Genomic DNA, 106,891 nt, shown 5'->3' on the forward strand with positions numbered 1-106,891 from the left:
ATGAGGGTATAAGCCTATCTCGGTCCAACCTTTCTATTTCAATTTAAAAAGTTTTAATGATAATCTAATTAAAATTATTTCTGTAATGTGGGTCGTGTGTTGTGAAGTCTCAAATTCATGATTTTTAAGACATAATTTCTTTGTTATACTGCTGAGCTATATGAGTTTTCTTAACTATTGTTGGTTTCTAAGTCTAACCTTAGTAATTACTAATGGGTTCATTTTGTTTTTGTTCAAATTACAAAGTAGTTTGGGCTTGCTTATATGACATTTTAATTTAACAAATTATTCTATCAAATAGATGGGTTGAATATAGCTGGGCTTTCTTGATAGGTCGGCCCAATTCTCTATAGGGGTCTATATTAGGGTCTTAGCAGACTCAATGTTATATAAATGTGTGTTATAACCCTAATTTGTTACGTGATTATTTCTTTAACAATCTTCTCAATAACAATTTTTTTTATGAATCATCGTTGATTTGATATTTTGACTTTTTTATTTGTTGATAAGGCTTTCGAGAGTTTACGCAAAATATTATAAGATATAAACTTCTAAAATCTAAAATTTACTTAGTTTAATTTGAAAAAATAATTATTATATAATATTATTATTTATATATATATAATGAAGTATTTTATACCTAACTAATTTAAAATTTTATATATTTAAATATAAAATTAATTAAAAATAATAAATAAATAATACTATAAAAAATATTATACTTACAAAATTAATTATATTAATTAATTAATTTAAATAAATAACAACTTTATTTTTTAATTTTTGAATGTAAATTTAATTTTTAAACGTAAAATCGTATAAAATGGTAAAATTAAAATTATTTATAAACATGTAAAATTTTATTATCGTAAATTTAAAATCGTAAATTTAAAATCGTAAAAGTTTATTTATTTAATAGTTTATTTAAAATCAAACTTGTTAACCTTAGGTAAAATTTTAAGAGTTAACTCGATATAAGATGAAATAGTACGATAAAATTATGAGAAAGGAAAATCTCAACCTACAAAATCCAAATGGAAGAATCCTTAGTACATATGTGATCCCTGTCTTTGTGCACAATAATTTATACAGACGTTGACTTAACAAGTCTAATATGTGAATTAAGGATCGAAAAAAATCAATTATAATAATATTAATTATGATAAGAGTTTACTAATTAATTAATGTTTAATGATATATAATAAAATCTATTGAAAAGTAATGAGAAAGGACAAGGTGACTGAGTTAACGCGGGAAAAATAGAAGAGAAAGAAAGAAAAGAAAAAGAAAAAGAAAAGGTCAGTCAATGGATACTACTAATTAAAGTGCGTCCATTTGAATTGGCCTTCTTCAAATATATATATATATACATATGATACGTCAGCATCATGACCTTTGTTTTTTCACTTTCTAAAATAAAAATGAGAATAATTAAATGGAGGAACAAATATTTATATTGTAAACGTTTCTAATATATTTATCCACATAATTAATTATAAATTTTTAAAATTTACAAATTTATTGGTTAATTAAAACATTATACAAATTGTTTTGTATGCTAACAATTGTACGTGGCAAATAACATTTAATTAATGATACTGCATAATATCTTAATTAATATATGCATTTATTTTTATTTTATTTTAAAAAATAACACTTATTTAATTTATCAAAAATTTCTATTTTTTTCTATAAATTAATCACAAACAAACAAAAACTTGTAAGAGAATGTGGCAAACTCAACTCAATTGAGATGTGGTCATCATATTCATATATATGCATTTTATCTTAAAACAACTAAATAACTAATATAATTATAAAAGAATAATTATTTTTTAAATATTGAAATAGTTTGTTAGATAATAAAAAAAAATTGGGCTAAACTTAAGTTTAGTACAAACCTACATAAATGTTTGTCATCTTATTTAATTTAAGTTTTAATATTTTTTCTTTAAAAAGAACATGCATTTTGATTTGGTACGAGAGATTGAGACCCCTTTCTCAATCTTAAAGATGTTTTCTTAGAATTATTTCCTCTTTTATTTCTTTTAGATCTCAATTTTGGAAGACATTACAGCAATATATAATTGGTTTATATTTTAAAGTATATGATATATTGCATTTGTGAGAGAAATATTACCCATTTTTTTTTATAATATTATTATAATACCGTCAAGATAATTTTGCGTTGAATAGGAGGAAATAGACATGATTAAAAAAGTCATTTTTACCATCAAGGTTACAAAAAGTTAAATGGGTACTAAGATCTTTGAAAAGTTCAACACCAAGGACTTTTTCTACCTTTATTTATTCTACAAATATTTTCCTTCCTTTTAAATACAAATTAACATTTTCTCACTTCTCTCACATCTAATAATTAATCTCTATCATGAATTTGGACCCGGCTGGAAATGGAAGTGGAAGGTCTCCAAGGAAGCAATCCCAAAGTCCCTTGAATCTCATAAGTAAAGAGTCCCACAAGATCAAAAAGCCCCAAGTGGCGGCGCCACCGCCTCACCGCCGTCCTCCGACCATCATTTACGACGTTTCACCTGAAATCATTCATACTGACCCTACCCAATTCATGAGCGTGGTCCAACGCCTCACCGGCGCTTCTTCCACCGCCACCTCCGCCGCCTCCGCCGCCTCCGCCGCCTCTTCTATCAGAAAAGAGGGATTGGTATCCGATAATATTCCGGTGCCTGCGGCTTCACCGAGTTTGTCCTGTCCGCCGCCGTCTGGTAGTTATTCTGTGGTTATTCCTTCAGACAATAATAATAATAATAATAATAATATTGTCTCTCCCGACATAACAACATCTCCAGATACATTCAACGATTTATTCGACTTCTAAATATTTAACCTCTGATTTTCTGGAGAGAGAAAAATTATTATTATCCAATGAAATTCTGCCTCGTAATAATATACTTAGATTTTACAAATTATTTATATAATTTTCTGAAAATATCGTAACAACAACAACGAGGTTTGGATGAATGTTTAAATAAGATCTTATACCTTATTAATATACATATTAGTCCATAGCTACCAGAAATATGCAAATTGTTATATGAGCGTGATTTTTTTTTTTTTAATTCAGAATGAGCTGCTCCAACCTCGGGTAGAAAAAAATCGTATTTTTGTTGTTGCTCTAAGTCTAATTTAATAAATGGATTAAAAAAATAGCTTTGGGTGAGATTTGAACCCATGATCAACAAAAAAATTTACATACTTATCTTTCACCACTAAACTATAATACTTTTTATTTAAAATTATAACAAATTTAATAAAATATCTTACTAATTTAGTAATTGGGTTGCCCTAGGGAGTGGACTGCCCTAGCCCAAGGGCTTGCCGGGCTTACCCCAAGGCCGGCCCTGGGTGTTAGTGCATGGTTTTGATATAAATTGAGTATTAATTATACTAATATTCTATACTTTAGTTTTGGTTGGGGGTAAAGAACTCTTACCATTTAAACTTAAATTAGAAATCTATATATATATATAATGATGCTTAATTTTTAAAGTGTCCGGATTACCGGGTCGAGAGCTGTGGTTAATTTAGATATATATGTAAGAGTAATTGGATACTTGGGTCAGTTTGTGGGTTGACCCACCCATAAACTTAAAACAGTTAAAATTAAAATTAAAAATTCTTTAGGTATGGTTTGAACTTGTAACAAAAATAAGTACAACCCTTTAACCAACTAGACTAATAACATTTTATATTTTAAATTCAATACCAAATTTGATGAACGCGGTGGTTCATGAATAGTTTTTAAACAGTCATAATTCTTTTTTGACTCTGCGCTATAAATTTCACTATTATTAGTGAACAATAATAGAAGAACTCTCATATTTATAGAGATAGGGGACATAATTCATATGGATATAGTAAGTCTCGCGTAAACTACTTTAATGATAGTCTTTACATTTTCTCTTTCATTCGTAGTATGGGGAAAGAGTGACTCTATATGTCAAATTAATTGAGTTATGGAATCAAACTGTATCAATTATTTTAGAGATCATTCTACAATTTGAGAGTAAATGGATATTTGAGTCTGATTGTTGGTTGACCCGCCCATAAACTTAAAACGGTTAAAAATAAAATTAAAAATGCTATCACATTTTTACTTAGTTTTTTTTACGGTTTTTTAAATTATTATTCGTTCAAATTCACGGGATACATACTAGTTCTATTAATATTAAAAACAAAACGGTTAACATGATTGATAATAGTACTATTGGGTTGACATTACACAATAATAAGAATAAAAATTATCTAAATAAATTATCAAAATCGGATCAAATCACGTATGTATAGCTCTTAATTCGTTTAAATCGAATATAAAAAATTTAATCCTAATTTTTGGGTTGAGACTATTGGACTAAAGCAACTTTAGTCTAATTAATTACTCAAACTAGCTATACACTTATTAAAAAATATATATATAAATAACTAAATATATTATTTTAAACTTTTAATTGTGAAAATTGTGAAAATATTTTATCTTATTCACATATAAAAGAAAATATGGTATCATATATAGTATATAGGGGTGAGTCGGTACAATATATCTTAATTTTTTTATTCATATCTTATGCTTACTTAAAGTTTTGATATAGAAAAAATGCATACCTTTAACTTACCTTAATTTCGGTATACGTTACTTTCGATATACATTAATTTCGGTACGGTATTGATATTATATTTTTGATACATAAAAAAACATATGAACTTAAAAAAAAAAAAACTAATTCAACTAAGAATAAATCAAAAACCATACCTGCAACTTTCTTTTGATCGGGAACCTTGAACCTTCAGTTGTGTTTCATGTAATATGTGGAACCATACCTTGAACCTTTAAATGACACTTCATTGAGGATCACATACTCGGTCAATTTTATTTCACACATTTTCTGGTTAAAAATATGTGGAACTAAAGCACTTCATTGTCCAATCGTCTCGTTCGTCAATATGATTTGACTTTTATCACCTCTACATGCTTTACTTATTTCATAGAGTGGACTCGACTTACACCTTTTTAATAAGTGATTTTTCAACCTACTACTACTTCCAGAAACGGTTGGAATCTCAACTTGATAGTACGTGCATACCTCAATTGGTTGTATTCTTCCATCAACCAACTCTCTTGTATTCTTTTCAGTGTTTTCAAAATATAATCTTAATATGTTTAGGAGTTATAGGGATTTTGTTTTTAAAGTTGTTCTTACTCTATCTTGAACCGTATTTTGTATTTGAGATGAACTTGACAATATATTAAACTTCATTATGTTTGATTTGAAAAAAAAATTAAACACTTTGCAGTGAAATAAAATTATTTTTATATTTTATAAAATAGAATGTCTTGAGATTGCATATATTAAATTATATTACAATATAATTATATTTTAATTTGATTTTCAAGTATTATAATTTTGTAATGAAATTAATATTAAATTTATTTATAAGTATTATATAATATATATTTTTTAATTTATAAATATTATTTTGGTATACCTAGATATAGCAACATTTTAAAAATCTCATACCTTTATCTTACCAATAATTTCGGTATCAGTACCATACCTTATATTTTTGCGATATACCAAAAAAAAAATATTTTTTATATATTACGGTACGGTACTTTCGATATATTTATAATATCGATAATTTTTCACATCCCTAATATTATATATAAATTTCTTAACAAATGTTAACTGTAATAATTGTACAATTACTATGAATTAGTTTGATGATTGATGTAACTCATGTAGTTTTAGATTATTTTAGTTTTATATATAAATTGTATTAATATTATTAAATTTGTTATCTTCACTTTTAGCATAATCCTTTATTAAATTCTTTCTTGTTTAGGGATATTTATTTATTTATAAAAAATAACAAGAATTTGAAATAATCAAGTAACCGAACTTAGAGTCGGATCAACCGGTCCAATTCAGCTGCAAGATCTATTTTGGATATTCAACTTTGTATATGATCAAATGATTTTTTCGTTGAAAAACCGAACCTAAATACAATGTAATTGAACTAATTTTCAATGTTAACTCTCCATTAAGTTGTCAAATCCGGATGAAAATTGATAATTTATATATCTCTGTAGTCAGTTTAATTACATCTTTTACATAAACATTTAACTCTATTATTAGGCTAAGTTTAGAATTTAGACACACCAAAACCTTATTTAGATTTTCAAATGAAACAATAGTTTACTTATGTTTTCTTGATTTGTAATATTTTTTATGACTTTTTTTCATCATAATTTTGGGACATTCCTAAAAAGTTGTGGATGTGATAAGATTTGATCCTTTAAAACAAAAATATAAAATTATATCTTAAATTGAATATCAGGAATTTAAAAGTCTAATTTTGAAGTAAAAGATTATCTTTTCATTTTTCAAGACTTTTATGTCAAATAAGGTGCTTTTTTTTCTTTTCAAAGGCATGCTTTATTTTTCTCTTCTACCAACTTTCTCTCTTCTATATATTGGTCTGGTTTGAAAACCTAAGTTCTGAAATTGAGTTTGGACAAAAAAAAAAAATTATATATTTACTTAAAACATTTTTTTTAATATCTTATTAAGTCTTTGTTTCTACCTTCCATCCTCGTGTAATCTTACAAAAGATAATATTCTGGAATCTTTTTAATTATGTATAAATTAAAAAATTTAATAATATTTTTTCGTTTAATTTTAACTTCATTTCAAGTATTTTCAAGTCCATTATACATATTATTTTAATAATAAGTTGAAACTTGAATTTTTCTTGTAAAATTGAATTATTTGATAGTATGCAATATTGAAACTAACTTAGATTTTTACTTTTTAGGAATCTTGTTATCTTTTTGTTGGGTGAATAAAGAGAGACTAAATTACAAATAAACTGTTCTATATAAAAGACCATGTTTTAATTATTTATTTTCTACGTTAATTAGAGAAAAACAAACTATACATGGAAGGAGAACATTGAAAACATTAATATCTCCTAAGATCATATATAGATGACTTAAACATCTCTCTAATTCTCAACCATTGCCTTTTCTTTCACACCAGAGATGAGAGATCCTCTAGAAGATATAATGAAATTGAAATTTGACAAAGAAAATAATAGAGAAAAAAAATATATTGTTCACTTGGAGCTTGTTTGTACCTAATCCTACCTAATAGAACTAGAAGGCTGGTAGGAGAAAGCATTAAAATGTTTGTCCACCTTTCTATTAAAGTACAAGGTCAATGACTACAAAATGTGAGTTGAAACTTTTTAAGTTATTTAAAAATAAAATAGTAAAAATCAATAAAATATGTTTATGTAAAAGATTTTTCATTTAATTTTATATATACACCGTACTGAATTTCAGTATACAATAAACATACATTTCATACTGAATATTGACTGTATATCGGAGTTCGATACAATTAATATTATACGTAAGAATATTAAAATTTAATTATATTTTGATTTTGATTTCTATAAATAAATTCATATCAAAGTGGTTTAAAGAATGAAATAAATCTATTAAGGTTAGAAAAATAATATATACGTCTAATGTTAAGCCTCAAATCTATATAGAAAATTTATTTGATTTTTTTTACTAAGATTGGTTAATTTATTAATGATAGAGTGTGCAGAATAATTGCGTAAATATAATTTTAAATTTTAAAATAAAAATTAAAACTTAATATATATATATATATATATTATTTTTTTTTAATTTATAAATATTATTTTACCCATACCAAAATTTTAAAATATTTATACATTTACTACAATATCGATAATTTTGATATAGGTACTATACCTTGACACTATACCTAACATTTGTTTGAATATCAAAAAAATTGATATTTTACTTTAAGATTTCAATATCTGTACTTTTTTAACACCTGAAATTCTAGTAAAAAAGTCAGATTTATAATAATATTGTACACCAAATCAAAATTTATTAAAGAATGAACTATACAAATTAGTTTATTTTGAATTTATTAGAATGTAATTTGCAAAATAAATGATAAATTAAGTTTTTTTTTTAAATTCATTTTATTTTATGCCTGACAAAAAAATAAAAAATAATCTCCTTAATTAGTCTAGCGACAACCAGAGGCGAATATCTTCAAACTCCTCAAGGTCCTAAATTTTGCGCATAATTAAATAATTAAGTGTGTTTGAGGGTTATATACTTAACCCGCGAAAATTAGTCGCACTTCAATGAAAAAACGAAACCCAACGTTCTAAAAAAAACTATTTAGTAAAAACTATTCAACACTCAGCGTGGTATAAAATTTGTTAGAAAAAACAACACTTCTTCCACTTTTCATTTAAAAATACTTTTTAAAAACCTTTCTATATATATACTGAAGTTTCTTAAATAAGAAGACACATTTAACTTATACCATGTAATATGTTGTAGATTGAAGAAACAATCAACCAAATCTATCCGTTTTGTACCCCCAACCAAACAATGTAAGCAAGTAATCTTTCAATACTTTGTAATTAAACTAAAATTCTCACATTCATCAAAAACAAATGGTAAGTAAGCAAAAAAAAAGAAATTGTCACATGAAGAACTTCATATCCATTTGTTTGTTTTATTTGAAAAGGGTGTTTGAACCAGTTTACAAGTCCTTCAACTAATCCCTTATAAGAGGAAAACACAACAACCCACCTCCATGAATCATCACTTCAATCCAAAAGTCCTTATTTTGTCATCTGAACAAACCCATAATAATAGTTGAAAGAACTTCTCACTCTTTGACTCCCAATAGTTGAACATTTCACAAGAAACTAAAATTGATAGCCAAAAAAACTATGCTAGCTTTGGGTCCTTGGGATTTGACTTTATTTTAGTTGTGCTATCTTGAACAAACAAACAAAAAAAACAGCCCAAATATGATCTAACTACAACCATTCCTTTCCAAAGTGCCATTTGGGTTAATCTTCTAATTGGAATACAGGGATGCCTATTGCCTAGGAGAATAATGAAAGTCAAATACTGAAAACCATCAAATGAAGGCAATCATAGGTCAAGAAAAAACAACTGATTTGTTACCATGATCATGTTAAATACTATCCTCCTAGCCTCCCCTGCGATCAGTCTCAGAAGCACCAACACCCTGACCATAAAAACAAACATGTTATAAGCCTAATGAAATGAATTCTCTAGTCCAACTGCTTATAAAACAAAACAAAACAAACAAAAAAAGTATACCCAAATGAATCAACTTGGAGTGCTGGAAATTCTTGCAGCCTCTTCCTTTTGCTTCAGATACTGATGCAAAATGGTAAGTCGAGCTGTCTCAAACGCAAAGTAACCCAAAGCCGAGAAGCAAGAACTATAGAGAACCCTCGGTCCCATCCCTCGAGTCAATCCTACCAATCCTTCTTCCTTAACTATCTGTTTCAAAGTTGATGAAATCCCACTATACATTGCAGCTGTTACCTTATTCATGTCCCCAGGAATCTGAGTCATCAACCTCGTCTTCACCACATCCAATGGGGTAGTGAGGGTAGCCGATATAGCTCCTGCTAATGCACCACAGAAAACACTTTGATACGGTTCTAAATTCACTTGATTCGTTTTGCTCAAAATTGCAGCTTTTAAGTATTCAAATGAAGAATAACTAAGAACTCCAGCAGGTAAGTTTCTTAATAAGGTTGCTGAATAGCCTGCATACAGACCCATGATTCCATCCTTCTCCACTATTCTTAACAGAACCTGCCATGATCTTCCCTTAGCGCCGGCTTGCATTCTTTGCGTTATTAATTCCTTTGGAACCATTATCGCAGACGAAATGATATTTCCCATTGCCCCTGCTGTTGGAGGAATCAAAACAGCCGGATAACTCGGTACTTTGGACAGAATTGATTTTCCGAATTCGCAGGTGCCGAAATAGACGGCGGAGGAAGCTGTCGATCCAACAATTACAGCCGATACGCCGCTGTAGAATCCTTTAATACCCTTACTTTGGAATGTCTTGACAATGGCATCGATTGTTCCAGTGTAGATTTCGGAAGCCCCTTTGGTTTGGAGCTTGGTCTTAATAGTGTCGAGTGGATGCAGGCAGACGTAGGTGAATGCGCCTGCGATTCCTCCGGCTCCGGCTCCGATGAAGGCGCGTTCGAGAACGGAGAGGTTTTTGAAGATAGATGCGACTTTGGGTGAGCCTTTGACAGCGGGTTTTAGCCAATTTTGGGGGTTTTCAATTTGAGAGATGGAAGAGGATGCGAAGGTCAAATTGAGGTTTTTACGGGAGCGGATTTGATTTCGTGGATGAGTGCGAGGAGAGAGGAGAAGTGAGTTGAGGTTGGTGAAATGGGAATTGAAGTCGTGGTTGTTGGAATGCGGCGAAATGGGAATTGGAGAAAGATTAAATGATAGAGATTGAGACATACCAGTAGTATCCATTGGAAGATGAAGATGAAGAAGACGAATCTGGAGGAGGAAACAGCGAGCAAGTTCTAGTTGACAAAGATAAAGATGAAGATGATTGATTACTCCACAAAATGTATAATAAATCTAAACGCAAATGAAACGGGCCAACGACCCAATTGAGATAACTCTTCAACCCCAAGTGTTTATTTATTATAAATACATCATATGTTCAAATATTTTACATTTTTAAATTGTAAAATAAATTCTTATTCAAAACTAATAATTTTTAGCATGATTTTACCTCCATTAGGTTATATTGGTGAGAATAAACATAACACCTGAAACGACTTTATTCTTTACCTTTTGATTGATTATAACAAGTTCGGCTGAATAGTCGGTGACCGCATGCTGTTTTTCCATTTTCGTTCTGGAGTCGAAAGAGGAGAATTCAGATGATCAGTAAGAGTAACAAAAAAAATGAATCGCATTAACAAAATAAGTAACCACTAAAAAATGATTCGAGTTTGCATTGACTTTAGAGCACCTGACCCATTCTCCTCTTCAAACTCCGATTTGTATTTTTCATAGAGAAATCTTATCCGATATGTTCTGGCATTGTCCTAATCTTATAACAGTTTTAATTTTTCTATCTCACATGAATATATTCTACTGTGTAGTGGGGTATTAATAAAATTTATCCACCCTCAATCAACTCAACTGATCAAAAGAGATGGGTTGAAGATAGTACGTAGGTTTGAGAATGTCCATGAGGAGAGATTGAATATTTTATTTCCTTTCCTTTTACGATATAAGTTCATATGCATCGGATTCAGGCGTAAGAATCAAATTTACTTTAAGAACTCCTTCCTTTCTTTAAATTTGGCTTTCGAGGAGATGGGTCTTTTCGAAAATTTCCCATCTGGATATATACCTGCATTGGGATTGGCCCATACGCAAGACTCTTCCTTCTCTTCTTCACAAACCTTAAAATTGAGGGAAGGCCCCAATTGACTAACTTGAGGTAAGTTAGGATCTGATTGGTCATGAATATCATTGGATACTCCAGAATCACAAGAATCCTTAGTTAAAATGAGATTTCAACTCCTTTGATTTTGAGAGTCAAACTATGACATGTACCCGCTTTTTTTTGTAAGAGTTTTAATAGAAGAGTTTCACTTCTGAATGTTCCCAATATTCTTTGTGCCCTTAGTTCAGCTAGCGACCATTCTGAGCACTACCTAATTACACTGAGCCCAGGCTATCTACATCCGGTAGCTGGCGATTCATTTTTCATATAAGTGGAACCGTTATAAAGTAATAATAGCGAGTGACAAATAATCGATAAGCTCGGCCCTCCCTCGTATCGGATGGAAAGGTAAAGGCCTTTAATGTCCCCTCTAGTCAACCCCAAATGAAAACTTGTGACCATCGTAGTGACCGTAGTATGCTTGCTTAATTTACCTCTCTTCCTTCTTTATCCTTACATCACAAGTTCACAAGTTCGCACTATAATATTAAATACAATTTTTTCATTATTTTCATATTTGTCATAGTGCTATGAACTCTTTACATCCAGTCAATCTTATAGTCAATTATTGTAACAAATTAACGAAACATATTTTATTTATTTCATCAAGCCAATTAATCAAAATATTTTTATTTTATTTTTTATAAATTTTAAATATAAAATAATATTATACTAATTTAACAAATTAAAAATTGTTTCTCTTTCTAATTATAAGAGCTAAGCCGACTAATTATAGTCATGTCATTTAACTAAATTTAAGAGTTTTTTTTTTTGGTAACTTAACTTGCGATTTTTTATTTTTTTTAAATACAATTTTTACTATTTGCATTATACTGGTGAGTTAGATGAGTGATTTTATTGATTTCATACTCAAATTCAAACCAAAGAAAGAAGTGTTGCTATGAATCCATGAATTAAGGGCTTCCATTACTGTTTTTGTTGCAATATACTTGGATTTGGGAAATTTGACAAAATAATCCTCATAAAAGGGTTATTTCCAAATCTAGCATAGGCCAAATAATTTTTTCAAATATAATCTTTTGCCTATGGAAAAAGACTTTTTTGCCCTCAAATAAAAAAAATAAAAAATGGGAATGTCAGTGGCACTTTCAGTTTTTTGTCTCCCATTTCCCTCCCTCTCCTAACCTCCTCGTTTCAGTTTTCTCTTTTCTCCATCAACGTCCTTCATCATCGCTGCGAAAACGATCCAACAAAACCAAGGAAACCGGAACGTCTTCAACATTCTGATTAGTTTTTTGTGTTTCCGTTTTCGTTGCCTTCGTCGCCTTCGTCGTCTTCGTCGCCTTCGTCGTTTCATCGCTGAAATGGAAGAATGTTTAAGGTTTTGTCGTTTAGAGTCTATGGTGTAAGTTAGGTCGTGGATAAATGGTTTTGAGAGCTTAGTTGATTGGTTTTACGGTGGAATATACATCTGATGAAGGCGACGAAGGTGACGATGCATCTATCGCAGGTGACTGTGCATCTTTCGTAGGCGACTGTGCATCTGTCGCAGACGACTATGAATCTGTCGTAGGCGGAAAATACTATTCGCCTGCGACAGATGCACAGTCGCCTGCGACAGATGCATCGTCGTCTGCAACAGCTTTCGACAGATGCACAGTCGCCTGCGACAGATGTATCGTCGTCTGCAACAGCCTTCGACAGCCTGCAACAGACTTCGACAGATGCATTTTAAACCCAAAACGATTCTATCAGCCAATAAACCTAAACCTAAACCTAAACCTAAACTTAAACCTAAACAATAAACCCTAAACCATTCTTCCATTTTAGCATGCGTGGAAGGTAAATGACAAAAAACGGGAAAAATTCACCTTCAATGTTGCGGCGTTGTCAACCTTCGTTTGTTCTGCTTGGATAGTCGTTCGTTCTATTTGGATCGTCGGGGGTCGGGGGAGAGGTGGGGTTTCGTGGCTTGGATCGTCGTCGGGGAGAGGTGAGTCGTGGGCTTGGATTAGTCGTCGTCGGGGAGGAGGCAGTTTAGAAATATGAAAAAGGAGAGGGAGGGAAAACTGAAGGGGAGAAGGAAACGAACTGATTTTTTTTTAATTTGAGGGCAAAAAGATTTTTTTCATAGGCAAAATGTTAGATTTGAAAAAATTATTTGGCCTATACTAAATTTGGAAATAATACTATGAGGTTATTTTGTCAAATTTTCCTTGCATTTTGGTAGGAGGTTTAATTTGCTTATTGTTATGAACGCTCATTTAAAAAAAGAATTAAAAAAAAATTATGATTTACAATAAAATAAAGAAAAAGCTTTATTTATTAGATTATGCATATTAATATTATTATTATTATTATTATTATATATATATATAATCTTTTAAAGTAAGTAAGATAGTGATATTCAACAATGCGAATCCAAACACGAGTGTCTCAACAGCCTGCAAACATAGTGACAACCAATTTTTTGATTCACATTAATGAATATCACTCAAATATTTTAATTATAAAATATATTAAATAGAAATAACTAAAATTGAGAATTTATTGAAAATATTAGTCACATATAAATTCATAAAATTTAGAACTTAAAATTCAAAATTTATTTTAAATGAGCAATAGTTACATTAAAATATTAGTTATATTATTATTATAAATATAATTAATTAAAAAGAAATAATAAACAAATGACAATAAAAAAAAATTATAGTTACAAAATTAATTTTATTTATTTGAATAAATAATATTTTTTAATTTATCTTTTATTGTACAATTGAAATAATTTATAAACCCATAAAACTCATAAAATTTTACCTAAATAAAACTCATTAAAAGTTATAATTAGAATAGAAAATAGATATAAAATTGAGTTTTAAATGTAATATGTGTTTGATTAAATATATAGAGAAATGACTAGAAGATAGAATTTTAAAGGAAAATAATGAGGCACAATTTTATTGTTCAAAAAAATAATAAAATTTTTCTCTCTTCTCTCCTTTTATCATTTTCCAACCATTAATATAGTGACACATCATTCTCTCTAAAATTCATTACCCCTATCACTCCTCAAATATATATATATATATATATATATATATATATATATATATATATATATATATATATATATTTTGAGTGGATAATAGTTAAAATTGTGTAACAAATTATTTTGAGTGGATAATTTCAACTTTTAAACTAAATCAAACTAAGCCTAAATATTATTAAAATATTATGGGTTTGCTTTCACTTTTTTCTATTTTTTTTATTGTATTACATCTTATAATTATATATAATTGTTTTATTTTATTTGGTTACAAAATAAACAAAACAAATAACAAAGTCATGGAAATTTGAAGAGCAAGTAGGGGTGTTCATCGGTTCGGTTTTCGGGTTATTCGAGTTTTCGGTTCTGGTTATTTGAATTTTTATTTTTTTAAGCAAATTCAAAAACCGAACCGATTTGAATAAATTCGAATTCGGTTTATTCGAATTCGGTGAATTTGAATTTGGTTCGAATTCGGTCGGATATTCAGTTTAGACCAAATATAGAAATCACCTACCATAACTCATAAGATAATTTTTTTTAAAGAGATAACAAAATAAATAAGTTGTTGAAGAGATCTTATCTACTTAAATTATAAAAAATATAAATAACGCAAACTTAGCTTAATGACTAACGCTAATATATATTCGACAGTTAAACGACGAAAGTAAAACAGTGTCAACGACGACAATATATGGCAGTGGAAAGGTGTTGACAATTAGAGAAAAGGGAAAATGAATTAGAGATTATGGATTTAATGTAGGGATCTAGTAGGAGACCCATGATAAATTAATATATAATATGTAAAAAGTTATATAATGTATAATAAAAATGAATTCGGTTTTCAGTTTGATTTTCGAGTTGAAACCTAAACTCGAAAATCAAACCGAAAACCGTATTTGAATTCGAATCGGTTTAAAATTCGATTCAAAAAACGAAAATGTAATTCAAATTCAGTTTATTCAAATTCGATCGGATATTCAATTCAGACCAAATATTGAACACTCCTAAGAGTAAGTATTTGAATTCGATTAAAAAGTTAAGAAAATTGGGGGATTGTGTCACATCTGAGCAGAATTAAGGTGCTCCCACTACCCTTCTCAGAGCAATTCCTTGCTAGAGCCAACGAACTGGCATCTTGACTACCACTCTCACCTTGCGCGTGACTTACACTTTCTGTCCATCCACCACCATTGCTGCATGAAAAGACTCCTTTCTCTCCAACCAGTAGCTTTCATAATGAAGAACAAGGGCTGAAAAATCTGGAAAAAAAGAGCTGACATCGCCGAGAAAGCTCTCAGCCCATGACCAAACTCAAGCTAGTTAAGATCACCTCCAACTTTATCACTACCAATATGTTCATGACCAAAGAAGCCACAGCAGAAACAGAAATCTCCCAATTTAAAATATTTGAATCTTATCAACTTATCAGGCTTTCCTTCTTACATAAAATTATTATTATTTTATTATTTTTTACTCTAGTCCTAAGCTAAATCGGTCTCTTGTTTTAAATACTTAATAATACATTAAAAAAAATTAAAAAATTCCTTGGTTCTTATGTAAAGAAGGGTATGGGTCCTATGGGAACACTAAAATATGATTTTTCCTAAGGCATATCCAGAAAAACGGTCAGCATTTATGATGGTATCTAACTGCCATCACTGAACAAAAAACTGTTTTTTTTTTACCTCAAAAACTTATTAATTTTACACATAATAATTTTAACATAACAGGATACCTTTAATTTTACACTACTATTCTGATCATGCTCAAATGATTTGATTTTTGTTGTTAAAATTCAGGTTTGTTTGATGTAAATTATAAAGTGTATAATTATTAGTGACGGGTGAGATTTATTTAGTAAATAGTAAAATTGTAAGAGTAATAAATAATTGTAGTAGAGGAGACAAGGAACCATGTTATGGGTGGTACCTAACTGAAACTACTTATGGTTAAAAATGTGGTCATTAATACTATGGGTCCATGCCGGCCGACCAAACCCTCTTAAGTTCATTTTTCAAATTTATATTATATTATTTTCTTCAAGTTATATTTTCATTATATATATATTTATTTATTTATTGACTCAATTGTTGTTTGGGCTATAATTAAAATTAATGTCATTTTTTATCGAGTATTTTGAATTGTGACATATATAGCTACAAAAATTTTAGTTATTCAAGACTTTCACGTAAACGAATGAACACTCGCCTTCTTATTTTAATATAGTATTTTTATTTTATTAATTAAATTATCACATTTGTAAAAAATAAAATAGCAATTCTTTTTTTTTTTTTTTCGATTTTCCCAATTATTCTCATACATTAAAGTATTCAAATTCTGTTCAACAGTTTTAAACGCATATAAAAATAATCAATTTAAAATATAATTACGTTAAAATTGGTAAACCGTACATAAAATTATGTCATTGTGAAGTTATTAGAAAAATAAATACAAAATTTATCTTTATTCAAATTTTTTCAAATCTTTTCCCCTCATATTATATATGTTTTCACCCAAACAAATTTTGACAAATTAAAATACGTAAATCTTGAAAATAATACACAATTTAAAAAAACTATCCAAAACGTCTTTTTATATAATATTTCATTTAAAAACGTGACAAATTAATTTAAAAAATTATACATTAAAATAAGAACGTTTTTGTCAAATTTTAGAAAATCTCAAATGACTAAACTTTTGCAAACCACGTGTACCACAGTTCAAAATTCGAACCCGTTGAATAAAAACAATCTAAATTTGAGTCTCAAATAACAAATGCCTAATACAAAACTCCATACAAATGAACTTAGAACTTTTTTTTCTTTAACCAGGTTATTCAAATCAATTATAATGCACATCCCCTGATTCTTACATATGATTAATGTTATTATGAGTTTTACCTATTTTAATTTAATATTTTTATTGAGAATCAAACCCAATATTTTTATTGAGAATCAAACCCAAATATTTTTAAGGTTTCCGTGTAGATTACTTATATATAGATTGAGGCAAAAATAAATTATTATTTAGCTTACTAATTAGGATTTGATTTTTCTTTTGTCAAATCAAACAAAAAATTTCATTTATCATTCAACGAACCTTCATAATCTTACAAATTTGGGCTTCCAATTCAATTGATACTCAAATATTGTTACAATTTTTTTTTTGTAATTGTATGTGCAAGCCTATTTTTGAGTTATATCAACATGACACAATAAAGAGAAATAGTTACTTTAAAATATGACTATGATGTAATCCACCAAGATAGTTTAGTGGTAAGAATCGGTTTAAAAGATCAAAATGTCACGGGTTCGATTTCATCTGGAAAATATTTATCAATATTGTTAACAAAAATCACGTATTCAATTCTCACTAAAAATATCTTAATTTGAAGTTGGATGTCATGATTGCAACGGGTACTCTACCGATCAGGTAGTAAAGTACTCATCCTCGAACCCAATTTTCAATTTATTACCCGACGGTATATATCTCTATTTGAATCAAATCCCTAATTCGTCGGGTACCCGATCACCGATTTGTACTCCATTATCCTATTAAAATATGAATTTATATTTATTATTTTTTAAATATACTAAATATTAAAAACAGAAATGAAAATATTGTTTATTACTTGTATTGCATAGTTATAGTGTAAAAGTAGAAAAATATAACAACTTTATTGTTATTACATATTGAAGATCAACAAAAACTATAAAATGTGGAAAAAGTTAAAAGATTGTTAAACTTGAAAATAAATTATAAAGAGTGAGTAGAGAGACAAAATATTTTGTTATAAAAAAATGAAGATTAAAAGTTATGGGAAAAATAAATTAAAATGATGTTGGAGTGGAGTGTGGGTATAGCCGTATAGGTATGATAAATAATATATTTATGTCATGTTTGTTAACCGGTACTAACATGTAGAACAGTTTCCCAAACTAACCTTGTTTGGCGTTCACTTTCCCAAACTAACCTAGTTTGTTCATTTATTCCCAAACTAACCTAGTTTACTATTCAAACTCAGTTTTTCAATTTTTTATTTTTTTTATTTTTTTTTACATTTCAAATTTATTATATATATATATATAGATATATATATATATTTAAATTATTATTTATATAAACTAAATTATTTATATTTTAATATATATTTTAAATTATTATTTTTATAAATTTGATTATTTATATTTTGATATATAATTTAAATTATTTTTTTATAAATTTAATTATTTATATTTTAATATATATATATATATATATTTACATTTCAAATTTATTATATATATATATATATATATATATATATATATATATATATATATATATATATATATATATATATATATATATATATATATATATATATATATATATATATATATATATATATATATGTGGCAGTATGATTTTCATCCCCATAAATTTATTTATTTTACTATTCAAATTATTATTTATATTTATTGGGTTGTCTTTTATTAAAATAATTTTGACAACTTTTCGTTCAAATTATTATTTATATTTATTGGGTTGTCTTTTATTAAAATAATTTTGACAACTTTTCATTCAAATTATTATTTATATTTGTTGAGTTGTCTTTTATTAAAATAATTTTGACAACTTTTCATTCAAATTATTATTTATATTTGTTGGGTTGTCTTTTATTAAAATAATTTTGACTTTTCATTGTGATATAATTTCACAATAAATTTTTTATCAATTTTTAATATGTTGTATTTCTAACTTAAGGGTCGTAAAAAAAAAATATGTCTTAAGTTAATGAACCATTAAATATTTATATTAAAATATAAATAATTAAGTTTATAAAAAAAATAATTAAAATTATATATCAAAATATAAATAATTAAATTTATAAAAATAATAATTTAAAATATATATCAAAATATAAATAATTTAATTTATATAAACAATAATTTAAATATATATATCTATAATAAATTTGAAATGTAAAAAAATAAATGAGTTTGAATAGTTAACTAGGTTAGTTTGGGAATAAATGAACAAACTAGGTTAGTTTGGGAAAGTGAACGCCAAACAAGGTTAGTTTGGGAAACTGTTCCTAACATGTAGATATAGTATAATAATATTAACAGTAAATTAGATCAGCTATGTGGTTAAAATATTTTATATAAACAGTATTAAATGTTATATAATTTATGCATCAAATTATATCAGTTACAAAGAAAAAAACAATATTTTCATATTTATCTTTAATTTTTTTATTATTTTTGAAAACTCTATATTATTTCTTCGTTCTTCAGCATGGATGCCCATGTTTAACTTATACATATTTGGTGAGAATTAGAAGCTTTTTTTTTTTAGCAACTTTCCTTTGTCTCTGTTCAATTGAAACATCGTTAATTCTTTTTTGATTTCTTTCTCCAATGAGACTCATTAGCATACGAGGACTTTACAACTTTTCTATTTTTAAAAACTCGTCCATATTTGTCCCTCTTTAAGATCTTTACGTTATACTCATCTTATTTTGTGTTCACAAATTATAAGCAATAATAAAAAAACACATAAATAGAGAGAAATAAAAAAAAAACTAAGTAAATATTAATTTAACAATTAAATAAAATATATATAAATATAAAGGGCAAAAATGTCTTTTACATTTTATACTACCAACCAAACACAAAATTATAAAATCTATACAATTTATACCCTCTTATACTTTCAACCAAATACAAATAACATATATAATGTATACCTCTTAATACCCCTTTACAATTTATAACCCCTACAATTAATACATATCTATATCTATATATATATATATATATAATGATGCTTAATTTTTAAAGTGTCCGGATTGCCGGGTCGAGAGCTGTGGTTAATTTGGATATATATGTGAAAGTAAATGGATATTTGGGTCGGATTGTGGGTTGACGCCCCCATAAACTTAAAACGGTTAAAAATAAAATTAAAAATACTATAGGTATGGTTCGAACTTACAACATAACCAAATAAGTACAACTCTTTTAACGAACTAAACTAATAACACTTTATATTTTAAATTCAACATCAAATTTGATGAACGCGGTGGTTCATTAATAGTTTTTAATTAGTCATAATTCTCTTTTGACTCTGCGTTATAGATTTCACTATTATTAGTGAGCAATAATGAAATAATTATGTCATATTTAAAGAGATATGGGACATAATTCATATGGATGTAGTAAGTCTCGAATGAGCTACTTTAATAGTAGTATTTACATTTTTCTTTTCATTCGTAGTATGCGGAAGAAGTGGACTCTAAAGGTCAAACTAATTGAGTTGAGAATCCAAACTGTATTAATTGTTTTAGAGATCGTTCTGCAACGTGAGAGTAAATGAATACTTGAGTCGGATTGTTGGTTGACCTGCCCGTCAACTTAAAACGGTTAAAAATAAAATTAAAAATGCTATCATATTTTTATCGTAATATTTTTTTCACGGTTTTTTATATTATTATTCGTGCAGATGCACGAGATAAATGCTAGTATAACTAATACCATATAACAAACTCTACCCTATTATAAATTTATAATATTATGAATTTGAAAAGTTATTTTAAAATTTAATAAATATATATATATATATATATATTTCGGGTATCGAGTTTGAATTTGATTTAAAATACTCGAACCCGACCCTCGGGTAACTATAAATACCGAGCATACGAGTACTCATTGTCATCCATAGTCTAAGAGTTCTGTGTTATATTTCCTAAATTAAGAAGAAAAAAACATTGTTCAATTTTAGAGAGAATATTAGTCACTCTTATAATATAGTTTAAATTCCAAGTATTTTCAATCAAACACATATAAACATATTTTATTATTATATTGTATATCTCCTTTTGCAATGAGGAGTAAATATTAACTGCATTTATTGCACCGTGTTTGGTCACCTTCCTCTTTTCTCTCTTACATGTCCATGTATTTATATGCTTCTTATAACCATCAACAGAATATTAAAAGCTCTCACTTTTTTCACATCCACAAATAGGACACACCACACAATGGGCAAATTACATGCACTTGTAATTATAACACTTATGCTTTGTTCTTTTCTATTGATTGTCTATAGTTCAAGCAACATCCATACCACAATGATGAATGACCCTGCGGGGACTCGCCAAAAACGCAACCAAAGGCTCCGAATTGATAGAACCGCGAAGCCCAAAAACTTGTTGGGATTTCTTCCAAAAGGCATGCATGTGCCGCCTTCTGGGCCTTCAAATCGACATAATGACATCCGTTCCAGATGATAGATCGAGAAATTTGTTCGTCGATGAACAGTACTAAATCGCTTTCAAATATAAGTTACATGTATAAGGATATATTTGTGACGAGCTATCTTATCTATAGATATTTGATGATATTAATGTAATTAATATGTTAGATTCTTGACGAATTATAGTAAGTTACAATAGATATATATTGTCGGTATTAATTGAATAACTATACCAATAACTCGACTTCATGTACTGTATAAAGTTTGATTTTTTTGTTATATTGATTTCAGCTCTTATATTAATGTGTCTTGATTTTGACTTCTTATTTGCTTTTGATCAGTTTCAGTATTTGTATATAAAACTTGTTTTTTATTTGAACTTGTTATGTTACATATGATGACTTGAATTGTAATAGTAATTTTATGTGGTCATCAGACTATAATTAGGAAAAAATTGTCACATTAAAAAAAATAATAAACTATGAAAATTTGTTTAATTATTATGATGTTACAACTTACAACCGAACATATCTAAAAGTCCTCACCTGCCTAGTAAACAGCATTAAATGCATTATTTACCAATAAATGAATTAAAAATTTAAAAACATTTTTAAGATCCAAAATAAAAAGATTTTTATTTTAGTAAAGAATATTATAATTAAAAAATTAACAAAATCACATCTAATGAATCATCACCATCCATCCGTTCAATTTAAAACCGGTTCGTTTAAATTAAATATAGGAGTAGTTTGATTTAGCTTATTCTCGTCTTAATAACGCCAGCTTATTTTGTTGGTATGTTTATAGGATTTCAACTTATTTAATCGTTAAGTTTGGTTCAGCATATACGCCCAACTTATTTATTTTTTATATTTATAATATTATTTAATAATTAATATTATATATATATATATAATGTTATAAATATTTATTAATTTAATTTTAAATATTAATAAATGATTTAATTTAAATTATAGTATATTTGAAAATAAATTATATTAATATATTAATTTTTATAATTTTTTTTTGTTAATTTATAATTTTAAATATTAATAAATAATTTAAATTAAAAAATAATATATTTAAAAATAAATAATATGAATAAAGAAAGTAATTTATTATTATTATATATATTTTTCAACTTTCAACCCTCCATCTCTAACCCAATGTTTCAATTATCAATTCATTTTCGGACTCTCTCAACCTCTACCTCTCGTATTATCATACATTATAAATAAAAAATCACAGTGTATTTATATTTTATATTTTGCTTAACTATTTTATAAATTAAGATACACATATTATAAATAATAAATAATAATATATTTAAATGTATGTTTTTTTATTATAATTTTTTTATATAAATATATAAAAATATTATAAATATATAGAATATATGGAAGAAAATGAATAAAATGTTTAAAAAGAGATTAAATAAATGAGAGATAATGAATAAAAATATTAAAAATGATTAAAAATGAATGAAATAGATGAGAGAGAATGAATAAAAAAATATTTAAAAATGATGAGAGAAAAAAACTCCGAGAATATAATGCGAGAGAAAATTGAGTTTAAACGCAAAAATGTGTTTGATTATAATTTTTTGCGTGAGCTTATTACGCAAAGTTACTGTAGCGGTTTATTACGCGCTCCTAAGCAGCTTATAAACTAAACGCCGAATCAAGAGGCCATAGTTCATTATTAAATTTTTAGTTCAAATTTCATTTTGAAACATGAAAATTTTATATTCTATTTTTTTTATAAATATTTAATAACTTTGTTTTTTTTCTTAATTAAATCATATTTTTTTTATAAATGTTTTTGATTGTATATACTTTGTTTGTTAGAATTTGTTTTTGAAAAAAAGTAAGTCCTTAATTTAGTCCTTTTGAATTAAATAATTATTATTTTTAAATATGTTTTTATACCTAAATTTAATTTATAAATTATAATAATTAAAAAATGTTTAACACATGCCAACAATACTAATATGGACACCTAACAATATTTGAAATATGTTAAAAAAATTAACCAATAAAAATAAAAGGGATAAAAACAATAGCAATGTGTTCACGTCAAAAAAAAAAATTGATCAATAAAATATCTATTTCTTAAAAGACATGGTGAAAATATATTCAGTGTCAAAATATATTTTTAAAAAAATCATTATTTAAACATATATATATATTTGTAAAAATATGATGTACACACTTATTAACTATAAAAAAATATAAACTCAACCAAAATTTTAAAAAAATAAGTTCGACATGCCATGTAGGTAGGAGTGAGAAAATTAAAAATGTCTACAAACACTAATTTCAGGTCCCGAAAAACACGTGGGTAAAAGAGGGAAAAAAAATGTCCTGAAACGACGTGGGGACAACGGTCGGATTGATAGACTTGTTTTCGCTGATTTTTTCCGTTGAGTTTATCGTTCCTAAAAAAAAATGAATTTATAACTTAAATAATATTTTATAGAATATTTTAAAATAAAAGCTTTCCTTCTTCTTTTTCCACGTAGGGTTTTGGTGCCCTAATTACTCCTCACTTGTTTAGGGATTATGTGAAACCCAAAAAACAATGTTATCTGATAGTGAATTTAATTACAAATTGAAACAGGTCAATCTTTAAATTTATTTCCCTCTTAACTATATTTGAAAATTTAAAAGAATAAATAACATATTAAATTATTATATATTTTGTTTTATTATTATTAATTATATATATATATATTTAGTTATTATTAATTATATATAATTTTATAAGGAATAACCTAATAATTTTACAAATATTATTACTTGATATATATTTAATGACATGTGATTGTGTTATATATATATATATATATATATATATATATATATATATTAATAATGATTTAAAACTATTATATTATTTTTAGTAAAAAAAATATAAAATACTTTAATATATTATTTTTTCTATTAAATTCTCAACCATACGAGTGTATGGTTATGGTTACGTATGGGTAGCATATAAGAAACACAAAAACTTAAGAGGTGTTTGATTTATTTTATTTTATTTTTTAACTGGAAATCTCAAATAAACTACATTTTTATTTTTTCAAAATTTCCTTACAAATCCTAACAAACCCCAAAAAAGAGAAAACAAAAATAAATAATGAGACATTGATATGAAACAAATCACAAACTAACCTAGAAATTGATCAATATGCATGCATGTCTATAATTAGAAAAGAAAAAAAAAAGTGCATGCAATTTAATTAATCCATCGACCACCTATTACGCATCTACTATCTTACATGAGTGGCGAAGATCTTATTTGAAATTTTGACCATCATTAGAACATGTCTTCCCATTGACGTGAGGTCCACAATTCTTACAAACAAATATCTTGACATCTATATATATTTTTAGCATGAACGTCCATCTTTCTTTCTTTCTTTCTTGAAGAGAAGAAGGAAGTAGCTTTAAGCTTTCAACAGCCATGACCGCAACAATAATCGGTATGCAATTAATTATGTTTTTATTCCTAGCTAGGGTTCAATTATGGCTAAAATAATTCTCACACTTGTGTTTCATGCATGAAGGTTTCTCCTTAGAGAGGAAACCGATTCTCATTGTAATTGCGGTCGCGATCTTGGTGGGTGCATCGGAGGCAGACTTCTTGAGTTCACAACAGAAGAACGTAGTTGTACAGAATTGGGACAATGTAACATATGACATGAGATGTTTCTCGTTTGACGAGAGTAAGGAAGTGCACTCGATGAAACCCAAGGACAGGTACATGCTCACGTTCTGGCAGGACCCGTTTTTTCCAATGACGACCATGTGGAATTGCTCGACCGACATGGGGACATTCATCGCCTTCAAAGACGAATATGATTGCAATGGATTGGGGAACATCACTTGCAATTGGAGATTCGATAGGAAAATGACCTATCTTTACGCGAATAGTATCAAAAAGTGGATTCCAATAGAGTTTAATCCAAACTATGAGTCTCTCGATAGGGGAGGAGTAATTAAAGGAAGCAATAAGCTATCATGGTAATATATAGTTAGTACAATGAATTAACATGTTCAAGCTCTCTAAGTAGGTGTCCGGTTTTTTTACTATTTAACTCTTAAAATCTTACTTGTACATAATTTTATTGAGTTAGACCCATGTAAACTCTTATAGATTATTTTAATTTCTCCATTCTATACAAATTTAAAGTAAGTTCATTTATATAATGAGCTATTTTGTTGGTAACCACAAGAAACATTCCATTTTGGATCCAAATTTGATTCGATGTCACCATTAGCTTTGATACATGGCTTCTGCATTCATTGAGAAGACTTGGACCAAAACGTGGAAAGCAAAGCAAAGCAAAGCGTGACGGTACTATGAGGCTGACAGACAAAACCGGAAATCGTTCAAGTAACCACACATCCATCATGGGAGAAAGGATGAGAGTGGTCGTGCGAAATGAGAGAAGAAGATTAGAAAAACATTTCAACCTACGCCTAAATCCATTGTACAACATACATCACCCTTGGAGTAACCAAATAGCAATGGGGACGGAGGAAGCTCTTGAGAATTCCATATTCATCGGCACCTTTCCTCTTTTGAACATGGCAGGGATCTTGCTTTTGGAACAAGAGGATGACTCTAATATCTACTGAAATGTCTAATGATGTCCTCACTATTGAAACTCCGAAGGTGAAGACCTGCATGATTGAACAAATTCACAAAGAATTGATAAGTGGTATGCTTGAGGAAGACCAGCGAGTCACGAGATACTAGTTGGCCTAAACTTTCCATTATACTGAAGAAGAAGAAGAAGTTGCGCATTGAAGGACTTCGTGAATCACCAAATCAAAGCATTGTCGGAAGATATAGAAACTACAGTAACATCAACTATAAGGGTTCAAGTTCAGAACATACTCATGCAGCACCTACAAAGTATTTAGAACTTCAAGTAGTCAAGAATCTCAAGCCTTTTGAGGGTTTTTTGGACATGAGTATGATTAACTATTTGATAACTTACAACACTTCTTGTATCGTAACATCTATCATGTTTCACTTTGATCGTGAGACCTTAGTCGTGTGTAGATGAATGAAAAGAGTGTTTTTCACTTTCAAACAAGAAATGAATCATTAAGGAAAAAAGGAGAAGAAGGCTTGACTCAATGTTTCTATATTTACAGTGAAAAAGTAGAGAGATTTAGGATAATTTCCCAACCTATCCTTCAAAAAAGGCAGGAAGAAAGCAAAATCCCAGGATGAAGACATAAAATTTACTACTACATATGCCCCATAGGGCTTAATTAATTTTCTGTTTTTCTTTTTCTACTTCATCAGGTTAATTTGGAAAAAGAAAATGCAGCAAAATAGAATAACAGATGCTCCCAAAACTTTACCTCTCTAAGTATTATGGGAAGATGGAGACATTCCTCCATCTGATCTGGTCCCCACATGTCCAGAAACCGACGATGACCTCTCTGTTCCACGTACATTGTATTTCACATAAACTCTTTCCCGGTTCTCCGACCACCATGTTTCAGCTTGCTTCTCCCCGAACCTTCTCCGGCTGCACACATATCACATTTCAGTTCAGAAATTCAAAAAAGACTCTTCTTTTAGACCTAGATTTTTTACTGAAAAAGGCAGCTATTATCAATCATGGTAATCAAATTTGATACTTCTCAGCTAACAAACAAACTCTTGAGGGCCCATTTGGAAACACTTTAAAATTGTCAATGAACTTTTAGTATTTGTGTATAACTTATGTTTCCAACTGCAATCTCATTTGGATCTACATCCAGATGAGAGCTTCATAAAAAAAGAAAGTGTGTCTAAATAAATTTAATTGATGTTTTCTCATCTAGTTTCCATGTCTTGGCAGGCAATAAGAAGAATTTATATTTTTTACTTCACCTGAATCGAACTCGTTTGAGATCTCTCGTCCCATCATGCAAAGCCAAGAGGGTTATATAAACACCAGGTTCATACTGCTCAATCCATTCGGATTCGACATGGTTCCTGGATTTAGTCAACCCATTATTATCACCATCATCGTCATGGCCATCAGATGCACTACTGTCCCTTCCTTGGAACAATTCGCCACTGTGTAGAGGAAGTCTGTGATTTTGATGGGTATTTCCGTCAAGTTCCTCAGATGAAGAATATCTGTGCATTATCGCCTTTGTTGCAATAGGTTCTGCTCGAACTGTACCGGCTGGGTTGTTTATGGTGTCTAAATCCGGCCTTAGATTTGTATCTGAATCGTGAGTGCCATTTGATAGGTAGGAAGCTTTTATAGTATTGTCTGTGACACTGACCACGCCTGGAGGAAGCCTCTCAGCCAGCAGTTTGAGCTGTACAAGAATATTCAATAACTAAGAAACTGGGATCTCATTAGAAAATAGAAGCAACTTGTCAAAAACCACAAAGTTCTAGAAAATAATCTGAATTATGTGTGATCCAAACATTAATATGACCGTGATCAAGAAAAATCTCTACAGCAAATGAATCACAGAAAAAAATCTCTAGATCAAATGAATCAGTAATTAAGAAACAGGGAACTAATTAGAAAATAGCAGCAACTTGTCGATCAAAGTCACAAAATTATAGAGAATAATCTAAAATATGATGAAGAAAAAAAATCAATATATTCACACTATAATTTGAATTATGATTTAGAAATAATTTGTATACCAAAATCAAACAATAACTACATTACTTTCCAGAAAATAATCTGGTTCATGATCAAGAGAACAAGGTTACAGTCTTCCCAGAGAAGAGATAAAAATCAACATTTTATATGTTTGCCAAAATTAAACATGATAATAATTTGGATCATAATTCATAAAATAATCTAATCAATTGATCAAGAAAAATATCTTTATATAAGAAAAATCTTATACCATGCGAAAGAAAATAAATTTTAAGTTCAACGAATTTTCAGTGAAATCGAAATTGTGAAGATTTTGAAAATAGTAGTTTCCAAATAGGTGTCTGACATGAATATCCATCAATTATACTGAAAATAAGCAAACATGGCTGAAGTAAATATCAATAATCATGAGTAGGTTCCAAATATCAACCTGTGAGGTAAGTGACCTGATTACATCTTTTGCAGCTTTACATTTAGCCAATTCTTCTGATGCCATGGAAGTTGCTTCCTGGGCCTTCTTGGTCTGTTTCTGAACTTCCACATTTTGTTGTTCACCGCGGTGTCTTAAGCTATCAACCTAAATCAGCAGCATCAAAACAATAAACAAAAAAATAAAACAAAAGGGAGAAAATACATTTCCAAAAATTACAGACATACTTGCGAGCGCAACATTTGAACTTCTTGATTCAAAACATCATTAGCTTTCTTCAAACTCTCTACTATATTTTTCGAGAATGAAAGACCCGAAGTAGTAGGGATTGGTGTTACAGAACGTGGAGGGCTAGCCTTCCTGGAAAAAGGAGACACAGCCCTCGAAGCGACGCTAGATTGCGAAAAATGCTGTTTGGGCGCAGTACGATATAGATCTATAGCAGTAGATTTAACGGCATCCCTCAGCTGCAACAAGGAAGGTGCTCCTGATGAACCTAAATAAAACATATCACCTTTCTTTCCTTGTTTAGCTGCTTTAGTATCCAATTGTTTGATCAAATCAATATTAGACAATCTTAATAACTCAGGCTTATCTAACTTATCCTTATTTTCCATCGAAAGACGTGGTAAGCCGTTCCTTCTGCTATTAGCCACAGCCTCGGCTAACTTATTCAGTTTCACGAAACATGAATCACACACACGGTATAGTTTATTCGGATTGGGAGCCAAAGCCGCTCTAAAAGCCTTTTTAGAACTGCACGAGTGGCAATGGACTAATCCACAATTATAGCAGTTATGCCTTTTCCGAGTGAATCCAAATGCTTGCTTACAAGATGAGCATTGAGATTGCTCTGCACCCGAAACCCATTTGTGAACACATATTGCAGCTGTGGAGCTTAACCCACATGCCAAAAACTTAACATGCCTATCCTTTAAAGCCTCCACCAAAGTTGGAGTGGTCCGATCTTCTACATCGCCATGGCCGAGCCTTCCGTTAGCTCCTCTTCCCCACGTGTAGACTTCGTTTCTAGAAGTTAACACCGCAACATGGTATCCACCACAAGCAACTTCTTCAACCGATTGTCCAAAAAACTTATCTTCCACTAGACAAGGTAGCTTCCCATCTGATTTCGGATTACCTAGTTGCCCATAAACAGAACTTCCCATAGTTATAACCCGGCCCGATGTAGTCAATCCAACCGTTAAACTATGCCCGCATGAAATTTTTTGAAAATTGTAGTCGATAAGTGTGGCCACGCATGTCGGCTTGAGCCGAGGATCCTTATCGCCATGGCCAAGTCGGTTTTTATCACCGTCGCCCCAAGTAAACAGTTTCCCCGAAGTAACGTTTGAGCTCGACTGAGTAACGATTACTTCAACTATCGCAGCCGTGTGCCATACCCCACACGAGACCGAAAACGTCCTTAATCCCGATAATGATTCGACCTCTTTTGGGTATGGAACACTTTTCTTGTCCCCATGTCCTAAAGCGCCGAAAGTCCCATCGCCGAATGTAAAGAGTTTCCCCGAGGAAGTTATCAAGGCCGTATGCCACGTTCCACATGTCACTACACCCACTTGAACTCCCTCGAGAGGACCCAAGATTCTTTTTGGCAACCAGTGACTAATTTCGGAGCCATGACCGAGAAGTCCATCGCAGCGCGTGGAATCTCCCCACGTGTAGAGTTCTCCATTCGATGTAACCGCGCAAGTGTGAAACTCACCGCAAGCTATGGAATCGACGGTGGAAAACGCTAGTGATTCGACTAATCGCGGTTGATTAATGTCGCGATCGACTCCATGACCAAGGCGCCCACCCGATGCTTCGCCCCATGTGAATAGTTCGCCTTGCTTGCTCACCAAGGCGGAGTGCCTTACCCCACAAGCAATCAGATGTACGTCAAGGACCACATTCGATTCTAGTGGCCTCGGGAGAAGTACGTCGGTTCTTGTGCTGAACGAATTAGTATTTTTGTCGGTGTTATGATCTAGATTGTTGTCACATATAACTTCACCCCATACATATACGTCGCCAAGGGCATCACAATCGTCTGGAGCAGAACCGTGGCTTGATGTGCTTGGTGCTGCGCTAGATACACTAACGCGATAAACGTCGGATGTGAATCCCTTTGATTGCATGTTCACTACATCTAAATTAGGCCTTTCGGACAGCATTGTTGTCTCGGTTTGACTACTGATAGAAGTGTTTGTGTTTGAACTCGAAGTGGTGCTGCTGAACTCTGAGGGTGGTTTAGTTTCTTGATTAATAGGAAATGAACTATCACTTGCACTTTGCGATGTCAAGTCCCCATTATCCTGCATCAAAGTAACAGAGCATAAAACCGGATAGTCATACAAAAGTCCGGATTTCAAAATCACACAATTTTTGCATATATATATATATATATGAAAATAAATTTTCCTGTCCCATGTCCAGGGTTATCTAGAAACACTGAGTTTAAGGCAATGATAACATAGTTTATCACTTTATTATTTAGATTCAGATGCAAATTAAGCTAGAAAATATGTCTCAATAAAGTAGTAAGAGGGTAAAAAAATGACAACTTTAACCCTTGTAAGTGATCAAATTAAGATACTAAGTGCGTTCCCCACAATAGTTCAATATTCTATAATCAACTTATGTATCAAATACTTAAAATTCAGATATCATTTGGTTTAACATAAAATTAAATATTCAGTATTGAACACTTAATTTTAAGTTTTTTTTTTTCAAACGTACCCCGAATAAACATTTCTCAAAATTGAGAGTAATCTAGTAATACAGAAATTAGTGCAAAACCCGAAAGGGTCATTGAGGTTGGACTTCATAGGCATGTTATATCCTCATATAAACATCAATAAAAGGATGTAGAAGAATGATTTACTTCCAAATAAAGGCCGCCATCATCCCATCCATCAATTTTTGAGCGATCAACTTGACCAGAAGGTATTAAAGCTTGCAGGCCAGCAATCCACACCTCTGCCTCTACTCTGTCCTTGCAAATCTACAGACACATCAAGTTTTTCAAGTAACTAGGCACAAGACATTCTATTAAAAAAAAGGATCTTAAGATAATCACATACCAGATCCAATGATCGTTTTCCGTTGCTGTGAATGAGTGAAAATGATAAGTACTCCTTCTCAGGGCGCAAATATCTCTGGAAAACAGCCTGAAGAATAGAAGGGGATAATATGAGGAAAGAGGGGTATAGATGTTAGACCAACTGGTCAAAAGTATACTGTAATGGTTAGTAGATTAGTAGGTAATTAGTAGATTAAGATTGTGGGTTAATGGTTAGTAGCTTATAAATAGTGAAATATTTGGAGTTATGAATGAAATAATATTGAATCTGGATTATATCTCTCAGCCTTAGGCATTCTCAGGCTTGTTTGATGAATGGTGATTTGGACTTAATCCGAATAACCCCTTATCATCAAATCATCAACTAAACACTAAAATACACTTGCTTTATGTTTAGAACATCTTAAAATATTAAATATAAAGGATACTTTATTCAATTAACCCAAATAATCTTCTTTTTCATCGAACAAGATTTTTTCAATTAACCCATATTATTTTGAAATAACCCCACATCAAACATGCTCTTAGTCTCTTTTCATTTCTTATACCAATCCTAGATCTCTATACTGACACATAACATATACACTTTAGAATCAATAAACAGAACAGATTGAAGTATGAGCATCATGGAAACAAAAACAGTGGCCACAGCAACAAAATATATTATGAGCAATAAATCTTACAGTTCTTTGTCCAGGAACAATTCTTGAAACTGAAGCTAACTTCAAGATTCTTTCACCTTTACTCGATATCCAGATCAGAGATAATTCATCCTACAAAACGAGGGAAATTAAAAATGTGGGCTTGCAACATCAAAATTGTATAAACAAATAATTGAAATAATTTAGAAAGTATGGATGTCAAGTTTCTATATTTTCTTACAGACAAATCAGATAAAAATAAATTACACCAAAGCAAAATCATCCATACACTCATTTCTAAAGGATGTGCATACAATTTAAACATCAGAACATAATGTAATGTTAAGTATGCATACCTTTGTAGTACCTACAATTGAAAAACTTCATAATCCCAAGCTCAACAAACTACATATCCAACTACGGAGGCCATGCTTCCTAGTATTTTGCTAAACGCAAGAAGGAAAATGTATCTTCCTAGTAGAAAATACATGCTACCTAGATGTTTCCATTTTTCACCTTCTATGCAGCCTTCCAATTGCTTAACATTTCATTCTTACACAGACCATTTGCAATAAAGTAATGAGGATTTCCTTGTATTAGATCTCATGATGTCTTTTGCTCCTCAGGAATACATATGCCGCTATCTCAAAAAATGATCAACCATTCCGAAAAAATATTCTAATGTTCCAAGTTAACCTTATACCATAATGTAACATATGTATTCGGACAATGAAAAGATAGGTAGATCTATCTTAAATAGTTACAACAAGTATAATATAGATTATAGAAAGGAGATGAAACCAGAGAAGATGATGAGACCTAGATTGATTGGAGTCTACGCCATTCATGTTAGTTCAAGACTATAACCTAGGACTCTATTCCCTTAACAGAATATGAAAAGGACTAAGCTGTTACAATAAAGGACAGTTGGCAAATATATATTGCTGTACTATCAGTTAGGTATTTAACACTCTGCCCCTAACTCGTAGGTCTTCTCGTACATCTCCTGATCCACTATTGACAATAACACATTCCAGCTCTCAGCTTTTCGAGTACCAACTAATTATAAAGGAGTAAAACCACCGTACATTATTGAAGTACTTAGCACATAGTAAACTGAAACTCTCTGGTCATCATGATTTTGAAGATCAATGAAAAAACCGCACAATTATGCCAGTAGAAATAGTGGGATTCCCGCTATTCACCTTCGAAGATCAATACACATAAATAAGAAACAAATGCAAACTTAGAAGGTACTCGGGGCATTTTCCAGTAAGATCAATATCCTAACGTCTTGGAACACTCCATGCGAGAGAATTACATTTTCGGAACTATGTATACAATAGTCAGTTGAATAGAGTATCAAACTTACATTTGAAAGTCTAAACGGACAAAACTTAGGTTTCCCCTTTCTCCCATACTTCATCAACTGAGCACCCTTCTTCAGAGCAATTACCGCCTGCAAAGGTGAAAGGATTGAAGCGTAGGAAGTTCATCACTTCTAGGCAGACTCATTCATCCATATGCAGGTAAAGATGCTTTCATGTGATCCCACGTTTTCTGCAGTTTGAGTATCTTCTTTCTAATGAATGCAAAAATACAAGCATACATCATTCCAACATGCATATTTCACAATGAGGAGCAAATATCAAATGCATACAAGATAATAAAAAGGATGAAATATGTCACAACTCAATTAGCTAGGCACTATTTAACTATTAATTTATCAGCACAGCAAATTAAAATGCATAACATATTTCTCCCTATAATATGTTGAACTTAAGTCCTTTCACATGGACTAAATGATTCACACAAGAACAAGATGTGCTTAAATCCTACCGTAATGCATTAATACAGTCAAGATAATATACAAACTAACTATTTTCAAATATAGATCAGTTGCCTGGTACTTCAAGCAATACAAGACAAACATTCGATTAAAAATAGAGAAATACATGATGAAGTTGATAGTAGATACAAAGATGAAGTAATATCGCAGACCTGCTCAATGTCGCGGCCACCATTACCATAGCTATTAGGATCTGCCATTCCATGTGATAAGACCTACCGGAACACCAAAATCTCTTTGATTAGTCGCAGAGTTTCCACTCATGATCAGCGAGAGACGAAGCCAAATTTCATCAATCTTACATCTCCGAACCAATTCTCCCTCTCTATTTCACTCCAATCGCACCGCAAATTCTACTTTCCGTCTCACGACTGTTAATTCATAGATCCGCATGTCCACCACACGGTGCACGTTCCTAAAATTAGATGCGACTAGAAATCTAACATCAGTGTGAACGAAACCACAGTCAATTTGTTCGTGGAGAAGTATTTGCAAAGCAATGCAGTCTGCAGTGAACAAGAAGCAATCCTTGTAAGAAGACGGAACCGGAAGGTTGCCGGAAGGTCGCCGGCGACGGAGAATTGGTACTACTGACTGAATACAGTCTGACGAAGAAGAGAGAAAATCTAGAGAGAGATTAGAGATTTTTCAGTTGCAGGCAGAGAAATACATACAGAGTCAAATATGTGAACAAAGAGCATGAAAACGATAAAAAAGGATAATTAATAATGAGAGACATTTCCAAAGCAAACTTATAGCTCGTTTGGTTTTGGATTAATTAATTAATAAATGAAATAGAAGATATGATTTTTTTTAATTAATTAAATTAACTTTTTAAAGATCTTCAATTTTAATTGAATTAGTTCTATAATAAATCAAATTTAAAGTTGAAAATATAAAAAATAAAATTAATATAATTCAATTCAAAACAAACCAGACATAACGTGAGAGATGGCTGATGGGGCGGGGAAATATTAAAAAAGAAGTATTAAAGTTGAGATTTTGTAGAAACAGATTTCAATCATGATTAATTAAATTATTCGTATTTGGGGAATCTAAAAGTCCAGAAATAGACAAACATAGTTTTTTAAATTATTTGAATATATAATATATATATCTATGATATCTAATTAAATTATTTATTTAGGCTCGTTTTATTTTATGTGGGTTTTTTTTTTTTTTCTTTTTTCTTTATAAATTCATTCTTATCTTAATCCTATTTTCCTAATTATTAAATCACTTATTCTATCAATTAAAAATAATATTTTATATCTTCTCAAAAGAGAAAATCACCGTTAACTATTATTTTTTAAAAAAAATTATTTTCAAACACTCCAGTTATAATTTATTACAATAACCCAAATCCATTTTGAATATTTTTAATAAAAATATATAAAAATATTAATATATAATAATAAAAATAATAATTTAAAATATATGATATTTTAATAATTTATTTAATAAATTGATTCATATTATAAAAAAAAAGTAAAATGAAAAAATAATTTTAAAATTTATGTTATTTAAATAACTCAAAAAAGAACTATTCCTAATATACTCTTAAAACTGGTTTGATTGAACTTTAAGAAAAAAAATCAAACATTATTTTATTTTCTTTAATCAATTACTTCACTCAAATTTTTTAACATACATAGAAGCTAGCCCACATTCATTATTTTCACACATTTTAAGTTTTTTAAATGGAATCAAACCAAAATTATTTAGTATCTTAATAATTATTATTTGTATGGAGTTCACACTACACAATTTATTAATTAATATATTAAAATATTATTTATTTAAAAATTAAATAAATTATTTTATTATTATATATTAATATTTAAAAAAATAATTTACCAAAAATTACATCTTCTCAAAATCAACATCTCTCAATATTATTCAAATAAATTATGTTTATTACCAAAAACCCAAACTAAAGAAGTTATTACTTTATTTTAATAAAATTTAAATTTTAAATATATAAGAACATCATAGTCTAAACTAAATAAAAACTCAAATAATATATTTTTTTAATTTGATTTGAATTATAAAAAAAATGATATAAACTGTATATGTTTTATAATTTGTATTTGATATATGGTATAAAATGTAATATAAAAATAAAAGAGGATTTTACCCTTTTAATTAATTAAAGTAAGAATATGAATTTAAATTATTTTTATATAAATAATATTTAATTATTATTATTCTCTTCATTTATTTATTATTACAAATTATTGTACTATTATTATTTAATATTATAATTATTATATTTGATAACTAATGTAATTTTAATTATAATATAAAATTTAAATTATATTTATTTAATTTAAATATTATTAATAGTTGTAATAAAATAATTATAAAATATAAATAATATATATAATAAATAATATTATTTATAATCTAATTAAAATAAAAAAATAATAATAAATAGAATTATAATTATAACAAAACATATTTTTTTTAATTATGAAATATTGAATTATTTTCAAACAAATATACAATATTAAAATTATTATATATAATAATAATAATAATAAAATAAAATATATTTAATATATTATATACTAAAGGTATAATGATAATTAAAATTTAACAAAAATGTTGTACATCTAGACTGATTAATTACAATTTTATATTAAATTGACTTATACTAGTAAATACTTAACAAACAAATATTAAAATATTATTAGTATAATTATAACAACGAACCATTATATATATATAATTGTATATATATATAATAGAACACCCCAAGATCATAACCCATATTTTAATTCAACGCGTTTTTAAGTTAAAATTGAATTTGTGACATTTTAGTCTTTTAACATAGAACATTGTAAGAATAAATTAAAGTCAATAGTGATATATAAGAGAAATGATCAAAAGAGAAAATTTAAAAGAGAAAATAGAAAAGGATGGCGTGATATTATTTGATTAGCTTAAAAATTATAATAACTTCTCTCTTATTTCTTTTTCATTATATTTTTTTATTTTTTCAACTAATAAGATATTCTCGTCCTTTTCTATTGTCCTTTTCTTTATAAGAAAATAAGTATTGAAAGTTTAATGATACATACATTTTATCTAATATGAGTTTCTCATTAATATGTATACATGATATCATGGATGTCCTATCTTAGGCTTAGGTTTGTTTGAGGAGGTGGTTAATGAGTTTTGTTTGAGTTTTTTTCTAAAAAATTCTTGTTTATTTAAAATTAATTAAAAATTATTTTTAATATTTAAATTGATAAAATGATTGATTATATATTTAATATGATAGTTGGATTTTGGGATAAAAATTTGGTATTATCCCAATAGACAAAGATCAAACAAGCCCTTAGACAACATTTCAGTAGTGTAAAAAAGGCAACAATGATAGGTAACAAAGACGACTATCAAGGTTTAGCGACAAAACTATAGTGATGACTAGCCAGGGGTTATTGACGTTTAACGACGGTATTTGAGAAATAACGACATTTATTTTAGTTCCAATAGCGACAAATTATTTAACCGTGGCCAATCATGTTCTTATTGATCTAGTGTTTTCGCTTAAAACATTACCATGTTTTCGACTTATAAGAACGGCATAAAGTATTACCATGCTTTCCACTTAAGAAAACTCTCATAATGTAATAAGAGCATACCATTTTGAAAGAGTGATGAAACTTATTTATTAAACCATATTTTGTAAAATCCTAAAATTGTAATGAAATAAATTATCATAAGTTAGTTCAACAAATTAGAAAGATAAACAAAAATAACTAAAAGAAATTATTCAAGTTTGCCCAATATGGACATATCACAATCATATTAAGTCCAAAAAAGACTTAAGATCGTAACACATCTTTTTTTACTCCAGACAAAAAAATATTATCAATTTTTCATCACATAAATAATTGCATAGTTCTTTTTTTCAATAAAATTTGAATGATTTATAACAATTTTTATACATAATGTTTCATCTCAGAAAAAACATATAAATTAAGAAAAGAATAGAAAATAAAATAAAAAATCAATTTGACTTATAAATTATTTGATTTATTTTGATAAATTTAGTGTTTAAAATAAACATTCAATTTAAAAAATAGACATAACTTTAAATATAATTTTAAAAGCTAAATATTATAACTCATTAAGTTATTATAAATAATTAAGGAGAAGGCAAACTGGTCAACTACCTATACCTATTTAAATTTATATATTTATAAAGTGGGAGATGGGAATGTGCTTTTCTAAGGAAATATTCCCAAAGATTTTGTCCCTTTCCTTGCTTGATACAAATGTAAACATAAGATCAACATTCAACCAAGAAGATCTTCATTGGAGAAACATAGACATAGTATATATTTATATATAGTTGCATAAAATCTACCAAACAAATCCAACTTGGGAGTGTTTGACTATCTAATTTTGTTTAATAAAGATTATCGACATTGATTACATTGCATCAACCATTTTCATGTTAACACGTACTATTTTCTTTATATTCGACATTGATTACATGAATGTATAAACAATTTTAATGTTTACGCAAACTATCTTCTTTCGTAACACATCAATTGCCTCTCCCCTGGCTTCATTCTCTGTCTTTACATTAATAAAATGGAAGAAATTTTTTAACATTTGTTTATGCCTAGAATCCCTTCTCCTTCAAGTAGCCAACTAGTGATCTGAGAAAAAAAAATGTAAACTATATATAACATAACAAGAAAGAAGATAAACACATGGTGCACCATTGTATTAACTCATAGTTAATGGCTTCTTTGAAAAACTAATGCTTTAATAAGTTGAGTTAACACACTAGTACATCAATCTAAACTAACCCAAAAACATGTTGAGACATTAATGTTTAAGAAAGAATAGGCATATGTAGGGTTGTAAACGAGCCTTAGCCAGTAGTCTCAAGCTCGAGCTCGATTTGAACTTTTAATAGAGCTCGAGTTCGGCTCGTATATATATTTAGTTTGGCTCACGAGCCCTCGCGCTCGGTTCGTGAGAGACCTCGATTAGCGCTCAACCTAGTTACAAGTTGTTAATATTTTACACACTCTTCTCGAGACAATAATATTTAAAAACACAGTCAATATATATATATATATAGGCTATATATATATATAGGCTATCTAATTATTATTGAGTAAATAATAAAAAATATATTAAGCAGAACATAAATAAATAAAAAAGATTAATTAATATTGTGTGCGTTATGACACATAAAATAAATACTTCATTTTAAATAATTTTAATTTTAATTTCAATCCTAACAAAAATAAAATATGATTTACAAATTACATTTAAACAAACTTCTAAACTAACATGTTTGTGAATAACTAAACAAACATGTTCGTAAGCTAATAAACAAGCCTCTAAATAAATAATTTTGCGAGCTGACTAGCCGAATATTTATAAACTTAAGCTTGTCTCGTTTAAATTTTTAATTTTTTACAAAACTCAACTCGTTAAGAATAATAAGTGAGTTCAAAAGAACTTTTTATCGAACCGATATCTGAATAGTTCGCGTGCCTACCCATATGGTTTAATATAAAGATGAGTTATTTATGAAAGAATATATATGATTTAAAAGATAAAAATGGGTTATTTAGTGTTCATAATTTATATGACATAGTATCTAATTATAATTTATAGGTTAAATAATAAGTTTTAATAAAAAAACTGATTATGTAACTTTCAATTTAATCAAGTGAGACATTTTAAATGAGAATGGAGAAATTATGGTATTTGAGGAGTATTTAAAATTATCGACTCATCTACTCAGTTTCTTTTTAATTAGTGGACTATTTCTAAAAGAGAAAGTTAGAATAATTTTATAATCATAGTATTTATTTCAATGTAAGACTAAAATTAATAATTAATTTAAGTTTTAATAATAAATATATAAATTAACCTTAAATTCAACTTGTATTAATGATTGAGTTGTTATATGAATGAACTCAGCCTGTCCTCATCCCTACATAACAAAACACACAATATAAAATAAATATGTATGTTAAGTTTGGAATCATTCATATATTATTAAATTTATAAAGAAAATAACTAATTAAATTTATTTATTTTAATATTAAAATAATACAAATTGATATATTTTTAAAGTATTAGAATAAATTAAAAAGTAAAATTTTGGAGCACATGTGCCTATTGGGACAGAATTTACAAATATCTGGATTCCCAATAACTTTATTAATATAAATTTTAATATCTAAAAAATATTTATGTCAAAGAGAAATTGTAAAAACAACAAATATCATTTCTAAAATAAATAATTTAATATTACTAAATAATGATAATTGTGGGGTTGTCCAAATTAATTGTGGGGGAATAAAATCTAAAATAGTAATTCCAATTAGTTGTGGGGTTGCTCAAATTACATAGGTATTTATTTGAATCTTTCTCTATGTTTATGCTTTCTTTTAGAGGTTGGGATTATAAAATTTCCTTAATTTTTTTTATATCAATTATTTTCTTAAAAAATAAGGAAACATATCAATATATATGGCTTTTTTTAAATAATCTTGGTATATGTTAAGTTTCAATAAGAAGAATATAACTAATCACCAATATAGTTGTTTAAAAATACTTGTAGCTGAATTAAAATTGTTCGAGTTTGAAAATTGTTTTTTATTAAATTTGTTAAAAAAAATGTATGTATATATATATTAAGGTATATTTCAAAATTATCTATTTAAATCAGTTTATATTTTGTTCTCTTTTATTTACTAAATCTGAGTCTATTGTGAATTTGATAAAATATTGAATAAGTTATGCTTAGCTCAATAAAAATATTTTGTGAAACTTAGTTTGGGTATTGCAAAACACTTTTATTGATAATAAATGTTTAAATTTATTTTTGTTTTGATTGATTATTTAACCCGATTTAACATATATAAATGTTTTGATTTACATTTTTTACCATTGTTGAGGGCTCCAATTTCTTCTTATCATGAACAGATTATGAATTTTGTTAAAGAATCTTATAGCAGGTTAGGTCTTTTGGATTTTGTGATTTTATTTTTTCCCTTGTTTATGTGTCCTTCTCTTCATTATGTCTTTTAGATATTTTCTTAAACAACCTCTTTCAAATGTATTTTGTTAAAAAAAATTAACAAAATTTCAATATCTATATATTTTAAATTGATAAATTGTCAATTAAAACAATTGAGATGAGATTTTGGACCTTTTTTTCTTTCAAATTTTACAATTTGGGGCTCTTATTTTTTTTTCAAATTAGGAAGAACTAACATGATAGACCACAATCATGGTCATCCGCTTCAACTCAAAGCGTTTTTAAATAGAATTGTCAATTTGGGATTCTTATTATTAAAGTTATACAAAACAAACTTAACGATTTCAAACCCTGTTAATTTATTATCTACGTGACATTTATAAATAAAAAAACAAAAGATCAATGTCACTAATTTAACTACCGAATTTCAGCGAATTGAGAATTTTATTATTGATTCTTTGAAATTCAGTAGTCAAAACATCAATTCGCTAAAATCCGATAGTTAAATTAACATGAATATTTTATTATTTATTTATAGTGTCGAGTAGATAATAAATTAACGACGTTTAAAATCGTTAAGACAAAATCTCATTTTTATATAACTTTAACCCTGTATAGTCCTAAATAGTAAGTTTTAATGTGGGGTTCAAAATCTCAATTGACCAGGATAAAGAGTTTTAATGTGACAATTCGATCTATTAATAAATTAAATAATATATATATATATATATATATATATTTGTTTAGATGAGTACTTTTATATTTGTTCTGATATGATATAAAAGAAAAGAAAATTATGAAAAAGTCTTATTAACCTATTTATATATTTTTAAAATAAAACTGCAAAATATAATATTGTATGAAATCAATCAAACCATGGGCAAAGAAGAAGATGATGATGGCTGCAGCTTGTACCCATTATAGGTAGGGCAGATGAACTACTATATGAACTTCACCCATTTCATAATATTATAATTAATGTTATTTATTCGGTCACGGGTTGTTTGTGATTTTTCAATTAAATGAATTATTCAAATAAGTATCATTCTCTCCAGAACAAAATTAATGTAATTTACTAGTCTTATTTACAAAAAAAAAAAAAAAAAAAATCAAATCAAATTGAACATTCGTATTATTGTTTGCATTGGTTCAAGTTTTGTCATGCATCTAATTTTGATAGCAACTAAATAAATTATTTTTAAATGTGTAAAATTATTATATATTTCTTGAACTTGTAATATTAATTAATGAAGGAATCCTAATTTTTTCTTGTTCATTTTTATCTTTATTTATTTTATTTGTAATATTTTCTCTTGTCTAAATCTCTTTATAAAATAACTATTTATTCAAGAAAAAATAATCTTAGTAATAATAACATTATATTTGATGAATCATGATTAGATTGTTTGTTTTAACCTTTCCTAATAGTCGGGATTCAGATCTAGGGGCACTTCTTTTAATATATTAATTATTAGTAAATGAATGATTCACTCAGAAAATATTTTCTTTCTTTAAGTTATATTTAATGGTTGATTCATGTATATTTGATGTATCTATAACATGTTTATTATTATTACTTTAAAAATATGAAATTATATTGAATTAATTTAAATGTCATCACAAAGTAACAAGTAAAGTAAGTAGTTCATCTCAAAAATTATGAACATGAAAAAAAACGATAAATATTGTTGAATCCACTAAAAGAGCTTATCTTCCAAGTAATTATTGCAATATATTTCAAAATTAGTGTTACTTATTACCGGTTATAGCATTACTAGTACAAAGTAGATCATTTTTAAAGATTGACTTATTGACGATTACATACTTAGTAGAGCATTTTTAAAAATTGACATATTGCCGATTACATGCTTAGTAGACGGTAAATTGAAAAACTTAAAGAACACATTTTAAAAGAATCGTTTTAACAATATTTTATTTAAAAGGCATTGAGGGCCAAATGAATGCATCTACTTGAGTTTAAAAAAAAATAAGTTGATGAGATTTCTATACAAGTATCCAAATCACAATATTGTAGAGTAGTTTCTAATTCCAAGATTGGAATTGGGAAGACCATAATATTCAAGACTTATTAATGTCCATATGATAATATACATGTTTGTTTATATGTGAATATTTAGATCGATCTGAATCATTCAATTGATATATTGACACAATTCGAGCAGAAAAATATTTAGTTCGTCGGATATAGAGTTTTTATATAATACAAGCCGATATATTATGGTCGGATTAAAGTCTATTTAAATAACTGAATAAACTTATTTACACTCAGAAATATATTTATTAAAGTTACAATATATAAAAAAAAATTACACATGTATCAACTTAATTTTGTTATCTTTATTTAATAAAAAATATATTTATAATTGATATTATGCTGAAATTAAAAGAGAAATAACATGACACTCTACTATCATGATCCCGTTTAAACTCAAAGTGTTTTGAGTGGAATCAAACTCGTGAAAAAAAAAGTCCACAAAACTATAAACATATATCTAAATAAATTATATTTTAAAATATTATCTCATCTAAATAAAATTATGATAAAATATATAACAAAATATTATATATATAAAAATTTATTTACATTTTACCTTATCATAGTGGTCCGGTGAAAAGAGTCAACCTAAAATACCAAAATATCATGGATTCGATTCTCAAAATAGCATGGATTCGATTCTCACCGGAAACACTATAAATGAAAGTAAAGTTATGAATGTGGAGTATAATGCTAGTTACTCCGTATTGAAAAAAAAATTATTTACATGCCAAAAAGACATTTTCAAATGAGTTATGGATTGAAATGAGAAGTGATTTGGAGTTGAAAGGAGGGATATAATAATAATAATAAATTGAAATGTCTAGCACATGGCCATCACACCACATTGGGTGTGAGAAAAAGGTGAGGGGATTACAAAAGAAAAGAGCTAACTTTGCGGGCAAAGAAGCCGAATCTCAATAACAATCCCAAGCCCAAAGGGGTCCCTTTTGATTGGACACCACAAACAGTCCCCCCACAACTTCTGGAATCACTTTAACTTTATTTTTAATTTCATCTTTTATTTATACTATCTTTAATCTTTACTTTTTTTTAATAAAAAAATAATTTAGCATTTAAAGCAAGCAAATTAAATAATATCCAAAGTTGGAATGTGACAAGATACTATTCCAAGAGGACTAATCATGTGCCAACCCTGTCTATTTGAAACATACCAAAGCCACAAAATAATACAATCAAAACAATTCAAAATTTGATTCTCCAGCAACCTTATTAAGTTCTACTAAAAACCTAAATAGAATCTATACAAGAAAATGGATATATTATATATATAGTTAAATGACATCTAGAAATGGACATGGGGGGCAGGTAAAGACTGTCCTTATTAGCTTAATAGGTTCATATGAACAGCAGTAACAAACAACAGATTGGCCTCACATGAATCTGATGGCCAGCTTAAGATTCTTCCTCTCTATATATTTTTAACGATTTCACAAGTTCAATGTTTCACTATTCATTATTCTTATACTTTTATTATTTTTCTTTTAGAATCTTGAGAAATCTTTAAGGGAACCCTAAATAAGGGGTCCCAACTATTTAGAAAAATGAGAACCAAGATGTATACTATAATACATTACTACACTATCTAACTATGTTGTTGGAAAATTTCACATGGAGAAGTAAAAAGCAGATGGTGGTTGCAATAAGTAGTAAAAAATTGAATTCATGGTTAATATTTATTCAAGGACTTGGAATACCTAGAGATAAGCTTGTTAAATTAACAAGCCACAATAAAAGAAAAAAAACTATGATTATCGAAACAAGCTATGAATATAGTTCTTGAAACATGTTTGAAATTGTCGATGAAAATTTCATAAGAGATATTTATATGACTAGTTAAGTTTATACAACACTACAACAGTCAACATATACTAGGAGAATGTAAAATATGTATAAATAAGAGATTGAACTTTCAACAACTAAAATTGTAATTTTTTTGTATTGAAGTTAACCCAAGATGGTAATAATGTAGAGCCACCTCCAACCAGTAATATAAACATAGAAGAAATGTCATGGACAATAATGCAGATGGTAAATAAAGACAAAGCATGGCACTCCAAAAGTTACAAATTTACAAAACTGATATCATACTATAGGGAACTCCAACACCACAAGCATAACAATCAGAAAAAAAAAAAAAAAAAAGAGTTTGTTCCTGGTTGTGTTCACAGACGTGTATATATATGTAAATGGCTTTTCCGCTCAACTCATCTCTCACTTATAAACCGATCTCTATTATATGACTATGAAGAATATAACACAATTACCTTTTTTTGGCTCAAAATATAACTGTACCATTCTGGGATTTTATGAACATCTACCATTTGGTGCTTCTGAATTTACCTTGAGTTAAAAAAAAAACCAATAAAGAGAATCTAGGAGATCGAAAAGTAGGGATGGAGGAATAAGGAAACAGCTTGTACTATACCTGCTCAATGAATGCTTCCAGCTCAGTTCTTATTTCTGAGAAGGATGGCCGCAGCCCTGAATCAGCCTCCCAACATTTGGTCATTAACTGCACTAACATTGGGTGTGTATTGGCTGGAATTTCGGGTCGGAGTCCCTGTGAATTATCATAAATAATTTCAATTGTTTTGATATGAAGTTATTGATATATTAATAGACATTTTGTTTTGAGTTTCATATGCTATCTAATGCTTAGTCTTATCCCTTTACTTTCAGGACTCACCTGGAGTCAATTTAACCTCTCTCTTTTTTTGAGGAAAAGAAAAGTTGAATTGAACTTGAAATTTTGTTAACATGTTTTGGTGGGTAGTCTAAATCAAGTACTTCAATGACCAAAGATTTTGCATATACCATCAATAAATTATTCAAATCATCATATACTATTATTACTTATAACATTTTTAAAAATATCAAATACTAAGGTATTTAGGTATTTTGACTAAAAAATCTACTTTACCATGAAACAAGACTATTTTCAAATATCTGATTTAACCCAAATAACTTTACATCAAACAAGCCATAAAGCTCCAAACTTCTATAAAAAGCATACCTGTCTCACACCTAGGGCAGCTAGTAAGGGAGACATAGAATCATATGGAACCTACAAGCAAAGAAAGCAGAATAAAAACGTACACAGTAGTAACTGATGGAATATTGAAATACTCTTCATTAAAAAATAATTTGATGTTTATAGTTACTTCCATACCTTGGAAGTAACAAGTTCCCATAAAACGATGGCAAAACTAAAGACATCTGCTTTCTGGTCATATGGTTGATGATTTATAACCTGACAAAGAAGAATGGAGTTTATTTTTTAAGCTAGGGGAGAACTTTACAACATGAAAGTGATTTTATTAAGGTAGAAGGTGTACACAAGGAACAATGAAAATGATGTAAATATCTTTTAACTTGAATCTAAAATAATGACACTTTTAATCTTGAACCAACGATGACAAGAAAAAACAAGGTAAAGGAAGACAACAAGTACACATAAAAAAGGGGAATAGACCGAGACCAACATTGTGCATCATTAAGATGGTGGACATACAAATTGGTGGCCATGAACCAACGTAAATCACTTGCTATGAACTCGCACAAAAGAAAAACAAGACTAGCCAGCAGTAGAAATTGGACCAAGTATGCTATATAAAAAGCATCTAATCTTAAACTTAACATAGTGATGCTTTTTATTTTCTCCCTAACTTAATACCTTTAACATGAATCATGCAGAAGTCACACCTATAGTAGGTTCTCCACAAAGAACCATGTGCATAATTTAACAAATTAATCACAAGAAATTTATTATGGAAAACAACATTAAAACCCTTATTTTTTTCTTGGAAAAGAACAAAAATTTCCCTTTCTGTTAATTATATGGAGAAGCTAAAACAACAAAATCACAATTTTTTTGTCTTACAAGGCAAAAACCAACAATGAACTTTTTCCAAACGAAGAGAAAACCTAGGAGTCAAATCAACAAAAACAAGTTAAGATAGGCCTTAGTGGTTAAAACAAAACTAATCACTATCAAGATTAAAACCCCATTATCAACTTTACCTTATATAAAGCGAATATCAATAGTACCAACTGCTTAGAACATAAACTGAGTTATCACAAAAAAGAATAAGATTTGGCAGAGAAGCCACTGAAAAAGGTAAAGCAACTAAGATGGAAACACTCAAAAGCTACTGAACATGAGTAATCCTTTCAGAAGAAGAAATTTAAGAATTTCAGGGTAAAATGAAAGAGGAAAATGGATGGTTTAGACCTCAGGAGCCATCCATCTGTATGTTCCAGTCTCTCCTGTCATGATCCCACTTTGGTTTTGGAACCGAGCAACACCAAAATCTGCAACCTTAACAACCTTGAAACAATATTCAAGAACATAGATTAGGAAAAGATAAATATAAATCAGTTGGAAAGAAAATTGAAAGAATCTATCACGTGCACCAAGTTAAGTATCACCACCATGTCCAAAAAGGATTCACAACAAACTGAGAAAAATAATGTTATTTGATTAGAATGTTCTCAACCTAGGTTGGCCTCTATAAACGTGCCAATGTTTTATATATATTTAACTCCTAGACACTAGGGAAAATTTAGAAGGCGGCATGAAGACTTTTGAACATTGTAATTTGAATAGAAAGGAGTTCCAGGAATCATAAAGTAAAGACTGGTAGCAAAATTTTAGTTTACAAAATCTTCTAACTAATCATACTATTAGAATATTAGAAGGAATGCATTACTGGAATTGTGAGTTGCATTAGATTGATTAGATTAAATTTGGTAATGGATATCCCCCATTGTACTCAATTCTAACATCAATAACACTCTTTTTGTATTTTTACATGGCAGCTCTAGATTATAACCTAGAATTAATTCAGTTGCCACCACCATTTGCTAATGTGCACTCATATTGATCTTATTGCTCTCAACGATAATTCTTTTACATGTATTTCCTTTGTCAATGATTTTTTTCTTGTTCCCTGGGATTTCTATTTCTTTTCCAATACTACCGCTCTTGAAAGATTTGCCCCTAATCTATATTTTTTCTTGATCTTATGTCCAGATTTATTTATCACACTGGGTCTGTTCATATCTCCCTGTATGTACAAGTTTAGTAGCCAGTGATTGGCAATTTTTCATAACCAGCAATTGTGTGTTCACATAGTTCAGGAAAAATTTCTATTTGTTTCATCTCATTTCTTACAATGGCCAATAGTTGGCCTTTTACTGGTGTTTTCTGTTGTCATTTGTGAGAAATTTGTGATAGTATCTAAGTTGTTTGAGATGTTAACCAACTTGAACATAACGCCTAGTGTTAAAATGTTTAGATTGAATTATATTATAAAATTCTACGATTTAAAATTATTGCCCTTCATCAATAACATTCTCTTTGTATCTCTACACATATACTCACACAAAAATAAATAGATCCCTTAATATCATTGGTCGCTAGATCTTAGAAACATTGCATGCTGCCATTATAGCATATAAACCCCAATGTATTTTACTTCTCCTGGGCAATCTAAATCTGGAAATTTTCCCTTTTAAAGCCCTAATTCCCTTCTAGTCTTACTTAAAAACTCCAACTAGTCTCTGCCTGAAAGAGACCACTAGTTGATGGAAATAGGTGATGGTTTGATTTTTTTCCTACATTTCTAGTTGCAGAACTAAAAGGAAATCCAAGAACAGCCTAACTCTTTTTTAACTTATCTCTGATCTGTGAGGATCACTAAATCTCATAATAGTGACTTTACGGTATCAACAACAGCAGATACAAATTCTACCTTTTTTATACATTAGTGGATAAATTGATTGTTAATAACTATATTGAAAAAGGTTCAAGCTAAATAAAGTTTCATACCTAGAACTAGAAACAAATGTTTCAGATGCTTACTCTGTTATAATCCATGAGCAGGTTTGCAGTCTTAAGATCTCTATGAATGATGTTATTTTGATGCAAGTACTCCATTCCTCTGCATACATCTATTGCAAACTTTACCAACTGAGGAAGCTTCAAGATAACGTGATTCTTGTGCAAATATTCATAAAGGTTCCCTCCGGGCATGTATTCTGTAAACAAAACAAGAAAGAGAAAATATTGTAAAGAGATTTAATCCTAGATATAAGCATGAACATAAACATAATATAGTTGAACTAGAGAACATAAACAGAAATTTGAACCAGAAAGTCCATCAAGAAAGAATGTTTATTTTGAAAATATAGATTAGATGAAGGAAAGAAAAACAATGATGGTTTCTAGTAAATTTTTCCTTAGCATTACAATCACTAAAACGTCTATTTATAGTAAGAAATAAACTGAAAAGAACTAACTTTGTAACTACTTTATAGTTTTTTTAAGGTTGGAATGTGTGAAAGCAGCATGCGGTGAAAGCATCTCCCGCCAAAAAGAAACAATGTCAGGTACAAGTAATGGCATGAATTGCCAAGAGTTAATAAAAAAGAGATACACTATGCCTAACAAAACATCAAAGTGGAGAAAAAACAACCCAAAAGAGGGAAAAAAATAATCAAAACTCCAGATCTAGATCGCTGAAAGCAACTTGGGAGCCGGAAGCATCCCAAATATGGTCAAATAAGCATTCTCAAGAAATCATTAGATGCGGCATGCAACTAAGTGATTAAAATGTATAGTGTCATTTCTCACAAAGATACTCTTTACTTCTTTTCTCTTTGAGTACCTTTCCATCTCACTTAAGTTTCCTTTTCCACGATTTATCGGCTTAATCAAAGTTAAATCAAGCATTGAAAGGCTTTTTCTTATGATATAGTTCATTTACCAGTTATTATGCAATGATTAGGAGGCTGTGTGCAAGCACCGATGAAACGGACAACATTTTTGTGCTGGACCTTCCTGCATCAAAGTCAAAATTAAATCACAACACTCACAGTTTCAGTCTTTTATTAACTTAATTGATTTCTCCTGATACTTGTTAAGTAGTATCCAGAAGATGCAGCAAATTGACAGTGGAATGATTTCGTGAAGAATCCAAATTTTTGGATCCCAATATAGACATGGTACATTTTTGTTTTCATCTACCCTGGCTATGAACTGTTTGTATTCTCCATTGAAGCTGCAAGAGTTAAGGTCGTTACAGACCCAGATCAAGTAGACCAAAATGTAAAACTATCTTTCCTGGCCAAAAAAAGGTCAGTTTGGGAGTAAGTGAGTAAGGTGCTACTAAAAATATCTCCATACAGGTTCATCAATCATAACTACATTAACTCCCTTTTTGAGTTAAGACAATCGGTTGAACGATAACAATGTTAAAGTCTAATCAATTCAAACTCTCAAATCTGATTGCAAAAGTAGAAAGGGTCCAGCTGACAAAGTTTTGAATTAGTCTTATTTTATAACTTGTTGGAGTTGGAAAACATATAATTAATAATTCACGTTTGAGTACACAACTATTTGAAACAGAGACTAAGAACCTGAGAATAAGAGGCTAATGCATTGCTCTCCTTTTTCATGTTAGCAACTTTGAAGGACAAGGGGGACAATTTCCTGGACAGATAATCTTGTTGTCACTGTCACTCTTATAACTTGGCTAAAGAAGTAAAGAACCCCTAAATTGTGTTAAGTCTCACATATTCAGTGTAAAGTTAGTGAAGGTTAAAAGAGAAAAAAACATCCATAGTATGGTGTAAACAGTTCAGATCACTACTTGCTCCCCTTACGAATATAATAATTACCTTCCAAACAGAATACCAATAATAAACAGGGATACCTTCAGAAATTTATTACCTAAGAATGGCTACTTCTTGGGAAAATTCATCCTCCAATGAATCATTAGGATGTTCTGATCTCAGAATCTTCACAGCAACATCCTGGCCAAGGTAAACTCCACGAATCCTTTCAAAATGTAAGAGCAAAAGGTAAGAATAATTTGTCAAAAATTAGACGTTATACCTTTAGAAGTATTGTATCATATAAATTGTTAATCTCTATTATGTAATGAATAACAATCCCAATAATAAACTACTTTTAGTTTTCTACATGATTTTCACATGCAGATACTCCTTCCTTTAAATAATCAACAAACAAGGAAATTAGGAAAGTACTCCTAACTCACAAATCTCCACAAGATCCAGATGCAATTTTCTCTCCCATCTTCAACAATCGTTTATCAATTTCCCGATCTCCAACTTTTGTTTGTGCAGCCAGAACCTTCTCCGCTGCTGATTGACTGTGTGAAGACCCTGACCATGATCCCTGTATATTTGCATATAAGAACATTGAACATTGAACATTACCCATTATTTCAAACATAGAATAACTGTGGCACGGACAAGCTTATGATCAGATATACAAATAATGGAGAGGATACTGTTAAGCTACAAAAGAACTTCTTGATGTTTACATAGGAGCAATTTACTAAGTATAAACGCATATATTACCTCACATCTATTGACTGCCTTTTCCATTGCTTGGTATAAACCCTCCACATCCTGACCACAAGATTGCAAAGTCAGCAATACTTGGACTCACCACAGATCCCTGTCATAAGGAAATATAATCACAATGCTCCTTTTTACAAGGTAACACTGTCATAGTTCACATATTGACCAACCTAGGAGTAGTTCTACCAAAGGCAGAAGCTTTGCAAAGGGCAAGATATTCAAGATTTTTCCATTTTATTAGGCTGCGAATCTAAAAATCAAACAGCAAATTACTGTACACAAGTTTTCCCTTTTACATGACAAAATCCATCTTTTCATATCATCACATTTTCCTATAAAATAAACCAACTATCCCTTTATTCAGAAAAAAAATATGTTTTAGCTTCTTTTAGGAGTTTTTGGAAGGATGCAAACAAAGAGAAAGAATATAGAGGAATTCAAATCCTAAATGCATGAAACATCAAACAGTCATACAAAAAGGGAACATTACAATAAAATTGATATGTGTTCCTGTTAAAGAAATACCAAGTACCTCAGGCCAGCCATCCACAACAAATACATCCAATGAGTAACCATCATTTGTTGAGAATACATGTGCTTCGCGAATGTTAAGTCCTATGTCAGAAAGTAAGGCAGAAAGCTACAAGGAAAATGGGCAATGTTAGGGCGACAATGCAAGAACAACAAATGGTTTTTTCTTTCTTTTTTTAATTTAGGAAGCTAGCATGAACCCCCACAGCCATGGCCCCCCACTTCAACATAAGGCGTTGTTAGTGGGAATCGAACCCGAGACATTTGGTCTCTTAGGCAAGAACAACAAATGTTTTGACACATATACCAAAATGAAACAACTCATTGAAAATGGGAGAACATTTCCCCTGGTAATGTGGAAATGATAACAACATAACCTGCTTTGGTTTGAAATGATGATGTGCATTTGAAGAATGGAAAGATATATAGTGTCAACCTATTAAAGAGAAACTTTCAGCATCAACTTTACCTGGCTAAGCAGCTTGGGCTTGTCAGATGTAGAGAAAATTACTTCATGCATTTGAAGAAGTGAATCTTGCCTGCATTATTCACTCCAATTGTCAACTTATTAGTATATTAACAATGAAGAATAATGCAAATTCTTATTCCTATCTCATAAAGATTCTAGAGACCAAAGAACAACAAAATGGTTGTCTTATACTTCTGTAGCCTAGTAAATATTAAATAGAGAGTTTAATATATATAACTTAAAAAAAACTGTTAATATATATTATAGTTATTATTATCATATTTATTATATATATTAATAATATTATTAGAATGTTGGATGTTATGATAATATATATAATAAATATGATAATAATAACTATAATATATATTAACAGTTTTTTTTAAGTTATATATATAATTTTTTTTAATGTAGGAAATTAGCATTACTCCCCCATATTCATGATTTCCACTTCAATTTAAGGCATTTTAAGTGAGAATTGAACCCGTAACCTTTGGCCTCTTAGGAACCACTCTTGTCATTTACCCTATTTTTATTATTATACTCAATTTTTATATGTATAATTTGATGTCTATAAAATAGACATAATCTATGTGTAAAATTATCACTTTCTTCCTTACAATTGGGGTACCTTACTCAACAATTGCTTTTATTATTTAGTATGTACTTTATATACCACACATTACTAGTGTAATCACAAGTTCATATCATTCAATAATATTATTATATTTTCACTCTTAAAAGCTCAATATTCTTGAGCTCTTTCTAGACAGTTTCTCACTTCTAAAACTGTACTTTATATCTAGGCAAAATCAATCCATCTCCGTCTTTCAGCAAAATCAGTCTGTCTCGTGCCTTGGCAGATTTTCCCCAACATAATCTGTCCAAAATTCATAATTTTCGTTTCCAACCAGCAACACTCTGACAATTCAAAGCCACTCCCTGATGTGAAAGAATGTCCTTAACATTTCATCCTCTTGGAATGGCCTCTCCGCTCTAATAGCTTCCCAAGGCTATTTCCCTTCCTCTTCCGCTGCCGTCGTTGCTCTCTTGTCATCGCTTCTTCTGCTGCCAGTTGGCAGTCTGCCTCGTCTGATATCTAGCTAGAAGCACTACTACAGCTTCTCGCCACTGATCCCTGCTGCAAAGCGCCTCTAAAAATAGTAGGCTGTTACTCCCTCCAGAGGCACAGTCAACTCCAGCTGCCCCGAATTGTTTCACTTAGGAACATCTAACTCTAAGTATTGGATTATCGATTCAGGGAAATCGGAGCACATGACGGGATATCTATCTCTACTACATGATTTTCATATACAAAATCATTTATCCACCATTCGAGTGGCTAACAGAGCATCTGTACTTAGTTTTCTCACAGCACCATCAAATATATACATGGAGCTAGAGTAATATTCCACTCCCATATCTTGGGAGCAAGAGTAGAACCCTCATTTCATGTTTCAAAAAGCAAAAAGTAAAAAAAAAATCCTATATTGAGTGAATTTGTTAAGTAACATACCTCACTGAGAAGTTTTTCCAGTCATGTTTTCCACCACCCTGAATGGAAATCTTCCTTGCATCCAAATTCAGATCTTCAAACTTAGAGCAGGCTTCAGATTCACCTTCTGATACTTTGTTTCTTCTTTATAATTATAAGTAAAAAAAGAAGAAGCCATTTTAGCAGCAAGATAAAAAAGCAACAAAAATACAATCACCTAAGGCCAACTGACAATAACATGAAAACCATTAAAACTATAGGTATGTTTAAGAACAATGATTCAGAGACCTAAAATAGCTACATCCTTTGAATGTATAATATCTTGATTGTCAATAGCAAAAGATGACCTGGAAGTAGAAGGAACACTAGTAACATGTTGCACTGTAGCATCATCTCCTCTGCTTCGAAGATTCTGCTAAAAAAACATAACAATCAAATTAGAACAATTAACAAGTTAATATAGAGCACTGTCAACATAAATCAAACTACCTGCAGTCGGTCAAGTAAAATGTGTACCTCAAGGAAACGGACATGAAAAACAGGTCTCTTTTCAGGATAATCCTTAGCCTTTGCAAGAAGCTTTATATGCAACACTACATCCTCTATCCTATCCATGTTTATATCCAGCACATAACTGAAACAAACAAACCTCATTTCAACTTATGCTACACTACGATTTATATTCTATCGCAATCAATCAAACGAAAGAGGACAGTGTATACCTAGATGGCAAGCGATCAAAGTGAGCATTCAACTGGTCCAGAAAATAGGGATCAGACAATGCTTCATCATTTCCAATATCCAATAAACGATTGTAAACATCAGTTTTGATATCATATCCACTTAGACTAACAAAACTCCGAGTCGGTGATAAGCTCTCTCCGATTCCTTCAGTCAAATCCATAACCGCTCCTCTACGTAAACACTCAATGACTGAACATAATTTAACAATAATGCAGAATCTACAGAGAACGGAGAATCTTTGAAGGTTGATAGAATCTTCAAATATGAATTAGAGATTTCATAATTGATCATATGTAATTTGGGCAAACCATTTCAAAGCCTTAATAGAAAGGTTTTCAAATATTTCACTAGTTTTGGTCAAGAGAGAGAGAGACTGAGTAAATAAGAGAAATGAGGATAAGGATTGTAATATTGATCATTTAGGCCATGTTTGATTCGGCTTATCCTTCTTATTCTTTAAATTATCTTAACTTACTTTTTTAATTCTTAATTATTATTAAAATTACTATAATAACTTATTATAGAAATCAAACTAACCCTAAGTTTTAAGCTTTTATAAAATCAATTTAGGCATGGGAGAATGAATAATTTATATAAAGTGGAGTCCACGTCTAGAAGAAATCATGACAGTGAGGGCTTACTTGTCATTTACTTATGTTTATTTTAATTAATTATCTCCTATAGGCTATTTGTGCACCTAAGTAGTATGGTTATTTTATTTAACTATAGATACATTTAATAATTTTGGTCATGAACTAACCTCCAATTATCTTACTACTTACAAATAATTATTAAAAAAAATGTGTGGTTGTAATTTAAAAATTATCATTTTCTAACATACATGTTACATCTTTCATAGGTGCTTTGTTATATTGTTCTTTTACAAATTGTTATTAGGATTCATTTTTTAATACATAATTTCATATTTCAACTTTACATTTTCGACTTTGCGACTTTGCGAATGTTGATTTTTTGTGATACACCTTAAATTTGGAAACTCTTTATGATTAAAACATTTGACTATAATTATAACGTCCCAAACTTATGTATCGTTAAAGATACTCATATCTATTAGACTTATTTTTATAGAAGCTCATATTTTATAGTCAAATGTTCATTTGTTAATTGTTCTCCGCGCTTCTTAATAAGCAACAAATGATCTACACGTATGGTTTGGTAATGACCCACATTATTAACTCACGAGTGTTACCTCTATCGAATCCACATGAAATCCTATTTCAACCAAGTTCAACTCCTCAAGCTATAATAATGACATGTGTTTTTCAATATGTAACAAACTTGTTAGAAATATTGGAAAACTTTGAACCAAACATAAAAACACCAAAAGATGTAATACCGTATTCTTTCAAATCATGCGGTCTTGATCTTGTCAAGCAGAACACAAGTCAGAAATTAGAATCGAGGGGAGTTTGAAATTTATGTTAAAGAAATTTAAAAAAGCATGCAGATTGGGCAGATTGGGGAGAATCAACATAAGTCAATCTATCTTATTAACCATTAATATACTAATATTATTAGTTTTAAAAGATTGGAATACATATATAAATGTTTTATTAGTAAATACTTTTTCTTTTGAACTAAACATAACTAAGCTAGCTCAGAACGACCTTTTATTTATATATATTTGTCAATGCAGTAAATGTCTTCGAAATATTTACGGCAGAAGTCTCCCTTCCATAACTGATTCGAAAACATTCTATTTTGATTTTTTTCGTATGAAAATGTATAGCCTCAAACAGGGACGAATCCATAAATTCGAGTTGGGGTGAACTTGAAAATTTTTTGGGTTGTACATAAAAAAACAACGAGAAAATTATGGATAAAACGAGATTACGTGGATAAAAGTAAATTTTGTATTTTTTAAATTAGATAAAAAAAAGTTATATATTAATTTTTTTTAAAAAAAAATTAGAAGATAATGTCACATTTGTACCGTAAATCTATTCCTAGTATCAAATGAAAAAAATAATAATAATAATAAATGAAATGGGAGGTTTTAAAACTGACTGCTTCCAACAATAAGTTGGAAATCTTGTGTAAGGAATCTCCATATCCATGGGATGGATAAAGATCCAAAGTTGAAACAGTACACAATTATAGATTTTTAATATAATTAAATTAATTAATTATTTATGCAAAGGGTCAGTTGCTGCTTTGTTAAGCTAATTGGGCTAAATGATATTTTATTCCAGATTAGGTACAATAATAGTTTTCTCCAATAATAATAATAATAATAAAAGGTATATGATTGATTCAAAGTATATATCCTTGTCCAAGGAGAGAATATTACAATATACTTATTTTTCTATGTCTTCCAAATTCAATCAAATCCATATTCTCTTGCTCTTTCTTAGAAGTTTTCCCTTGTTTTTATGGTCTTGTATTTATCATTTTTGGAAACTTTGGTATGTGTGTTAAATTTGAAGTGATTCACCTTTAATACAATCATGTTTCTATTTAAATTTTATTGGATATTTACATTTTGATTTTTAGTTTCTTAAAATTTTGAATTGATCTTCTAAGAGTTATTTAAATAAAAAGACTTATATATATATATATATAATATATATAATAAACATATTTGTATAAAATAAAATATAAATTATTACAATTGAGTGATTCATGATGTAATAATATAAATTAAATATTATAGTATTGTTATTATGATTAAATGATATTTATTAATCCTTAATAATTCACATCAAACAAGATCTTAGTTTGTAACAACCATTTGAACTAAAGTAACTATGATTTAGGGAAAAAAAACAAAAACCACTATGAAGTGGGAGCAACTTATTGATGTTATTTTTTACCCACTATATATGATGTGTCACTTGAAAATAACAAAAATAATTATTTATATGAAGAATGGATTATAACATCATATTGACATTTACCATTATTTGGTGACCACTTGAAAAGAAAAGAAAAATGAGATTGTTCAATAGAACTTGGTATATTGATTCTTCGAAAACTTAATCATCACTTCTATAATCTATATTAACATTATCGCAAACTTAATGTTTCCCTAGTTTAAAGAAAGCTTAACCCGAACTTTTTTTTAGAAAATCTGAAGAACCATTAAAGAGGAGATAAAAGGGTACACTAAATATTGAAGGGGCATTTCCGTTGACGTCCCATTTAGTAAAAGAGATTGGAACTGATCAAAGGACATGAAGAATATTCTAAATAATTTGATTGTTTCTTCTAAAGTCAAGAGAGAGCACTGGAAAGCTTAAATTCTTTTAGCCTAAGGCAAGCATAAACAAGGAGACCAAAATTTTAAAGTCAATCCAATCCCCATATGCGCTCGGGTCGGGTTAGGCCTATGCAAATTATAGGTGATGAGATCCTCTATTACGATTGGGTCGACATGTTCATAACGGATGATCTTGAATCTAAATGGATTGATCCGCCTTCAAACCAAATATAAACTATTCTAAAAATTGTGAATATGCATAATTTTAAATATAAAATTGTTGAATTAAATATGTTTTTTGAAATTATTATTTGAAAACACGTTTAATATATATTCGGTTTTAACAAGAAAAACTAGAAAATTTTATTTACAATTTGATTTTGATTCTCTGGTTTCTTAATTTTCGGTAGGAGGTTGTGTGACCTTTAGTTTTTTAATTTAATTCATTGTTTGCTTCTTTAATTCTAAAAAATTAAAAATCAAAAAAATGTTTCTTTATTTCATCTATAATTTCTCTTTTATTTTATCCAAGTTCACCCTAAATTATTGTAAGCTCACGTAACTCTAATTATTGCATCGGTCCCTGATTTGAATGGATTAAGGGGTCTAAGTTCTATACGATCAAACCATCGGATATTTGTACACCATTAACATTAAGCTGGAATCAAACAAAGCATTTGAGTTGGGGCCTATAGCCACAATAATGTCCAAGGGGAATCGTAGCTGTTCTTGCCGATCAAAATTAGGAAGAAGTTCCCTTAAAAAAGTGAGTGATTTATTTGATTGGACTTCTCCAAACAAGGAAAATAAATAAAGATTTGACTTAGACTTCACACACCTTAATTATTCCCTAATTGGATGAAACCAATGGAATAAAGCTAAAAATCCATATAACTCACTTGGGTACTTTAGTGATAAAAGTTGTGCTTAAGAAAACGTCTTAAGTTGAAATAGAATACCGTGACGGTAGGATTTTGTGCTAGCTTCTTAAATTTGAAAAAAAACTCTATAAAATCTTCAAAGTTTCTCCTTATTCTCAATATTGTTTTTATATATTTGAAATGGTGTGTACTAACCCTCTATTTCATAATGGTCCACTCAATCAAATGATTTGTAATATGATAAACACCTAATTCTTCTTCTTTTTAAATCTCCTTTTCATGTCATGATCCAAACTTTTTTAATGGTGCATTAGTTTTATTTTCCTACATTTAGAATAAAGTTGGATACATGTTATTGTTTTAGTTAGCTTTATGCACCACTATGATTGTTGGCTTTACATCATCCAATCTTAATAACTACTCTCTTCATGATCTTACTTTAACTAAAATATACTTATAATATTTAACCTAATTAAGTTAATTTCACATCCCAACGTTACTTTTTGTGATCACAATCACTTATATCTTCTTAATTACTAATAATTTTAATATCTCTAGTGGAAAAACAAATAAACCATGATAGTCAATATTAAAATACTTTGTTATATATTGCTGTGATGGAATTAATTCCCCACTTAATTTAGGACAGGGGCAGCTAAGAAAAAGAGGTTCCAAATGTTTAATTCCCATTTATTGGGGACGGCTGGAGGTGACGAATTTAGGAATGATTTCTTTGGTTTGATTTTTTTTTATTAGATTGCAGTAGTTATGCTTTACATATCTTAATGTCATTAATTTGCATTGAACTTGTTTTTATATATTTTTCATTTTAGGCATATGGTTTGGGCTATGGGAAGCATGGATTGGGTTGGGTGTAGAAAATTTGATTGCATTGGAGAAATACCGTTGTTTAATTCTTTAATTACGGTAATATAAAATTGTCGATAGTCTAATTAACAATGTCATGGGACTCAACGATGAAATATACGTCGTTAAAAGTCATTTTCCATAGTAAAAGACCAATAACATCAGTAAAGATATACCATCTCAAATCCTTTAGTGACAAAGATAATATAAAACCTACGTTAAAGACTGAAGTAATATAAAACAGCCGTCAAAGGTAGTCTTAACACACGAAAAAGCACATTTAAGGAAAGTCATTTTTTCGTAGCAAAGACTGAAAACAACGGTAAATATATATTGTTAAAGCTTTTAACTGCAGTAATATTAAGCAATAACTACACTATATACTCTTAATTCTCAAATTGCAATAACGCCAAATCTTCAAAATGCCAATATATAGAAAAAAAAATAAGACAAGGCTCATCAAACAAAATGGTAAACATAGTTTTGTTACATATATATTAGACTTACATTTTTGTATACTCAAGTTTGGTTCAAGCCCGGGAAAATTAGAAAAACCATTAAGATCATGCCACATCTCAACTTAATAATCACTTAATTTAATTTTAAATCATTAATTTAAAATTATTGTAAGATTTTTTAAATTTCCATATTGACATCTAAACATTTTATTTTATTTTTAAATAATATATATAAATTTATTAAAAGTTTAAAAGTAACATATCATATTTTAAATTATTTACCTTATAAATGAAAATAGATTAAGGGTTGGGCAGCCCAAAAGGCCCGACCAATTAAACCTATAATTTGAAGCATCAATCATTTTTATTCATTTGTTTATTTATTTATGAATGAACGTCTTTCTACAGGCTCCAACGTGTCATTTTTTTTGTCACATAATTATTTAATTTTATATTATAATTTATTAATTAAAAAAAATACATGAATCCCTTTGCCATCAGTTCGTTTAAGAAAAAAGTCTCCAAATAGTTAAAAATACTAAAATTCGGATCTCATGTATCAAAACAAAGCCCAAATTTGAGCCCAGAATAGTAATTAAGCCATTTTTATAAATATAATACTTTGATTTTAGTTAAAAAATTGTGAGAAAAAAATATGCATTATTTATTTTATATATCTATTTATCATTATCTCACTTAATCGCCTTAATACAATAAAACCAAGCATTCTAGTATTTATTTATCAAGATCATATATTATTTATTGGAATTTCTTTTTCACTTAAATTGAATATGAGACCTTAATTAGCTTCTTAGTCTTGGTGGGTTATTTATAAAATTTTTTATTAATGCTTGTTTGATTAGAGTATTAGAAAACTAGGGGAGTTTAGGTTTGTTACAAAATGTGGAAAGTTAACTAAATTGTTTATTCGACAAACTAAATAGGTTTGTGGCTATTCTTGATCATTTAAAACCTTTTGTATATATTATTTTTAGTTTTTAAAAGTTATCCATTTTATTATAATTAAGATGATTAGCTTTAATTTAAATTAAAATGATTTTTTAAATGCTAATATATATAGTTTAAAATTAAGATATTATATATAGTTTCAATACTAGACTCGCAAAGTCGCGGAAGAAGAATAATTGGTTGAAAAAACAAGATAACAGATTGAGAATGAGTAAGACTTCTCTGCAAGTGTTTCCCAAAGCAAAAAAATGAGTGGGTTGATAACATTATTAAATAAGATAAACTATTTTAGTGTAGGGTGTGCTCCCTAGAATGTCAGTAAGTACGAGTTTACAATAAAAAAAATAATTAAGAAATTTATTGAAAACTAGCGTTTAGCCTGTGCAAATATGCACGATTAATAATATAAAAAATTGTGAAAAAAAATTACGGATAACATTTTTAATTTTATTTTTAACCGTTTTAAATTTATGGGTGGGTCAACCCACAATCCGACCCAAGTATCCATTTATTCAACATCATTATATATATATATATATATATTAGTTAGTTAAAAATTGAATTTATATTAATGTTAAAACGTCCCGCGTTCATCAAATTTAGTGTTGAATTTAAAATATAAAGTCTTAGGAAGTATCCTAGTGGGCAAAAAGTTGTACTTGTTTTTGTTAGGTTGCATGTTCAAAACATACCTCTAACATTTTTAATTTTATTTTTAACCGTTTTAAATTTAAAGACGGGTCAACCCACAATCCAACCCAAGTATCCAAATTAAACATAGCTCTCGACCCGACAATCCAAACACTTTAAAAATTAAGTATCATTATATATATATATTCTTAGAAAGAACACAAATCTATATAAAAAAGAGCTGCACAAAAATTTCATAATAATGTGAACTGAAATTCGAAGAAAAAAAAAAGAAAAGAAGAAGAATCATTGCACCAAGAGTCCAAGATGACAATGATAATATTAATTTAGTTCTTATAAAATATTTTGATTCAATTCTTCTTCTTCTTTTTTTATGTTTTTGTGAACTTCATGTTATTTTCCCACTATATTTTAGTTTTATCTTATTGAATTTGTGATAATTTATACAACAATTTAATTTATACTAGTGATATTGGTCCTTTTTACCTATGGTCTTCACATATTGAGATTTAATGAAAAAAATTCTTACTTAAAAAAGAATTAAAATAAAATATATATTATTTTATATTTTATATTTAACTTATGGAGAAAAGGTATTATTTTGATATATATATATCTTTATCATCAATTAATTTTTCCCAACTACAATAGATTCTCCTAATATTTCTTTATCAAAATCATATTAAGAATTATTAATATAGTGTTTGGTAAGAAGGTTGAGGAACTTGCATTTTAGGTACGTTGAAACCGTATGAAAAAGTTAGTTGTTTTTTAGCACATATTAAATAAGTTTGTGGCCATGCATCATCATTGACAAAATTATTTTCTTTATCAAAAACAAAGTTTCACCTAATATTTATTTAATCAAAATTCATATATAAATATATACATATACTAATTTATAAAATTAGCACACTTGCTTCAATTTAGGGTTATTTATAAATTTTGGTTAATGCATGTTAATTTGGTTAAAAGTTAAGGAACTTACATGGTAAATAAGTTTGTAACTAACCTTTATTTTGGGAATTAAAGGAGAACTAGGGTTTAGGGTTTGATGACACCCAACAACCATGGTCCTCGCTTGAACTCAAAGCGCTTTCACATGGAATCGAACTCGTAATATTTTGGTCTCTTAAACTGACTTTTACCATTGTGTTACCTTGGTGGGGTAAAAAAATTGAACAACGAATTAAATATGAGATAAATGATAAATTTAATACTCTTGTTGAAGAGATTTGTCAAATTTAAAATTCTCCTAATTTTTTGTCATTTAAAAAACTATTGTTATAATATTTTGTTATATTTAATATTTCACCTTATCACCGTTAAAATTTATATATAACTCCGTTAAATTTACTAACATTTAATTTTTTTTTTTAATATAATCTTATTTCTCCTTCTTCTTTCGGTGATTCTATCTCCTCCATTACTTTTATTCAGAACAATAATGGTAATTGATCAGGGTGTTTATCTTCTTCCGATGATCCTCTCTCCTACACTACTTTTATTCTGAACAACAATGGGTGATTGATCATGGTGTTTATCGTCATCAAAGACTTGCGCTTCAAATGAGTGCCAAAGCAACTGTACACTTTCTTATGTCTGCTGAGCCCAAGTGCTCAAAGTAGACGTATACTCCGACGACTTAAAAATAAATTTTCATCCTCCTTCGACGCGACCTTAAACACGTTGTCGTGTAAAAATCAGAATCTGCCTTGTAACAAAACATATATATATGCTTCAAATAAAACCTAAACAATCCAACATAAAGAACAAGTGTATAGATTATGACATTAATGCTTACTTCTCCAACATTGAAGATAAATCTTTGTTTGTTAAAAAAAAAAAAAAAAACAGACGGTGATGTATCTTGTGTATCCATTCCAATTCTAGTTCCTATAATTTGAAATAAGTAAACATCATCAATATCATCAACCCAGTTGAGGAATTCAAACGAGATAATAAAACCCATAAATGATATACCTAAAGATAACAAATTATATTAATCTTAAGCTTAAAATCTTTCAATTTTAGGATTTTCTTAGGCATGTCAGACTTATTACATTATCTCTCCTTTTGTTAAACCCAATAAACCCGTTTTCCTCTTTACACACACCTTTATCCATCTCCTCCATTAAAGAACTCCTTTTTGACTATTAAAGGGACAAGAATTCAGTTTGTCTATGTTTGGGATAAAAAGCCAAGGAAGTAAAAATAGAGCGTGGAGATTTGGTGAAGTCTCTCCTGATTTGAATAAAGAATACAATTTGAGAGTGAAGAGGAGTACAGAAGAGAGAATATTCTATTAAAATATATTTATATTTATATTTAAATAGAATGATAATAAATTTAACGGTGGTGTTAGTACGAAATATTAAATATAACCAAATATTACAACAATAGTTCTATAAATGACAACAAATTAGGATAGTCTTAAATTTGACAAATTTTTTCAACAAAAGTGCTAAATTTATCAATTATTCCAATTAAATATATAACCACAAACACTTAATCAGACATAGAACTTACCACTGAGGACTCAAATACAATACCTTAGGGAGACTGAGATAAAAAGAAGAAGAGGATTCCTTATGACGTTAATCTATCATTTGTTAAGATAATGACAATTTTTAATAGGGTATAATTGGAGAAAATTTTAATTATGGATTTCAGTTTATTGGTATGTTAGAAAATTAATTGAACCCTTCTATATATCAGTTTTATAATTCATTGGTAAAAATATATATATAAATAATATAAATTAAAAAAACAATAGCTGCAATAATATTAATATATAATGATTTAACATAAATATTTTTATTTAAAATATAAATAAAGACCTAGCTACTATTATTATATATTGTAAATATGTATTATATTTAATATTTGGGAGCTTAACTATTAAAAAAATAAAAAGATAATTATCAAACTTTTTATTCTAATTACCAAATTATGTATATTAGAAACCCTAGAGTTCGATCAGTTTAGCAATTTTAAAAAAAGTTATCAATATTAGGGTTTGATCACTTCATGATTTAGTTTTCAGTTCAATTTTGACATTCAATCATCAATCAATTCAAATGAAAAAGGCATATTTCAGAAACAAAAATCTCTTGGTCAATATCTATCTGGCTGTGGTGGCAAAAATTATTTGACCAAGATGATTCTTCTCTTCATAACAAAACATGTTTTTATCAACAAAACACAAAAACTGGTTAGACCGTGTGTCATCCATCAGTACCAAAAGACACCTTAGAGAAGTCTGAAGAGAAGCATCTATCTTATACAAGTAGTATTCTGTGCTATATATATATTTGAACCTGTTACTACTTCTTCTTTTTCATCTCTGCACATTTTGGGTGAGTAACAAAATGACAGTCATCATGTTGACAGCTGAAAGCCCTCATCAAACCATACTCACAGCACAAAGCACATTTGTACCTGCCAATTTCAATAAAACTCACCTCGTGCTCGTGGATGGAGACATCATTCATTGTCTGAGGCCATTCCTTGACCATCTCTCCCAGCCTCTCCTCTGTAAAAGGGTAACCACGTCCCCCAAACGACATCACAAGTTCCCTGCCATGTCTTGTGATGACCTTCCCACTCGGCCCAATAACTACCATCTTTCCCTCAAAATCCTCCTTGGCATTGAAAATGCGTCTGGTTGATTCAATCCACAACTCATTTCCACTAACTGGAACCATCAACAATGGAAGCTCATACAACGAGGAGGTGGTCTCATCTGCTTCGTTGGGGATATAGACTATTTCAAGTTTATCACTCCTCTTCTTCTTAATCTCACAGTACATTCCTAGAAGTTGTCTCGGTGTATCGGCTTTCCCAGAAATGTGAAGGAGTATATGTTTCCCATTAAGATGATTATACAATGGAACCTGTCCAAATACACGAAAAACTAGCTAATTATTTAAATAAAAATACAATGTAAATCAATCTTAAGTCATCAAAACACTTGTCACTCACCTTTCCAATGAGGAACTTGTCTTTAGAGGATGTAAAAATGGTGTCCAGATTTAGCCCTTCAAGCATCGACTTATCTTTCTCCTTCAGCCCTTCCAGCTTAGCACTAGTGAAGGGAAAAGCCTCGGCCCCATACTCTTCAATTGCATCCACTGCATTCTCCATAAGGGTTTCACCATAAGCTCCAATGATAACCAGTTTGGGCAGGTCAGAGAACCGGATTTTGAAATATCTAACAAGCCTAGCACTGCTCTTCTCGTCTTTAAATGGAATGTTCAACCAAGGCATCTTTAGCTGATCACTAACCTTGCCTTCATCATCGTTGTTGACACTATCCACGTCATCATCTTGCTTATAGTCCGGATGATCAAGAGAAACTGTGACAATTTCAAAATTAGCCCCTCCCTGCTTCAGCAAGTCATATGCCTTTACAAGCTTTGGGGTGAATCTCTTGCAATTATCATTATCATCCGATAATGACGAGGAACAGAAATAGAGGCCTACGAACTTCCATTCAAGCTTGGAAATACAAACCTTATTTTCAAATTAATTAACAAATTAATGGTTTTTTGAAAACAATGAACAAAATTAACAAATAAATATAAATGAAATTGGAGATTAATTACCCTTTTTCCATCAGCTGACAGAAGAAAATTTCTTGAGGTAGAAACTAATAGAGATCGCAGAGATTGGTTAGTCTTGGACTCTTCCTCCTTGTCCCGAATTTGAATGATCCTTTGGGTGGTAAAAGGATAAGCTTCAGCTCCATATTCTTGGACCATGTCAACTGCATTTTGAGAAATGATCTTTCCATTCTCATCCAAGATCTCAAGGTGAGGGAGGCGTTTACAGAACCTAGAGGCCAATTTATTGTGGGATTTGGAATCGGAGAAAGGGATTGCAAGCCATGGCATTTTGGAGAAATAGGTTTGAAACAAAGTCTCGTCGATATCCTTAGATATGCACACAATCTCAAAGTCCCGTTTGGAAGAAAGGTCATTGTAAGCTTCTACTAGTTTCCGGGTGAACTTTCGGCATGGACGGGACCATGATGCCCAGAGGTACAATCCGACCTTGTATCCTCTTAAACTTGTAATGGGAACCTGCAACAAACAAACAAACAAACAGGCACTGAAGCCTACTGCATGTTGTATACTAGATAGATAGAACGAACAGAGTGAAGCGATGATAAGTTTTCCTTAAACGATAATGGTATTATGAAGATAATAATAAAAAAAGGAAACTAATTAAGAAGCTAAAGAGGAACACTAATTACTTACTTGAACACCATTGCTACGAATCAGATAGTCTCTGTGGGGAGAAGAAAGAATATGTTGTAGACCTCCTCCATTGTCGCCAGACATTTTCTTGAGATTTTTTACTCCAAGCAAGCACAAACTATAATCGCAAATATATTAACCTAGGCTCTATTCTTCTGGTTTTCAAACCAAATCAATTTTTCAATAATCATTTTTTCAGCAATCAATCGGTTTATTAATTAAAATATTAAAATATTTTTTTATTTTAAATAATATATAATATATCAATATCTCAGAGTCTTTTTACTAAAAATAATTCAAACGACGAAGGCGTTCGATTTTCAATCTGGGCTGATCCCGGTTCGCTCGCCGTTATTAAGAGAATCTTTGTTAGTTTTTTGAAAAGATGAAAAGAATTTTGAAAAAAGAGTCAAAGAGTGCTTGAAATTTTCGAAGGAAAGCGAATGGGGACCGACGATGCACCACAGTCGGATGTGAAAAAGTTAATATCCAGTCGCCTCGTGGTTCCCGGCTCAAAATTATCACATATCATTTTTTTTTTTTTTTTCTCACTCTAATTTTTTAAAAACCCCAATCTAAAAACAGATCTTACACAAATTTCTTTAAGAATTAATGTACCATATTCATCATGATGTTAATTTGTTTTAACTGCAGCGCCAAACCATTGGACCGTAATATTATTATTATTTTATAATTTATATTTAATACGCCAGACCACCGGAGGACGCCACCCAGAGAAAAAAAAAATGATTTTATGGTTTCCTTTTTTTTTCTTCTTTTTTATATGATTTTATTAAAAAAAAAAATCAACTTTCTTTATTGTTAGATACGGATAACATCTTAGCTTATTTAATGATAATCGGATTTTCTGCTCCCGATTTCAGTGTTTCCTTATTACGGACCAATAAAATTACAGGAGCATTATTTTAATAATAAATCAAAGTTGGGTTGAAGGGAGGGAGGGTGTATCCCGTATCCGGAATTCGGATTTTTATCTGGGTTTACCCCCAAACGCCGTTAACGGATTTTATTAAATAAGTTTGTGGCCATACATGATCATTTATATTTATATTTATTGACAAAATTCTTTTCTTTATCAAAAATAATGTTTCACCTAATATTTATTTGATCAAAATTCATATATACATATATTAATTTAGAAAATTAGCACCGCTTGACTTCAATTTAGAGTTATTTATAAATTTTGGTTAAGGCATGTTAATTTTATTAATAGGTTAATGAACTATAAGTAAGTTTAGGAATGTCTTAGGTTTGTTAAAAAGATAGGGAAATGATAACTAATTTTAGTTGGGCACAATATTGTAACTACCCTTATGACATTAAATTACCCTTTGTTAAGATAATTGCAATTTTTTTTGTTTGATTATACTTTTCAATCAATGTTAGAAGTTATAACAGAAACAGTAGGGTAAGGCCCTAGCCTTGATCATCAGTATAAAAAGAATGAGCTGCATGCAGATCCTCACAATATATTATTGCTATCTATCTCTTAAATTTCTATCTATCTTTTCAACTTTTCGAGAATGTCCAACGGAGAGTTGGTGCCTTCTGGTGTATCGAATGACAATAAAGAGATTATTTTAGGGACGAATGTGCATGTCACGTGTTACGATATCACGGAGCCACATGTCGACGATGAGGATTCAGGCGACAAAGAAGCTTCCATGGCCAGCATCTTGGCTAGATATAGGAAGACTATGGTTCAGAGGAGTCATCATCACTTAGGTAACTAATTAAACCATAAATCACTGGTGGTTTAGTTATTGAAAGGTTTATTTTATTACATTTGGAAAATAAAATATTTTGATAATTAGCTTAGTTTAATGAATTACTATTATATTACTTTTTTAAAAAGAAATCAATTTAAACTTAACACGTTTTAAAGTGAAAATGATGACGGGCTCATGCATCATTTTAGTTTTTACTTTAAAATAACGATAATAACAATAATAAATAAACAAATTTATAGCAGGTAATAATCGATCATTCTATTTTCATTCTTGATGTTGCCATTTTTGTGAGTGCTTAATTCCATTTAACTTGTTTATTAGTGTAGACAATATCTGAGTTTGTTATATAAAATTGAGTTTTTCTATATGTTGCAGGTTTTCCTATCAATCAGGACTTAGATTATGGAGCTTTAACACAGTTACAAGATTTCTGTATAAACAACTTAGGAGACCCATTCATTGAAAGCAACTATGGCGTTCATTCTCGAGAATTTGAAATAGGCGTTTTGGATTGGTTTGCCAATCTTTGGGAAATCGAGAAGAGTGATTATTGGGGATACATCACAAGCGGTGGAACAGAAGGAAATCTTCATGGTATTCTTGTTGGGTAAGTCTGTTTGTCTAATTGCTTTTAAGTTAATTTTAACTTTGGTTTTTGAAGCTTTTCCCTTTTTGGATTTCTTTAACATAATATATATGTGTTATTTAGTAGAGAAGTCCTTCCAGATGGAATACTCTATACATCAAGAGAATCGCATTACTCTGTTTTCAAAGCAGCAAGAATGTATAGAATGAAGTGCGTTGAGGTTGATACTTTAATCACCGGTGAGATTGATTGTGTCGATTTCAAAGCCGGGCTGCTTGCTAACAAGGACAAACCCGCAATTATTAATGTTAACATAGGTATACTTTCTTACAACTCAATAATATGAAGGAATTAACAACGGTTGAATTATCCGTTCCTATTGGGCCCAAATAGATGAAATATTAACAGCGATAGGAAAAAACGTCGCTATTTCTCAGGTTACCGTCGCTATTATTGGAGTTATCCAAACAACCCAACAACCAATATATCTGTCAAACTATTTAATTAGTTAACTTATTAATATAAAAATTCTCCTTTTCTTTTCTTCTTTATAAATTCTTAATGTCAAATAGTAAGGGTGTTTTAATTTGGTCTTTGATCCAAATAATTCACTTTCTCCTAAAATAAGCCTAGAGATAGTATGATTTCAATATGTAAACCTGTGAATCTATATATAATCTATTTTGTTCTATGGTGTAAAATTATAGGAACAACTGTTAAAGGAGCTATTGATGATCTTGACCTTGTCATAAAGACTTTAGAAGAATGTGGATTCTTACCTGATAGATTTTATATTCATTGTGATGGAGCTCTATTTGGGATTATGATGCCATTTGTCAAATGTGTAAGTTTTTTCCTTTTATTCATACAATTGTATATAGTAGAAAAACATTTATTCCCTTTTGTGTAATCTATTTGGTAGATGGTAGGGTGTATCAGGTCAGGGGAGTTTAGTTCCCGCTTCGTTACATTGATTAATAGTGACATAATTAGTGACGGTTGAATTGCTGATCAAAAATAAATGTACAATTAATTAGTATGTGAAGAAAAATAACGATTTAAGAATGATTTTATTGCTTAAGTTATTGTCAGTAAAGGTCAATAGCGACAATAGTTAGACCCATTGCTAGCTTCCAATGCCATTGTCAAGACGTTTTGATAAATATTTATTGAAATTACTCTCTCTTTAGGTCAATAGCGACGAGAAAGGGAAATCGTTACTAATATACGTCGCTATTACTATTTTTTACAAAAGTGAGAATTTATTCCATGTCTTGTAGCCAAAATCATATGCATTTGGGGAAATCATTGTGAGAAACTCTATATATTATCAGCTTATAAATAATATTTTTATTACAATATATTTTAACTACAAATAATATATAATAAGAAAAAAAAAATATTCATATTATAAGAAAAAAAATTATTTTTAATTTATTGTTTACACAAAAAATACAAATAGTAATCAACATAAGAAAATAATATTAAAATTATTTTCTATAAAAATACAAGACTATATATAAGAGTCAAACTAATATTATTGTGGTTGTAATATTTTTAGTGAGTAGTTTATAAATGTTTTCTTAATTTATTGTAATAGTACTTAATTAATTAATTTTTGAATATATAGGCATCTAAAATTACATTCAAGAAGCCAATAGGAAGTGTGAGCGTTTCCGGCCATAAGTTTGTGGGATGCCCAATGCCTTGTGGAGTTCAAATAACAAGGATGGAACACATCGACACTCTCTCAAGAAATGTCGAGTACCTTGCCTCTCGAGACTCCACCATTATGGGAAGTAGGAACGGACACGCTCCAATCTTCCTGTGGTACTCATTAAACAGAAAAGGTTATAAAGGGTTACAAAAAGAAGTAGAAACATGCATAAGAAATGCTCATTACTTGAAAGACCAGCTTGTGGACAATGGGATTAGTGCCATGCTCAATGAGCTGAGCAGCACCGTGGTGTTTGAGCGACCATTAGATGTGAACTTTGTGAGGCGGTGGCAATTACTTGCTTGCGAGAGAAACATGGCGCATGTTATTGTGATGCCCAATGTGACTATTGAGAAGCTTGATGACTTCTTGAAGGAATTAGTGAAGAAACGCAAAGATTGGTACAAAGATGGGGGTGTTCCGCCACCTTGTCTTGCATCGGATATAGGGAGTAAGAATTGTCTTTGTCCTTTCCACAAGTAGTTGATTGCTTGGTGATGGATCGAGACATAAGAACATACTTTAATAATAACAAATAAAGATGGTAATCTTTCATCTTATAAGTTAAAATTATGGAATAATAAAATTAAAGATACATGTCATTATATGACATATATCTTTATCATCAATTTCTTCTATTACAATTAAGCAAAACATTCTCCTGACACTTCTTTGTAAAAATAATATTATTCTTTATATGATTTTATAAATGTCTGTTTGAATGTTTGGTTAGAAGATTGAAGTACTAAGTTTATGAGTAGTTTGTTTTGTGACAATATACTAGAATAGTTGCAAATTAAGATATGTGTTTGATCTTTACAAAGCCAACGATATGTCTCAACGCGCTCATTTCACTTTTATTAATATTACTTTTATTATTGTCCAATATGAACCGTCGCTATTGACTCCATTTGTCTGCAAGTAAAACAACAAACTGTCAAATATTTAAATGCTGATTGGGTAGACTTACCTTTAATTTAGTGCCTGAGTTGCTGAGTGGACTCGTAGAAACAACGTCTCTAGATCTGATAAGAAGGCCCTCACGTAATTAATATAGGGATGAATTATTAAACCATGTAAATTAAACTACAAGAAAATATGGATAGTTTAGTCACGAGGAAAGTGATCGCGTCAGGATAATATATAGTTTGACCTACTTTGTTCTTATAAGGACCCATAAATGGATAATGAAACGGTTCTTAAAAGTTGTTGTTTCATTCACTTGCCAATACAATGCCGACAAATAGATCACATCATCTCCATTTGCCCAAAAATAAGGTCTAAAAGATATATGCCACTGAAGCTGTCTTTTTAAATAATGCACTAGTCAAGAAAAATAATTAAAGTAATTTCGATAACATTTTTAGCCTGATAAATTTAGAATATGACCCTTCATACGAATAGAGGAAAGTCATTTAATTTGTTTATTAAAGTTTAAATTTAAAAAAAAAAAAAAACAATTCTCTTAAGACCTTGGTTGATCTATGGTTATTTGAAAAATGATCAAATTATTTATAACTTATGAAAAATAGTTACAAAATAATGTAATATATAATCATAAACCACTCTCATTCAATGCTTAAAATAAAATCCAAAATAATTCACATCAACAATTATTTTAAAGTCCCAAATTTGAGCACATTATACCCGGGAAGAATGGGCTGCCAGGCTCATATATATATAAATTAAAGTGTTAAGTTTGAGTTTTCTAATAGTAATAAAAAAATAAAAAAGACCAAGTGAATGGGGAAGTGTGGAGGAGAGAAAGAGAGGAAAATTAAAGAAAAGTTAGGGAGAAAAGAGATATTTTTTATAAACAAATATATTCATTGGGTTTCCCTGGGTTGAGTCTTTTCAGCACATGGGTTCGCTGGGATACCCTATATCGAGTCAGAGTAAAATATACTACTAAACCGTTGCAATAAAATCTCAAAAGATAGCCATAAAGGTATTTACGGTCATATTATAATAGAGGAGTGATAGAGAGAAAGAATGGAAGAGAATAATGTGTGCTTTCATCTCATTAGTTGGAAAAATAAAAAAATAGAAGTAAAAAGAGAAGAGAGAGAAATTATTTAATTTTTTTAGTCAATCAGATTGTGTTACGTCATTCTCTCACTCAAATTCCCTCCCCAATCATTTCTTTATTATAATATGTTTATGTTTGAATCTAACAAAATTTGGGGATGGATAAAGTGATTAATGCCTAATTAGTACCGTCACAATTGTTTTTAGGGTTTGAAGATTGATTCCTTTCCATTGATAAACAATGGATCTTATTACAAATTTGCAATGATTATTTGATAGGCTATTTGTAGGATGAAGAATATGAGAAACTTATATATCAACATTAGTGAAAAAAATAATCATTATCGAGAGTAAAAATTGTCAATATTAATATTGATATATATATATATATATCGGTATAATCTGTCGGTAAAGATCACATTTTTACTAGCGCAAAGAATTCTTTTCCTGTGATAAAAAGTTCACAATTTTAAACATATTATTTGATTAAATAAATTAATTCCAAGTTATGAGTATAAAGATGATTATGATAGCATCAACAATGATACGACACTTACTTTATTATATATTGATATGTTTTTACTTAAATTAACCTCCTCTCAAAATTGATCATTATTAAATTTGCTTGTAACACATTATATATACAACAAAAAATATGTATTGTCGTTGATGTCAAATTATTTGAAGATAGTACATCAGATATGTTTGTAGCATTACTGATAGATGTTGAGAACACTAGCGATGGGATGTACTGTTGTCAACATACAATTTTACTATTTTATTGTCAGTTGTTTGATATTTCAATAATGACTTATATTAAAAATATTCCCAAAAGATGATAAAAAAATATTCAGGTTATTTTTTTTAAATGATTCATACAATTTTAATACTCTTGTCATTTACCCTATTTTTATTATTATACTCAATTTTTATATGTATAATTTGATGTCTATAAAATAGACATAATCTATGTGTAAAATTATCACTTTCTTCCTTACAATTGGGGCACCTTACACAACAATTGCTTTTATTATTTAGTATGTACTTTATATACCACACATTACTAGTGTAATCACAAGTTCATATCATTCAATAATATTATTATATTTTCACTCTTAAAAGCTCAATATTCTTGAGCTCTTTCTAGACAGTTTCTCACTTCTAAAACTGTACTTTATATCTAGGCAAAATCAATCCATCTCCGTCTTTCAGCAATATCAGTCTGTCTCGTGCCTTGGAAGATTTTCCCAAACATAATCTGTCCAAAATTCATAATTTTTGTTTCCAACCAGCAACACTCTGACAATTCAAAGCCACTCCCTGATGTGAAAGAATGTCATTAACATTTCATCCTCTTAGAATGGCCTCTCCGCTCTAATAGCTTCCCAAGGCTATTTCCCTTCCTCTTCCGCTGCCGTCGTTGCTCTCTTGTCATCGCTTCTTCCGCTGCCAGTTGGCAGTCTGCCTCGTCTGATATCTAGCTAGAAGCACTACTACAGCTTCTCGCCACTGATCCCTGCTGCAAAGCGCCTCTAAAAATAGTAGGCTGTTACTCCCTCCAGAGGCACAGTCAACTCCAGCTGCCCCGAATTGTTTCACTTAGGAACATCTAACTCTAAGTATTGGATTATCGATTCATGGAAATCGGAGCACATGACGGGATATCTATCTCTACTACATGATTTTCATATACAAAATCATTTATCCACCATTCGCGTGGCTAACAGAGCATCTGTACTTAGTTTTCTCACAGCACCATCAAATATATACATGGAGCTAGAGTAATATTCCACTCCCATATCTTGGGAGCAAGAGTAGAACCCTCATTTCATGTTTCAAAAAGCAAAAAGTAAAAAAAAAAAAAAATCCTATATTGAGTGAATTTGTTAAGTAACATACCTCACTGAGAAGTTTTTCCAGTCATGTTTTCCACCATCCTGAATGGAAATCTTCCTTGCATCCAAATTCAGATCTTCAAACTTAGAGCAGGCTTCAGATTCACCTTCTGGTACTTTGTTTCTTCTTTATAATTATAAGTAAAAAAAGAAGAAGGCATTTTAGCAGCAAGATAAAAAAAAGCAACAAAAACACAATCACCTAAGGCATCAGCTGACAATAACATGAAAACCATTAAAACTATAGGTATGTTTAAGAACAATGATTCAGAGACCTAAAATAGCTACATCCTTTGAATGTATAATATCTTGATTGTCAATAGCAAAAGATGACCTGGAAGTAGAAGGAACACTAGTAACATGTTGCACTATAGCATCATCTCCTCTGCTTCGAAGATTCTGCTAAAAAAACATAACAAGAATACATTAAAGACAAGTAAATGAAAAGAAATCCAAAATTCTATCAAACTAGAACAATTAACAGGTTAATACAGAGCACTGTCAACATAAATCAAACTACCTGCAGTCGGTCAAGTAAAATGTGTACCTCAAGGAAACGGACATGAAAAACAGGTCTCTTTTCAGGATAATCCTTAGCCTTTGCAAGAAGCTTTATATGCAACACTACATCCTCTATCCTATCCATGTTTATATCCAGCACATAACTGAAACAAACAAACCTCATTTCAACTTATGCTACACTACAATTTATAATCTATCGCAATCAATCAAACGAAAAGAGGACAGTGTATACCTAGATGGCAAGCGATCAAAGTGAGCATTCAACTGGTCCAGAAAATAGGGATCAGACAATGCTTCATCATTTCCAATATCCAATAAACGATTGTAAACATCAGTTTTGATATCATATCCACTTAGACTAACAAAACTCCGAGTCGGTGATAAGCTCTCTCCGATTCCTTCAGCCAAATCCATAACCGCTCCTCTACGTAAACACTCAATGACTGAACATAATTTAACAATAATGCAGAATCTACAGAGAACGGAGAATCTTTGAAGGTTGATAGAATCTTCAAATATGAATTAGAGATTTCATAATTGATCATATGTAATTTGGGCAAACCATTTCAAAGCCTTAATAGAAAGGTTTTCAAATATTTCACTAATTTTGGTCAAGAGAGAGAGAGACTGAGTAAGTAAGAGAAATGAGGATAAGGATTGTAATATTGATCATTTAGGCCATGTTTGATTCGGCTTATCCTTCTTATTCTTTAAATTATCTTAACTTACTTTTTTAATTCTTAATTATTATTAAAATTACTATAATAACTTATTATAGAAATCAAACTAACCCTAAGTTTTAAGCTTTTATAAAATCAATTTAGGCATGGGAGAATGAATAATTTATATAAAGTGGAGTCCACGTCTAGAAGAAATCATGACAGTGAGGGCTTACTTGTCATTTACTTATGTTTATTTTAATTAATTATCTCCTATAGGCTATTTGTGCACCTAAGTAGTATGGTTATTTTATTTAACTATAGATACATTTAATAATTTTGGTCATGAACTAACCTCCAATTATCTTACTACTTACAAATAATTATTAAAAAAAATGTGTGGTGGTAATTTAAAAATTATCATTTTCTAACCTACATGTTACATCTTTCATAGGTGCTTTGTTATATTGTTCTTTTACAAATTGTTATTAGGATTCATTTTTTAATACATAATTTCATATTTCAACTTTACATTTTCGACTTTGCGAATGTTGATTTTTTGTGATACACCTTAAATTTGGAAACTCTTTATGATTAAAACATTTGACTATAATTATAACGTCCCAAACTTATGTATCGTTAAAGATACTCATATCTATTAGACTTATTTTTATAGAAGCTCATATTTTATAGTCAAATGTTCATTTGTCAATTGTTCTCAGCGCTTCTTAATAAGCAACAAATGATCTACACGTATGGTTTGGTAATGACCCACATTATTAACTCACGAGTGTTACCTCTACCGAATCCACATGAAATCCTATTTCAACCAAGTTCAACTCCTCAAGCTATAATAATGACACGTGTTTTTCAATATGTAACAAACTTGTTAGAAATATTGGAAAACTTTGAACCAAACATAAAAACACCAAAAGATGTAACACCGTATTCTTTCAAATCATGCGGTTTTGATCTTGTCAAGCAGAACACAAGTCAGAAATTAGAATCGAGGGGAGTTTGAAATTTATGTTAAAGAAATTTAAAAAAGCATGCAGATTGGGGAGAATCAACATAAGTCAATCTATCTTATTAACCATTAATATACTAATATTATTAGTTTTAAAAGATTGGAATACATATATAAATGTTTTATTAGTAAATACTTTTTCTTTTGAACTAAACATAACTAAGCTAGCTCAGAACGACCATTTATTTATATATATTTGTCAATGCAGTAAATGTCTTCTAAATATTTACAGCAGAAGTCTCCCTTCCGTAACTGATTCGAAAACATTCTATTTTGATTTTTTTCGTATGAAGATGTATAGCCTCAAACAGGAACGAATCCATAAATTCGAGTTGGGGTGAGCTTGAAAAAATTTTGGATTGTACATAAAAAAAACAACGAGAAAATTATGGATAAAACGAGATTATGTGGATAAAAGTAAATTTTGTATTTTTTAAATTAGATAAAAAAAAGTTATATATTAATTTTTTTTTTAAAAAAAATAGAAGATAATGTCACATTTGTACCGTAAATCCATCCCTAGTATTAAATGAAAAAAAAATAATAAGAAAAAATGAAATGGGGTTTTAAGTTGGAAATCTTGTGTAAGGAATCTCCATATCCATGGGATGGATAAAGATCCAAAGTTGAAACAGTACACAATTATAGATTTTTAATATAATTAAATTAATTAATTATTTATGCAAAGGGTCAGTTGCTGCTTTGTTAAGCTAATTGGGCTAAATGATATTTTATTCCAGATTAGGTACAATAATAGTTTTCTCCAATAATAATAATAATAATAAAAGGTATATGATTGATTCAAAGTATATATCCTTGTCCAAGGAGAGAATATTACAATATACTTATTTTTCTATGTCTTCCAAATTCAATCAAATCCATATTCTCTTGCTCTTTCTTAGAAGTTTTCCCTTGTTTTTATGGTCTTGTATTTATCATTTTTGGAAACTTTGGTATGTGTGTTAAATTTGAAGTGATTCACCTTTAATACAATCATGTTTCTATTTAAATTTTATTGGATATTAATAGGTAAATATTTACATTTTGATTTTTAGTTTCTTAAAAATTTGAATTGATCTTCTAAGAGTTATTTAAATAAAAAGACTTAGTTTGTAACAACCATTTGAACTAAAATAACTATGATTTAGGGAAAAAAACAAAAACCACTATGAAGTGGGAGCAACTTATTGATGTTATTTTTTACCCACTATATTTGATGTGTCACTTGAAAATAACAAAAATAATTATTTATATGAAGAATGGATTATAACATCACATTGACATTTACCATTATTTGGTGACCACTTGAAAAGAAAGAAAGATGAGATTGTTCAATAAAACTTGGTATATTTATTCTTCGAATACTTAATCACTTCTATAATCTATATTAACAATATCGCAAACTTAATGTTTCCCTAGTTTAAAGAAAGCTTAACCCGAACTTTTTTTTTTAGAAAATCTGAAGAACCATTAAAGAAGAGATAAAAGGGTACACTAAATATTGAAGGGGCATTTCCGGTTGACGTCCCATTTAGTAAAAGAGATTGGAACTGATCAAAGGACATAGGACATGAAGAATATTCTAAATAATTTGATTGTTTCTTCTAAAGTCAAGAGAGAGCACTGGAAAGCTTAAATTCTTTTAGCCTAAGGCAAGCATAAACAAGGAGACCAAAATTTTAAAGTCAATCCAATCCCCATATGCGCTCGGGTCGGGTTAGGCCTATGCAAATTATAGGTGATGAGATCCTCTATTACGATTGGGTCGACATGTTCATAACGGATGATCTTGAATCTAAATGGATTGATCCGCCTTCAAACCAAATATAAACTATTCTAAAAATTGTGAATATGCATAATTTTAAATATAAAATTGTTGAATTAAATATGTTTTTTGAAATTATTATTTGAAAACACGTTTAATATATATTCGGTTTTAACAAGAAAAACTAGAAAATTTTATTTACAATTTGATTTTGATTATCTGGTTTCTTAATTTTCGGTAGGAGGTTGTCATAACCCTTCGTTTTTAAATTTAATTCACTCTTTGCTTCTTTAATTCTAAAAAATTAAAAAAATGTTTCTTTATTTCATCCATAATTTTTCTTTTATTTTATCCAAGTTCACCCTAAGTTATTGTAAGCCCACGTAACTGTAATTATTGCATCGGTCCCTGATTTGAATGGATTAAGGCGTCTAAGTTTTATACGATCAAACCGTCGGATATTTGTACACCATTAACATTAAGCTGGAATCAAACAAAGCATTTGAGTTGGGGCCTATAGCCACAATAATGTCCAAAGGGAATCATAGCTGTTCTTGCCGATCAAAATTAGGAAGAAGTTCCCTTAAAAAAGTGAGTGATTTATTTGATTGGACTTCTCCAAACAAGGAAAATAAATAAAGATTTGACTTAGACTTCACATCCCTTAATTATTCCCTAATTGGATGAAACCAATGGAATAAAGCTAAAAATCCATATAACTAACTTGGGTATTTTAGTTATAAGTGCTTAAGAAAACGTCTTAAGTTGAAATAGAATACCGTAGCGATAAGATTTTGTGCTAGCTTCTTAAATTTGAAAAAAACTCTATAAAATCTTCAAAGTTTCTCCTTATTCTCAATATTGTTTTTATATATTTGAAATGGTGTGTAGTAACCCTCTATTTCATAATGGTCCACTCAATCAAATGATTTGTAATATGATAAACACCTAATTCTTCTTCTTTTTAAATCTCCTTTTCATGTCATGATCCAAACTTTTTTAATGGTGCATTATAAGTTTTATTTTCCTACATTTAGAATAAAGTTGGATACATATTATTGTTTTAGTTAGCTTTATGCACCACTATGATTGTTGGCTTTACATCATCCAATCTTAATAATTACTCTCTTCATGATCTTACTTTAACTAAAATATACTTATAATATTTAACCTAATTAAGCTATTAAAATTTGACATTACTTTTTGTGATCACAATCACTTATATCTTCTTAATTACTAATAATTTTAAAATCTCTGGTGGAAAAACAAATAAACCATGATAGTCAATATTAAAATACTTTGTTATATATTGCTGTGATGGAATTAATTCCCCACTTAATTTAGGACAGGGGCAGCTAAGAAAAAGAGGTTCCAAATGTTTAATTCCCATTTATTGGGGACGGCTGGAGGTGACGAATTTAGGAATGATTTCTTTGGTTTGATTTTTTTTTATTAGATTGCAGTAGTAGTTATGCTTTACATATCTTAATGTCATTAATTTGCATTGAACTTGTTTTTATATATTTTTCATTTTAGGCATATGGTTTGGGCTATGGGAAGCATGGATTGCATTGGAGAAATACCGTTGTTTAATTCTTTAATTACGGTAATATAAAATTGGGGAACTCTTAGCACGAAATATACGTCGTTAAAGTCATTTTCCATAATAAAAGACCAATAACCGCGGTGAATATACATATATATACCAGTCTCAAATTCTTTAGCGGCTAGATAATTAATATAAAACTGTTCTTAGAGACTGAGGTAATATAAAACAGTCGTTAAAGTTTATATAAATTGATCAAGTTTATATTAATTAATATGATTAAATACTAAAGTTATTCATATGCGAGAGTAAATTGTGAACCGATTAAAAATGTAACTATGTTAATTATTCGTCAATTTAGGTGATCAAGTAAATTTAAAAATTTGACGGAATTTAAAAAATCTTATCACGTTCAAATTTTAAATTAACAAAAATTTAAAAACAATTAATATAAATGTAAATAATTAATATATTACTTAATTTAATTTTAAATTTCATTAATTTTAAATTATTGTAAGACTTTTTAAATTTCCATATTGACATCTAAACATTTTAATTTGTTTAAATAATATATATAAATTTATTAAAAGTCTAAAAGTAATATAGTATAAATATTATATTTTAATTATTTACCTTATAAATTAAAATAGATTAACGGATAGGGTTGGGCAGTCCAAAAAGATCGACCAACTGACTCTTTTCTAACTTATTAGGTTAACAAGCAGCCCAAAAGGATTGACTAATTCACCCTCTTCTAATTTATTAGGTTAACAAATAGGGGTTGGGCAGCCCAAAAAGAGCGACTAATTGACCCTCTTCTAACTTATTAGGTTAAGGAACAATAGGAAAAATTTACTAAATATTTGGCACGCATTAAATAAGTTTGTAGGACTAACTTGCCCTTTAAAAGTTATCTATATATTTTTTGAGAAAAAATACGGGACAATGGATTAAGCACATAACCCGCAAACAAACTTAATCATTTAACTAAGCATAAAATTTGTTGTCTGACAGGCTCGAACTCGGGACTTCAGGAAGACTAGGAATATCCTCAAAAAGACTGAATATCCTCCTTTTGTTGTATTTTTTTTTTTGTTGTTGTTAGACTAGAATATGATATATATATATATATATATATATATATATATATATATATATATATATATATATATATATATATATATATATATATATATATTAAAAATATGTTTAAGTTTATTTGTTTCATATAAATTAAAATTAAATTTCAAAATAACGTAGCTTAAGTTACATTATTTAGGTTGGGTTCGATTTCATAAAAAAACGTTTTAAACTGAAATGAGGTGAAGTTAGGTAAGTTTTCTAAATTAAAATAATAATAATTAAATTTATAATATAAATTGCATTCAATTTTTGTAAAGCCCAATTTTATTTATACTTAAATGTTTTGGTTCTTTTGTGTGACTTCAAACAATTTTTGGGAAAACGGTTAAAATCATTTTATTAAAATTCTAAAATTGGGAGGGTCAGAAATCAAAGTTAGACAAACCTTAACTATGATTAAGAATGACAATCAAAAGACCCTAAAAAACTGATTAGTAGCATTCATACATTCTAAAAAATAAAGATTATAAACAGAAAAGACTACATTCAAACCTAACCATCCCAACCTGAGATTTTTGTATGTCATCTATTTTCATTGAGATGCATTCTTCTCATTCCCTTCCTCTTCCTCTAACGATAAAAGGAGATTGTATTGAAGAGAATGATGAGTATTGTTGATTCTCATTTTGAATTCTCTTTTTGTACGAGCCCGTTCTAATTTGATAGAAAAATTGTTTCTGAGAATTTCAGGGATTTTACCTTTGTTATCTTCAACTTGAATTTATGTATTCTTGTCTTCATTATCTTCAGCTTCAGCTTCAGACTCCACATCGGTTTTGAAATCTTCTTTATCGGCTTTAGAATTCTCTATTTCAGCTTTGAAATTCTAGGTATATTCCTCTTGAATTCATCAACAACAACTTGCATTACATAAATTTTCTTTTCCTCTTCACCTTGATTCCCTTTACTTTATTTCTTTCGTTGATTTCATTTTTCTCAAAATCCTTCTTGCTTTCTTCCTCTGTATTTTCCTCATTTTGGTCTTTTTTATCACTATCCTTGACTTCCACAATATTCTCTTCCATTTTGATTCTTCAGTTTTTATTTTCCTACTTTTTTTTCTTCTTGGGCTTTCATGATTTTCTGTTCTTCCTCAACTGTTTTTGCACATTTAGTACTAACATGTTGAAAAGTATTGTAGAAAGCACACCTATTTGGCCTCCATTCATATGAGATTTACACGACCGTGGACTTTCCATTCCTATCAATAATTGTCATGTTCTTTGGCAGTTTACTTTAAGGATGCACTTCAATACTTATTCTAGCAAAAATAAGGTGATCTCTTCTCCTGTAATTGGGTCCATATATAATAATTTCCCCAATAGACTAGCAAAGTGACTTAGAGTTTCTGCATTATACATGTGTGTTAAGATGTTCTTAAGTTTGAACCATATTTGAGTTGTTTCCTTTAACTTGCTTAGAAGGCTCAATTCTTCAGACCATCTCTCCAACTTCATACAATTTGATCCAATATAAGTATGCCCAATTTCCAGAATATCATCCAAGTTCATTCCCTTTTTGAATTGTAAAAAATAGAGATCATGGATGTTTGTAGAAACTTTATATAGTCCCTTCTGTTCTCATTGTTTTATTAGTGATTCCTTAGTGTTTGAGAAAGATACACGGTTCTTTCCTATGTAGTTCCCAACAATTACATTTTCCCATTCTTTGACGCATTTCTCCTTTACTTCAGTGGGCAATTTAAATTCAAAAGGAGAGTTGAAAATCTCAACTTTTGTTTTAAACTCACCCAAGTAGATTTGACATTTGTATGAAATGATCTTCTGCCTTCTTTTTCCAGACTTCATTTACCTTCTAGTTGAAATTGCTCCTGATAGTATATGTCTTTGATTTTGGGGACTTCATTAGATCCCTCATTGTTTCCACTGACCAGTTTACTATCTTTTCGTATTCTTCATTTTTCAGTAGTTTCCAATCTTGAAGATAATGTATATTTAATTGGACGGTTGTTTGTTGTATTTTCTCTTTGTTGAGCATAATCTTTTATTTCTTTGCATACATCAGTAGCTTTGTGATTTGATTTTTAAGTCCAAACAGATTTACTCTTTCATTATATCCAACCTTACATATTCCTTCATTTTCCCCCTATTTTCCTACTGCACTTTCTTTAGAATTTATATCAGTAATTGGTTTTTTACCTTTATTGCATTCCTGTTTTTCATGGATAATTTCTTCAGCAATCCTATCGATTTATTTTTCAGCTACCTCCCTTAAATCTTCCATCACAAATTCTCTGACTACCTTATTCTTATTGCTTTTCTTTATTCCCATTTTGATGAATAGCAGAACACAACAACAAAATAGAGCAATAACAAAATAGGGTACACTAGAAACCCTAATATTACAGAACATGGTAAACTAGAAACACTAACCTTCCAACCAAGCTTTGCAGATGAATAAACGACCTAGTTATTAGAGTCGATACCGTGTCGTTCGTGTCGATTGTGTCGATCGTGCGCACATTCTTGATTTGACAAGCGACTTTGAGCGACTAGCAATCGCGACCACAACAAGCGAAACCGTGACCTTGATACCGTGTCGATCGTGTTGTTCTTTCCGTTCGTGTTGATCGTGTCGATCGTGTCGTTTGTGCCGATCGTGTTAATCGTGCCGTGAAATCTCTAGAGTTTTCCTCTCCAATATTTGTTGATATTAATAAGACTTATTTTGATCTCTATTCGACTTCAAACATTAAACGTATAATTTGAAGCATCAACCATTTTTTTTTATTTTTTTTATTTATGAATGAATGAACGTCTTCCTACATGCTCCAACTTGTCATTTTTTTTGTCACATAATTATTTAATTTTACATTTTAATTTATTAATTAAAAAAAAAATTATATGAATCCCTTTGTCATCAGTTCGTTTAAGAAAAAAGTCTCCAAGTAGTTACAAATACTAAAATTCCGATCTCATGTATCAAAACAAAGCCCAAATTTGAGCCCAAAATAGTAATTAGGCAATTTTCATAAATATAATATTTTGATTTAAGTTTAAAAATGGTGAGAAAAAAATATTTGCATTATTTATTTTATATATCTATTTATTATTATCTCGCTTTAATACAATAAAACCAAGCATTCTAGTATTTATTTATTTATCAAAATCATATATCATTTATAAGAATTTCATTTTCACTTAAATTTAATATGAGACCTTACTCCTTAGCTTCTTAGTCTTGGTGGGTTATTTATAAAAAGTTATTAATGCTTGTTTGATCAGAATATTAGAAAACTAGGGGAGTTTAAAGTTAACTAAATTGTTTATTTGACAAACTAAATAGGCTACAATGGCTATTCTTGATCATTTAAAAGTTATTGTATATATTATTTTTAGTTTTTAAAAGTTATCCATTTTATTATAAGATTATTAGCTTTAATTAAAATTAAAATGATTTTTAAAATATAAATTGCATTTTTTTAAATGCTCATATAGTTTCAAATTAAGATATTATAGTTTCAAGATGATACTCAAGAGGTCTTTTTTCAGAAGAATATGTGGTTAAAAAATGAGAAATATATAACAAGATTGAGAATGAGTACGACGACTCTCCACATGCTTCCCAGCACAAAGAATGAGTGGGTTGATAACATGATTAGATAATTCGAGAAAGAATGTGCTCAAGAATTTCAGTACGAGCGAGTTTGCGATAAAAAATAATTATGAAATTTATTGAAATTCTTAGAACATTTGCGAGAAGATGAATGCAAGGAACACAAATCTAAACATTAAAGAAAAACACACAAGTTTCATAATAATGTGAACTGAAGTTCGAAAAAAAGAAAAGACAACATCATTGCACTAAGATGACGAGGATAATATCAATTTAGTTCTTATAAAATATTTTGACTCGATTCATTTTTTATGTTTTTGTGAACTTCATGTTATTTTCCCACTAGTTTTTAGTTTTATTTTTAGATTATCCTAATATTTCTTTATCATAATCATATTAAGAACTATTAATTATTAATTATTAATATAGTGTTTGGTAAGAAGGTGGAGGGATTAATGCATTTTTCTGTCTAAACTAAAACTCAGTGTCGTTTTCAAAAAAAATAAATGGAAGGTTGGAGAACTAATGCATTTTAGGTACGTTGAAAACTATGAAAAAGTTAGTTTTTTTTTTCACATATTAAATAAGTTTGTGGCCATACATGATCATTTATATTTATATTTATTGACAAAATTCTTTTCTTTATCAAAAATAATGTTTCACCTAATATTTATTTGATCAAAATTAATATATACATATATTAGCACCGCTTGACTTCAATTTAGGGTTATTTATAAATTTTGGTTAAGGCATGTTAATTTGGTTAAGAGGTTAAGGAACTATAAGTAAGTTTAGGAATGTCTTAGGTTTGTTAAAAAGATAGGGAAATGATAACTAATTTTAGTTGGGCATAATATTGTAACTACCCTTTGTTAAGATAATTGCAATTTTTTTTGTTTGATTATACTTTTCAATCAATGTTAGAAGTTATAACAGAAACAGTAGGGTAAGGCCTTAGATCATCAGTATAAAAAGAATGAGCTGCATGTAGATCCTCACCATATATTATTGCTCTCTCTTAAATTTCTATCTATATTTTCAACTTTTCGAGAATGTCTAACGGAGAGTTGGTGCCTTCTGGTGTATCGAATGACAATAAAGAAATTAGTTTAGGGATGAATGTGCATGTCATGTGTTACGATGTCACAGAGCCACATGTCGACGATGAGGATTCAGGCGACAAAGAAGCTTCCATGGCCAGCATCTTGGCTAGATATAGGAAGACTATGGTTCAGAGGAGTCATCATCACTTAGGTAATTAATTAAACCATAAATCACTGGTTTAGTTATTGAAAGGTTTATTTTATTACATTTGGAAAATAAAATATTTTGATAATTAGCTTAGTTTAATGAATTACTATTATATTACTTTTAAAAAAAGAAATCAATGTAAACTTAACACGTTTTAAAGTGAAAATGATGACGGACTCATGCATCATTTTAGTTTTTACTTTAAAATAACGATAATAACAATAATAAATAAACAAATTTATAGCAGGTAATAATCGATCATTCTATTTTCATTCTTGATGTTGCCATTTTTGTGAGTGCTTAATTCCATTTAATTTGTTTATTAGTGTAGACAATATCTCAGTTTCTATATGTAGACAATATAAAATTGAGTTTTTCTATACGTTGCAGGTTTTCCTGTCAATCAGGACTTAGATTATGGAGCTTTAACACAGTTACAAGATTTCTGTATAAACAACTTAGGAGACCCATTCATTGAAAGCAACTATGGCGTTCATTCTCGAGAATTTGAAATAGGCGTTTTGGATTGGTTTGCCAATCTTTGGGAAATCGAGAAGAGTGATTATTGGGGATACATCACAAGCTGTGGAACAGAAGGAAATCTTCATGGTATTCTTGTTGGGTAAGCCTGTTTTGTCTTGCTTTTAAGTTTTAACTTTGGTTTTTGAATCTTTTCCCTTTTTGGGTTTCTTTTACATGATATATATGTGTTATTCAGTAGAGAAGTCCATCCAAATGGAATACTATATACATCAAGAGAATCACATTACTCTGTTTTCAAAGCAGCAAGAATGTATAGAATGAAGTGCGTTGAGGTTGATACTTTAATCACCGGTGAGATTGATTGTGTCGATTTCAAAGCCGGGCTGCTTGCTAACAAGGACAAACCCGCAATTATTAATGTTAACATAGGTATTCTTTCTTACAACTCAATAATATGAATCAACGGTTGAATTATCCGTTCCTATTGGGCCAAAATAAATGAAATATTAATAGCGATAGAAAAAAACGTCGCTATTTCTCAAGTTACCGTCACTAGTATTCTGTTTCTACTAATAACAAGTGTATTATTTTATTGGAGTTATCCAATCAACCCAACAACCAATATATCTGTTAAACTATTTAATTAGTTAACTTATTAATATAAAAAATCTCCTTTTCTTTTGTTCTTTATAAATTCTTAATGTCAAATAGTAAGAGTGTTTTAATTTGGTCTTTGATCCAAATAATTCACTTTCTCCTAAAATAAGCCTAAACATATTATGATTTCAATATGTAAACCTGTGAATCTATATATAATATATTTTGTGCTGTGGCGAAAAATTATAGGAACAACTGTTAAAGGAGCTATTGATGATCTCGACCTTGTCATAAAGACTTTAGAAGAATGTGGATTCTTACCTGATAGATTTTATATTCATTGTGATGGAGCTCTATTTGGGATTATGATGCCTTTTGTCAAATGTGTAAGTTTTTTCCTTTTATTCATACAATTGTATATAGTAGAAAAACATTTACTCCCTTTTGTGTAATCTATTTGGTAGATGGAAGGGTGTATCAGGTCAGGAGAGTTTAGTTCCCGCCTCGATACATTGATTAATAGTGACATAATTAGTGACGGTTGAATTGCTGATCAAAAATAAATGTACAATTAGTATGTGAAGAAAAATAACAATTTAAGAATGTTTTTATTGTCTAAGTTACTGTCAGTAAAGGTCAGTAGCGACAATAGTTAGACCCATGGCTAGCTTCCGACGCCATTGTCAAGACGTTTTGATAAATATTTATTGAAATTACTCTCTTTAGGTCAATAGCGACGAGAAAGGAAAATCGTTACTAATATACGTCGCTATTACTATTTTTTACAAAAGTGAGAATTTATTACATGTCTTATAGCCAAAATAATATGCATTTGGGGAAATCATTAATTGTGAGAAACTCTATATATTATCAGCTTATAAATAATATTTTTATTACAATATATTTTAACTACAAATAATATATAATAATAAAATAAATATTCATATTATAAGAAAAAAAATTATTTTTAATTTATTGTTTACACAAAAAATAAAAATATTAATCAACATAAGAATAATAATATTAAAATTATTATATATATAAATACAGGACTATAAGAGTCAAACTAATATTATTGTGGTTTTAATATCTTTAGTGAGTAGTTTATAAATGTTTTCTTAATGTACTGTAACAGTACTTAAATAATTTCTGAATATATAGGCATCTAAAATTACATTCAAGAAGCCAATAGGAAGTGTGAGCGTTTCCGGCTATAAGTTTGTGGGATGCCCAATGCCTTGTGGAGTTCAAATAACGAGGATGGAACACATCAACACTCTGTCAAGAAATGTCGAGTACCTTGCCTCTCGAGACTCCACCATTATGGGAAGTAGGAACGGACACGCTCCAATCTTCCTGTGGTACTCATTAAACAGAAAAGGTTATAAAGGGTTACAAAAAGAAGTAGAAACATGCATAAGAAATGCTCATTACTTGAAAGACCAGCTTGTGGACAATGGGATTAGTGCCATGCTCAATGAGCTGAGTAGCACCGTGGTGTTTGAGCGACCATTAGATGTGAACTTTGTGAGGCGGTGGCAACTTGCTTGCGAGAGAAACATGGCGCATGTTATTGTGATGCCCAATGTGACTATTGGGAAGCTTGATGACTTCTTGAAGGAATTAGTGAAGAAACGCAAAGATTGGTACAAAGATGGGGATGTTCCGCCACCTTGTCTTGCATCGGATATAGGGAGTAAGAATTGTCTTTGTCCTTTCCACAAGTAGTTGATTGCTTGGTGATGGATCGAGACATAAAAACATACTTAAATAATAACAAATAAAGATGATAATCTTTCATCTTATAAGTTAAAATTATGGAATAATAAAATTAAAGATACATGTCATTATATGACATATATCTTTATCGTCAATTTCTTCTATTACAATTAAGCAAAACATTCTCCTGACACTTCTTTGTAAAAATAATATTATTTTTTATATGATTTTATAAATGTCTGTTTGAATGTTTGGTTAGAAGATTGAAGTACTGAGTTTATGAGTAGTTTGTTTTGTGACAATATACTAGAATAGTTGCAAATTAAGATATGTGTGTGATCTTTACAAAGCCAACCATATGTCTCAACGCCCTCATTTCACTTTTATTAATATTACTTTTATTATTGCCCAATATGAACCGTCGCTATTGACCCCATTTGTCTGCAAGTAAAACAACAAACTGTCAAATATTTAAATGCTGATTGGGTAGACTTACCTTTAATTTAGTGCCTGAGTTGCTGAGTGGACTCGTAGAAACGTCTCTAGATCTGATAAGAAGGCCCTCACGTAACTAATATAGGAATGAATTATTAAACCATGTAAATTAAACTACAAGAAAATATGGATAGTTTAGTCACGAGGAAAGTGATCGAGTCAGGATAAGATATAGTTTGACCTACTTTGTTCTCATAAGGACCCATAAATGGATAATGAAACGGACCTTAAAAGTTGTTTCATTCACTTGCCAATACAATGCCGACAAATAGATCACATCATCTCCATTTGCCCAAAAATAAGGTATAAAAGATATATGCCACTAAAGCTGTCTTTTTAAATAATGCACTAGTCAAGAAAAACAATTAAAGTAATTTTGATAACATTTTTAGCCTGATAAATTTAGAATATGACCCTTTATACGAATAGAGGAAAGTCATTTAATTTGTTTATTAAAGTTTAAATTTTAAAAAAAAAAACAATTCTCTTAAGACCTTGGTTGATCTTTGGTTATTTGAAGAATGAATTGAGTTATTCCCAAAAGATGGTTTAATATTATGATCAAATTATTTATAACTTATGAAAAATAGTTATAAAATAATGTAATATATAATCATAAACCACTCTCATTCAATTTGAATGCTTAAAATAAAATCCAAAATAATTCAAATCAACAATTATTTTATAGTTCGAGTATGTCCGGGAGAATGGGCTGCCCAGGCGTGCGTATATATATATATATATATATATATATATATATATATATATATATATATATATATATATATATATATATATATATATATATATATATATATATATATATATATATATATATATATATATATATATATATATGAAAGTGTGAAATATCGAGTTTTCTAATAGTAATAAAAAAACAAGAGAGTGGGATAAGGGAAGTGTGGAGGGAGAAAAGAGAGAAAGGAAGGAAATATTCTTATATAAACAAATATATTCATTGGGTTTCCCTGGGTTAAGTCTGCCTCAGCATATGGGTTCGCTAGGATACCCTATACCGAGTTAGAGTAAAATATACTATAAATACCTTTGAATAAACCACCATGTCACATGAAGGGGCGAGTACAATTTGGGTTTACCCAAGTCCAATCTTAACCCAAAACCAAAATATTAATTTGGGTTGGTTAATATGGGTTGGGTTGAGCAGGAATTGAGTTGAGTATGAGTTGGGTTTAATTTAGATTGGGTTAGAGTTACCAAAATAATTCAAATAATATAAATTTAATTTAATTCTCTATTATTAATCTAATATAATCTAATCATCTTTCAACATCCATAGCAGGGTATCAAATTTTTTCATTTAATACCCTGCCACGTCAGCTTAACACTTATTTTAACATCCACTTTTTAGCATATCCTACAGCGCAGAGTGTTATTCAAGGTATCAAAATTATTTTTTGACTTTCTCTCACTTCCACATCATTTATACATAATTTCTTTTACGTGATCGATTGTTTCGCCTTTGAAACTCTTCGAGAAGTTCTTTTTGCCTTTTGAGTAAAGATTCCTCCAACTCCCATTGTTGTTGAATCTCTTCGAGATTGAAAGGGTCTGGAGGAATATCCATATGATGATATGAAAAAAGGTGATACAAACAAGGATGATAATATGGTGGAAAATTTCAGAAATTTTTTGGTGTCCAAATGACACAAACCAAGTCTCTATTTATAAATCTCAAAAAATAAAAAATAATAATATATATATATTGATCAATTATTATGCAAAAATGTATTTAAAAAAGAAAACAAAAACAAAAAAGTAACCACCAGCGCTGCCACTTGGCAGGCTGTGATTGGGCCACATCAAATTTGGTCCCGTATCAAAATTTGATACCCATATTTTAACACTTAATTTTGATACTCTGTTGCACCATTTGATATTATTTTAACACTCATTTGATACCTTATTTGACACCCTGCTGTGGATAGTCTAAGTCGAACACGTTATTGACATTTTTAACACGTTTAAAATGTTTTTCACACGTTTAACACATTTTTAATATTTTTAACACGTTTTCACACTTATAACATGTTTTTCACACGTTTTCACGTTTTTGTCACGTTTAACACGTTTTTGACATTTTTAACACATTTTCACACTAATAATACGTTTTTCACGTTCTTGTCATGTTGAACACGTTTTTGACATATTTAATACGTTTAACGTGTTTTTAACAAGTTTAACACGTTTTTTACATGTTTAACACGTTTTAAACATATTTAACACATTAACACATTTTTGATAAGTTTAATACGGTTTTCACGTTTAACACGTTTTTGATATTTTAACACGTTTTGATATGTTTAACACGTTTTTCACAAGTTTAACACGTTTTCACATGTTTAACATGTTTTTCACGTTTTTTGCATGTTTAACACGTTTTTGACATATTTGATACGTTTTTCACACGTTAATAAGTTTTTCACGTTTTTGGCACGTTTAACACGTTTTTGAACTGTTGAACATGTTTAATACGTTTTTGGCTCATTTAACACATTTTTAGCACATATAACACGTTTTGGTACGTTTAACACATTTTTCACGTTTTTGGCACGTTTTTGGCACGTTTAACACGTTTTTGCAAATTTAACATATTTTAAACATGTTTAACATGTTTTTTGCACGTTAACATGTTTTGATAAGTTTTAACACATTTTTGTCACGTTTAACACATTTTTGGCATGTTTAATATGTTTTTCACGTTTTGGGCACGTTTAACACGTTTTTCACATTTTGGCACGTTAAACATGTGAAAAACGTATTAAATATGTCAAAATGTAAGAAACATGTTAAACGTGTTAAATGTCTCAAAATGTGCCAAAAACGTGGAAAACATGTCAAAATATGTTAAATATGCCAAAAACGTGAAAAACGTGTTAAGAATGTGAAAAACGTGAAAAACATATTAAACGTGTCAAAACATGAAAAACATGTTAAACGTGTCAAAATGTGTTAAATATGTTGTAATTGTGAAAAACGTGTCAATCGTGTCAAAAACCTGTTAAACATGTCAAAAAATGAAAATAGTGTATAATGTGTCAAAATGTGTTAAACGTGCCAAAAACATGTTAAACGTGAAAAACGTGTCAAAACATGTGAAAAAACATATTAAACGTGTCGAAAACGTGAAAAACATGTCAAAATGTGTTAAACGTACCAAGAACGTGAAAAACATGTTAAACGTGCCAAAAACGTGAAAAATGTGTCAAAATGTGTTAAATGTGCCAAAAATATGTTAAACGTGTCAAAAACGTGTTAAGCGTGTGAAAAACATATTAAACGCGTCGAAAATGTGAAAAACGTGTTAAACGTGGAAAACGTATTAAACGTGCCAAAAACGTGTGAAATGTGTTAAATGTGTCAAAAATGGGAAAAACATGTTAAACGTGTCAAAATGTGTTAAACGTGCCAAAAACGTGAAAATGTGTCAAAATGTGTTAAATGTGTCATAATCATGAAAAACGTATCAAAACGTGTTATACATGTTAAAAACGTGTTAAAAATGTAAAAAACGTGTTCAACTTGTCAAAAATATGTTAAACGTGTGAAAAACGTATTAAATATGTCAAAACATGAAAAATGTGTTAAACATTTCAAAACGTGTCAAAAACGTGAAAGATGTGGAAACGTGTTAAACATGTCAAAAATGTGTTAAATGAGTCAAATAAATGTTAAATGAAAAAATAAAAATAAAATAATTTGGGTTACCCAACCCATATTAGTAAATAATATGGGTTGGATTATGGGTTAGGTAAATTTAATTTGGGTTGAATATGGGTTGGGTAATACGGGTTGAATTTACCCGTTTGTTCACCCCTAGTCACACCAATTCAAAATCAAAAGTTATCCATGAATTGATATATATATATTTAGTTTATTAATCTCACTCTTTTAAGGAGTATATTAATGTAGCAAAAACATAATATTCTCAACTTTTAGTTTCAAAAATATTGACGTTTATTCGTTCTTATTCTCCTCCTTATATTAATATTCTATTTAATCCCCTCTTCTAACTTAGCGGCAATAAGAAGTAGATATTCACCCTTAGGTTCTGAGTTCAAGATCGTCAATCGACAAGTTTTGCGCTTGGTTAAATATATTTGCGTGCTACATTCTTAATCCGTTATTCAAAAAAAAATATTTCATTTATTTTGGTCCAATAATGATAATTCAAGTGTTCAACCGTCGCTAATTGTGTCGCTATGGACCCTGTTAGCTCAATCTCAGTGTCTCGAGAGCCATTAATAGCGACGGTTTCTAATAACGTCGTTATTGGTCTGTTATTAAAAACATGGTTTTTTAACTGGTTCATATAGGTTCTTGGAAATAGAAATATTTGAAATACATCAATATCTCAACAGACCCTTTTTTTTACTCATCATTAGCAACTAACATTACATCTTAAAATTTTCATACTTTTCAATAGCAACATATCTTAAGCACCCGAGTTTAATATTCCCATAGATATCGAACTTGAAACCTATATTCTCTTAAATTAAAAGATTTGTCACTTAATATACCCTAACAGAATAATTAATTACTTCTAAGCAAATACCTTTAGTGGCATGTTTAGAGTTATGACAAAGTTTTGCATAGTTTTTATTTATATGCTTCAACAAATTAATTAAGCTTATAATTATCTATCATTTTCTTACTTCCTTGCATAACCTCCTAATCTTCAGAATTTTTAATTTCGTGATAGATGATTGAACCGGTAGTAGTATTAAGAATAAATATATTAATACAAACTTTAACACATTAAAAATGCTTTCACAAGATTGTTTAGGTAAAAAAAAGGCCTTTATTGAATAATTAAAAATCAAAAGTTTAAAAAAAGAATGAATGGTATAATTATATGATTTACTCCAATTGTCTAACTTTATGAGAAATGGATCTTTATGACTAGAAATTGCACCCAAATGGATTTTGATTGAGATTGGTCATGATATGAATTGGGGATAAAGACAATAATAGCAATCCCATAACTTGTGCTACCTTGAAATTGACATTCCTTGTAATGCATAAAAATAGAGTAAACAAGAAATGGTGGCATTCGTGTGTAATCCACACTCCCTCGCCATTTAGTTATCTTCTTACACCATCACTCCTTTTAGTGCTCTCCTCTTCACCAATCCATGTTTTCCCCTTTAATTGTCGATAAGTCGGTAACTTATAGAATCGGCCAACAACCTTTGTCTTCTTCATGATTATTATTAATGATGTTTTTAATCTTCTTTGCTATGATTAGTATGAACCTATTAGTGTTGCATTCAGGTTTTATGCTGCTTTATTTAATAGTTGATCAGTTTTGTTGGTTGATTGATCAATATATTCTAGCTAGGTACCCTTCTGTTTTGATGGCCTTTAAAGCTACAATCTTTTGTTCACTTTAGACATATTTCAAGTGTAATGAATTGATATGTTGAAAGAATTTTGTGCCAGATAAAGTTCGTACTTTTTCCGTCATTGTTCTAAATAAAACTATTTTTTATCCTTATATTCCATGAAACTGTTTTTTACAAAGAAATTCTAAAATATATCTTTGGAATAAAATGTTCAGTTTTTGAATTAATTTTGTATATGTTCTACCTTAAAGTTATAACTTATAATCCTCCAAGTGCATCTCATTCACTTTCATAAGAAGTTACTTTTTAATTTTAGTATTTAATATTTAATTTTATTATATTCATTAAAATAGATAGTGCATGCCTAAATCAATTAGAATCCAAAAATATATATATTTGATTTTATTTATAGTGAAAGGGCAATATTAAAGACTAATTCACATGTGTTTTTTTATGTGTTTAAAATATTACAAATCTCAAACTATTCAAAAAGTGAAAAACAAAATCAATTTAAGTGTTTAATTATACAATTCAATCCGAAAAAAAAGTTTGAAAAATCAAATTATTCAAAAGTGACCCATCAAATATGGAACCTCACAAACAATATTAACCCATGGCAAAGCTTTGATGTATAGATTTTATGGAAAAAAATTCATAATAATATCACGTAAACAAACAAAAATAGTATTTATTGTCGCTAATTTCCTTTAGCACTAAAAAGAATGATGTTTAACCGTAAAATTTACTCAACAAATTTTAACATTTTCTCATATTTTGTTACTTAATTCTGTTTTTGAGTAGTTTTATTCTTTAACCCATGGCAAAGCAATTGTAGATGATGGGCAAACCCTAATCCACACATCAATACAATATTAACTAGCCATGATGATATCATTTTTTATCCGTCAAACTTAGATTTGTTCATGATAACACTTCAACCGAAAACTTTAGAATCTCACAATTTTTCTCATCAAAATGCAGTCGGAACAGCCTTAGTTATCAAACAAAGTGAAGTCAATGCGCAACATGAAAAGCTAGTTCATATCCTTCTATAGCATAATTAAAATGACAAGTACAAGGGTAATCCCTTACTAATTATCATGTTCAACAATCAGCTATGGAAGGAACTCTTCCCAACAATGAGCCATCTAGGTTACAAGAAATTTAGATGTGATACTCTTATCGTTGTCTAGAGGAAGTCCTATTGGAATTGTGTATGATATTAGACTCTCATTGGTGTAAATGTACAAGAACATAAAATATCTATGAAGAGACAAAGAACAAGTGATGGAGTGATCAAGGTAAAGAAATTTAAAGGAGAATTTATTTATGGTGAATTATGTATCTAGATATAATATATATAATTAGAGGACTAAGGGAGGAAGTGAAACATGTGATCAATGATAGAGATGTAACCAGTCTACCCTATTACAAGAGGAGGATTAGAAAAAAAAATAACTTTAAAAAAAAAGTAGGAGATCAAAGTAGGAATGATATCATAATATCACTAAATGCTGTTCTGATGAGGCATGTCCATCATTCTATATTCTTAATAGCATGCAATGAATAATTAATTGACCTTTTTCTCACCCTATAAATAAATAAAATGCTGGTTAAAATCTAAAGGCATGTGCAAGCCCATTACTCACTTTAATTTCTTCATATAATTATATATCCATCCATGGCTTCCAAACAAATAGCCTCTCATGTTAACACTTCTGCCCCCGATCAAGACGTCGAGAGGATCGGAAGCCAATTAGAAGAAGAAAATGAAGAGTTGTTCGACTATTCCAAACGGGCTCAATGGCTACGTGCCGCAGTGCTAGGAGCCAACGATGGATTAGTCTCGACCGCATCATTAATGATGGGTGTGGGTGCAGTCAAACCAGACATCAAATCCATGATCCTCACAGGATTCGCAGGCCTTGTGGCTGGAGCCTGCAGCATGGCGATAGGAGAGTTCGTATCTGTATACTCTCAACTCGACATTCATCTCGCTCAGATGAAGAGACAAAACAATATTAACAACAACATAAAACAAGACCAAGATCAGAAGGAGACTCTTCCTAATCCGATACAGGCAGCGGCTGCATCTGCTCTCGCGTTTTCCTTTGGGGCGATCGTGCCTCTCTTGGCAGCTTCATTTATAAAAGACTATAAGTTGAGGGTCTGGGTGGTGCTGGCGGCGGTTACCGCGGCTTTGCTAGTCTTTGGGTGGGCAGGGGCGGCTCTGGGTAGAGCGCCGTGGGTGAGGGCTACGGTTAGGGTTACGGTTGGCGGGTGGGTGGCTATGGCTATAACCTTTGGCTTTACAAAACTTATTGGTTCAAGTTCAGTATTGGGTTAATTATTGAAACCAAAAAACAGAAGGGGGCAAGTTTTTTTTTTTTCTTTTTCTCTTCAAGTATGGATTATGTATAAAAAGAATAACAAATCCAAAGATCGATTTATAAATAACTACTAATATATAAATGCGTGTTATAAATGTTTCATTAATAGTGATGATGTGTTGGTATACATGTAATTTTAGATCTCTTGGGTGGCCTTTAATTTGGTTTCTCAATTAAGAGAATTTGATTGATCAAGATTGTGTTTTATTTCTACAACAAATCATAACTTCTGATGTTAATTTCCCCGATTGTCGTAAAAATGTATTTTATTCTGACTAGTGTGTTCAAGAACAAAACTCACAACAAACCAATTGTCTTAGCGGACTATAGTGTGGAATGTGGATCGTGCTTAACTTGACATTATGTGCTCTTTTGAGGAATTGTGTTTTTAGGTTTCATTTGTTTTTTTTTTCAAAAAAAATTAAAAAAAAATAATAATTAAGTAAAGGGTAATTTTAATATATAAATTAATAAAATAATTAATAAATAAGTGATAGAATGATTGAGTTAAATTTTGAGATAAAACTTTGACTTATCCCAATAACCAAAGATCAAACAAAGACCTAAAACCGTAGTTTTTCGGTAGGTCATTTTTATTTGGTTTCTTCATTTTAGTTTTATTTTGTCTTGTCAGGTATTTATTTTTCTGAAATAAATCTTTCTCTTGCTTGCTTTAACACTTCTTAGGCCTTGTTCGATAAGTTTTATAAAAATTAAGAGAGAAAAATTGAATGATGGACGATGATTTTAAAGAGATAATGATTATTTTAAAAAAAAATAAATTTAAAATGTATTAATATATAAAAATAAAATTTAAAATATATGATATTTTAAATTTTAAAAAAATAAAATGTTAACCTTTAACTATGCATGATGTCTAAATTAAAAGAACTTTGCCTAATTAATTAGTGATTCTATTTAATTATTGGAATGATGTTTATATATTCATTACGCACCGATCGAGTCAAAGAGAGGAGTTTCAGTGAGTATATATATATAGTATATGAAGTCGATGGATTCTTTAATATACTTGAATTTTTTTTAGGGTTTAAAACGTACGTAGGAAGCTGCTAATTGAGGTCAGGACATTTTAATTATTTTTTTACATAAAAACACAAGAAGAAAAAGAGGAAACAAATTAAGGGTGGTTGCCACATCAATGAAGTTGTCATTTGTGTTGATTTATTTGTACAATTTAATGATTAATTTGATTAATTTGTGACTATATATGGTATTTTATGTCAAATTTTATTTCATTAAGAAAACAGGAATAGACTTGTAAGTGATGAAGTATTTACAAAAATAAATAGAGACGGATACAGCTAAAAGGAAAATTAAGCAATAGTAAAATTATAAAAAAAATAAAAAATAATTAAGTTATAAAAAAATTAATATAATATATACCACAAATTATTATTTTGAATAAAATTGTACCAAATTATTTTGTTTGCCTCTATTTTGTCTTGTTTCATTTTTAAGTGGTTTTTTCTTATATATTTTACTTTGATTTTAGTAATTTAAATAATTTATTAGGTTATTTAAATAATTTTATTTAGTATAGGGTTATGAAAATCTGGGTTATTAATAAAAGATTAAAAATGTATTAATATTTAATAAAAAAAATATATTTTTAAAAAAAATAGTTTATATTTTAATATTTTATAAGTTGATAAATTAATTAATTTAATTGATGAAAAAATATGTGATAGGATGATGACTTATTTAAATAATCAAATGTGTTATTCAAATAATTTTACCTAAGATAATGTCTTGAAACAAAATAAAATGAATTTATATTATTATTATTATAAAAATGAAAAAAATACATGTAATATAATGTTTAAGCAATACAAATGAATTTTTATTATATATAAATGAATTTTCAATTTTTAGAAATTGTAAGGAAATATTTATTTTTCATATCTTCAAAAATTATTTTACATCATTAATCCAAGTCAATGGCTGGTTATTCTAAATCCCTTCATTGAACCATTTATGATTTGGAATAGCATAATTGAAATTAAATTAAATTAAAATTAAAATTTCATAAAATTGTTATTGAAATTCAATTCTTATATATAATATATATATATATATATATATATATATATATATATATATATATATATTAAAACAATTTTTCATTAGAAAAAAATCTGATTCAAAATTTTAACTCATAAATAAAAAAAAAAGAATGGTTCCACACAGATTAATTTCTAAAATTCAAAAAATAAAATATTGATTCAAATTTTAACTTATAAATTCAAAAAATAAAATATCAATGTGTTAATTCACTAAATAAAAAAAAATATTGGACATAAAAAAATAAAAGTATAATTGAGAATTAAAAAAATTATATTTGTTTGATTTTAATTAAAATTCTAATTATTAATCTTAAATAAAATTTAAGAATTAAAATTTGACCACCAAATTCAATTCCAATTTCGTAGTTATCAAACATATCTTCGTATGTTTTACTAATCACATTATTTAAACTAAGAAGATCCCCGTGCATGGATAAAAATATATTGTTACAACGTTCCACGTTTATAAAATTTGGTGTTGAATTTAAAATATAAAATGTTATTAACCTAGTTGGTTAAAGAGTTGTATTTGTTTTGTTAGGTTGCGAGTTCAAACCATACCTATAGCATTTTTAATTTTATTTTTAACCGTTTATGGGTGAGTCAACCCACAATCCGACCCAAGTATCCATTTACTCTCACATATGTATCCAAATTAACCACAACTCTCGGCAATCCGGACACTTTCAAAATTAAGTATCATTATATATATATAGATTAGTTAGTTAAAAAGTTGAACTTATATTGTTACAACGTTCCGCGTTCATGAAATTTGGTGTTGAATTTAAAATATAAAAAGTTATTAGCTTAGTTAGTTAAAAAGTTGTATTTGTTTTGTTAGGTTGCGAGTTCGAACCATACCTATAACATTTTTAATTTTATTTTTAACCATTTTAAGTTTATGGGCGGGTCAACCCACAATCCGACCCAAGTTTCCATTTACTCTCACATATATATATTCAAATTAACCACAACTCTCGACCCGGCAATCCGGACACTTTCAAAATTAAGTATCATTATATATATATATATAGAGAGAGAGGACACTTTCAAAATTAAGTATCATTATATATATATATATTGTTAGGATCTAGATCGCCGCTGGGGGACCGGGGGTTGAACCGGTTAGCGGTTCTCACTCGAAGGGTGGTGGTTAATCTGGTTAGAGATTAACACCGGGGTTTCAATACTACACAACCTGTCACAAACCCTTGAACTAGGTTCAAGCGCGGAAGAGGTTTGCTTTCAGGTTGAAGCGATACGCTTGTATGATAGGCAGAATCGGTATTGTATGATGGAGTTTTGAAGTTTGATGGGTCGGCTTCGGTAACCTGGAAGTTCGGCTTGGATAGGATTAAGTCGGTTATAGTGGTATAAATCGGTCAAGTAATGAAACCGGCAGACAGTAAATAACAAGACAGATTTTATGGATGTTCGGAGATAAAACTCCTACGTCACCCCTTCCTCTCGAAACCGCGAGAAGGATATTCACTAAGGAATACAAGTACAAACCGATCGAGACTTATTTCCTGCTCGATAACACTCTTACAATTTACACCGAAATTGTAAAACACACTTTGATTCTAACACTTAGGTTTTCTTAGAACAACACGGTCTTATCACTTGTAGAATAAATGCTCTTAGAGTTTCTCACTTGTCCACTGTGTCGCTTGTTGTCCCAAGTGTATGTCTCTCAATATCCCAATATCACACTGATGTCCCGCATTTACTCTTCTGCAACTGCCTCCTTTTATAGGTGAAATATGCCAACGGTCATATTTCACTTCCTTGAATCTGATTGGCTGAGCAGAGGTGCAGTGATTCAGTGTTTCAGAGGTTCAGACCTGCGGTCGCTTCCTCAGACCTGATGGTCAACCTCAGACCTGGTGTTCTGTCTCAGACCTGTAGGTCTGTTTCTTCCGGTGAGTAAGACAAACCTGCCGGGTTTGTCTTTTACTTGATGTAGGCACTGTCTGTTGGACAGTTGTCTGTACTTGGAAGATTTCCCTTCTGTCTTATCCCGAAGTAGAAAGATCCGGTAGTACTGTCTTCTGCAGCCTACAGTCTTTCCTCAGACTTGCATGAATGTGGAAGTGTTCAGTCTGTTCCTTTGATATCGTTCTCAACAGATACCCGAATTGTCTTCTTGTACTGGTCGGTCATTTGACTTAGCCGAAAGGCTTTTGGTATGAGTGATGTAACCGGACTTCTTCCGGTTATTTCTCTGCCTTTTGGATGATCGGCTATTTGATGATTCCGGTTTTAAGCTTTGGCCGATCCTTTCTTTGTGCGGTCACGTTCCAAGTATTCTTGATCGGTTTGGTAGCTTGACCGGTTAGTTTTCTTTAGCCGGTTCCGGTTCGGTTCCTTGTTCCTGCATGGAAAGTTTATTTAAGTTAGGTTTATTTGAACCGGTCTTATTTTATCTAACAATTTCTCCCTTTTTGTTTATTTTATTTAAAATTATCAAAATTATGTAAGTTTGCAACCGTAGGCCGGTTGTTTTGTTTGGCCGGATTTTTGAAACTGACTTGGGAGAATTTTTCGAAAAATGTTTGAGAAAAATTTTGGAAGAGTGTTTATAAGAGTCTTTATCTTTTATCTTATCAATTTCTCCCTTTTTGATTATTTTATTTAAAATTATCAAAACTAAGTAGAAATGCAAAAGATGGTCGATTTCAAAAAGTAACTTTATATATATATATAGATAACCGAAAGAGACAAAATATATATAAAAGCACTAAGGCAATAAGAGGAAAGATAGTCCCTATTCAGAGTCCGAGAAGTCATATATGCCCTTCTTCTTCGGTTGCTGTCGATCAGTCGGTTCGGAAGTTCGGCGTTTTGTGGACCGGGACTGCAGTTGTTCTTCGACTTCCTCTTCGACTTGGTCGTCCTGCTGCAATGTACCCGTTACGACCGTGTCAGTGACCTCATTGAGCAGCTCGGCTATCTGAACTTTCTTAGGGGCCTCCCTTTTTCTCTTTTTCGGTGCTAAAGCGGAGGCGGCTGCCTTTTTCTTCTTGTTTTCCTTTGCGTAGCCTTCCAGCCTCCGTGCCTCCTTTCCAACCGTGCGGCATCCTCCGCAGCTTGAGTGGCTACTTTCTCAGCAAACCCTAGGAATATGGCCCCAGCCTTTTTAATTCGCGCGGCTTCCTCTTCTGCTTCGGTCAGTTGAGATGAGCGCGGTGCCTCTTTATCTTTGCCTGCTTCGGCATCCAGCGCATCCTGGACCCTCTTAGCTACTTGAGCATCAACCGCTACAGCCGCGGCGTCCGCGTTCACCTTAGCCCTTAGAATTTCGGCCATTTGTTCGGAAAGCGCCTTCACTTCGGCCACGAGATTCCCATTTATCTTCTCGAGTTCGGAGACCCGGTTAAGTGTCGTGCCGATCAGATCCTCACTCATCGTAGTCACCCGTTGATCGGTATCTCTCTCGAGCCGGTCGAGGTCTTTCTTTAAATCGGAGGTCACATCCTCCAGAATTGCGGTTCGCTGAACACATTTATCTCGCTGAACCGTCTCTTCCCGCAGACCTTCGCCGAGTTCTGAAAGCTGTTCTTGATTTCTCTCCAGTTGATACCTTGTGACGTCGGCAAACTTGAGGGCCGAATCAACTATCCTGCCGGATCTATCTTTGAACGGCTGAACCGTGGACTCGTCGAACTCTTCAATGCGGCTATTAATCCGTTCTGATATGGATGCTTCAAGCTTTTGAAGTCGGTCCTCAACCCATTCTTTAGTGAAGTCTGAAGCGGTGACTTCCGGTGGTGGGGGAGGTGATTGCTCGGTGAGATTTGGATCGGCTCTGTCACTGGATTCTATCGGTGCCGCATTCTCCCTTGGAGGTGTTGGACAGTTAACCGGAAACCTTTCGATCTGTGGAGCAGTATAGACCGGTACTTGCATCCGGCTACATATGTCTTCCAGCCTTTCGATTTCTTGAATTAGTTCCCCTTTGGCTTTTTCAAGCCTTGATATCACCCGCGGCGCTACGGTGTCCACCGATTCCATCTTGTTGATCTCCTCCGTAATTTTCCGGATCCGAGTTTTTAGTTTTCGAAGTTGGACCTTCGGTAACAATAGACAGGTTCGGTATTGTACCTCTTGGAGTGTGTTGGAGTTTGTAATGTCCATCATCAGGTCCTCCACTTCCTCCAATCTGTCGATGCATTGCTTTTCCGTGTGGCCCGGTAGGATTTCTCTATATGGTGTACCGAACCGGTGCTCGTGCCACTCCAAGTATAGCTCTTCAACCATCTCGGCTCTTCTTTTGACACCTTGAAGGAGTTTCGGGCTAATCTATCGGCCTCTGCTTCTTCGGCCTCCTCCCTCGTTTTGTCGGCGCCTTCGTCATCGGCTTCTTTGTCAACCTCTTCTTCACCACCCTCTTTTCTGCCCTCGGCGGTCTCAGGGTTGATGTTTGATCCGACATTATTCGGACTCTGGGCCGAATAGTCGTCTTCATTGATCGTTCTATCATCCTCGGTCTTCTCCGGATCGGTGTGCTCAGATGCCCACTCATCTTCTGTTTGCTGTGGTGGTTCTGAGAAAGATATCTTTTCTTTGCCTTTGCTTTCGACCTTTGCTTTGGCTTGGCCAGCTTTCTTGGCGGATTTCTTCTTTCGGCCACCTGTGGAACTGGGGGCCGGTTGCATCCTATCAAGGAATTGCCTTGATCTAATGAGGCATCGTTCTGCGACAGCGACGCCGGGACCGATGTCGAGATTTAGGTGGAGGAAGATCTTACCGAGAGGCACGGCGTATCCCCACGACCGGTTTGAGTCCGGTTTCACCAAATCCATGAGGTTGCTGAACACCGCTCTTGCCCAGTTGACCTCTCTTCCCTCCATCAGACCGATTAGCATCTTGATTTTATCTCTTGTGAGGTTGCTGAGGTTTCCTCCCCTCGCCAGAATCGCCCGTGCGAAGATGTCACACACCGGGATTAACTCCGGCTTCAACATTTGTTTGCTCCCAGATGTTTTGATCGGCTCATTAGTTGCCGATAGAATGTGGCAAGCCGCCTCAAAGGTGTCCTGCTCTATTTCTGCCGTTGCATCCTGGCCGGTTGTTGGAAGATGCAGGCTCTCGGCCACCAATGCTTCGGTGAGCTCTATTTGGGAACCGCATACAGTCGCGGTGATCTTGTCGTAGGCGACGGTTGCGGTTTTGAAGAACTCTTCGACCGCATCTTTGTAAATAACATGAGGACCGCCGAGGAAATATTCCAGACCGGTTTTGATTACCCGGTCAATAACTTCCTTCGCCTCAGGCGTACCTTTTAGCCGGATTTCTTCGAAATCCACCTGAGAATAGAGTCTGAACAACGCCGAATCACGCCCCATGTTAGAGAGTTTGAGAGTGTGAGAGATAACCGCTTCAGAGAGTGAGAGAGCTTAGAGAGAGAAAGCAGATTCGCGTGAGAATGAAATAAAATGACCGAAAGTCCCTTTTATAGATGCGGTTTGGAAGCCCAACCGTCCCATCAATAATGGGCGGGAATTTTCTCTCCAAATTGAAAAAGGCGGCAAACCGTGGGCGCCAAACCATGGGCGGTAAATCAAAAAAGGGGGCGGCAGTTTTGGGCGGGAAATTTCCCTCCAAAAGCCTTTGCTTATGTCATTGATGACGCACTCTTTTCTTTGAAACCGATTCATTGAACGGTTTCTAAGTCTAATCGGTCAGTTTGAGTGATCAGAGTGTTAACAGATTATTTTAAGCAGATTTTATGTGACCGGATAAGAACGCGGTTATAGTTTGAAGATGTTAACCGGTTACTTAGATAAATGTTCAAAGAATTAAGAAGACCCGGTCATTTAAACTGAAATGATATTAAAATTCAAGAAGTAGTAGAGAAAGGAAACCGACATAAGATTCGGTACAGAGATAGGCATACAGAAATAATGTAAAGTACAGCCTATTGAAAAGACATTCTACAGATTCGGTCTATTACCGAATCCTTGTCGAGGATGTTTGAGGAAGAAGCCGGTGTGCCCGGTCCGAACTCTGGTCGGTACCCAAGAATCAGCTTGCTGATATGCGGTGCATACCCGAGACCTTTCTTGGTCAGTACCATATTCTTTAGGTTTTCCCATATGACCGTTGACCAGTTGATGGTCGATTCGCAAAGAATGTGGGTCATAAGGTTGTATGTATTCCTAGAATACCGTTAATTCGGTGATTGACACAGAATCGACCGGGTCACGATTTCGAGCAGTAGCTGACCGTGAATAGCAAGCTGTGTTTTTGGCCCAAAGTGTTCCACCGGAGCAGGGGTGGCCGACAGGTATTGCGCGGTTTCAAATCCCGCAAGGTCCTGAATAGTCGGAAAGTCAGAGAAACCTTCAGTGGGTAGACCGAATAGTGAGGCAAATTCAACCTCATCGATCCAGAACGTATGGTCTCTGACAGTAGAGACGATATACTTTCCCCTGATGCAGGCGCTTCGAAAGAAGGCCTTGACATCGTCTAGGAGAATAGGACCGGCCTCTTCAAGAAAGGGTTGAAGACCGGTTTCAGCGAGAGAGTGATACATGAGTTTCTGCTCAGTAGTACAGTCCCTCTCGCCCATGCAAGAGTTGAAATCAATGCTTAGGATCTAGATCGTCGCTGGGGGACCGGGGGTTGGACCGGTTAGCGGTTCTCACTCGAAGGGTGGTGGTTAATCTGGTTAGAGATTAACACCGGGGTTTCAATACTACACAACCTGTCACAAACCCTTGAACTAGGTTCAAGCGCAGAAGAGGTTTGCTTTCAGGTTGAAGCGATACGCTTGTATAATAGGCAGAATCGGTATTGTATGATGGAGTTTTGAAGTTTGATGGGTCGGCTTCGGTAACCTGGAAGTTCGGCTTGGATAGGATTAAGTCGATTATAGTGGTATAAATCGGTCAAGTAATGAAACCGGCAGACAGTAAATAA

At 30.3% G+C, this 106,891-nt stretch overlaps 8 protein-coding genes across 13 annotated transcripts; 4 read left to right on the top strand and 4 right to left on the bottom strand.

Annotated features, from left to right (window-relative positions):
* Nucleotides 1–2,389: 2,389 nt before the first annotated feature.
* Nucleotides 2,390–2,854, top strand: LOC124924967 (nuclear speckle RNA-binding protein B-like). The gene has a single exon (XM_047464947.1). It carries the CDS (start codon nt 2,390–2,392, stop codon nt 2,852–2,854), a length of 465 nt encoding a protein of 154 aa, XP_047320903.1.
* A 5,732-nt stretch (nt 2,855–8,586) lies between these two features.
* LOC124925594 (protein MITOFERRINLIKE 1, chloroplastic) lies at nt 8,587–10,501 on the bottom strand. 3 transcript variants are annotated; one of them, XR_007098317.1, is made up of 3 exons: nt 9,227–10,501; nt 9,068–9,131; nt 8,587–8,727 (listed from the first exon to the last, which is right to left on the bottom strand). XR_007098317.1 is itself a non-coding variant. In XM_047465639.1 (2 exons), the coding sequence occupies exon 1, from the start codon at nt 10,421–10,423 to the stop codon at nt 9,236–9,238; it is 1,188 nt and encodes a 395-aa protein (XP_047321595.1). In that variant the 5' UTR covers nt 10,424–10,501; the 3' UTR covers nt 8,753–9,131; nt 9,227–9,235. The 3 variants fall into 3 exon arrangements, 1 of the variants encoding a protein (XP_047321595.1); XR_007098316.1 differs by lacking the exon at nt 8,587–8,727 and adding an exon at nt 8,753–8,985; XM_047465639.1 differs by lacking the exon at nt 8,587–8,727 and having other exon boundaries at nt 8,753–9,131.
* Nucleotides 10,502–25,867: 15,366 nt separating this feature from the next.
* On the bottom strand, nt 25,868–34,972 carry LOC124923707 (PH, RCC1 and FYVE domains-containing protein 1-like). 2 transcript variants are annotated; one of them, XM_047463670.1, is made up of 10 exons: nt 34,461–34,972; nt 33,832–33,918; nt 32,502–32,591; nt 31,820–31,906; nt 31,621–31,740; nt 28,961–31,051; nt 28,734–28,880; nt 27,565–28,004; nt 27,048–27,217; nt 25,868–26,354 (listed from the first exon to the last, which is right to left on the bottom strand). In XM_047463670.1, the coding sequence occupies exons 1-9, from the start codon at nt 34,506–34,508 to the stop codon at nt 27,052–27,054; spliced, it is 3,276 nt and encodes a 1,091-aa protein (XP_047319626.1). In that variant the 5' UTR covers nt 34,509–34,972; the 3' UTR covers nt 25,868–26,354; nt 27,048–27,051. The 2 variants fall into 2 exon arrangements, with proteins under 2 accessions (XP_047319626.1, XP_047319627.1); XM_047463671.1 differs by having other exon boundaries at nt 33,832–34,041.
* A 10,491-nt stretch (nt 34,973–45,463) lies between these two features.
* On the bottom strand, nt 45,464–76,444 carry LOC124925325 (serine/threonine-protein kinase STY46-like). 3 transcript variants are annotated; one of them, XM_047465295.1, is made up of 15 exons: nt 76,081–76,444; nt 75,874–75,991; nt 75,661–75,725; nt 75,331–75,453; nt 52,804–52,873; nt 52,336–52,443; nt 51,801–51,851; nt 51,476–51,615; nt 51,148–51,255; nt 50,183–50,256; nt 49,279–49,454; nt 47,647–47,742; nt 46,585–46,665; nt 46,429–46,479; nt 45,464–45,975 (listed from the first exon to the last, which is right to left on the bottom strand). In XM_047465295.1, the coding sequence occupies exons 1-15, from the start codon at nt 76,260–76,262 to the stop codon at nt 45,835–45,837; spliced, it is 1,584 nt and encodes a 527-aa protein (XP_047321251.1). In that variant the 5' UTR covers nt 76,263–76,444; the 3' UTR covers nt 45,464–45,834. The 3 variants fall into 3 exon arrangements, with proteins under 3 accessions (XP_047321251.1, XP_047321249.1, XP_047321250.1); XM_047465293.1 differs by having other exon boundaries at nt 75,661–75,728; XM_047465294.1 differs by lacking the exons at nt 75,331–75,453; nt 75,661–75,725; nt 75,874–75,991; nt 76,081–76,444 and adding exons at nt 54,320–54,442; nt 54,646–54,710; nt 54,815–54,932; nt 55,021–55,392.
* Nucleotides 65,317–67,472, bottom strand: LOC124925324 (probable nucleoredoxin 1). The gene is made up of 4 exons (XM_047465292.1): nt 67,350–67,472; nt 66,696–67,172; nt 66,073–66,603; nt 65,317–65,984 (listed from the first exon to the last, which is right to left on the bottom strand). The coding sequence occupies exons 1-4, from the start codon at nt 67,431–67,433 to the stop codon at nt 65,415–65,417; spliced, it is 1,662 nt and encodes a 553-aa protein (XP_047321248.1). The 5' UTR covers nt 67,434–67,472; the 3' UTR covers nt 65,317–65,414.
* On the top strand, nt 68,894–71,886 carry LOC124927938 (serine decarboxylase-like). The gene is made up of 5 exons (XM_047468450.1): nt 68,894–69,095; nt 69,476–69,707; nt 69,810–70,003; nt 70,394–70,530; nt 71,317–71,886. Exons 1-5 carry the CDS (start codon nt 68,894–68,896, stop codon nt 71,884–71,886), a joined length of 1,335 nt encoding a protein of 444 aa, XP_047324406.1.
* A 10,172-nt stretch (nt 76,445–86,616) lies between the features above and the next one.
* On the top strand, nt 86,617–89,623 carry LOC124924968 (serine decarboxylase-like). Its single transcript, XM_047464948.1, has 5 exons — nt 86,617–86,818; nt 87,206–87,437; nt 87,534–87,727; nt 88,145–88,281; nt 89,057–89,623. Exons 1-5 carry the CDS (start codon nt 86,617–86,619, stop codon nt 89,621–89,623), a joined length of 1,332 nt encoding a protein of 443 aa, XP_047320904.1.
* Nucleotides 89,624–97,167: 7,544 nt separating this feature from the next.
* LOC124927689 (vacuolar iron transporter homolog 4-like) lies at nt 97,168–97,840 on the top strand. The gene has a single exon (XM_047468145.1). It carries the CDS (start codon nt 97,175–97,177, stop codon nt 97,838–97,840), a length of 666 nt encoding a protein of 221 aa, XP_047324101.1. The 5' UTR covers nt 97,168–97,174.
* Nucleotides 97,841–106,891: the final 9,051 nt, after the last annotated feature.

This window comes from Impatiens glandulifera, chromosome 2, assembly GCF_907164915.1.
Source record: "Impatiens glandulifera chromosome 2, dImpGla2.1, whole genome shotgun sequence".
NCBI lineage: Eukaryota > Viridiplantae > Streptophyta > Magnoliopsida > Ericales > Balsaminaceae > Impatiens > Impatiens glandulifera.

Coding starts and splice junctions, on each gene's coding strand:
- LOC124924967 (XM_047464947.1), top strand. CDS start 2,390: ATGAATTTGGACCCGGCTGGAAATGGAAGTGGAAGGTCTCCAAGGAAG.
- LOC124925594 (XM_047465639.1), bottom strand. CDS start 10,423: ATGGATACTACTGGTATGTCTCAATCTCTATCATTTAATCTTTCTCCA.
- LOC124923707 (XM_047463670.1), bottom strand. CDS start 34,508: ATGGCAGATCCTAATAGCTATGGTAATGGTGGCCGCGACATTGAGCAG. Junction 31,052..31,620: donor ATGGCGGCCTTTATTTGGAA/GTAAATCATTCT, acceptor ACTTTGATGCAG/GATAATGGGGACTTGACATC. Junction 28,881..28,960: donor TTCAAATGTTGCGCTCGCAA/GTATGTCTGTAA, acceptor CTGCTGATTTAG/GTTGATAGCTTAAGACACCG.
- LOC124925324 (XM_047465292.1), bottom strand. CDS start 67,433: ATGTCTGGCGACAATGGAGGAGGTCTACAACATATTCTTTCTTCTCCC. Junction 66,604..66,695: donor TGTCAGCTGATGGAAAAAGG/GTAATTAATCTC, acceptor TTTGAAAATAAG/GTTTGTATTTCCAAGCTTGA. Junction 65,985..66,072: donor ACAAGTTCCTCATTGGAAAG/GTGAGTGACAAG, acceptor GTATTTGGACAG/GTTCCATTGTATAATCATCT.
- LOC124927938 (XM_047468450.1), top strand. CDS start 68,894: ATGTCCAACGGAGAGTTGGTGCCTTCTGGTGTATCGAATGACAATAAA. Junction 69,096..69,475: donor GAGGAGTCATCATCACTTAG/GTAACTAATTAA, acceptor TATATGTTGCAG/GTTTTCCTATCAATCAGGAC. Junction 69,708..69,809: donor CTTCATGGTATTCTTGTTGG/GTAAGTCTGTTT, acceptor TGTGTTATTTAG/TAGAGAAGTCCTTCCAGATG.
- LOC124925325 (XM_047465293.1), bottom strand. CDS start 76,262: ATGGATTTGGCTGAAGGAATCGGAGAGAGCTTATCACCGACTCGGAGT. Junction 52,874..75,330: donor TGGAAAAACTTCTCAGTGAG/GTATGTTACTTA, acceptor TGAATAATGCAG/GCAAGATTCACTTCTTCAAA. Junction 49,455..50,182: donor TAATCATTGCATAATAACTG/GTAAATGAACTA, acceptor TTTTGTTTACAG/AATACATGCCCGGAGGGAAC.
- LOC124924968 (XM_047464948.1), top strand. CDS start 86,617: ATGTCTAACGGAGAGTTGGTGCCTTCTGGTGTATCGAATGACAATAAA. Junction 87,728..88,144: donor AATTATTAATGTTAACATAG/GTATTCTTTCTT, acceptor GAAAAATTATAG/GAACAACTGTTAAAGGAGCT. Junction 88,282..89,056: donor TGATGCCTTTTGTCAAATGT/GTAAGTTTTTTC, acceptor CTGAATATATAG/GCATCTAAAATTACATTCAA.
- LOC124927689 (XM_047468145.1), top strand. CDS start 97,175: ATGGCTTCCAAACAAATAGCCTCTCATGTTAACACTTCTGCCCCCGAT.